This window comes from Gigantopelta aegis, chromosome 14 (genome assembly GCF_016097555.1).
Source record: "Gigantopelta aegis isolate Gae_Host chromosome 14, Gae_host_genome, whole genome shotgun sequence".
Taxonomy (NCBI): domain Eukaryota; kingdom Metazoa; phylum Mollusca; class Gastropoda; order Neomphalida; family Peltospiridae; genus Gigantopelta; species Gigantopelta aegis.
In genome coordinates this window covers 59,346,156-59,490,334 of record NC_054712.1, presented here as the reverse complement: position 1 = coordinate 59,490,334, position 144,179 = coordinate 59,346,156, and the positions used below count along the sequence as shown (strand labels likewise).

General features: G+C 37.4%; 5 protein-coding genes across 5 annotated transcripts in view; 2 read left to right on the top strand and 3 right to left on the bottom strand.

The window, feature by feature from the left end:
• The window catches only part of LOC121388028, an 8,012-nt gene extending 4,723 nt beyond the window's left edge, over positions 1-3,289 (bottom strand). Inside the window, exon 1 of the mRNA XM_041519226.1 lies at positions 3,074-3,289. The gene's annotated coding sequence lies outside the window, so the exon portion shown is untranslated. The remainder of the gene's footprint in view (positions 1-3,073) is intronic.
• Positions 3,290-55,767: 52,478 nt separating this feature from the next.
• Positions 55,768-107,741, bottom strand: LOC121388022 (centrosomal protein of 76 kDa-like). Its single transcript, XM_041519222.1, has 12 exons — positions 107,598-107,741; positions 102,362-102,593; positions 98,843-99,070; positions 97,733-97,918; positions 79,751-79,977; positions 71,618-71,809; positions 71,135-71,298; positions 69,967-70,087; positions 63,141-63,353; positions 62,389-62,476; positions 61,419-61,548; positions 55,768-60,808 (listed from the first exon to the last, which is right to left on the bottom strand). The coding sequence occupies exons 1-12, from the start codon at positions 107,658-107,660 to the stop codon at positions 60,670-60,672; spliced, it is 1,983 nt and encodes a 660-aa protein (XP_041375156.1). The 5' UTR covers positions 107,661-107,741; the 3' UTR covers positions 55,768-60,669.
• A 62-nt stretch (positions 107,742-107,803) lies between these two features.
• Positions 107,804-124,194, top strand: LOC121388023 (MTOR-associated protein MEAK7-like). The gene is made up of 8 exons (XM_041519223.1): positions 107,804-107,990; positions 110,315-110,536; positions 115,518-115,653; positions 116,209-116,357; positions 120,312-120,621; positions 121,965-122,083; positions 122,575-122,772; positions 123,695-124,194. The coding sequence occupies exons 1-8, from the start codon at positions 107,856-107,858 to the stop codon at positions 123,845-123,847; spliced, it is 1,422 nt and encodes a 473-aa protein (XP_041375157.1). The 5' UTR covers positions 107,804-107,855; the 3' UTR covers positions 123,848-124,194.
• A 3,907-nt stretch (positions 124,195-128,101) lies between these two features.
• LOC121388321 (acyl-coenzyme A diphosphatase FITM2-like) lies at positions 128,102-132,393 on the top strand. The gene has a single exon (XM_041519615.1). The coding sequence runs from the start codon at positions 128,229-128,231 to the stop codon at positions 129,198-129,200; it is 972 nt and encodes a 323-aa protein (XP_041375549.1). The 5' UTR covers positions 128,102-128,228; the 3' UTR covers positions 129,201-132,393.
• A 4,869-nt stretch (positions 132,394-137,262) lies between these two features.
• The window catches only part of LOC121388793 (ganglioside-induced differentiation-associated protein 1-like), a 12,389-nt gene continuing 5,472 nt past the window's right edge, over positions 137,263-144,179 (bottom strand). The window contains exons 3-5 of the mRNA XM_041520295.1: positions 143,317-143,487; positions 139,093-139,302; positions 137,263-138,812 (exon numbers count right to left, since the gene is read on the bottom strand). Of these exons, the coding sequence (XP_041376229.1) occupies positions 138,418-138,812; positions 139,093-139,302; positions 143,317-143,487 (776 nt within the window). The 3' untranslated portion in view covers positions 137,263-138,417. The remainder of the gene's footprint in view (positions 138,813-139,092; positions 139,303-143,316; positions 143,488-144,179) is intronic.

The following is a 144,179-nucleotide window of genomic DNA, read 5'->3' as shown; positions in this document are numbered from 1 at the left end:
CAGCATGATAATGCCACCTCTCATACACCTAGAGACACTGTAAATTTTCTTAGGACAAATAACATTGATTTCATTGATGACTCGCCCGCTAAAAGTCCTGATCTCAACCACATCGAGCATGTCTGGCAGTCTGGACAGTCATTTGAGGCGTCGTCCCAACCCACCTGCTAACGTCAACGAACTTCGTCAAGCGCTCATTCAGGAATGGAACAATATTCCACAGGCAGAAAGCAACACTTTAGTGAATTCTATGCGCCTGCGATGCACTGCAGTGGTGAATTCAAGAGGTGGTCATACCTGTTATTAAGTGGGGTGTTGTTTTTTAATCCCTACCACATTTGGTCAAAATTTCTCCCAGTTTCTGTTAACCTATGACCATGATTTTTTGCATCAAACGATGCATCATGGAACACTCTTAAACGCATATATACTATTCAAAAGAAGAAACGCAAAACCACATTGTCGTAACATTTGGAGAATTGATTTAATTATTGAATGGTGAGTCCGATAATTACCAAATGTTGCAGGATTGTTCACAATTCACTCTAGTCCATTGTGAGTAAGTGATAGGACACACCACCAAGGTCAAGGTCATCTGGAGTCAATACCGGGTGTGGCCTCCGCGTGTGTTGACAACTGCCTGGCACCGCCTGCCCATTGAAGCAACCAGAGTACGGATGACGATCCGGGGGATGGTGGCCCACTCGGCCTGCAAGGCTGCTGCCAGCTCGGGCAGGGTCTGGGGCTGTGGTTGTCGCTGTCGGAGGCGTCGGACCAACTCGTCCCATAGATGCTCAATTGGGTTCAAATCCGGTGATATCGATGGCCAAGGAAGGACATTAATGTTGTTGTTCTGTAGGAAAGTCGTTGTGAGACGTGCTGTGTGAGGCCTGGCGTTGTCATGTTGGAACACTGCGTTGGCGTTGGCCATAACTGGAACGATGTGTGGCCGGAGGATCTGGTCAATGTAGCCCTGTGCATTCAGGTTGCCCTGCACGTGGACCAGGTCAGTTCTGCCAGTGTGTGAGATGGCTGCCCACACCATGACACTACCCCCGCCGAATCTGTCCACTTCCTGCACGCAGTTTGCCGCATAACGTTCACCACGACGCCTATACACGCGACATCTTCCATCATGACGTCGGAGCAGAAATCGGGACTCGTCACTGAACCACACCTGTCTCCATCGCATTTGAGGCCATTGTCGATGAATCTGGCACCACTGCAGTCGGAGTCGACGGTTTTGTGGTGTTAAGATGACACCTCGAACTGGACGTCTGGCACGAATTCCTACCTCACGTAGGCGGTTCCGTACGGTCTGGTCGGATATCCTGCGCAAACCTGGTATTGCTGCGGCTGTGGAGGTGGCAGTAGTCAATCGTTCCCGAAGGTGGCGTACCCGAATGTAGCGGTCCTGCCCGGGGGTAGTGACCCGTGGTCGACCGGATCTAGGGAGGTCACGTGTTGATCCATGTTGCTGGTAACGGTCCCACAGTCTGGAGATGGTGCTTGGGGACACATGGAATGCCCTGGCAACGGCCGTTCTGGATTCGCCTGCGTCTAGTCGGCCGATGGCATGGTTTCTCTGCGGTTCACTGAGACGTGGCATGTCCTGGATTGTCAACTGTCGGCCAGATACAGAGGCCAGGCAAGCGAACACCCTGCACTTTTATACTGTCGGTGTTCATGTTGCACGTGCAGACAACGCACGTGCAGTGGTGACATGGTTTGCACGTGGCTGCGTTTTTGCGAATATTCACATTTTGGAACTTTATTGTACAGTAGCTGCGTTTTAACGAATGTAACCGTGGGAATGTGTTTGGGACATGCAATGACCTTATATTCACAAAGCATGAACCGGTAGGAAACATAAAATCGAGTTATAACCCATTTGTACCCTTTTGCGTTTCTTTTTTTGAAGAGTATATAACATTTATTCCCCCGGTTTGTTTTCATCAAGTTATGTTCAAGCAAAGTTAGCGGGAGTTTCTTATTTTGTTCAGTATATGAGGGATTCGAACCCACTAATGACAGAACGTATACGTTGTCAACAATAGACTATTAGAAATTAGCGAGAAAAATTAGGCAGAGTTAAGTCCCCTAACCGCTTTCCGGTAACAGCAAGCATGGCCGATGACCACAGTTGTTTGTGAATCTTCAGCTGAGATTTATGCATGCCAGTCTCTGGCATCATAAATGTTCCCACCTATGCTTTAAAAAATAAAGAATAATACAGGTAAAAATTAAGTTGATGAAATTGCGTTTTGTTATAATTGGCCATGTGTTAAACATCACAGGGCATAACCGCACGCGGGTAACTAGTTACTCGCATTCAAGATGGCGGAGGACGCACATGATGAGTATTAATGTGAATGTCCATTCTTAACGGGCATTTTTGAGATGTCCATGTACAGAGGCTTCATGAAATATATAAAATGCATTTCTGAAGCATACGTTTGTAAAAATAGTTTTTTGGGAATTTATAACAGGTATCAAAAATCGAGTGTGATGTTGGTAAATGAAAGTGTTAAGGATGTGGGTATCTGTTATGGTTGGATGAGGGGTAACTGTTCGATGCATAATGCCGTTCAAGTCGCACATAATTCAAAATTGTGTGATTGATTACTTTAATTTGCATATAAGATGGAATGACTCGACGGTAATGTCTGTCTGGGTTTTAGTTCACAGAAACGCCAAAAGCTGCTCAGAGTTCAGAACTCGTTTATTCAGGTTCGGGTCGTGTCCGAAATAATAATTAAAGACTGAAATAATTAAAATAAAATACAAACATATATCCGACCAACACGACATATTACACATGTACAAACATATTGTTCATGGCCATTACATCATGTATAACATCATCCATATTATTAATATCCAATCATCAATTATGACAATGTATCATAATGTACATTTACACATGTGGCAATATCTGAACTGCACATAGCATACACAATAAATACAAATCATGTGAATACTTTAATGTGAATGTGATTGTTATATCAACATTTACATTTAGTATTGTCTAAGTGTAATGAAATTAATATATATTAACTGCAAAATAACTCACCAAATATATGGGATCTGGGTCCCAACATTAACCAGATGAAACTCCGGTTTCTGTCTTCATAATAAAATAATGTTGAAAGTAAAAACACAACCAACACATCTGAAATCGGCAAGTCAACTGAACATAGCAACTGACTTGCGGCAGAAAGAAAAGGAAAAGCTCATGCTCAGACAAAAGAAAGTTCATGTGCTAGTGAACTTTGCTCATGCACGGTCTGTGCTTTATTGAGTTAGACTTGCCTAAAATCAATTTCAATAAATACATTAAAACCTAGACTTTATCAAACTATTAAATTAACTATATTAAAACCTAAACCTGCCATAACCTCAATAGGCAACAAATACAAGCCTGCCACAGAAGGTTCTATATATATATATATATATATCTTACTCAAAAGAATTTAAGGGTCAGACGATATTTTCGACATTATTTTCTGAATGTCAATTATATTAGCTAGACCATAATGTCACGCATGGTATTGTTCCATTTTGACGAAAGTGGGTCTAAGCAACCCATAAATGAATTAAAATCCACCGTCATTGACACTGTCGACTAGTTCTAATGGCGAAAACATGCTTACATTTGCACGTAAATTAGGGCGAAAGCAAAAGGTCTGCTAAGTGCCTATAACTTGCTTTTTCACAAAGCGCTTCATTTGCACGCTTTGCACGTGTATTCCATGTTCCCAATGCTGAATTTCCGTATAATTGGAGCTTGCGTTCGTGTATGGTGCACACTCCAAATTCGACAATGGTACGACTTCAACTGACTATCGAAGATCGAGGAAGGGCTATTGCTTGGCTTCAGGATGGCAATACGCAAAGAAATGTTGCTCTGAGACTTGGTGTCAGTCAGAGTGTCGTTGGCCGACTGTGGCAACGGTACCAAGCAACGAATTCTGTTCGAAATCGTCCACGTTGGGGAAGACCCCGAAGCACTACAAATAGAGAGGACCGCTACATCACCAATATGGCTCTACGTCAACGCACAACCACTGCACGCCGATTAGGTGACAATCTGCGGACTGCGACTGGAACTCGAGTGTCTGATCAAACCATACGCAATCGTTTGAGAGCCAATAATCTACGCTGCCGTCGCCAGGCTGTTGGACCACCACTCCTACCACGTCACAGAACGGCCAGACGTCACTGGTGCACGCTTCATCTGCGGTGGGGTCGAGTGATGTTCACTGATGAGTCCAGGTTTAGTCTCCAGTTCAACGACGGTCGGGTTCGTGTCTACAGACGTCCTGGGGAGCGCTTCGCTTACGTTAACGTTAGACAACGTCACCGGTTCGGTGGTGGCAGCGTCATGGTGTGGGGCGGCATCTCTATCCACCACAGGACCCCCCTCTATGTGGTGGATGGCAATCTGAATGGAATCCGCTATCTGAATGAGATTATCCGGCCGTTGGTTCTCCCAGGCCTTCAGCAGATTGGCGGCGGGGCAGTTTTGCATGATGACAATGCCAGACCCCACCGCGCCAGGGTGGTAACGGACTTTCTCAGACAACAAGGTATCGCCAGGATGGATTGGCCAGCATATTCGCCTGACTTGGCCCCAATAGAGAACGCCTGGGACGAATTAGGCAGGAGAGTTCGGGATAACCATGCCCCTCCGGCAACCTTCATGATCTGGGTTAACTTCTTATGGCAGAGTGGCAGGCCATTCCCCAAGAGTTCTTCAGACGTCTGATCAGCAGCATGAGGCAACGATGTGTCGAGTGTATTCGCGCCAGGGGTGGATTCACACACTATTAAACGAATGTTCTAATGTGTAAAATCCATGTTTGACAACCTTCAACTTTGGCAGCATGTCATGTGACTTTCTTGTATACAGTGACGTTTATTTGTGGTTTTTTGTAAATATGGAATAATAAATAAAAAAATTGGTGTAGTTTACATCATCAATCTAATACACTCTGAAACTTATTTGGTTATAAATGTTTGACCCTTAAATTCTTTTGAGTAGTGTATATATGTATATGTATGTATATATATATATATATCACATTAGACTTCAGCTGGGGTCTTTATTCGGGGATCACCTGGAGGGATGTGAAGATCCCGATGTACATGTAAAATATCAACACAAATAACGACCCTGGAATAACAAAAGGACATAAAATCAGTTATATTTTCCAGGTTACAACATATATTATTTTACCATACATAACGCTATTTACCAAGTACAAATTACTACAATATTATATTACTAATGTACATTTAACACCAACATTTCAATTCAAAGAGACTCAAAATCAAATATAATTATAATTCAAAGGTTAATTTAATAATCACATCATTACATAAGCATGTGCTAAGCACGTCATAAAACTACTGTCACGGGGATCCTATAATACCCGTAACTGAATAAAACACGATTATCCAAATATCACTCCTAACTGCATATCTATTAGATCTCTCCGTATCGGGCATGCTACTACCCGAGTGGCCCGGCTCTAGGAGTGATCTGAGATAAGATCTGATATAAATATATATAAATATATATATATATATGTAGCACGTTTAGTTCACTAGAAAACACAACAAAACACAATACACTTTGGAATCTGTATTAACTCTAACGCTGACAAATGTACTTGCCGCAGTAGTTAATTAACAACAATATAATAACAACCCAGAGCTAATCACTTAATTAGTTAATCACTAGGTGTCTAGTTTACACAATATTCTAATCATTTCACCGTGATACAACACACACACGTGTGATAATTGAGAAACGCTGCCAGGGGAACTTAATTAATAAAGGAATTACAACTCTATTCCTAACTGGTTAATTTTTAATTAACCCTTAAATACTCATTCAGTAACCTTGTAATACAGAATTAATACTGGTACATATCACAATAAAGACAATAACCTACAGTTTACCTAGGTCATCTAGGATGACCGGCTAAGCTTTATCTTACCAAATACTCGTATAAAAATATTAGAACAGTGAAGCCTACAATTTACTTCGTCAGATTACCGGAGACACTGTCTAAAGAATATTGGTATAATACAGTATTAAAATATTTAAAGTCACATCAATCACATCAAGGTTATACAACAGAGCAGAAATATATATTTACCAAGTCCGGTCTGAACTAATACAAGTCGTTCAGTTGGACCACGTCCGTTCCCCTAGATACTTCCAATGTTTCTCCTCGATATATCTAAAATCCTATCTATTATAAAATCCCAGACTGGTCCGGAGACAGTCCGCGTGACTGAATCTTATGATGTGTATATTTCCACAGCGACCAAGACGGTATATTTTCTTAGAAGCCTAGACTGATCGACGCCTATTTCACTAGAGATACCATGGTCGCGTGGAGGTATTACGTAACCACTCTCCACATGGCCTCCACACCTGGTCTGGGTGTGTATTGGGACGCAGGACTACCACCGTCGCGCGGGGGTATTACGTAACCAAGCTGCACACAGCCCTCTAAAACAATTAACATCGCCACAGGCGAAAAGATAAAAGCATGTTCCGTCACAACTATATAAATACCTGTCTGTATATTCTATAACACACAGAATCACGAAATCACATATAAGTAAATATTTAACCTACCGACTGTGGGTCAGATCGTTTGAATAATGATGCTGGTTATGCTACATCATTGATAACCTGCCAACAAAATACCACTTATAAATAGGAGCATATAAAATATACACATAGAATATATTCATATATACACTTAATAATAAAGTAGATTAATAACTGATTTAGTTATTTACTTATTTGTATTATCAAACCTAATCAAATATTCGTCTTAGAAGACAGATATCCCTATATAATTATAAACATTATTAAACACTACTTTAACTCGTTCGCTATAGAATAAGTTTAATCAACTGCTTACACATGCTAAGTTCTAATTTAAGGCTTATCATAAGATATGCATACACTAATCTAGTTTACTACTTAAAAACACATGGTTATATCTTAAAATATATGTTTGTATTTACCTGTGCTGTTAATAACTGCCATGCAGAATTTGATCAAATGGAAAACTCGCAATGCAGAAAACCACCTCTGTCGTGCTTTAATGTTTAAAAGTATCTGACTCCAGAGAACACCAGGTAACAAAAGAAACAATAGATGGGCTTACTATTGAACGACTACCTGGCCTGAACACTGAGTTGAGGGTGAACACAACCCAAGCTGACAATTCCAAAGACACAGGAAAACAATAGAAACAAAGTAAGAGAGCTTTGCACTATTAAGAGTTAGAAAGAATAAAATATATGTAAACTGTTTTAAAATTGTAGTGTATGTGATATGCAATTTAAAACATCCGGTTACATGTCTAGCCCGAGTACTCCGACTAAGAGCTAGACGGACATTTGGACATAAATACGCTCTCATTACAGTCAGAGATCAAGCTATGTATTTTTTTGGCAATTACCGACAACCAAAACGTTGGCAAAGATTTCCGCTCTAATACCACAACAATCCTATGTTTGACGTCAAATACCTTTACATCGATCATTTTCGAGTTAACTGATTTAAAAAAATCCACATATTAATCACTAATACACAAACTACAGAAAGAAATCCGACAAGACAAGACTTTATTTACACTCGGGCCGTTACACAACGGCATAGGAGCAATATATACATAATCATTTTGTTATATACACGTGACAAGATGGTCGACAGTAAATACATTAATTACAATACATACACAAACACATATACAATCACGCACATCAATATATTATGTAATAATACAGATATTTAATACAAATATACGGGTATCCAAGTACTTATAAACGAACAGCACCCACATTCAGCTACGCTTCGTAACTCCGTCGCAAGAATTACAAAGCTCGGTGACCTATTTCGTGACGTAGATCACGTGATCGCCCACTGGGCGATTCCGCCTTGTGCAACAGTTACAGGGGCTCCAAACCCTGAGTGAGTGCTCCGCTAGGCTCAATTGGGTAGGTGTAAACCACTTGCACCGACCAGTGATCCATAACTGGTTCAACAAAGGCCATGGTTTGTGCTATCCTGCCTGTGGGAAGCGCAAATAAAAGATCCCTTGCTGCTAATGGTTTCCTCTCTAACACTGATAAAATTACCAAATATTTGAAATCCAATAGCCGATGATTAATGAATAAATGTGCTGTAGTGGTGTCGTTACACAAAACAAACTTTTTTTGGTGACTGTCGGGCACTTGTCGTTTTGAGACGGCACCTGGAAGACGGAATGGCTGAGTGGGCGATCATGTGATGCATCGTCATGATATAGGTCGGCGAACTTAGAATTCTGCTGTCCGGAGTTTGCCGAAGCTTAGCTGAATGTGGGTGCTGTCGGGTTTCTTTCTGTAGTGTGTGTATTAATGATTAATATCTGAATTTCTTTTAATCAATCAACTCGAAAATAATCGATGTAAATGTATTTCACGTCAAACATAGGATTGTTGTGGTATTAGAGCGCAAATCTTTGCCAACTTTTGGTTGTCGGGAATTGGCAAAAATATACATAGCTTGGTCTCCGATAGTAACATTCCCAGTCTAGAGCTCCCTCCACGCGGTAAGACGTGTTTGTTTCGCTTGTGCACACTGCACGTGCTTTCGTGTGCTCGACTTGGGAGTCTTTCATTTCGTAGTTTTTTTCAGCGAAATGAAGTTTTCTACTGGGATATATGTGTAACCGTCCTAAATCTAGAACAATAATAAGACCATCAACGAGGACGGAACGGCCACGAGTGAGCGTCAATCTCCCCTCAACCCTCAACAAGTGAATGTCGACAGGAGATTAAGGCTCCCTCGCGGGCGCTCATCCACGCAGATTCGAAATTCATCCGGATACCGTAATTACTACATATAATAAAACACAAACACCAATTGAAATAATAATATTTAGTACATAATTATCAAAACACAAAACATAACATAATCCCAGTGTTCACTGTCGAATGTATTAAATAACAACTACAGTAAATTACGACCACCCCCAGCCCCAATTAACCTAACATTTACTCATACTGTTTTACCTACCGACCCAATCACATTCCCAGCGGAAGACCCCGAACACTCGTCGCTAACCGCTTTTATTTGTCTCTCACTGCAGTGCAGCCGTTTCCCATTGGCTGTAGATCACTGCCCTCGCAATGCACGTGCGACCGTATAATGCACATAATGAAATGCATTGCAGCCAGTAAAAATAGCCCAGACTTTCCACTAGTCTATTTCATTACAGACAATAATAGACTTTCCACTGGTCTGTTACATCGCCCCCTCCCCCCCACCAAAATAAAGCGATCGCCTGACGCCTTTCAGAACACTAGGTGATCACATAACTCCTAACTGACCAGAGGAATTAAATCCATCATAAAACACATAAACTAACGCTTATTAATGTGTCCAACATGATGTCTTTCATGTATTGTCTATATGAGTAGAGAATTCAAGCACATATAAACCAATCTTTATACATCAAGGATCGTGAAAGTCAATAAACCACTGTTCTTTTCCACGAATCTATACTCCAAGAATGCATCTCACGCCCACCATCAGCAAAGCACCATAGCAAGCAATGTCATCTCCCTCATGGCCACATAGCACATTTCAAATCAGGACGTTTCTACCGTGTCCACCATCACTTGTACAGTTATCAGCAATGCTGCCCATCAAACAAAGACATCACATCTATAGATTCCCTCATACATCAAAACGAACCCTGAAAAACTAGCTAAACATTAGTTCCATATATAAATATATAATAATTAATTCATTACACATAACATTAAACTACCAATCATATCATGACAAATAACAATGAAACAAAACGGCACAAAACAAAACATACTCACGTGACAATGGACTTCCGCTGGGAACACTACCATCACACAAGAGTGATGCCTAACAAACTACCCCATCCCAGAATAAACTAATACGACACCCCTATAATAAAATTATATATACTAGTCCGGACTTAATGTAAAGTAAGTTAACCATTTAAACGCACATGACAATATCACCAGTCAAATACTGTAAATCTACCCCAAGATGATAAAATTATCCTATATGTACTCACTAAACTGTGTATTGCACATGAAATAGATAACGATACAACACCATCAACCCCAACAATCGACATTTTATGTACAGATTTTTCAAACTTGTCACACAAATAAACCAGTTTTAATAAAAAAAAAAAAAAGCATTCACTCATTTACACAACAATCGATTGGCGCCAATCTCATTTAAACTACATACAAACCATATAGCATATTAATGTGTGACATAATCTGCAAATCTGACGGTGGCCTAATTATTCTCCCCATCCTAGTCATCACCGGTGGGGTCGAGAAAACCCTCTTCTCACCGCAATCGGTTTCTTCCCTTGAGCCAACTTCCGGACTAACGCTTACATACCCTGCAGGTGTTTCTACAGAACCGCCCTCTGAAGTATTACTCAAAATAAGGGATGCAACGTGTTGAGTAGTTTCGCTATATACAATACTAGGCATTTCTACCACTTTCCGATGAGTACTCTCATCATCTGACACAGATAAAACACCAGGTAAACGCACTTCATTATCAACTGTTATGGGTGAAGAACCGGAAGTGTTACGTCTCGAATCCCGACTTGACGAAGTATTAGACACATGCCCAACAAACGTTGGCTGCTCGGAAACACGTTGTTGCCGTGCACGACCTCGCCACCAAATAACTTCATCATCGTCAATCATTATCTACCCCTTCTAGGTTCACAATGTTCGGGTGAAACCGAACTTCTCTCAACCTAGCATTTTCTTCAACCTCGTTTTCCCTATAGTTACCAGCCGCTTTTAACTTGTTGACATGTACAACTTCCCTAATACGTTTCCCGTTTACGTTACTCTGTACTCGGTAAGTAACCTCATTAATTTTCTTTATAACTCGTAAGGGCCCTATCCACGGTTTTACCCATTTCGGAAATTTACCCCTTTTTGCCCTTTTTTTGTACATCCAAACATTGTCACCGATCTTAACATTTTGCACAACAGATTTCATATCATAGTAAAACTTTTGCTTTCCATGACTTTTATCTAAATTCTCACCTACGGTTTTAAATGCATTTTGCAAATGTTCTTTAGTTTTCCTGACAAAAGTTGACATGGGTTTTGCAATACACGGCGAGCCTTCCACTATTTCAATGGGTAAAGTCACTTCCCTACCAAACACAAGATAGTTCGACGAAAACTTCGTCGACTCTTGTTTCCCACTACGATAGGCCATAAGTAACTTGGGCAAATGAATATCCCAATCATTCTGTGATTACTCCACATACATACTAAGCATGTCTGACAGTCCTATTCATGCGATAGACCAGGCCATCAGACTGCGGGTAATACGCCGTTGTACGCGTTTTTGTTATACCCAGCATTCTACACATCTCTTGAAATAATTTCGACTCGAAATTAGCTCCTTGGTCCCAATGCAAACTATGTGGAACCCCAAACCTACAAATGAACCTCGTCCACCAATTTACCAGACACCGTTACAGCTTCCTGGTTGGGAATGGCATAGGCCTCTGCCCACTTTGTATAGTAATCTTGCACTACCATAATCCACCTGTTTCCCCTATCAGTAACGGGCCATGGTCCAGAAAGATCAACTGCTATACGTTGAAATGGAAAGCACGGGATTTCACTCATCATACCAGCTCGGTTTTTGCGACTAGGTGACTTACGCGATGCACACTGTTTGCACGTTAAACACCAAGTTTGAACGTCATTAACCCACCCTGGCCAATAATAACGCTGTTTCAACTTGGACATCATTCGATCAATCCCATTATGTCCACCACCCGCAATATTCTCATGTAACCCGGTTAAAACGGCATTTCTATCGGCTTCCGGTACGATTATTTGTGTATGCCCCGTGTCATCCAAAACCCTGATCAAATATCCATCATGCACTTTCAATGACTCGCATTGCTGACGTAGAACGACAGCCAACTTTGTATTAGGTAACTCATTTTGAAGAGGTTTCACAGCCTTTCCTTCAGTCAGTCTATATACAACGGATATAGTATTATTCGATTGTTGTGATTGACGGAGAGTTGGTACAGTTTCTACCATAGCAATGCCAGTACGCGTACACTGCTTACAAGGGATACGCGACATTGCGTCCGCATTCTGGTGTGATTTACCAGCCCTATGGCGAATTTCAAAAGTGTATGATGATGACACTTCAATCCATCTGGCTACCTGTGCCTCAGGATTCTTGAAATTCATCAACCAGGTAAGCGAACCATGATCAGTCCTCACCATGAACTTTCGACCCAAAAGATAATGTTTAAAATGTTTAACACCATCTACTACAGCCAAAAGTTCCCTACGAGTTACACAGTAGTTTCTTTCCGTTTGGATAGAGTGCGACTACCATATGCAATAACTCGCTCTTTACCATCTTGTACTTGACTCAGCACATACCCGATACCCACATCACTAGCGTCAGTGTCTAAAATAAAATCTAGATTAATATTTGGGTATGCTAAAATCGGGCTAGATGTTAACAATTCCTTAAGTTTTTGAAATGCCGAGATACATTCAGGTGACCACTCAAACTTAACCCCCTTTTCAAGTAACTTGGTAAGTGGCTTAGAAATGGTTGTGAACCCCTCGATAAAAACGTCTGTAATAAGACGCTAAACCCAGAAAACTACGCATGTCTGCCACACACTTGGGAACAGGCCAATTCACGACCTTCTCAGTGTTTGCCTGGTTAGTTGAAATACCCTTGTCCGAAATGGTATGTCCCAAATATGACACTTCTTTAAGGGCAAAACCACATTTCAACTTCAAACCAGCTTCTCTTAAACGATCAAATACCTGGGATAGGCTGTCTAAATGTTTCTTAAACGGGCCACTCGTATAAATAATGCAATCATCTATATAAATCATGCACGTTTACCCTTGTAAGCCAGCTAAAACACAATCCATTAACAGTTGGAATGTTCCTGGGGCATTACATAAACCAAATGGCATTACATTGAATTCATATAATCCCCCTGGTATACAAAAGGCAGTTTTACCTTTACTTTCTGGGTCCACCTCTACCTGTCAGTACCCCGAGGCCAAATCAAGGGACGAAAACCACGTTGACCCCGATAAATGGTCTAACACATCCTCGATTCGTAGTAAGGGATAAGCGTCCTTTACTGTGACATTCAGTCGACGATAATCTACACAAAATCTCGTTGTCCCATCCTTTTTCTTAACCAAGACAATTGGAGAGGCCCACGGAGATTTTGAAGGTTGAATATTACCATTGTCTAACATATCAGAAACTATTTGCTTCACTTCGTTTTGTTTATGAAACGGTACTCGACGAGGAGATTGTTTAACTGGGTCATTGTCGAGGGTATTTATTTTATAATAAACAAGATTGGTACGGCCTAAATCATCGGGATCTTTAGAAAATACGTCCTGATTTGCCTCCAACAACCTATCCAACTGTTTCCGATCATCAATATTTAATTCTCCAAATTTGGCAGAACCAAAATTCGGTTTTACGGGATCAATCCCTGAAACAATTTCACATTGTTCTTTTACCTCGACCAAGTTTCCAAAACAACTACCCTTGGCAATTTTCACTTCCGTTTCAGTTAGATTTGCAACCCTAATGGGAATATGTCGGTTGCGCGGTGTAACTAATACCCTTGCTACAACAATCGTATTGTCCCTTTCAAAAGTATCAATACTTTCGACGCACCCCTCCCCACAGAATTCACCATTTAATTCTGCAAAAAAACGTCATCTCATGTTTAGCGGGAACCACAACAGCCTCTTTGGTAACAATAGGTACCAATATAACCTTTCCCTTACGATGCATTGGCACATTCCCCGACATAAGTTTAAGTTTATCTTTCTTCAAGTCCAACGTTGCCCCACACTTGGTAAGAAAGTCTGCACCTAAAATAACCTTATAGCCCAAGTCCTCTATGACAACCATGGGCACAACAAGTCGGTTATTCCCCAAGGTCAGACTAACTTCTACCATCCCCAAATGTTGCAATGAACTTTTCCCCAATCCCACCAAATCCAAATCTAATGGGACTGTAGAAAAACTTCCACCTACGGATTTTAAACACGTCTCGCTTATCATCGTGATAGCGGCCCCTGTGTCAATCATCATGTCTACCAAGCCACCATTCACCCGTCCTAATACAAAATATTTAGGACAAGAACGGGGTTGAAAATTGGACCCCGTTTTCAACACTTACTCTTTTGGGTCTTTCCACATACCTTGTCCAGACAGTTTTTTTTTTTTTTTAAAGTTTTGGACAAAATCTAACCATATGGTTTGTATCGCCGCAATTCCAACAAGACCTATTTCTCGTCTTTTCCTCGTTTATGAAGCCATCTTGTTTTTCATCTTTGCGCAATGCTTTAATTCTCTCATTTCACGAGTTAACTTCTGTATTTTATCTTTTAACTGATCGATTTCGTTATCGCTACCCGCAAGTGATTTAGAGGTCACGGAGGTCACAGAGACTTGTCTACTCTCTCTATCCGCCCTTTCGATCATTTCCCACTCGATCGCAAACGCTACGCATCGTTTACGGTTTTGAAATGTTTATGACGCATTTGCAAACGCAGAGGCTTTTGCCCTATCTTTTCAATGAACTCTGTAACACACAACTGTTCCATTTCTACTACACCCATACCCGGATAAGTCTGTTGTGCTAACCGTCGTAATTGATCCCAAAATCAATCTAATTTTCACCGGACTGAATCTGACAATGTCTAAACTCTACATTTGCTAAATGGCCACTCCCTTTCGGGTGAAATCTATCAATCAACGTTCGTGTTAATTCCTCAAAATTATCACTTTTATCGCCACCAATGTCAAAATATAATTTTCGTGCTCTTCCACGCAAACAACGCCTAACAATCTAGGTTTATTTTCAACATTCCAACCGTTTAAATCTCCATATAATTCAAACGTTTTCAACCAATCGGGCCAATCCTCCTGTTTTTCACCATTGAACGGTTCTGGCCTAAGGCCTGTACCCGGTTGAACCATCGCCACTGAACGCTCGTCTAAACCTCGTCCTAACGATACTTTACGATTACTCGTAATGGGCTTCTATAATACCCGTAACTGAATAAAACACGATTATCCAAATATCTCTCCTAACTGTATATCTATTAGATCTCTCTGTATCGGGCAGTCTAATACCCGAGTGGCCCGGCTCTAGGAGTGATCTGAGATAAGATCTGATATAAATATATATAAATATATATATATATATGTAGCACGTTTAGTTCACTAGAAAACACAACAAAACACAATACACTTTGGAATCTGTATTAACTCTAACGCTGACAAATGTACTTGCCGCAGTAGTTAATTAACAACAACAATATAATAACAACCAAGAGCTAATCACTTAATTAGTTAATCACTAGGTGTCTAGTTTACACAATATTCTAATCACTTCACCGTGATACAACACACACACGTATGATAATTGAGAAACGCTGCCAGGGGAACTTAATTAATAAAGGAATTACAACTCTATTCCTAACTGGTTAATTTTTAATTAACCCTTAAATACTCATTCAGTAACCTTGTAATACAGAATTAATACTGGTACCTATCACAACAAAGACAATAATCTACAGTTTACCTAGGTCCTCTAGGATGACCGGCTAAGCTTTATATTACCAAATACTCGTATAAAATATTAGACAGTGAAGCCTACAATTTACTTCGTCAGATTACCGGAAACACTGTCTAAATAATATTGGTATAATACAGTATTAACATATTTAAAGTCACATCAAGGTTATACAACAGAGCAGAAATATATATTTACCAGTCCAAACGGACAAACGGACAAACGTTCCCCGGTAGCCTTCAAATGTTTCTCCTCGATATCTCTAAAATCCTATCTATTTATTCAAAAATCTCAGAGAGAGCGAATATCGCCTGGGGGGCACAACGCGGTACCTCACCTATTATGTGATATTGCCACAACTCCCAGGACGGTATTTTTTTCTTAGATGGTCATTCCGCTAGCAATACCCCGATCGTAAACCGAACTACCGAAGGTATTACGTAACTACTGGCCATATGGCCTCCACAGCTGGTCTAAGTGTGTATTAGGGCGTACGGTCGTGCGGAGGTATTACGTAAACAAGCTGCACACGGCCCTCTAAAACAATTAACATCGCCACAGGCGAAAAGATAAGAGCATGTTCCGTCACAGGCGTACACGCATCCATTTCAAAGCATTGACTTGTTTTTTTTCGTGACTCGTATGACGGCCATTCTGCAGAACACCACGGTTGTTCGCGTTTAGTCTCTACATGTCCGAGCCTGTCCTAGCAGCAATGAAAGATTGACCGCCCCACTCTAAGAAGAAATAGGAAGCGGGGTCGGCCCCTACTACTCTTTTTCTAGACTTTACCTTGCTTTATAGTGATACCATCTCGTATTCTCCGGAGTCGGGCCCGTCCGCACCACTGTACCAACCCATGACGACTGGACTATACCCTAGTCTGATACTCTCACTCGTTCAGACGGATCCGGCTTCTCAAGATCTGTATTTCAGCACAGCACTACACCTTCAACGTCTATCGACTGTCAATCTAGGGGTTTTCTTGACGGGATGCAACCCATCTCGTGCCTTTAAGCTGTGCACCCAAACGGCTTTAACGAGGCCACTCGCGTGGACATATCGATCGGACTTTAAACTTTTAGATCTGCGTTCAAAATTTTATGTCGAAATTACTTCTTTTTTTTAAATATTATTAAATAGTCCGATCCTCTCTTCTTTCTCTTATTTAATTTTGGACTGTCCTTCTAAAATGCTCCAAATTATATAAATATTCGGCCGAGCAGTCAATTATTTTTTATTTTTGGCTTGTTACCTTTTTTTTTTTTTTTTTTTAATCTATTAACTTTTTTACTAATTGCTATTTTCAAAATTCTGCCCATTTTCACCCCCCTCCCCCCCCCCCCCCCCCTTCATCCCGAGTCCCGATCTTATCGGAGGTCGGACTCGGGATGGGCATGTTCGAAACCCTAGTGGTATATGGGCACGTTCGAAACCCTAGTGGTATATGGGCACGTTAAACTAGTCTGTAATGAGAGCGTATTTATGTCCAAATGTCCGTCTAGCTCTCTTACAGTCAGAGTACTCGGGCTAGGTAATGTCATGCTCTATTCTGTAATAACAGAATATAGCTCTACAGGGCCGTAGCTAGCAGGGGGAAAAAAATTCGGAAAGCATTATAGAAACTTAAAGAAAAGGAGTTTTAGACTATTAACTACTCGGTTGCCCTCCCCCCCAAAAAAAAAAAAAATCCTAGCTACGGTCCTGCTTTATGTCTTTATAGTCTTCTTGTATTAAATTTTAAGATTCAAATAGTCCGACATATTACCCAAACTCTGAACGATGAAAGGACAATTACCCCAAACGAAAATTTAATGTCAGATTATATCAAAATTAAAATAAAATTATACTCCCGATATTTACCGAATCACGCACACACGCACGCTTTCCATTCAGTTGTGTATTTTGTTGTCGAACATCGAAATGCCCCGGCAAGGGAGAATAATAAAAAAACACAAAAAAAAAAAAACACACCACAACTTGAGCTTAGCTCGGCAGCAGCCAAATGTGCGAAGCTGTCCAACGTTTATAGGTATGAATGCTTCAACTAAACTTAGTTTTGCCATTTGATATACATGTAGTTATTAGTGTGGACTTGCAGAGCGCGTGTTGGCCGTGACCTCGGGCTACGACCAGAAGACATTCGAGCTACTGTCCAGTCAGTACAAATGCATGACAACCACCCACATAATCCGTATCCAACAAATTGCATAGGCTAGAGTCCAAGATCATAAGGTGAAATCATTTTTGTCTGCGAAACTTGATAGAAAGTAAGTTGCCTTCGTGCCCCTCTTTTGAAGGAAATGTTTGCCTTGGTGCCCCTCCAACTTGCCGCAGTGCCTTAATGTGTGTTATTAAACCGAAGGCAACACTTGCCCCTACCCCCCCCCCCCCCCGTTATTCAAAATGGAACCGTTCATATATTACGTAAAGTTATTGTTAAAATTAGACACCGTCCCACCTCCCCCCTTTATTACACCGCGGTTGAAGAGATATCCATGTTATTTATTGTCTCTTCGCATGAAAATACGTCTTTTGAGGTGTCATGACCTCCGATCACGTAGATGTTATGCGAAAAGTATGCTCTTGGTGTTTCGATTCATATTTTTAAATCGGGAAAAATACTTGCTCTCAATAATTAATGTTAACAGCATAATTTAACAAAATATATATTTTAATAATTTAGTTTAGCCTTGAATATGTTTATAATATTGTTGGTGTAAACTGCATTGATAGATGTGTGGCGTAGGAATGCAAAGTTTCATTAAAAATAGCTAAATGACCCAGCCACAGCATGACGTCATTTTTGTTTATTGATGTGCGGTGTAATAAATGAAATACTATACTCGTTCCCGTGTGAGACCGTTTATATATTACAACTCGTGTGCTTTCGCTCGTGATGTACGAGTGAAAATAAACTCGTTGTAATATAAACGGTCTCATACGGGAACTCAGTTTAGTTTTCTCTATGTAACTTTCCGTAACGCTAGAACATACGCCCCCAAAATATTACGTAACGTTTGGACCACCTCCCATTCACAAATAAGTCGTGCGATGGGTGTAATGTGATTTTAACGTACTGTTTTGTAATTTAGGAAAGCGCAGATACCGATTTCAACTCGATTTATAATCCTTATTGAGTGTATACGTCTAGCTATAATTTACTAGGCCTGTGTTAAACATTGTCGCTATGACAGAGCGTTTATGAAAAATTTAAAAAAAAAAAAGAAGAAATAATATAAAAAAAACCCAGTGCGTTACATAACGCTGTTAAATACACCCATCCCCCTTTAACGCCACATAACGTTTGGACCTACACCCACCCACCCCTCAAGCGTTACGTAATATTTCAATGGCACCAATGTGCATTTTGATGGTGCGTGTTAAAATAGTATTGACTCCCACATCCCATCTAAAGCTAACTAGGCAGTTACCTACATCATCGCTTCGAAGTTACCTTCATGCCTAACTTTCTGATTTCATTATCAGCCGAATTACACAATTTATCCTTAGTGCATCGATTCAAAATATATTGATACAAAACCAACTGTCGATACGCCCTATTAAAATGTGAATGTAATGCTTAGAAATACGGATATTCATACTGATAAATACTCATCATGTGCGTCCTCAGCCATATTGGATGCGAGTGTCTAGTTACCCGCATGCGGTTATCCCCTGTGAATATAGCAGATGGTCCTCAGCCATATTGGATGCGAGTGTCTAGTTACCCGCATGCGGTTATCCCCTGTGAATATAACAGATGGTCCTCAGCCATATTGGATGCGAGTGTCTAGTTACCCGCATGCGGTTATCCCCTGTGAATATAGCAGATGGTCCTCAGCCATATTGGATGCGAGTGTCTAGTTACCCGCATGCGGTTATCCCCTGTGAATATAGCAGATGGTCCTCAGCCATATGTGAATATAGCAGATGGTCCTCAGCCATATTGGATGCGAGTATCTAGTTACCCGCATGCGGTTATCCCCTGTGAATATAGCAGATGAATCTAGCGAGCTAGCTGTGACCCACCCCGACTCAAGTGATTGTTTTGGTTTTCTTGCATAAAACTTTTTGAATTTTTGTCAAAGCTGCAATCTAGTCTCTCATTAATTATCATAATTTCACTTAAACATACAAACACACCTACAGTTTTAATGAATTGTGTGTGACAGTAACCAGTTGTAATAGATAGTAGAAATATGTTTGTAGTAAGTCCCACGGGGAACGCATATTTTCATACTATGGAATTTACTACACGTTAGTATTTACTTCTGAGCCGCTTGTTTTCTAAACACACAACAATAGTATAATTTTGTTATTTCTAAAACACTTTTATTTTTTATTTTTACGTCAAACCAAACTGAAATTATTTTTAAAAAATAAATAAATAAAATTTTAATTTTTTTTTAAAATTGCAGGAGAATGGGACGGACTGTATGTAATATTCCGATCAGGACAGTCCCCTTCTCCACGTGCTATATTATGTTTGGGGTTTTTTTCAGTGTATTTCAGAGGACGCATGACCCCTCCCCTAAAAACACCACTAGCCAGTCTAGACTTCCTCTATACAATTCCCTGCACACGCGCCTGTTTGACTAAATATTTTGTTTGCTGCAAATTAATTAGGTCTATAGCCTCTGGTAGAAACATACTTATTTGCCTTTGATTTGCATGTATAAAAATGTGTTGAGTGCGTCGTTAAATAAAACAATTCTTTCTTTCTTTCTTTGATTTGCATGTGCGCTAAGCGGCCCGTACATCTACTAAATTACTTCGGCGCGTTTACGCTCCAGTCGCTTGCAACAAAGGCCCTTTGTTACTACTGAATCGTGGAGTAGTCATCAACTTGTTCTTTTATTTTTTGACGTTAAAGGAAGGGACAATTAAGGCATTTGGCCTGGTATGCATAGTCAACGATATATAATGCACATTATTGCTTAATATCAACAAGTATAATCGCATAGTTAAAGGAGAGGACAATTAAGGCATTTGGCCTGGTATGCATATTTAACGATATATAATGCACATTATTGCTTAATATCGATACGTATAATCGTATAGTTAATTAATAAAACGGTTAAATGTGACGGCTATTATATATAACGGGCGCAGCCATTTTGTACCATCTCGGTGAGTACGCCCTCTATCGAGCTGGTGGTTACGTAATACTTAACGCGTAACGTCAGGAATGAGCCTTAGAATTAGAGAAACACAATCTACCTGGTTTTTGCGGGATGATAAATAGTCACACATCCCAGTAAGCCAGCAATAAGTATATCAATATATATATATTCTTTTTCAATACAAAATAAAATACCATTATCTCGCCTTCATGTAAAATTTTTGTTATTTGCCGTTGGACAAATCCCTTATACCCCTGTGGGCAGAGTCAAATTCTCTTATACCCCGTCTGTAATTTCCAACAGTTTCCAGCCACCCCAGTTAATGCTAAAGCAATAATTAGATTATAAATAACATTGATAATCAATCAAGTATACATAATTAATTTTATTTTTACTATAAAATACACTATTTCAATACTTTTAAAAGCTGCAATGTTGAACTGGGCCACCTAATTACGGTCGTGGTGTTATTGTATTAATGCGCGATTAGCAACAGTTGTTTGTTGTTGTTTGTTTTTTTTTGTTTTTTTACTACATACATTTCTGGTTTTTTATTAACATCTGTTTCAGACAATTTCGTACTACAAGCATTTGAAGTTAAAAACTCGTTTATCGATGGAACTATTTTTCGTCACTGGCAAGTGGTTTCGTTTGCGTCCGCGTGGTACGGCTCCGTTAATAAATTGTTAACAATTATTGTCTGGCGTTATTTTGATTATTTGGCTATAGGCCTATGGTTTAACATGTCAGCAAGATAAATTCGTTGTAGAAGCATCTCTCGGGGTATATGGCTTTTTATGTACCCTCTGTGTGCTCTTTTACCCCCTCGCCTTCGGCTCGGGGTAAAAGAATACACAGAGGGTACATAAAAAGCCATAGGCCTATACCCCTCATGATGCTTCTACAACTTATATTGTCAAAGTGGCTACACAACAATTCGAAACAATTAACAATGTTTTGCCCATGCATTAACATACGTACTGAAATGACACACGGAGTGTTTTCTTAGTTAATTGGTCTATGCTGTTAGTTGCTACTACCTGTGATTCCTGATTGGCAGGTGTGTATTTGATTGGTAACCAGACGAGCCAATTAATTGACGCTGTCTAGACACAAAAATACATACCGGTATTGTGGAATATTACCTGTCGCCCCTAAAATTGTAATGGACATGGTTTATTACTGTAAATAGTTCTGTAAAACTATTGATTAAGTAGACTATTCCATCTAAAACCACAGAACTGACCAATTACGTAGTCCCAAAGAAAAGAAAATTATCACTTGGGTATCGTGTGTTGTCGTTTTTGCTCCAACGTAGCATATCAATAGGCCTACTAGTGTACATTTTTCCTTTGGATTATTTAACAGAGAAAAATACTATAACCCCATTTTGTTCCGTTAATGCAACTTGAAATATATTTAGTTAAATAGTTTATTATATTATTACGTCATTTATGCTGTTTTACAAGTAAGGTTGATCAAAGAGAAGCGCCTTGTCGAAAATTACTGTTTTTGTTTACACTGTACATACAGGAGATGGTCAGGAGCTGACGTCACTTCGCCCCAAGCTATCCCACCGGACGTCACAAAAACGAAACAAAATGGCTGCCCCCAGTTAGCAGGAATAATCATGGGTTTTTATTAACTCTAAAATTACGCGATTTTTCATTTGATAAAGTGTCGGTATGTGTTGGTGGTCCGGGTATGCATCTTTCCAACACATAAGTCTCTTGTTTGAGTTGACCATACCTTTAATTAATAAAACGGTTAAATGTGACGGCTATTATGTGCCATCCAAGTGAATACGTCCGGCCTGTGACGAGCTGGTGGTTACGTAATACCTACCGTGTCACGTCAGCAGGGCACAATATTTCACGCGAACCGCCGTTCTGTTCTCGTGTCGGTTACGCAAAATTAAATTTACGCGAACCGCAAATTGGTTACGTCATGACCTGTAAACGTTCACCCCTGCGCATGCTGTAACCTCACCGTGGTGCAGGGGTGTAATATTCTCTTTAAGAATGGCCAATACAGCACAAATTGAAATTTTGAGTAAAAGTCAGTATCTGTCTGTGATATTTGTATTTTTGCACAGTTCTTTACACTGTTTTTATTTAATCTTGAATTTTTATATTGATGTTGATCATCACCTTATTTGTTTGCATTACCATAGTTTGACACCCAATAGCCGATGTATTTTTCGTGCTGGGGTGTCGTTAAACATGCATTCATTCATTCATGTAAACGTTCAGAAATTAAAACTTGCAAACTTCACGATTACAGGAAGTATATTCACGCAGACATACTCCTAGTATTCCGACAAATGTTTTAGACTGATTTTTAAATACTTGATGCGAAGCAAACCAGTAAACAACGTTATATTGCAACAGTTGTAACTTGCGACCAATCTAAACTTTTACAAAAGTTTTAAAGAAATGTGCCCGGACTGCTTGGGACGGCTAAATTATCTGCTGCTATTTTATCGCTAAAGGAATATATGTAGACATAATATTGGATTGGCAATAATTTTGCATATGTTAAAAACAGTTTTAACGAAAACAGGAATCCAAGTGTCACAAAAAATGATAAAATACTAACATCGCATGAGCTTTAAAAAAACAAACATTTAGAACATCACTGTAGTATAGAAGTACCATCGATAAAGTGAAAGTAGCATAGCCACTACAAAACGAAAAAAAAAGAAGGAATCCCTCCAAATGATTATGTATCTATTTCAAATGCGTAGCGCCCATTACACACAGTACGCATGTGCGTAGGCCTAATGCAAAAACATAATCCGGGAATAGGTCGAGGCTGTATGTAATTGTTCTATAAAATATCCTCTTAAAATTGACTCGAAAAAAGATAGAAAAAAAAAATGCCTCCAAAAAAAAAAAAAAAAAAAAAGAAAAAAAAAAGGCTCAGAATGCATCTACAGCGGTTCTGAGTTTCAAAATTTTTACAGGGGGAGGCCTCCCGAATCCCCCGGCTCGGGCACGCCTTTGGCGTGCGTAATGCTAAAAAAAAAAAATGCCTGGTTACGCCCCTGTATTTTGTTTCAATACTGGGGCTGATATTCAGTTCTTTTATAATAAACTTTAGCCAGCATGAAAGGGACACACCCAAGTTACGGCTAGTTGTTAACCATTACGGCGTTGTTTTTCGCTATTAAACCCATTTTTTCACAAATAAAATTGCACTTTACTTACCGTTTATTATTTAGAATATACATTTCCATTCACCTGAAGTGTTTTTTGGTAATCCTGGTAATCCTGGTGTTTGTAATACCACAAAATGCATTTTTCGTATTTCTGAAAAACGGAGGCGCGTTTGAGAAAAAACCGTTGAGCAGACAATGTCTAATCTATTTTTAGACGGGATATTTCCATTTCAATGTCACAGACGTTGGTATACCACGTGACCGTTATCATTTTGGTTCTGTTTGTTTTCTCGTGCACGGTTCGCGCAATCAACATCCGATTTGTTGTTGTTCATTTGTGAGATTTTTCTTCACAAGTTCGTGAACATTTTCAGTAACAATAAAGTTCAGACAAGTAAGTATCTCAATACAAAACGTTACAAACCCTTAAAACCAATAATTTTGCTATGTCCTACGATATCTGGAGAGGGGATACAACCAGGACAGAACAGTTGGAACATGTCCAGGAGAGGTGAAAAGAACGCACCCCAAGTCTGTGAAATTTGTCGTGACGTAGACATTGTTGTGCTTCGAGCGACATCTACCGGTGACATCAGAATACAAATTTTCAAAATTATTTCAAGCAATTGGGACATGGGGATTCCCATGGTATTTATCGATATAAAACCTGCTTTTTCACTCCATTTGATAAAAACGTGATCTAAGTGTGTTACAGGTTTGTAGATTAACCAAATTATAATTTATTTTCGCTGGATGGAACTAGGGTGTGCGGCTTTAAAGACATATTTTTTTGGTAAAATGTTTTCTTTCGTATTTGTTTTAACTTTATGTTTGAGCTAAAAACTATGTATTTATATATAATTTCAACGTAATTTTGAGGTAACCAATCGGGTAACCCACGGGTTACGCAAATATAATTCACGTAACCGAACAGTTGGTTATCTAGGTAAAAACCACGTGAACCGACTTCCGGTTACCTCAGATTTCGAAATATTGTCCCCTGTGTCAGGAATTAGTCTTCGAACTGAAGAAACAAAACATACCTGATTTTTGCGGATGCATTGCAATGTTCTGTAATACCACCCATCCCAGTAAGCCAGCAACAAGTATATATTATTTTTCAATACAAAATAAACCACCATTGTCAAAGTGTTGAAATAACTGTATTATGTTTTGTACATAAATTAACCAACGTACTGAAATAATAATCGGAGTGCTTTCTTGGTTAATTGGTCTTTTCTTTCTGTGGCCTGTACCTGTGGTTCCTGATTGGCAGGTGTATATTTAGACGGTCCCCAGACACACTAAAAAGATGTACCTCTTTTATTAAGATCACACGGTATTGTGTGATAACTGCGCGGAAACCCCTCAAATCGTAATGGACATTATCAGCCGTCCTGCTTTCTTACGGGTCATTCAAATATTACGTAACGCTCGAGTGGTGGGTGGGTGTAGGTCCAAACGTTATGTAGCGTTATATGGGGTGGGTGGGTATATTCAACAGCGTTACGTAACGCTTTTAAAAATATGTATTACAAAAAAAAAAAAAAAAAAAAAAAAATATCATAACCGCTCTATCACGGCGACAATGTTTAACGTATGCAGTTACAGCTAGGCATACATGTATACAAATCGAGTTGAAATGCGTATCTGCGCTTTCCCAAATGCCAAAATAGTACGTTAAAATTATATTACACCCACCACAGGACTTATTTGTGAAGGGGAGTGGGGCTGTCGAAGCGTTACGTAATATTTTAGCGGGCGTGTCGTCTAGTCGTCTAATCCAAAAGATTACTGGAAAATATTAAATTCTAATAAAAATACCAATGAGAACAAGAACAATATTGATATCAATACATTGTATAATTATTTTAAGAAACTGAATTCTAATGACGGTGTCAACGAAGAATGTAGACTTGATAATATTATGCCAAATATGGATTATACAAATAATGAACTTAACAGGCCTGTCACAGGTGAAGAAATAAAATGTTGCATAATGAAAATGAAAAACAACAAATCATCTGGGAATGACCTGATCATCAATGAATACATCATTTCAACGTGTGATATTTTGTTACCATTTTATGTTACATTGTTTAACATCATATTTGATACTGGAATAATTCCTACTGCTTGACTGGAAGGAAATATAATCGCTATATATAAGCAAAAAGGTGATCAGCTTGATCCGAGAAATTACCGACCTATTACATTGCTAAGTTGTTTCGGAAAATTATTTACATCTGTAATTAATAATAGACTTACGGTATTCTCTGATCAAGTTGAATTACTACAAAAAAGTCAGTTTGGTTTCCGACACGGTTACTCTACAACTGATACTATTTTTGTATTATATACATTATTAGAATTACTAAAAGGAACAAAGAAAAATATGTACTGTGCTTTTATTGACTTTGAAAAAGCATTTGACTCTGTATGGCGTATTGGTTTATGGCAAAAATGATTAAGTTGTGATATTAATGGAAAATGTTTCAGAATAATATTTAATATGTATGACGGTATCAAATCTAGAATTGTACACAATGGCTGTAAATCTGAATATTTTCCATGTAATATTGGTGTACGACAAGGAGACAATTTGTCACCTTTTTTATTTTCATTATATTTAAATGATTTAGAAACATTTTTAGCTACCAAAAATAGCAAAGGTATCGAATTAGTAACAAACCCACTTGAGAAAGATCTTAATGTATATATTAAGTTATTTGTGTTACTATATGCTGATGACACTGTACTACTAGCTCAAACAGCAGATGACCTACAACATCAACTAGATTGTTTTCAAGTATACTGTGAAACATGGAAACTTAAAGTTAATGCAGCCAAGACTAAAATTTAGATTTTTTCAAGAAGTAACTCAAAAACAAAAAAGAATAAATTTACATATAATAATAAAAACTTAGAAATCTTAACTGAAGTTAAATACCTTGGGCTTGTGTTGAGTAAATCTGGGTCATTCACAAATGCTAAGAAAAATCTAATCAATCGAGCCTCAAAGTCTATGTTTGCTGTATTACAAAAATGCAGACAGTTCATTTGTCAATCGATTGTCAATTAGACCTGTTCGACAGGATTGTAAAACCTATATTATTATATGGATGTGAAATATGGGGCTTCAGTAATTTAGATATCATTGAACGATTACACCTCAAGTTCTGCAAATATATATTATGTGTTAACAAGTCGACTCCAAGCTTTATCATTTATGGTGAATTAGGTAGATACCCACTGTCTATAAGTGTTAAAGTTAGAATGATTACATACTGGGCAAATGTTGTTAATAGTAGAAAATCTAAATTGTCTGGTATATTATACATGTTGGCATCATATAACCATAACGTTAATGCTATACCATGTACTTGGCTATCCTTTATAAAACGTATATTAGATGAATGTGGTTTATGTAATATATATTCATGTACACAGGTGGATGTTTTGTGGTTAAAACATGCAGTTAAACGAATACTATGTGACCAGTACTAACAAAAATGGAATAGTGATAAATTTGACTCATCGAAAGGTATTAACTACAGAATGTTCAAGCATGAATTTAAATTAGAAAATTATTTGTTGAAACTCTCAACAAAAAATGCTAGAATTCTTTGTAAATTTAGAACTGGAAATGTCAGACTTCCTATTGAAACCGGTAGATGGTTTAATATTGAGAGAGAAAACAGAATATGTCACTTGTGCAACACTGATGTTGCTGATGAGTTTCACTATATTTTTAAATGTACGTCTTTATCTACTGATCGAAATGTGTATATACCTAGTTACTATACCAATAGAGCAAGTGCAATTACCTTTTACCAGTTATTTTCTACAACTAAAAAATCACTTTTGTGTAAACTATGTAAATATTTGCAAATTGTCATTGAGAGGGTCAGTCTTCCGGGTTAATATTACTTAAATAGTATGTCCATTACCACTACAGAAAACACTTTGTAACTTATTTTGTTTATATTTTCTCCATACTGCACTCGGTGCAGTTTATGAGAATAAAATTCTTGTCTTGTCTTGTCTAGCGTTACAGGTGGGAACAGAACAGAACTTTATTCCACTCAGGCCGCTATTCAGCGGCATATGAGGTACATTAACAATAATTATATGACAGTGACAAGATGGGGTTTACAGGAGAAAATTTACATGTACAATATCAAAACAAAAATTTCTAATAATAATAATAATACAAAATGAAATATATTTATAATAGTAATAATCTATCTATCTATCTATCTATCTATATATATATATATATATATATATATATATATATATATATATATATATATATATATATATATATATATATATATATATATAGACATACACACATATTGTCACAAGTCAAGGGTAATCAGAGCAGAATGTGATTTGAAAGTAATTATTTGTAGCTTTACTATACTATGTTTATTAGTACACATGTGGTATTTTTAGTTGTACATATGAAGTTTATAGTATAATACTTATTATCAATTATACGGTAATACGGGTTGTACAGTTGGGAGAAATGGAATAGATTAGTCATAGCTTGGATCGTGAAACTAAAGGTTTCTTGGTATGGGATTAATTAGGCAAGGTAGGAATTTGTATTGTTATAGCTTGTAGCTGGAGTGAGTGGATGGTAACTGAAAAGCTGACTGTGTGAATAAAAGAGATGACTTAGTTATTGTTTGGGGCAGTGTGATTTATTTTTGAGAGAGAATAGTGAACAAGAGTTGTGCAAGTTGGACAGAAGTTTGTGAAAGACTTTGGTGTTTATAGTTCGGGTTAATGCTTAACCGTAAGTAATTAAATACTTGATATTTAGTATGTATTGTTATTTTGTGATGGTTATAAAACATAATTGTATTATGTTAAAGTGTAGTAGTATGGTAATGACATTAATTTTATAAAGATGTGGATAATGAATATTTAGTATAACTTGTATAATGTGGACATTGAGTAAAGAGATGAAGTTGATTGGTATATAAAGTGTATGGAATAATAAGGTGTTACATCATTGTAATTAAGTGTATCTTGGTTACAGCACTGTAAGAGGTATCTGTTCTAGATGGTACAGAAGTAGTGTCTACTGAGAGATGTAGAGATGGCTTGCTTGTGTGGAGATGTATCCAGCGTTATAGAGATGGCTTGCCTGGATAAAGATGTGGCTGAGAGTTGAGCTTGTGGAGGTGTGGTGATTCGTGGAGGAGTGGTACACAAGATAGTGTAGTGTGGTGGTAATGTGGAAATGAAGTTCCATGTGTGGGCTATTTATTAGCCATGTTCGGGTAACATAAAAACAACGGATTGTTGTTTTGTAATTTTATTATTATACTGTGCAAGTATAATAATGGAGGTGTGGTGAATGCGGAAGGTGAAGAGAAGGATGAGTTGTGCAATTAGTTTATAATTGTATTAGTTAACAACGTGCTCATGTATGTGTTGAAACATTAGCAGTGATAGTTTATAATGGAAGAAAGTAGTATGTGCAATACTGCTTAATTAGTTAATATAAATAAGTGACTTTGGGTGTTATAAAAGAACTGTTTTAATGAAGATATATGAAGTCATAAGTAGACACTGATATCTTATTTTGAATACGTAATATTTTAAATATTACGTGGTGCTATATGTGTGATGTGATATATACTTAATACATTGAGTAGTATTTGTGTGTAATTAATATTGAGTAGTGTGGTGATCATCTGTACTAAGATGGTGACTGGTGAAATTAGTTAAATGTGTGATGGAGAGAAAGGTTTGGGTGTGAGGGGTTGTGTTAGTGTGCATTGATGTATAATGAATAGGCCTATGGTTTGAGTAATGATTGAAATGTGTGAGTGTATATGATTATTATTTGCTGATGTAAATAAATGTAGCAAACTTATATTGGTTTTATGTGTTTCTTTTAGTTATCTAATCACATGTGACACATATACATATATATACATATACATATATATACATATACATATATACACATACACATACATACACATACACATACACATACATACATACATATATATATCCATACATATGCAAACATGAATAGTAGTAGTCGGAATAAGACAGCATACGCCATTACCACTACAGAAAACACTTTGAAACTTATTTTGTTTATATTTTCTCCATACTGCACTCGGTGCAGTTTATGAGAATAAAATTCTTGTCTTGTCTTGTCTTGTCTTGTCTTGTCTAGCGTTACAGGTGGGAAGGAGGTTGTCTAATTTGGACAAAAATAGTGTTACGTAATATTTGAACGGCTCCTTACTGTAAGTGATTCTGTAAAACCCTTGATTAAGTAGACTTTCCCATCTAAAATCACAAAACTGACCAATTACGTAGTCCCAAAGAAAAGAAAATTATCACTTGTGTATCGTGAATGGTCGTTTTTGCTCGAACGTACCCTACCAATTTTCGGAACCGGCGTGACGTGACACGGCCTAGTTACCCATCATCCGGGTCTTTGGGGGTGAAGCAAAGCCTGAGTGATTACTGTTTTACATAGAATAAAGTTTTCATATTAACCTTTTGCATGATTTGCATATTGTCATTTATTTTCTGTAGCCAACACATAGTTGCAGCATGTCTTATGAGTATTATAGCAGCCATGCCCCCCCCCCCCCCCCCCCAATTCCGGGAAATTTTTACCTTTTCGCTTATTAATAACATTAAAAAGGTTCCTGTGTCATATCCCACTACACAGGTGCCCCCCTCCCCCGTACAAAATCCTGCCTACGCCACTGAGCGAAGCGCCTTGTAAATTAGAGCGTTTGTTTACACTGTGCATAGAGGAGTTGGACGGAGCTGACGTCACTTCGCCCCAAGCTATACCACCGGACGTCACAAAAACGAAACAAAATGGCGGCCACAGTTAGCAGGAATAATCATGGTTTTTTATTAACTCTAAAATTACGCGTTTTTCATTTCTTAAAGTGTCAGTATGTGTTGGTGGTTCGGGTATGCATCTTTCCAACACATAAGGCTCTTGTTTAAGTTGACTCTCTCTTTAATAAAGTTTCCTATTTTTCTTCTTTTTTTGGCAGATTATGTGCAATCTCTTTCGTTTACAGAAAAGAAAATGTACAATATGTTTTTGCTCAACAGAAATACTTATGACCACGTCATGGGGAGACCAAGAAAAGTGGGTTCATTGATGATTGACTCGTTAAAACGGTATCTTAATAAATTTTTGATATTTGCAATTAATATGCATGTACATGTGTTTGTGTATATATTACTGTGTACGAACGGAAGTGTACATTAATTTGACTAAATGACTAGCTGCGAATGTCTGTACCGCTAGCCGCATTATTAACTACGACCTATGCAGTAGTTAATAATGAAACTAACGATAGAGAAATTCACTTCCTCGCCTAACGATAAAGTTTCTACTGCCTGACTCGGTGAAAAAAATACAGTTTCGGGAGCAAACATGCACATAGGCCTATTGTTTAGTGAAATAAACACAGGTAACAAATCGTACATATATGTATGTTCCGATATGTTTGCGTATTTTCACCAATAATGCATTTATTTGTATCGTCAGTATTAAATTAAATGTAATATACGTCATAATGTACGATTTGTTACCTGTGTTTATTCCACTAATATATATATATATATATATATATATATATATATATATATATATATATATACACACACACACACACACACACACACAATCAAACCTGTATATAACGGCCACCCGAGGGACCTGACAAAAGTGGCCGTTATAGACAGGTGACACTTATATACAGGTTCAAAATTAGAACCCATATATTAAAACATATCACAACTGTCGCATTTTAAAACTATTCCCACACTAGCTTGTTTATGTCATCATTACCGGTTGCTTTCTTCTGCCTTTTTCTTTCGGCTGTGAAAATCGGCCAGAACATCAGCTTTCCTTTTTAAAATAGAATTAATCTGAGAACGTCCTACACCAAAATGATCGGCGATCTTTCGCGCACTTAAATTGCCTTTCTCAGATTTGTTAATAACGTCGATTCTCTGTTCTAACGTTAAAGCAGTATGATTTTTCGGTGGCATTTTCCATGCAAACGTATTCGTGTCAAGCTGGACAGACGTGTTCCGAGTTGCTCTGCTCAAAAATGACTATTTTGTTTTGTTTTATGAGGTTTGGTGATTCTAGTTCGAAAGAGTGATATCGCAGTATTGTCTTTGTGTTTTGGAATCACTGTAACTGGAATGAGTGAGCAAAATTCGACGAAGCCGAAGAAAAAGAAACAGAAAAAGAACGGTACAACACCCGAATCATCCGCCATTGTGATGAACACGAGCAACATATCGCAGCACACGCCTTGCACGAACGCAGCTCGGTCTAGTCAGCAACAAGGTAACATGGTTCAGGTCCCCGGACAGAGTTTACCTATTTATAATGTGCCACCAGAAGGTGTACAGAACTCTGGCGCAACCGGTATGTACATTTATCCGCCTCAGTTTTCAAGTAGCCCTCAAATTCACCAGAGAACATACGCAAATGATCAGACAGGGGGCCCAGTTTGGGTTGATGAACTTTTGAAAAGATTTGAATTTCAAGTAAATAAATTGGGAACAATAACAAATGATATCTCAGCTATCCGCGCACATCTTACGCAACTTGACAGTAGAATTGAATCGATGGAAGCTGTAGTTAAAACAGTTGCCGATTTGGATGAGGGTGTTAAATTTATGAATATTTCCTTTGAAGAATGGAAGAAAGAAAAAGGAAGAATGGAAACACAAGTTAAAGAATTACAGGTGAAAATTGACCAGGGTGTACTTGGTGAAATTGAAAAACTCAGAGATGAACAGCAGAAAATGAATGAATCTTTGATTGATTCAAAAATAAAATCAATGGAAATGAATCTTTTATTTATGAATATTCCCGAGGCTACAACTAAGGATAACGCAGAGGATGTTGAGAAAATATTACACAGTTTCATCGAGACAGAACTGGGCATGACGGATATTCAGCTAGAAAGGGTGCACAGATTGGGAAAACTACAGCCACATTATACAAGACCACGCCCTATTATAGCTCGATTTTCTAGTATGAGACAACGTGAAGATGTCAGGCATACATCGTACAAAAAACTCCAAAACAAACCTTTTTACATTGTTGAGCAGTTCCCAAAAGAGGTAGATGACTACAGGAGAAACGTATTGTTGCCGGTGTTGAAACAAATGAAATCTGAAGGGAAGAGATGCCGCCTAGTTGTTGACAGACTTTATATTAATAACAACCTATTCACCCAAATAGCGCCTCCCCCATACAGGGCCCCAAGAGCTGTAAATACAGGACCGATGCAAGTGATTAATACAGTATAGGACACCAGTGGTGGGCATGTTATTCATGACAGTGATATTAATACATGTAGTAAAAATGTGAGTAATAGTATTTTTGAAAACTTTGATAGTTCACAAAAATATGATATAGTATTAGACTGTTTACATTATAACACTAGTGTTATTGATAATTTGGATAAAGATTTGATAGTATTGTCTGTTAATGTGTGTGGATTGAGGAACAAACTTCAGTATCCTGACTTTATTGAACTTGTTAATTCTGCTGATGTTATTGGATTTCAAGAGACGAAAACGGACGAGTATGATATTATTATTGATGGTTATACAGTGTTTTTAAAAAATAGAAAATGTGTTAGAAGGAAATCAGGTGGGCTAGGTATAGCCCGAGTACTCTGACTGTAAGAGAGCTAAACGGACATTTGGACATGTCCAAATGTCCGTCTAGCTCTCTTACAGTCAGAGTACTCGGGCTAGGCTAGGTATAGCAGTTAAAAATTATTTAGTAAAATATATTGAGATAGTATCAACGGATTCTGATATTATTATGTGGGTTAAAATACAAAAGATTTTGTTCAAAACTGATAGTGATGTCTATATTGGGATAGTCTATATTCCGCCAGAAAATTCTGGTTATTCAAGCTCAGATATGTTTTTTGAGTTACAGACGGAGTTGATGAATATATATATACTCTTCAAAAGAAGAAACGCAAAACCACATTGTCGTAACATTTGGAGAATTGATTTAATTATTGAATGGTGAGTCCGATAATTACCAAATGTTGCAGGATTGTTCACAATTCACTCTAGTCCATTGTGAGTAAGTGATAGGACACACCACCAAGGTCAAGGTCATATGGAGTCAATACCGGGTGTGGCCTCCGCGTGTGTTGACAACTGCCTGGCACCCCCTGCCCATTGAAGCAACCAGAGTACGGATGACGTCCCGGGGGATGGTGGCCCACTCGGCCTGCAAGGCTGCTGCTAGCTCGGGCAGGGTCTGGGGCTGTGGTTGTCGCTGTCGGAGGCGTCGGTCCAACTCGTCCCATAGATGCTCAATTGGGTTCAAATCCGGTGATATCGATGGCCAAGGAAGGACATTAATGTTGTTGTTCTGTAGGAAAGCCGTTGTGAGACGTGCTGTGTGAGGCCTGGCGTTGTCATGTTGGAACACTGCGTTGGCGTTGGCCATAACTGGAACGATGTGTGGCCGGAGGATCTGGTCAATGTAGCCCTGTGCATTCAGGTTGCCCTGCACGTGGACCAGGTCAGTTCTGCCAGTGTGTGAGATGGCTGCCCACACCATGACACTACCCCCGCCGAATCTGTCCACTTCCTGCACGCAGTTTGCCGCATAACGTTCACCACGACGCCTATACACGCGACATCTTCCATCATGACGTCGGAGCAGAAATCGGGACTCGTCACTGAACCACACCTGTCTCCATCGCAGTTGAGGCCATTGTCGATGAATCTGGCACCACTGCAGTCGGAGTCGACGGTGTTGTGGTATTAAGATGACACCTCGAACTGGACGTCTGGCACGAATTCCTACCTCACGTAGGCGGTTCCGTACGGTCTGGTCGGATATCCTGCGCAAACCTGGTATTGCTGCGGCTGTGGAGGTGGCAGTAGTCAATCGTTCCCGAAGGTGGCGTACCCGGATGTAGCGGTCCTGCCCGGGGGTAGTGACCCGTGGTCGAACGGATCTAGGGAGGTCACGTGTTGATCCATGTTGCTGGTAACGGTCCCACAGTCTGGAGATGGTGCTTGGGGACACATGGAATGCCCTGGCAACGGCCGTTCTGGATTCGCCTGCGTCTAGTCGGCCGATGGCATTGTTTCTCTGCGGTTGACTGAGGCGTGGCATGTCCTGGATTGTCAACTGTCGGCCAGATACAGAGGCCAGGCAAGCGAACACCCTGCACTTTTATACTGTCGGTGTTCATGTTGCACGTGCAGACAACGCACGTGCAGTGGTGACATGGTTTGCACGTGGCTGCGTTTTTGCTAATATTCACATTTTGGAACTTTATTGTACAGTAGCTGCGTTTTATCGAATGTAACCGTGGGAATGTGTTTGGGACATGCAATGACCTTATATTCACAAAGCATGAACCGGTAGGAAACATAAAATCGGAGTTATAACCCATTTGTACCCTTTTGCGTTTCTTTTTTTGAAGAGTATAGTTATAGTTCCAATATTATATTACTGGGTGATTTTAATTCCAGAACAAAGGATGTTGATGACATATGTGAACTTAATAATAATGTAGCACGGTTTGTTGGACTACAAAATGAAGATTTAAACGACATCAATAAATTAGAAATTTTTGAAATGTATGGTATTCTTAGAGAGTATCGCAAGATATGAGTAATCCAAATAAATATGGACATTTATTATTAGATGTATGCAAAGCTACTACAATGTTTATTTTCAATGGGAGGATGGGTGGTGATAAATATATTGGAGAAACTACTTGTAAAGATTGCAGTGTGCTAGATTATTGTATAGCATCCTTTGAATCAGCTATATTAATTAATAATTTTAAAATATTAGAATTTTCATATTTTTATAGTGATGTACATAAACCTGTTGAAATACGTTTATCTAGCATTGATAGGTTTAATGACAATCGAGTAAAGCAGGTAGCTACTAACAATAAAATAGGATGGCTTCGTAGATTTGTCGACTCTGAAGCGAACACATTTGTAACAGAAATTGACATGGTTTTCATTGACAGCTTGGTGAAGCAGGCACGGTCTGCACGTGCAGGTCAGAGTGACCCAGAACGAACTGTGAATACCATTGTGACTGATTTGTCTAATCATTTTATTAACACCGCTCGGAAAGTATTTGGTGTGCTTAAAATAAACTCAAGTAAGATAAAACCAAAATATGCTTGGTATGGGACGGAATGTAAAGAAATGAAAAAGAAGTTTAAAAAGGCTAAACACAAATATATGGTAACAAAGTCTGAACGAGAAAAAGAACAAGTTAAAATTATTAATAGACAATATAAATATGTTGTTAATAAACATCTAAAGAAGCATAAACAGAAATTACAAACTGAGTTTACGCGTATGTTAAAGGAAGACCCTTCGCAATTTTGGAAGTTTTTGAACACCAAAACAGAGAATAAAATTAATATAGAAAGTTTGTATGACTTTTTTAAGAATCTGAATAGTAATTCGAATGATGAAGCGTTTGATTTTGGGAATTCCAGAAAATTTGGATACAAACGAACTTGATAAAGAAATAACTAAGGATGAGATTATGAATGCTATTAACAATTTAAAACGCAGAAAAGCTGTAGGAATAGATAAAATAGAAAATGAATATTTAATTGAAACACGTGATTTATTACTTAATTTCTATTTCGAATTGTTTAATTTGATTTTAGAAACGGGTGTTTTACCGGAAAATTGGCTAATTGGAATTATAAAACCTATATTTAAAAAACAAGGAGACGATACTAACCCAGAAAATTACCGACCTCTGACTTTATTGAGCTGTTTTGGGAAATTACTTACCTCGGTTATAAACCTTAGGCTTACAAAATATATTGAAGAAAATAAAATTCTTAATAAGGTGCAAGCGGGATTTCGAAAAGGTTATTCAACAGTAGACAATATGTTTGTGTTACATAGCATAATTGATATTTTAAAATCGTCAAAGAAAAAATTGTTTTGTTGTTTTATTGATTTTAGAAAAGCATTTGATAATGTTTGGCGAATTGGACTCTGGCAAAAATTGATCACTTATGGAATAACTGGTAAAATAATGACATTAATTATAAATATGTATAGTAATATTAAATCATGTATTGTTTATAATAATACAATATCTGGATTTTTCCCATGTGAAAAAGGTGTTAGACAAGGTGAAAATTTGTCGCCATTATTATTTTCTTTGTTTTTGAATGACTTAGAGACCTGGTTACAATATAATAATTGTCAAGGAATTACGGTAATGGATGTGCGATCTGATGTAGTGCTCCAAAATGGTTTAAAGTTATTGTTGTTATTGTATGCAGATGATACAGTTCTTTTTTCTGATAATGATATTGATTTACAATATATATTGAATTGTTTTCAAAAATATTGTGAAGACTGGCATTTAGAGGTTAATTACAAAAAGACTAAAGTATTAATTTTTGGTTCAGGATATACAAAAAACAAAAGAAATTTCAATTTAATATTAATAATATTGTTATTGACATAGTTGATAGTTATATGTACCTTGGAATTAAGTTCAATAAAAATAGAAAGTATACCCAATCTATAAAACATTTAAGTGAACAGGCTTCTAAAGCAACTTTTTCCTTATTAAGAAAATCTAGAAATATCAGTTTGCCATTAGATTGCATTTTTAAAGCTTATGATCATATGATTATACCAATTATGACATATGGTTCTGAAATTTGGGGATATAGTAATATTGATATTCTTGAACGCTTACAAAGTAATTTTATTAAAATTTGTTTAAAATTAAAGAAAAACACTCCTAATTATATGTTGTATGGAGAAACAGGTAAAATGCCGATTCGTTTACAAATATATAAAAGGATAATATCATATTGGTGTAAAATTATTTTGGATAAGAATAATAAATTAATCTCTATTTTATATAAGAATTTATTATATAAATATTGTAACGGATATATGTCTCCTTGGTTAGATAATGTTAAACGTATTTTAGATAATTGTGGGCTGAGTTTTGTGTGGCAACAACAATGTTTCTCAAGTAAGGGATGGTTGATATCTTTAATAGAAACAAGACTTAAAGATCAATTTCGCCAAGAATGGAATAGTAATAAGTTAAATACCTCAAAAGGTAAAATTTATTAAACCAGAATTTAATCAAGAATTTTACATATTTCTGCCAAAAACTGTATCACTTCCGTTGCTTAAATTTCGAACTGGTAACCACTTATTACCTGTAGAACGAGGTCGTTGGAGTAACATCCCTTACTTGGAAAGATATTGTACATTATGCCAGAATGAGTGTGTAGGAGATGAATATCATGCTTTGTTTGAATGTCCTGCATTTTTGACAGAAAGAAAATTATTTTTAAAAAAAGAATTTATAACACGACCAAACTTCTATAAGTTTTCTATGTTGTTGCAAGAGAAACGGCTGTCAAGATTACGAAAACTTAGTAAATTTGTTAGTCTTATAATGACAAAATTTAGAGATCAACAGTAATTAAGTTTATTATTTGTAGCAGTATATATTATATGTATGTACAGTATGTTATACATGTATATTGCCACCATCCACCTTGGCACATGTACCACCGTTGGTGGTCTTTATGTGAATAAAGAAGTTGAAGTTAATACATTTCGAAAACACTGACATTGACTTGCAGAAGATATTTGTTTTAATTGAAGGTTATTACCCATGTGGCATGTGTAACTCATTTGTTTGTTTCATGTCACCGCTAATCCTTTGGATGGAGTATGACCGTTAATTACAGCTGAATAAGATCATTAGTCATTAAATAATCCTACACGGGACATCTTTAATGACCGCCGCCTTCAGCAGGTCATGTTTATTTACAAATCATGTCTGGCTAGAAACAATCAGACACCTAACATAACACCTCATTTGTTTCGTTTCTCGAGACTCGACAGAGTGACAGAACAGAACTTTATTTCACTCAGGCCGCTATTCAGCGGCATATGAGGTACATTAACAATAATTATATGACAATGACAAGATGGGGTTTACAGGAGAAAATTTATATGTACAATATCAAAACAAAAAAGGTCTAATAATAATAATACAAAATGAAATATATTTCTAATAGTAATAATATATATATATACTGTGCCAAATAAGTTTAGCAATTACGTACAAGATATAAAATAAAGACAACCTGATTGGATGTTGAATTTATTTGTACACATTATTTCATTGATACAGCATTTCTGAATGTAGCCAGCAGTAACACGTTGTCACGGTGTCAACCTCGTCACTTTAATGTCAACTGATGAAACGGAGGGGTACATCTACCCAAATGTTGAGAGAGGCTCAATAATGTGTGTGTGCACCAGCGGCATTGATGACAGCAGTACATCGTCGTCTCATGCTTCTAATGAGACCATTATTCTCAAAAACAGTAATTGCGTTCCATTCCCGGTTCAGAGCAATTTGTAGGTCATGGACATTAAGGATATGAGTATGGTTTTCGCGTACCCTACGGTCCAGTAGGTCCCATGCATTCTCGATTGGGGACAAGTCAGGGGACTTTGGTGGCCAGTTCAACACTTGGATGTGGTTCCGCTCAAGAAGATTAGTGGTTAGCCTAGCGGTATGTGGTCTAGCGTCGTCATGTTGAAACAGAAAGCCAGGATCCTGCTGCAGGAATGGAATAACCACTGGTGTAATGATCTCGTCGCAGTAACGTTGAGCAGTCATGTTTCCGTGAATGAAAACGAGATCTGTTTTACCTCCACCATGAATGCCGGCCCAGACCATGACGCTGCCACCGCCATATCGGTCATGCTGAATGACGTTGTCTGCATCATATCGTTCTCCCCGTCGCCTCCATGCAGGATAAATTCTTCCTTTTGTTTTTGGATAATGTTGGTTCAACGCATCAGAATGTGATTTCAATACATCCGTATTGCACGCGCTTCTGCGACAGCACGAGCGCACCGCGTTTGCACGTGCAGTACACATAGCGGCGTGCGATATGACAAATGGTGTTCTTGTCATTACCCAAAGCGACAGGGCATATGCAACTAACATATTACCAAGTTTTATCACTTTGTTTTAATTTATTTGGAAGCAACAGTCATTTACAAAAACTTGCTAAACTTTTTTGGTTAAGTAATATACATACACATACACATACACATATATACACATACATACACACACACACACACACACACACACACATATATAAATATATATATATATATATATATATATATATATATATATACATACATACATACATACATACACATATACACATATATACATATATATACAAAGCCCAGATTCGTCTTGTGGGGCGTTGGAAGTCTGACGCATTTAGGAGGTACATTCGATCCCCAGCACTTGCATTATCTGGTGCCCAGAGCACATCATGATTCAGTTAAAGCACACATGGTGTGTCTATACTCAACTTTAGGTTATTGCCATTCTAGTGAACATTTTATTCAGTATACTGGTCTAAGGAAGGTTGGGACTATATTCAGTAACGGTACGCTCTTATGGTCACAGCCTTCCTTAATATCTAATACAATATTATTATGTTAACACCGTGATGGTCTCTCGTGTTATAAGAAATTGGTGACAATGTTCAGTACCGGTATGCTCTAATTTATAGAGAGTTATTCAGTATACTTTTCTAAGGAAAGTGGGGACTATGTTCAGTAGCGGTACGCTCTCATGGTCACGGTTTTCCTTATGTTATGTTGAATACACCATTATTTAATGTTAATGCTATATGGTTTTGAGTAAAGGGAAAGGGGCGAGGGGGGGGGGGGGGGGGGGGGGGGGGGGGGGCGCTGGCAATGTCCAGTAGTGGTACTCTCATTTGTCACCATTTAAAAAAATCATAGCGACAAATTTTGAATCTTGCGGGATTTATTTCAATATGATGTAATCAATCTCATTCTTTTGTGAAGCTACATGCCAAAAATTTGCAGTATTGATGTGGTAGGCGGAAGAGTCGAACTACTGGCAACTCACGAATTTGTATATCTCCAACATGCAGCTTGGGTGGCGGCATCTTCATAAATCAAGGCTAATATTCGTTCCTCGTATTCAGCCTTGATACATGTAGTCAAGATTACTGATATCCACTACTAGTGCCCTCTATTGGAAGAAAATTTGTAACACCTATTATGTCCCTTACACGATGACATCGCTGACCAATCACAGCATCGGTAACATGTGACAATCTTGAAAGCAATATCAAAAATTAACCGCCGGACGTTGACGCTGCCATCTTTGTTTACAAAAACAAGGGAATCTATAAGGAGCGTTGCGATTCGTTGCAATCAGATCTCATCGCATCCAATGAAATTTAAACATTTTGTGGCACGATTTCTTGACGACATGTATCAAGGCTGAATACGAGGAACGAATATTAGCCTTGATTTATGAAGATGGGGTGGCGGCGGAATCGTGAAACATGATGTCCTTGTGGCGGTTTATTTGCCGCACCTTCACTGGGGCTTTTTCGTCTGACTCTTGAACGATGCGGTTGTATTCCGAGAACGTGGTGATTTCTATTCCTCCCCCCCCCCCCCCCCCCCCCAGGGCCTGTGTTGCGTACGCTTGGGCCTTTGTCCAAGTATCGCATAGAACACGACGGCGACTCGGCGACTGTCACGCTAATCTACGACGTGGACAAGAAGCGACGCTCACCTAGCAGAAGACGGAGGAGGCGACCTAAGACTACCCATTTGGGACCTAACTTGGGGTCTCAACCGCCAGGGGCGGCCCCTCCTTTTCCGAAACGGAGGACGAGACCGACAGGGGCGGTGCAGGGTGATCCAAACCCAGTGGCTAAACCACCGGGGGCGGTTCATTCTGCGTTGTCGCCCCCAGCTACTCGACCGAAGCACTCGCCAGGAGCGGCCCGGGGGTGGGGGGGGGGACCAAAGCTGTCAGCTCCACTGACAGTGGCGGTCCCTCCTGTAGACGTACCAACGCAGATGGTGACGGGACATGTGGTCATTAGTGACCCCCCAGCCTCCGGGAGTTGTTGCGGTTCCAGCGGGAGTCCAAGAGGAGGAAGGTGTCTGCGGCCACCATACCAAAGACATCCGACCAACCCGATTGGACTCTCGTCTGCTACAAGCTGCCAGCTAAATACCGAGGAGCAGTCTACGGCGACTTTACCAATAGCGCTCTAATCAAGAGCCCTTGGAGAGAAGATCATTGGCGCCAACTTCCAACTGGACAAGGGAAGCACCAGCTACAAGGAGCCCTTCACTCGGACCAACTCTACGTGACGGCACAGCAGGACGGACTGTACAGGCAGGGACTCCTGATGCCATCGATGCCCAACGCAACCATCCACCGCATCTTGAAGATGGTACTGCGGGACATCTATCCAGGAGCCATCAACAGAAACATCGCCATGTTGACTGAAGGACTCCCCAACTTCAGGCCTGAACAGTCCATCACTTCGCCACGAGTCCTCCTTTTTGGGGCTTAGTTGGACTTTAAATTTTTTCGGCCGCGGCTCAAAATTCTTATGTTTATTTTTTTTATAAATAGTCCAACGCACTTTACTTTGGTGCCCAATCAATTGCTCAAATCACCTTAAAACCTTTTAGGCCGAGCAGTCAAAAATGTCGTTAGGATTTTAGGACTTAGGTCTTTTGACCGACCACTAAATTTTTTATTCCAAATTCTGCCCACCTTAAACTTACCCCCCCCCCCCCCCCCCCCCCCTCCTGGCCCGGACGTAGTCACTGGCGAAAGTCAGAGATTAAGTCCGTGACAGGCGTGCGTGAAACCTTCGTGGTATATACGCACGTGTAAAAGCTTTCACTCACTCGCACCTTCACTCAAAAAAGTGTGGTATTAAGTTGTATTACTTCTTCTTATGTTTAACATTACTAAAGATAATCATTTGAATTTTAAGAACAAACAAAAACCTAATTAAATAAAATTTGGCAGCCTTGAAAGGCGAGCCATTTACCGCCACTTATATCTGCTTGTTGTTTTTTGAGTGAACATAGCTTCACTGCATGTTTTATATCACTGTGAAAATATATGTGTGTGGTATGTTTCTTAGTTTTTACAAAATTTGTTAATACATCATGGCTATAGCTGTTTCTGAACAAGGGATATTGAGGGGGAAAATATACATACACATACACATGCAAACATGGATAGTACTAGTCGGAATAAGAGCATAAGTTTGGGAGACATTTCTTTTTAAGGTTTACCGAATTTATCCGTAATTTCTTTTATTAATTTGCACAACTTTTTTTGAAGACTTATTTTGTCATTTGTCATTAATTGTTTAAATTTCAGCATACTAGTATTGGGTTTGTTATAATAATATGGCTTTAACAATATTTTTCGGGAGTTATTAAAGAAAGAGCATGTAAGTAGATAGTGAAATTCGTCTCCGATGTCATTTTTGTTACATAGTGAACATAGTCTGCTTTCTACTGGGGTGTTGTTCCATCGTCCTGTTTCGATTGGTAAGTAATGGTTTGATGTTCTAAATTTTAGCACATACCATACATACAGATGACATTATGTACAGCCAATGGGAAGTCGTCTACTGTTCAGTGAGGATGTTGAGAACCAATCGAATTACATCACCAGTAACTGTGTGTCACGGAAATTATTGAGTGCCCGTTTGTTTTTTAGTTACGATCAGAGAATTACAATGGAACTTTACTTTGACGGAAACTAAACCCAAAGCTACAGACATGGCCATATAAACATATTTAATTTATAATTTTTAAGATGATTGAATACGTAAAGGCATAACCAGGGTTAAAAAAATAAACCAAAAAACGTCTTCACGACGATCATCTTGTGACTGTTATAGCAGGTTCAACCTGTGATTTTGGTTGAAAAATAGTGACCGCTGGCCGTTAAAGACAGGTGGCCGTTATGTACAGGTCCAATAAGGAAGGAAATGCATTGGGGGGATTTATAGTGGCCGTTATAGGCAGGTGACCGTTATATACAGGTGACCGTTAGACCAGGTTCGACTATAATTATATATATATATACACACGTCCCGCCCGCAGAGCTAGAGAGTCCTATATGATTGTTGCGATCCTCGGCCTCCCGGACTCTCCTCAAAATCACACACCTCCCATTAAAAATTCTGCATACGGGTCTGCAGTTACAGACGCCAAAATACATCAGACGTGGTATCTTTGCCTCACTCGCCAGACCCAGACCCAGCTTCGGTGTGTTTTGGGCCTAAGATTGCTTCGAAAATAAGGGCCTAGGATAGCAAGCAGGTGACAGGCATTCGAGGTGTTCTTGTGAAGAAGTTTGTATTGTTTAACGATTTATCGGCTAAATTGAATGTCAAACATATTGTAATTTTGACGTATAGTCTTAGAGCAATTAATGGATCTTTTATATGTACATACCACGGCCTTTGATATACCAGTCGTGGTCCACTGGCTGGAACGAGAAATAGGGGCCATTCAAATATTATGTAACCCTAACCCTAACCAGATGAACCAGTTGATACGTTCATTGCATCATTATATTCTCTAGCAGAACATTGTGGACATGGCAGTCTTCATGATGAATTACTTCGTGACAGAATAATTGTTGGCATTCGTGATCTTCGACTTCCGAGAAACTTCAACTTGACAGTGAACTAACATTAGAGAAGACTATTAATGCTGTAAGACAGTCTGAAAGTGTGAAAAAGCAACAACCACTAATGCGCCAAGCTTCAGCTATAAATGATAGCAAGCTTCAGTTGTCGATGAGGTAAAGCATAGGAATGGCTTGAAATTTCCTAAACGCTTTAAACCTAAACAGCAGGCGACGTGTACAAGATGTGGCAACGCACAACACAGTAACGCTGAGTTTCCAGCAACCAAATCTATTTGTCGGAAATGCAAAATGAGAGGTCACTGGGACAGAGTTCGTAGAAATAAGCCTAACCCAGCTCCGTACAGCAGAAAGAAAATTTCAAAGTTGACGAAATTGAAGAATCTGATGGCGCTTCAGATACTGAAACATCTTATGCATTTCTTGGATTAGTTGACAGTGTATTCAGTGTATCTACTGAGACTTATCAATTAAATCCTTGGATTGTTGATGTGTCCGTCAACAACAAAGCTCTCAAGTTTAAAATTGACACAGGTGCTGATGATCTTCATACAGGATCATGAAAGATCAAAGATTAACCAAACCTAATTGTATTTTGTATGAACCTGGTAGATCAGCTCTCACTGTTCTAGGAAAATTCACTGCTACCTTGTAAATGCCAAAGATTACGTCAAAGCAGGAAGCGTATGTTGTCAGAGGGTTACAAATTCCACTGCTAGGCAGACCTGCAATTGAAGCACTAGATCTTGTCCGTTGTGTGAACACTCTTGACAAAGTGTCTCCAGAAGAATACTGGAAGATGAAATTTCCAAAGCTATTTCAAGGACTTGGAAACCTTAAATAAGAATATGAAATTAAGCTTACTGATAATGCTAAACCTTTTTGTCTGAATACACCTCGCAGAATACCGATTCCACTATTGCCAAAGGTGAAAGAAGAACTAGACCGCATGGAGTCGACCAGCCAACAGATTGGTGTGCAGGTATGGTAGTCAGGGTTTCTGCCAGAAAGAAATTTTTGGGTATGGTGCAGAGGTGAAGAAAACCCCTTTTCTCCCGGTCTGGGACCGATTCTCGATCTCTGAGACCGAAAGTATTTTTTAAAAACGTGTGTTTGCCGGTCCCACTTTTGTCATTCTTGTCGGTCCGAAGCACCTGTCCATTTCTATTACTGGCACAAATTCTTATCCGTCAAGTGGACCGGCCTGCCCAGACATCGGTATCTCATGCATGATTTAAAATAATAAATAAATAGTGGTCAATATGGCTTGTGTTTCAGACATCTGTGATTTTAAAGTCTGCCTAAGTATATATCGTCAGTCACTGAAGTCGGACTTACAGTAGTGGGAGTGGGAACTATTTTCTCGTGCCCCTATCCACAGAGGTTCAGGCACGCCCACTACGGATTTAGCCTCTGACTTCGCCAGTGACTAACTCCGGAGCAGGAGGGGGGGGGGGGGGGGGGGGGTAAGTTTGAGGTGGGCGGAATTTGGAAGAAAGCCATTTAGTAAGGTCAACGCGAGCGCGGACCAAATAGCAGACACTTCGTAAACTTGAAGTACACCGAGTGGGAGCCGTGCTCTGATTGGCTGAATTTCGATTCCTCGGTGAAGCCTGTTTTTTACCTAAGTCTACAAAGAGTAACTGCATCCAAAAACATGTCCGGACTCTAAAATTTAACCCAAAATAGTTAAGACTGCTCGGCCAAAAAGTTTTAAGGTGATTTTGAGCAATTGAACGGGCGCCAAAGTAAAATGCGTTAGACTACTTATAAAAAAAATAAACATAAGAATTTTGAACTGCTTCCAAAACGTTTAAAGTCTAACTAGCCCAAAAAGGAGGTTGTTACCTGTCCTAGCAAAGGTTGGCGTCTACGGCGAGCCGATGAAGTTAGTGACGTCGAGATGTGGGAGATCCTGCCGGTAGGGGGAGTCTGCTAGTAGCTTGATGATGTGGCTATATTCGCTCCCCGCGATGATTTTGAGGGCACGATGTAGCGACGGGTTGTCCATTTCTTTAAGTAGCAGCGCTTGATGGTAGATCCCCCTCCGGCGAATGGTGACGCAAACTGCGTTGATCCCCCTTTCATCCCGGATTCGGTGGACGGCGAAGTCCCCTTCATCAGGCTCGGTAGGTAGCGGATGGTACGCCTTGTGTTGTGGCTCACTAGTGAGTTGGCGCACGTCTTCTAGGTTGGTCTTCATCAGCTGATGGTACCGCGGATGAAGTTTGCTGGCCTGAAGCGTCCATGGTTCCTCTGGTTGTTTCTCTGGCTTCGGCGGTTTGATGGGGCGACTTGGCTTGGCTGGTATGGCACTCGGAGGAGTGGTCGCCTTTCTCTTGGTTACAGCCGTCTTCCGGGCCTGGGTCTCGGGTGTCGTCCGTTTAACCGGCGATAAACCCTGTATCCCATGGTAGAAGGGCGGTGGATCGGGTCGTGTAGACGGCGGATTGCAGATGACTGTGTCCGGCGCGTCGACTTCCTCGGTGACTGTTGACGGGACGGTGATGACTGGGGCCGGGGCCACTTCCATCTTCGTCTTCCTCTCCAGTTGAGTGGCGTTAGGCGGTCTAGCAGACGGAGTCGCTGCCGGTGGTTTAGCCACCGGTTTTGACTCCCCCTGCGCCGCCGCTGGCGCACGTCTCCTTTTCCTCCACCTTCCTTTCTTCGGTATGCGGTCTCCGTACACCAAGGTCACGGTCGCCCGTGACCCGGTGTACGAGACGCGGTATTCCATCAGGTTTCCGTAAGTTGCAATTAGTCCCCCCAGGTGGGGGGGGGGGGGGGGGTAAATGCACAGCACACTCGACGACGTCTGATCGGATTGGCTGCATTTTTGAAACTGCTTACAGTAGTGTCAATCCACAGCCACTAGGCTAGACATTAATTTTGTCAAAGTTGTTGAGCCGGTCAAGAGATTAAACAGACGTTAACAATAACACCATTCTTGGTGAGAGAGCCATCAAGGTATTACACTCCAATTAAAACAAAGGACCCAGAGTCTGCAACTGGTTACAATCAACACCTGTCAACACCTATGATGTACGGAGATTTGTCGGGTCGAGTGTCCGTCCGAACCAAGACTTTTGTGCAATACAAACTGCTTGAAATAGCATAAAATATATTGAAATAATCAATAAATGTATTTATTGTTGACTGTTCAATGTAGTCTATCCAATAATTATAAAGAATTTTAAAATTAACAAAAGGTTTCCAATTTTTTGTTAACAAGTGGGAGTAAGCAGAACAGCTACATGTACTGGTTATCTCAAGAGCCAGTAGAGGTCAAATTTCGTCCAATCAGTGATGACGTTATTAATCTCTTTGTCTAAACATGTGCTGGCTCAGGCTGTCGAACGCTTCAACGGTGCGATCTTTTATTAATTTTCAGGGCACAGTACTGAATACTCGTACTTTTTATACATATATGGGATTTAAATTCATAACTTTTATTCCTTTTTTTTATATTATTTATTCCATTATGTAAAATATATACAATTTGTGGGTTGTTGTTTTTTCCACTCGAATCACTAATGTGATAAAAAAAAAAATCTTATTTTATTCCTTTCTTTTTTTCCCCTCTCCCCCCCCCCCCTCCCCCCGTTAATGACGACGTCAAGCGGGACCGATTAACAATTTTATTTTTCCCCACCGCTGGTATGGTGCTATGGAATTTAGTTTTTAGAATGTGGGTGCTTTTGGGCCTCCCCCAGAAAGAAACTATAATTTGGGATCCCTCAGATTTGTTTTATATATTCCTTCCATAATGTCTCATCCTGCCATATATATATATATGAAAAGAATAGTTTTATAATCATTTAAAGCCAACATTAATGTGTAAACAAGAAATATTTAAACAGTTTCGGGTATGACACCACCTCAATGATATTTTTGGGGTATGGCATTTTACCCATTTTACCCTCTGGCAGACTGGTAGTTATACCAAAGCCAAATGATGAGGTGACAATCTGTGTGGAATCTCACAATTCCGCTTGTTGATCGTACTGTAATGGAGCGCGATACTTCAGTAAACTTGACGCTAATTCTGGATTTCATCAAATTCCATTGTCAAAGAATTCAGCATTACTTACCGTATTTTCCTGTGTATTATGCACACTTTTTTCCCAGAAAATACAGGTTAAAAATGGGGTGCGCACTATACATAGCAATAGAAAAAATATCTTTTAAAAATGTCCAGTGATCACCCATGAAAAATCGCCGATCGGTAGTTTACGGTACTTTATAGGTTATTGACAGTGTTCATTACAACGAAACACCAAAACCCTCTTAAAAATCGCTTTTCACTTGTGATGGTTGTAATACATGCAAAATAAATCTACAAAAGTATCCATACCTCGCTAAAAAGTACACAAAAATAACAAAACTGGACCGTAAATACTTTTAATTTCCACAAGATTTAATTCGGCCATTTCCGGCAAACCGGAAATATACCATACTATTATTAATTTAGAAATCTCGCCACGAGAACGAAATGTAATATGCTATATTTTTGTTTTAATATATTTATTAGTAATTTACAATGTATATAACTGTTTTGATTTATGCACGTGTGAGTCTGTGACATGTAAGTACGCAAGTACTAGCCTTTATTTAATGTGACATATAGGTCTATGTACTGAAATACCTAACTTAAGTTTTGTTTCTTGAATATACCGCTTCTTTCGCTTTTTGTTAATTTTGGTGACGGGGAAAACGGTACATCTTGCATTCACTGTCGATTTTGTGGTTTAAAAAAACGGTGCGCATTACATTGTGGTTTATGTTTTTTTTCTTGGAATAAACGTTCAAAGTGGGAGGTGCGCATTATACACCGGTGCGCATAATATACTACTCAAAAGAATTTAAGGGTCCGACGATATTTTCGACATTATTTTCTGAATGTCAATTATATTAGCTAGACCATAATGTCACGCATGGTATTGTTCCATTTTGACGAAAGTGGGTCTAAGCAACCCATAAATGAATTAAAATCCACTGTCATTGACACTGTCGACTAGTTCTAATGGCGAAAACATGCTTACATTTGCACGTAAATTAGGGCGAAAGCGAAAGGTCTGCTAAGTGCCCATAACTTGCTTTTTTCACAAAGCGCTTCATTTGCACGCTTTGCACGTGTATTCCATGTTCCCAATGCTGAATTTCCGTATAATTGGAGCTTGCGTTCGTGTACGGTGCACACTCCAAATTCGACAATGGTACGACTTCAACTGACTATCGAAGATCGAGGAAGGGCTATTGCTTGGCTTCAGGATGGCAATACGCAAAGAAATGTTGCTCTGAGACTTGGTGTCAGTCAGAGTGTCGTTGGCCGACTGTGGCAACGGTACCAAGCAACGAATTCTGTTCGAAATCGTCCACGTTCGGGAAGACCCCGAAGCACTACAAATAGAGAGGACCGCTACATCACCAATATGGCTCTACGTCAACGCACAACCACTGCACGCCGAGTACGTGACAATCTGCGGACTGCGACTGGAACTCGAGTGTCTGATCAAACCATACGCAATCGTCTGAGAGCCAATAATCTACGCTGCCGTCGCCAGGCTGTTCGACCACCACTCCTACCACGTCACAGAATGGCCAGACGTCACTGGTGCACGCTTCATCTGCGGTGGCAACGTGTTCAGTGGGGTCGAGTGATGTTCACTGATGAGTCCAGGTTTAGTCTCAAGTTCAACGACGGTCGGGTTCGTGTCTACAGACGTCCTGGGGAGCGCTTCGCTGACGTTAACGTTAGACAACTTCACCGGTTCGGTGGTGGCAGCGTCATGGTGTGGAGCGGCATCTCTATCCACCACAGGACCCCCCTCTATGTGGTGGATGGCAATCTGAATGGAATCCGCTATCTGAATGAGATTATCCGGCCGTTGGTTCTCCCAGGCCTTCAGCAGATTGGCGGCGGGGCAGTTCTGCAGGATGACAATGCCAGTCCCCACCGCGCCAGGGTGGTAACGGACTTTCTCAGACAACAAGGTGTCGCCAGGATGGATTGGCCAGCATATTCGCCTGACTTGGCCCCAATAGAGTACGCCTGGGACGAATTAGGCAGGAGAGTTCGGGATAACCATGTCCCTCCGGCCAACCTTCATGATCTGGGTCAACTTCTTATGGCAGAGTGGCAGGCCATTCCCCAAGAGTTCTTCAGACGTCTGATCAACAGCATGAGGCAACGATGTGTCGAGTGTATTCGCGCCAGGGGTGGATTCACACACTATTAAACCAATGTTCTAATGTGTAAAATCCATGTTTGACAACTTTCAACTTTGACAGCATGTTATGTGACTTTCTTGTATACAGTGACGTTTATTTGTGTTTTTTTGCAAATATGGAACAATAAATAAAAAATTTGGTGTAGTTTACATCATCAATCTAATACACTCTGAAACTTATTTGGTTATAAATTTTTGACCCTTGAATTCTTTTGAGTAGTATACATGGGAAAATATGGCTTACTACATTTATTACACCTTATGGACGTTTCTGTTTCAACAGACTACCATTTGGTATCTCTTCTGCTCCAGAACATTTTCAAAAGCGCATAAAACAGATCTTAGGTTTACATGGAACAGTATGTCAGATGGATGATATTCTTGTGTACGGTTCCACACAAAAGGAACATGATAACAGACTAGAAGCAGTCTTGTGTAAACTTGAAAAAACTGGAATAACATTAAATGAGAAATGTGTGTTCTCAAAAATGTGTATCAAATTCTTGGGATACGTAATTGATAAAAATGGTCTTCGGCAGATCCAGAGAAAATATGTGCTATATTACCAACCAATGTTTCTGAGATTCGACGATTCTTGGGAATGGTGAATCAATTTGTTAAATTTTTGCCAAAGCTTGCTGATGAAACAAAAACCACTTTGTGATCTTCTTGTTAAAAGACAGACTGTGGACTTGGAACAGTTATCAAGACGCTACGTTTCAGCGTATCAAGCAAAAACTATGTACGGCTTCAGTGCTAGCACATTATAATCCACAAGCAGGTACAGTAGTCTCATCCGATGCATCATACTATGGATTAGGCGCAGTTCTACAACAGCAACAAGGTGATGTAAACTAAAACCAGTTGCTTATGCATCTAAAGCCTTAACTCCTACTGAATAAAGATATGCTCAGATAGAGAAAGAAGCTCTTGCAATAACCTGGGCATGTGAACAGTTCAGAGACTTTTTGATTGGAATCCCTTTCAAAATACAGACTGATCATAAACCATTGATCGCACTCTTAGGATCGAAAAACTTGGAAGAATTGCCCCCAAGAATTCAAAGATTGAGAATGTGATTCATGACTTACCAATACACAACTGAACACGTACTTGGTAAAAAAATCTGTATTCAGCCGACACATTATCAAGAGCACTCCTGAAAATAGCTCAAAATAGGCATGAGGCTCAACTAGAAGATGTCAGTCGCTATGTTAATTCAGTGATTTCCGCATTACCTGCTACAGAACAGATATTGTTGGAAATTAAACATCATCAACAGGAAGATACAGTCAGTAATCTGCTGATAACTTACTGTTTGGATGGATGGCCACAAATTTACCAAATTCCATAATGTGTTAAGCCCTAGCTACTGGCAACACAGAGGTAATCTAACTGTAGTAGATGGACTGTTAATGAATGGTGCGAGAATTTTCATTCCACCTAGTCTTAGGTCAGGTATTCTAGATGCACTCCACCAAGATCCTCAAGGCATAACCAAATGCAGAGCACGAGCTCGATGTTCGGTGTGGTGGCCAGGACTCAGTGTGCAGCTGGAAGAAATGATTCGCAGTTGTAAACAAAGTGCTCATAAGAGAACAAATCTTCCAGAATCACCCATTCCTTCAGAACTACCTGCCCGACCATGGCAAAATGTTGGGATGGATTTGTTCGAATTTAACAATACACCATATTTACTTGTGGTCGACTACTATTCTCGCTACATTGAAATTACGAAGCGGTGTTCAACTACATCAGCGAATGTTATCAAATCAATCTTTGCTCGTCATGGTATTCCAGAGTCAGTTATGTCAGATAATGGACCACAGTTTTCTGCACAAACATTCAAAGACTTTGCAGACAGTTATGGATTTACACATGTATACAACAAGTAGCCCACACTACCCACAAAGCAATAGTGACACAGAACGAGCGGTGCAAACTATTAAAAATCTCAAAGAGTAAAGATCCATATTTGGGACTGTTAGTTTACTGTACAACTCCGCTAGCAGGAGGATATAGCCATTCAGAGTTACTGACGGGGAGAAGACTGAGAAATACTTTGCTGATTCATCTGGATCAATTGTTACCAAAACAAGTAGACATTAATTCATTTCATGATGACGAGACCCGTCGAAAATTGCAACAAAAAGTAACATTTGATCAACATCATAAAGTTTGCAAACTACCAAGTTTAAAATCAGGTGATCATGTATTTGTTAAAAATCCTGACGGTATTAAACCAGGCAATGTTGAACAGCAGGACTCCACTCCGCATTCTTATCAGGTTGTGATGAAAGATTCTGTAATACGTAGAAACGGACGACATTAAATTCTTACAGATGCAACACATCATAACTCATGTACTAAAACAAGTTACAATTCTCCAGTTCCAGATGTTGCTGAACAACCACAAAACAACTTCTTGGTCGCCCTTAGCCAATAAAAGTCGCAGCTTTCACGTATTTATTTTTGATTCATTACTAAAAAACCTTGTTTTTAAATGACATAATTTTATTGCATTATTTTCACTGGCTGGGATGAGAAATAGCCAAATGGACGGGGATCGATCCCAGACCGACTGCGCATCATGTGAGTGCTTTTACCACTGGATTACATCCCGCCCTGGACAGAACGAGAGCCATTAATATTAGACATACATGTACTACGACCATATGACCAGTTGTGATGCACCGATTGGAACATTGTTACAAGAAAAAATCCAATCAGCTGAATGGATCCACCGAGGTGGTTCTATCCTGCGACGCAAGCAGCTCAAGCAAGCATGTAACTGACAGCTTAACCCACTCCCTGCATATTGTTTGACTGCATACTTTGGAAATAGGAAACGTTTTATTTAACGACACACTCAACACATTTGATTGTTGGACATATGGTTGAGGACCATTGAGAGAGGAAACCCGCTGTTGCCACTTGATGGGCTACTCTTTTTGATTAGCAGACAGGATAACACATACCACAGCCTTTGATATCTAGCATACTTTGGAGTCCTCGTGCTGAAGGGAACAGAAGTACCAGAACTCACACTGGAAAGAATTTTGTTTTAGTCAATTTTCAGATATACAGTATGTAGATTATTTGCTTTAAATTTATTAAAAAGTGGCTAATTCATAGAAATTTTATTAGCCAAAATATTAAATAATGTAGCCATATTGCATAAAAATTAGCAATTGGCTAAATTGGTAATGCAGGCCTCCCAGCCACTTGTACATATTAAAATATAGTAAATTTGCATACCAAAATATAGAGTTTTATAGGAATTTTGAGGTCAAATATAGGAGTTTTAGAAGAAAATTTGGACCGATTATCATGATTATAGGCATTTTACATGGATTTCTAGACATTTACATTACTAATCAAGGCTGGCCATATCCTAAAATTTTCATCTGCCTGCCAGGCTAGTAACCCTCAAATTTCACTTACCCACAAACAAATTAACTCATCCCAAAACGTAAGCAGCTTAAATCAAAATTAAACTATGTTTCACATCATACAAAGCACTTGTAAGCCCTGTATTACTAAATATGTTTATTTCGTTTAATTTGTGAATTTAAAAAAAAAAAAAAAAAATTGCTATCGGCATGAAGCAAAATTGGAAAAGAGTTTGATTTTTGCAAAAACTTTAACACTACTTCAGAATGATCATCGAAAATATGCTACTTTGGGTTAATGATTTCACAGTGAATAACATCATTTTATTTTTATTAAATTATTTATTTATTATTGTAACCAGGGATATTTTAATACAATTAATATGGATGAGTTAGTGCTTTACTGTATTATTTAATATGTATACATTAGCTATTTTTATGTACAAGCTTATAGTTAGAATGGGTAATTGGGTATGGACTGTAGGTCTGTGGTTAGTCGCACATGTATTTAGTGATAGGTTACGCTTGACTGACTATAGTGACACATTATGACAGTTGCATTGCATGCTGGGGAAAATCCGATCTTTCCTTTCAAATACCACACCTTTTCGTAGCCTTTCATTCGTAAGGTCACATTATCATGATCTTGATGGTGAGCACCCATGGGGACATCTTTAGTGCAAACTAAAGATAGACGATGTCTGGTTTTCCCTACGGGAATAGAGAATCTCGAAACCAGTCGTGTTTTGTTATGGACTAGCAGGGGTTACATGTTTTGTGTTTTGGAGGGGGGGGGGGGTGTCTGGGTGGTTTTTTAGATGGGAGGGTTCATGACAGATGAGTTTAAATATTAAAAAAAGTATACCCTTCTATTTTTCAGGATGTAGATGCTTGCATTTCTGGACATTTAATTTTCACAATTTTCAAAGGGGAGTATACCCTCGGTTTTCCTAACATGGTCATTCTGACACTGGAAGATATTAAAGAGTAAAGTAGATAAATTTACAATCCTGTTGTATACCACGACTAAAAAGGCTAGACCATGGGCAATACACCTGCTGAAGTTTTAATTTAATACGAGTCACCAATGTACATACACATGTAGAGTGAATTAATTTTTCAAAGTTGCCAGTAACATCACTTTTCACACCTTAGGTTCTCCCACCCCTGTGTGTCGGAATGACCAGATTCACAAATTTGTTTCTTCATGTGCTAAGGAAGCTTTCCACAAATTTTGGTTGGAATTGGTAAAGTAGTTTTTGAGAAGTTGAAAATGTGAAAGCTTACGCAGGACAGATATCGAAACAAAACAAAACGTATCTCTATAAGTCACTTGCTCCTTTGGCTCAAGTGACCTAAAAATAGTCACACAAAGCCAGGTCATTTAGATAGACAATTGTAGCATAATATTCTGCACTTTTAAGGGACATAACCCATGCATGTTGGTTCATTTATCTCTTACAGCAGTTAAACCCACACAATCCATTTTACTCCCAGTACTTTTACAAAAGAGAAACATTGTATTTCATAGTATAAATGCCATTTATTGTAACAAAATATATGATGCTATGTCAACATGCATAAGATTCAAGTAATTACAAAAAAAATTATTTGTTTTAAAAAGAACAGTCAACATGCACACATGTATAAAAGTACAACAAGCATGATTCAGATATCAGAAATATGCATAAACTCTAAAACTTAAAGAAAATCACACCACCAATGTGTGTAATCTAATATCCGGAAGAAAATATTTATAACATATTCCTCCCATCATGTCTATAATATGGGATAATAAATACAATAAACCAATTCTGATGTCGGGTTAAAGAATGTGATGCTCACAAAAGACTAAACTATGGAATGCTCATTTTATTGATAAAAAATAATGTATACAAAAATAACACTATACTTACACCGACTTTAAAACATTTTTGCTTCAGAATTGGGTGTAAACAAAAGTGAATAAAATGAAATATTTGTTTTGTTTTAGAAAAACTGGTAAAAAGAAAGAAAACTAGTTATCTATAAGATTTTTCTATTACACGGGGGAAAAAAAAAACCAAAATCAAGATATGCTGCCACATAATTTATTAACAATATTAAACAGTAAATATATATAAAAAATGAGCATGTATTCCTACACTTTCATAAACTGGTGAATAAAAATATGTAATCAGAGACGAAGTCAGCCATCTTGGATTTTGAACGGGCCCGAAAATTATCAATACTTGGTTATGGCCATGAGAGGATAATTTGGAAGACATCTGGTTGAAATCTGCATTGTGGAACTTGAGAAGAAGTGGAAAATGTGAGAGGCCAGGGTGGCCATCTGTGATTTTGAATCTGTCCGAAAAATAACACTTGGTCAGGGCTCTGAGAGGATCTTTTGGACCAAGTGTGGTTGAAACCTGCCAGATGGAAGTGGAGAAGTAAAAAATGTGAAAAGTTGATGGATGCCGCCATGCATGCATGTATGGTATGTAGCATTATGTCTTATGGCCCTTTGGACCAGGTGAGCTAAAAATTGTTTTAATATTTTTATCTTCTTACAGTGTGAATAACGAAAAAGGAAAAGTATTTTTATCCTCCATTAAAAAGGCACTATAATCTGGGATATCTCCTGCAATATTCTCCAAGGAGATGTCGCTTCTTTTGTTACATCACCATGTATGTTTCAGTGCTAAACCTATCATTAGTGACGGCACATCACTGTCAAGCCTCGGATTTTATACTTTTATCAACTCGTACTGATAAATTATGATGTCACAAGACACTCGGTGAGTATCCTTTTGTGTACAACACCTGAGCAAATTTTAAACTGGCTATTTGGTGTCTAATATATGTTTTACGTCGGTTATTCCACACTTGGTCAAGAAAGACGCCCAAAGAGGCACTAAACTAAGCAGTGTCTAGTAGACCAGTTACCATAAATTAAGGGCATAGTAACTCCTAGGTTTAACCGTAACACATTTTAAATATAAATGTTACAATTCCCATTATTATTCCTTCATAAATGGACTGATATTTTGTTATTCATTCAAATCACTGTTCTCCTACTGATACTACTTGTGTGTGTGGAAACACAGATACTTTGACAATGTCAGATTTTGTACAGTAATCCACTTGTGGAAACACAGATACTTTGACAATGTCAGATTCTGTACAGTAATCCACGTGTGGAAACACAGATACTTTGACAATGTCAGATTCTGTACAGTAATCCACTTGTGGAAACACAGATACTTTGACATTGTCAGATTCTGTACAATAATCCACTTGTGGAAACACAAATACTTTTAACAATGTCAGATTTTGTACAGTAATCCACTTGTGGAAACAGATATGGAAATGCACATTTCCGTGCACAGAAAACAAATCTTCAAAGGATTGTATGCAAGCACTTTTCCAAAGACAACACAGTACACTCCATGGCCTGTGCCGTATGTACTTGTACCACACTCATTCCCACACAGAGAGAAAAAGCAAGCAAGCAGGGGATTTTTTTCCTTTTCACAAAATTTTGCATATAAGTGCATGGAAGAGGAATATTTAATTTTTTAAATTAAAAAAAAATAAATGGAAGAGGAAATAGAAACTAACATAATGCCCAAGTATATTTCGCAATGTCCATACAATATCTTATACACAATGAATCCTTTTTAATTCCCAATACCAATACCCAACACACACACACACACACACACACACATAGAGACAAAGACAAAAGTATAATATCTTCTTCATTTTTTAACATATATATATATGAATATGAAGACTGCCTTTAAAACGTCATGGCATGTTTGAGATGCTAATGAAACAAAATAACATTTCCACATATTCGATATGCCACAAATAAAACAAAATCATTCTACATGATGAATTAAAGCAAGTCATGAATGTCGGATAAAAATAAACCAGGCTAACAAAATAAAAAGTCTTCTGAATATTCAACTAAAACATATTTTGATGCCCTTTCAAATAAAATGTTTGTGCAACTAACTGGTAGAACAGAACAGCGTACAAGTACTCCCAGCACAAACGATGTGCGAGTAAATATATGTCGTAACTTGTGTACTGTACATCTATTTGACAACTATGTCTACATTTTATATCTATTTACCAAAGTTAGTTAACAATGGTTTTATCACAATTATGAAATTAAAGCATACAAAAATATAGTCCACATCACAAAGTGACAAATAATATTTCATATTTTTGAGCACAACAATAATAATAAAAAAAAAATCTAAAAACAAGCACTACTCAGATGTCATCACAATTTGTCAGAATCTCTCTTTGATCACTTTTTGTTTCTTCATTTTGGCACAATGTTTACACTTGCATTATGAGTAAGATGGAGAAATTTTACCAATCCGGTTGGTGCAAACCATTTCTTCACTGTCGCTCTTGTATTGTCAAAGATGGATCAAGCCAGATGGCGTAAATATTTAGTCTCCCAAGGTTATTTAAGTGATTCTCTTTAAACTAGGAGGCTGTCTGTGGAAAGTAGATACCGAGTGCAGTGAGGTTTATATAAAGAGACCCAAAAGAAACTTTATATACATAAACTTTGAATTATTTTACAAATATTGTTGCTAATCGAAAAGAACCCATTTAGAAACCATCAAATAAAACACTTGTATCACGAAGTGCGTTGCGACGTTTAGCTGTTGAACTTCATCATACTTTCACATCCCACTACACCACACTTGTATCACAAAGTGCACTGTGATGTTTAGATGTTGAACTTCATCATACTTTCACATCACACTACACCACACTTGTATCATGAAGTGCGTTGTGACATTTAGATGTTGAACTTCATCATACTTTCACATCACACTACACCACACTTGTATCACAAAGTGCACTGTGATGTTTAGATGTTGAACTTCATCATACTTTCACATCACACTACACCACACTTGTATCATGAAGTGCGTTGTGACATTTAGATGTTGAACTTCATCATACTTTCACATCCCACTACACCACACTTGTATCACAAAGTGCACTGTGATGTTTAGATGTTGAACTTCATCATACTTTCACATCACACTACACCACACTTGTATCACGAAGTGCGTTGTGACATTTAGATGTTGAACTTCATCATACTTTCACATCACACTACACCACACTTGTATCACGAAGTGCATTGTCACATTTAGATGCTGAACTTCATCAGATGTTTAACTTCATTACACTATACCATTTATTGGTTTTGTATAATATAATTTCAAGCCTTGAAAAGTTTCTTATGGACGTTGGTATATAGTTAAAGTGATCACCATCTGCTAAAAATCACTGCAGTAACGGTCACTTCTAATGAACACTTGTTTCCATGTGTCCGCAATCTTCATACAATCATCTATCCATCTTACTTAGTAAGGTTATATATTTTTTACTGCCCATCTTTTGGGTTTTTTTTAACTTCGACTGTTTTGAATGCTTCACTTTGGCACAGAGCTCAAACATGGTTAAGAAAATGGACCAATCCAGTTGGCAATGCTGATTATTTCAACAGGCTTGTGCAAAACGTGCAATTTACAGAGTCATCAGTCACTTTCTTCAAGTCAGTTTATAATATTGGATGTTTGTAACCTGAATGTGGTGAGATCATTTAACTTGCCCGCTAATGTTGGAAGCTTATACGACTGCCTCACTGGATGGTGAGTTATATAAAATCAGTTGTTGTATCACTCGACTAGACTGCTCAGACTTTAGATACTCAGTAGAATCCAAACTGTGAGGTAGTCTAATGTTTCTAGCATCCCTGTGACCTAACATAGGATGCTAGTGCACTGCTCTTCTGTTAGGTGCAAAAAAAACCAGTTAGTATAAACATGAAATTAATGTTTAAATGCATCAGTTATGTAAAGGCACCATAATAGTAACCATCACTAAAAACCAAATACTTGTGGGAATGAATTAGCATGCACAATGCAGTGCTAGCCAGTCAGAAATGACTGCATAATGTACCAATGATAGGCCTTGCTTAAAAACACATAGACCAATCAAATCTTTAGAAAATAAACCAATCACAATGCACAGTCTTGACCAATTACACATCTACAATAATGACCAGTATTTAAGCTTCACAATTTAAAGTTAAACAAACTACACTCTTGGCAGAGTATTTCTGTTCAGTGGACATGCCAGTTTTGTACATTTACATTCACACAAATGATAAAAATCAAATGTGCTGATAATTTGCATTAATGTAACTGATGTAGCGGTCAGTCACCAAGGTAGGAAACAATGGGGCCAGAATTCCGGATGCACCAGATTTACAATTTTCTGTGTTCTGCATTCATTCCTCCTCTTTCTGCTTTGAGCTGTGAAGCTGTGCACTGTGTGTATCACACACTTCACTCTTTGGAATTACTAAGATTTACACTCACTGTACTGTATTTAACCATCTATAAGACAGATTTATATTTGCAAGCAAACATGATCCATGTTGCACACGCTGACTCGGGATACGGGAAGATCCTAACTCGCACGGCCAACCGTACATGATCACCACGGCAGTTGACTATCTCTTCACACACCTCAGACCTGAAACAGAACAAACAGTTTCCAGTGCTCTTGTTTACATTCATTGCTAAATAGTTACTCAGTGGTTTATAAAAAAACAAAGCACAGCTGTTGTCGTGAAATTTGTTAGATAAAAACCAAACTGACGTCACATTTTATACTAATTTTAAAATAAATCTGTCGTGACTACTTACTGGAAACAAATAGTAAAATCTTTCCTAGAGGTTATGTCAGAAAATGGTTCAAATAATTCTAGAGACTTTAACAATGACCAATGTCAAGTTTACAATAATTTTTTAATAAATCTGAAGTGACTATTTACTGTAAACGAGTAGCCAACTCCTTCCTAGAGGTGGTATCTGAAGGTTCAAATGACTGCAGACTTAACTACAGAGTTGCCATACATATCATATAACACAATTCCCTAACTTTTCAATGACAAAATATATTGTTCCATGACCATTGTTTAACATTTTAAAGAATAAATACAGCAGCCAATTTACAATGTGTGGGTATTATAATGATAATAGGAATTGTTTTAAATTTTATTTAACTTTTTTAAAGGTGAACCCCACTATGATTGACATCACATTTACCCTAATTTAAAACTAAATCTGAAGTGACTACGTACCGTAAACAAGTAGCAAAGGCCTTCCTAGCATTGCGATGTATGAACTGAATGGGGTAACCCTTGAACGTGTGTCCGTCAGGAACCGCCTGCCTCACCGCGTCTTGGAACTCCTCGTTCCCAGCCGTCAACCCTGAATACAGAAAATATCATCACAAGATTGTGCACTGCCATATTTATTTATTAAAACAGATTTGAGTTTTTGAGGCCCTGCACACCCATCAATTTAATTAGAAAAATCTATGCGAAACACGGTGCCCCATGTAAGAACAAGCACACTTCTCTTTATATATACACACAGTAGAACCTTGTTAGGTCGAACTCCGAAGAGTCGAATACACCACAGCACTCAAACCAAAAACAAAATACCGAGTAACACTTACCTGATGTTCACCGAATGGTTAGGTCGAATTACCAAAAGTGTTTTTTTTTAAAATAGATCAAATATTGTACATTTTACACATTGGCAGTTTAGAGATCAACATTCTAACGCTGATTATTTTAAGCTCCGAATGCAATTTTCCATTTTTCAATATTTAAGGAGTGAGATCCCCCAATCTACATCATTTCATGAATATCTGTTGTAACATTAAACATTAATTCACTGTCTAAGAAATAAGAGACAAATAATCCAATGCTAACCTGTTGGTTATAAAAACTACATCTTCAGTCGTGGAAATTTCCAAAGACACATATGACCTGTTATTACAACCTATTACAAACCTTTCCCCATCCACCATAAACAAACATTCTGGCAGTAGGCAGTAGAAACTCTTACACAATTTCAACTCCGCCCTTTGTCAAAGAATGGCAATGAATTATACAAGTGTACATCAGGAATCACCCACAATTAAATCTTAAAACAAAAGAAGAAAGATATGGTTAGGTAAACATGAAAACATTAATGTTATCTTCACTTCAACAAACCCAGGTGACTAATAAATCCGTTATTGGTTTCAAACAATGACAGTACCTGTTATACGCTCTATTTCATATGCTGCCAAAGCTGGTGTGAGGAGATAACTCAACTGATCATCCCATGTAGTTGTTAGCCCCTGATCCTACAAACAGATAAACAATAAAAGCTGGTGTGAGGAGACAACTCAACTGATCATCCTATGCAGTTGTCAGCCCCTGATTCTACAAACAGATGAACAATAAAAGCTGATGTGAGGAGATAACTCAACTGATCATCCCATGTAGTTGTCAGCCCCTGATCTTACAAACATAAAAACAATCAAAGCTGGTGTGACGAGATAACTCAACTGATCAACCCATGTAGTCGTCAGCCCCTGATCCTACAAACAGATAAACAATCTGACTATTCTTGCTTACAGAAACGAAGATGCAATATAAAACAAACATAAAAGTTAATAGACAGACATATGGACAGACAAAAACATACCATAACATAACCCGTCAAAAGTGTGTTTTTGTTCAACAACATTACTAGAGCCCATTAATCATCAGCTATTGGATGTCAAACATTTGGTAATTTTGACATTTGGTCTTAGACAGAAACTCGCTACATTTTTCCATTAATAGCAAAGGATCTTTTATATGCACAATCCTGTAGACAGGTTGGCAGATACCACAGCCTGTGATATACCAGTCGTGGTGCACTGGCTGGTACGAGAATTAGCCCAATGGGTCCAACACTGGGGATCGATCCTAGGCACATTAGACAAAAACAGACATATAAACAAATTAATAAATGATACTCACTCTCCTGTGTTCGGTTACAATTACTCGCAGCTGCTGTTCTAAATCATTGCAGACAAGGGCAGTATCTAGGGTGGAGGCACTCAGAGGAGGGGGTGTTGGCCACTGGGGGCTTGCCCCTGGTCCACACACAGAAACAATAGCGTCTTCAGACATAGACTTCCAGTGAGATTCATTGTGGAGGTCGAACTGACAAACTTCAACAGAATCGGATGCCTACAGAAATTTTTAAAAACATGGAACATTTTATAGATTTTTTACACTAGAAGTAACTGTTAACACCCTACACTAAACACTGAATTTTAAAAACCAAATTCATGAATGGTAATTTAGATACGTTTGGTAGTGTTTTTAATTTAGATGCATGCATGTCTTCAATGTGGACAAAATAAGACGTGTGATTGGATCTAAACACCTGCACTGATAATAAATTATTAAAGATACACAACTGCTTAGGAAAATTGTCCATGACCAAGGAATTATACCATTCATAAAGTCAGCCTTTACCAGTAGTCTAATTAACCTAGTAATATAACACATTCCCGTAATGCTAACATTCAGCTATGGATCAAACATTTTAATGCTTCAAGCAGCAGAAATATGTATACCGTATTTTCCTATATATTATGAGCACTTTTTTTTTCGAAAAATATAGGTTATTAATATAATATGCTGTATTTTTGTTTTCATTTATTTATTAGTCATTTACAGTGTATGGGGTATATAATATTGTCTTGATTTATGCATGTGTGAGTTTGTGACATGTAAGTACGCAAGTACTAGCCTATGTTTTCTGTGACATGTAGGTCTATGTACGAAAGTACCTAACTTAAGTTTTGTTTCTTCAATACACCGCTGCTTTCTCTTTTAGTTAATTTTGGTGACCAGGGAAAAACAATACATCTTGCATTCACCGTTGACTTTGTGGTTTAAAAAAATGGTGTGCATTATATTGTGGTTCATGGTTTTTTTCCTGGAATAAACATTCAAAGTGGGGTGTGCACATTATACATAGGTGCGCCTAATATATGGGAAAATAAGGTATAGGGTATTAATTTTTAAACTTAACAAACCCATACAATGCTGCAAGTTTCTAGGTTAATATACAGACATGCCTAAAACAAAAATCACCAAAAACTGGTGTGTTAAATTTGTAAAATATAGAGAATAATGTTACTATAGTCTTTCCCACAAGAGAATGTCGTTTTCTTGCTATGGTATGTTACAAGTTATTCATTTTTGAGCCAATTGTTTTCCAAATTGCACACAAAAACAGTGTTTATGTTATTTCCAAAACACTTTTACTTTTCTTCTTATGTCAAATCAAGGTGAAATTATTTCGAAAAAACAATGTTCCTGGAGGCTGGGAAGGACTCGGTTAATGACAAAGGATATCAGGTTTATCTTGTGAATATAAGAATGGACAAGCCTCGCAGGGTTTCTCATTTGGCCTCAACAGGATAAAGCCAATATCCTACATCATTAACTGGTTTAATATCTTTATTCTGTAATCCGTTGAAAATTAAAGGAACAAAAAAAACTATTATTCTTTTTAATTTAGTGACAATGTACGATTACCCAAGTTACGTGAAGGGTTTTATGATGTGGATGTTAGTAGCAGGATGTCCACTCACCTTAATCTGCCAATACAGTTTTCATTCATTTCAACTTATTTGTGTGCATATATCCCATTAAGGTTCAAGCACGTTGTCCTGGGCACACACCTCAGCTATCTGGGCTGTCTGTCCAGGACAATGGATTAGTTGTTAGTGGTTAGTGAGAGAGAAGAGGGAGTAGTGGTCTTACAAATGCCCACCAAGTCGTTAAAACTCGCTCTGGGTGTGAGACAGTGGGTTAGTTGTTAGTGGTTAGTGAGAGAGAAGGAGTAGTGGCCTTACACCTACCCATTGAGTCGTTAAAACTGGCTCTGGGTGAAACTGGTACCATGCCGCGAACCCAGTACCTACTAGCCTTATGTTAGTGGTTAGTGAGAGAGAAGAGGGTATAGTGGTCTTACACCTACACACGGAGTCGTTAAAACTCGCTCTGGGTGGGAGACAGTGGGTTAGTTGTTAGTGGTTAGTGAGAGAGAAGAGGGTATAGTGGTCTTACACCTACACACTGAGTCGTTAAAACTCGCTCTAGGTGAAACTGGTAGCATGCTGCGAACCCTGTACCTTATGTTAGTGGTTAGTGAGAGAGAAGAGGATATAGTGGTCTTACACCTACACACTGAGTCGTTAAAACTCGCTCTAGGTGAAACTGGTAGCATGCTGCGAACCCTGTACCTTATGTTAGTGGTTAGTGAGAGAGAAGTGGGTATAGTGGTCTTACACCTACACACGGAGTCGTTAAAACTCGCTCTGGGTGGGAGACAGTGGGTTAGTTGTTAGTGGTTAGTGAGAGAGAAGAGGGTATAGTGGTCTTACACCTACACACTGAGTCGTTAAAACTCGCTCTAGGTGAAACTGGTGCATGCTGCGAACCCTGTACCTTATGTTAGTGATTAGTGAGAGAGAAGAGGGTATAGTGGTCTTACACCTACCACTGAGTCGTTAAAACTTGCTCTAGGTGAAACTGGTAGCATGCTGCAAACCCTGTACCTTATGTTAGTGATTAGTGAGAGAGAAGAGGATATAGTGGTCTTACACCTACACACGGAGTCGTTAAAACTCGCTCTAGGTGAAACTGGTAGCATGCTGCAAACCCTGTACCTTATGTTAGTGGTTAGTGAGAGAGAAGAGGATATAGTGGTCTTACACCTACACACTGAGTCGTTAAAACTCGCTCTAGGTGAAACTGGTAGCATGCTGCGAACCCTGTACATTATGTTAGTGGTTAGTGAGAGAGAAGAGGATATAGTGGTCTTACACCTACACACAGAGTCGTTAAAACTCGCTCTAGGTGAAACTGGTAGCATGCTGCAAACCCTGTACCTTATGTTAGTGGTTAGTGAGAGAGAAGAGGGTATAGTGGTCTTACACCTACACACTGAGTCGTTAAAACTTGCTCTAGGTGAAACTGGTAGCATGCTGCAAACCCTGTACCTTATGTTAGTGATTAGTGAGAGAGAAGAGGATATAGTGGTCTTACACCTACACACGGAGTCGTTAAAACTCGCTCTAGGTGAAACTGGTAGCATGCTGCAAACCCTGTACCTTATGTTAGTGGTTAGTGAGAGAGAAGAGGATATAGTGGTCTTACACCTACACACTGAGTCGTTAAAACTCGCTCTAGGTGAAACTGGTAGCATGCTGCGAACCCTGTACATTATGTTAGTGGTTAGTGAGAGAGAAGAGGATATAGTGGTCTTACACCTACACACAGAGTCGTTAAAACTCGCTCTAGGTGAAACTGGTAGCATGCTGCAAACCCTGTACCTTATGTTAGTGGTTAGTGAGAGAGAAGAGGATATAGTGGTCTTACACCTACACACGGAGTCGTTAAAACTCGCTCTAGGTGAAACTGGTAGCATGCTGCGAACCCTGTACCTTATGTTAGTGGTTAGTGAGAGAGAAGAGGATATAGTGGTCTTACACCTACACACGGAGTCGTTAAAACTCGCTCTAGGTGAAACTGGTAGCATGCTGCGAACCCTGTACCTTATGTTAGTGGTTAGTGAGAGAGAAGAGGATATAGTGGTCTTACACCTACACACTGAGTCGTTAAAACTCGCTCTAGGTGAAACTGGTAGCATGCTGCGAACCCTGTACCTTATGTTAGTGATTAGTGAGAGAGAAGAGGGTATAGTGGTCTTACACCTACACACTGAGTCGTTAAAACTTGCTCTAGGTGAAACTGGTAGCATGCTGCAAACCCTGTACCTTATGTTAGTGATTAGTGAGAGAGAAGAGGATATAGTGGTCTTACACCTACACACGGAGTCGTTAAAACTCGCTCTAGGTGAAACTGGTAGCATGCTGCAAACCCTGTACCTTATGTTAGTGGTTAGTGAGAGAGAAGAGGATATAGTGGTCTTACACCTACACACTGAGTCGTTAAAACTCGCTCTAGGTGAAACTGGTAGCATGCTGCGAACCCTGTACATTATGTTAGTGGTTAGTGAGAGAGAAGAGGATATAGTGGTCTTACACCTACACACAGAGTCGTTAAAACTCGCTCTAGGTGAAACTGGTAGCATGCTGCAAACCCTGTACCTTATGTTAGTGGTTAGTGAGAGAGAAGAGGGTATAGTGGTCTTACACCTACACACTGAGTCGTTAAAACTTGCTCTAGGTGAAACTGGTAGCATGCTGCAAACCCTGTACCTTATGTTAGTGATTAGTGAGAGAGAAGAGGATATAGTGGTCTTACACCTACACACGGAGTCGTTAAAACTCGCTCTAGGTGAAACTGGTAGCATGCTGCAAACCCTGTACCTTATGTTAGTGGTTAGTGAGAGAGAAGAGGATATAGTGGTCTTACACCTACACACTGAGTCGTTAAAACTCGCTCTAGGTGAAACTGGTAGCATGCTGCGAACCCTGTACATTATGTTAGTGGTTAGTGAGAGAGAAGAGGATATAGTGGTCTTACACCTACACACAGAGTCGTTAAAACTCGCTCTAGGTGAAACTGGTAGCATGCTGCAAACCCTGTACCTTATGTTAGTGGTTAGTGAGAGAGAAGAGGATATAGTGGTCTTACACCTACACACGGAGTCGTTAAAACTCGCTCTAGGTGAAACTGGTAGCATGCTGCGAACCCTGTACCTTATGTTAGTGGTTAGTGAGAGAGAAGAGGATATAGTGGTCTTACACCTACACACGGAGTCGTTAAAACTCGCTCTAGGTGAAACTGGTAGCATGCTGCGAACCCTGTACCTTATGTTAGTGGTTAGTGAGAGAGAAGAGGATATAGTGGTCTTACACCTACACACTGAGTCGTTAAAACTCGCTCTAGGTGAAACTGGTAGCATGCTGCGAACCCTGTACCTTATGTTAGTGATTAGTGAGAGAGAAGAGGATATAGTGGTCTTACACCTACACACTGAGTCGTTAAAACTCGCTCTAGGTGAAACTGGTAGCATGCTGCAAACCCTGTACCTTATGTTAGTGGTTAGTGAGAGAGAAGAGGATATAGTGGTCTTACACCTACACACAGAGTCGTTAAAACTCGCTCTAGGTGAAACTGGTAGCATGCTGCAAACCCTGTACCTTATGTTAGTGGTTAGTGAGAGAGAAGAGGATATAGTGGTCTTACACCTACACACTGAGTCGTTAAAACTCGCTCTAGGTGAAACTGGTAGCATGCTGCGAACCCTGTACATTATGTTAGTGGTTAGTGAGAGAGAAGAGGATATAGTGGTCTTACACCTACACACAGAGTCGTTAAAACTCGCTCTAGGTGAAACTGGTAGCATGCTGCAAACCCTGTACCTTATGTTAGTGGTTAGTGAGAGAGAAGAGGATATAGTGGTCTTACACCTACACACAGAGTCGTTAAAACTCGCTCTAGGTGAAACTGGTAGCATGCTGCAAACCCTGTACCTTATGTTAGTGGTTAGTGAGAGAGAAGAGGATATAGTGGTCTTACACCTACACACGGAGTCGTTAAAACTCGCTCTAGGTGAAACTGGTAGCATGCTGCGAACCCTGTACCTTATGTTAGTGGTTAGTGAGAGAGAAGAGGATATAGTGGTCTTACACCTACACACTGAGTCGTTAAAACTCGCTCTAGGTGAAACTGGTAGCATGCTGCGAACCCTGTACCTTATGTTAGTGATTAGTGAGAGAGAAGAGGATATAGTGGTCTTACACCTACACACTGAGTCGTTAAAACTCGCTCTAGGTGAAACTGGTAGCATGCTGCAAACCCTGTACCTTATGTTAGTGGTTAGTGAGAGAGAAGAGGATATAGTGGTCTTACACCTACACACAGAGTCGTTAAAACTCGCTCTAGGTGAAACTAGTAGCATGCTGCAAACCCTGTACCTTATGTTAGTGGTTAGTGAGAGAGAAGAGGGTATAGTGGTCTTACACCTACACACGGAGTCGTTAAAACTCGCTCTAGGTGAAACTGGTAGCATGCTGCGAACCCTGTACCTTATGTTAGTGGTTAGTGAGAGAGAAGAGGATATAGTGGTCTTACACCTACACACTGAGTCGTTAAAACTCGCTCTAGGTGAAACTGGTAGCATGCTGCAAACCCTGTACCTTATGTTAGTGGTTAGTGAGAGAGAAGAGGATATAGTGGTCTTACACCTACACACAGAGTCGTTAAAACTCGCTCTAGGTGAAACTGGTAGCATGCTGCAAACCCTGTACCTTATGTTAGTGGTTAGTGAGAGAGAAGAGGATATAGTGGTCTTACACTCGCTCCTACACACGGAGTCGTTAAAACTCGCTCTAGGTGAAACTGGTAGCATGCTGCAAACCCTGTACCTTATGTTAGTGGTTAGTGAGAGAGAAGAGGGTATAGTGGTCTTACACCTACACACGGAGTCGTTAAAACTCGCTCTAGGTGAAACTGGTAGCATGCTGCGAACCCTGTACCTTATGTTAGTGGTTAGTGAGAGAGAAGAGGATATAGTGGTCTTACACCTACACACTGAGTCGTTAAAACTCGCTCTAGGTGAAACTGGTAGCATGCTGCGAACCCTGTACCTTATGTTAGTGGTTAGTGAGAGAGAAGAGGATATAGTGGTCTTACACCTACACACAGAGTCGTTAAAACTTGCTCTGGGTAAAACTGGTACCACGATGCGAACCCTGTACCTACTAGCCTTATGTCCCTACCAGCCTTATGTCCTATGGCTTAACCACGATACCACCGAGGCTGGTTGCCAATACAAACAGTGGTTGCAGGCTAAAAGAAGTTGAATGATCACCTGACTGTTGGCGAAGAAGGAGCGATGGTTGAACACACAGCCTACAGTCTTGTATGGATATCTCGGCCTCTGTTGCTTCGACATGGGCGGGTCCATGGGGTTTACTGGGTCATGAATATATCTACAAAAACAGAGAAAGTTGTTTATTGTTCGTTTAATTGTATGAAGTATGGGATGTCATCTAGTGGAGAGAAATTTATATAGACCATAACTACTTAAAGATTTACTTTAAAAAAATAAAAAAATAAAAATACAGAGAAAGCCGAACTTTTGTTATAACCATAACTTATTTATGAAAAATAGTATTTCCATTAATAATAGTCAGCAGCCTTCTGAGCAGTTATTCCTGTCCCAAGTCAGGCCCCCTATCTTATTGGCAGTCGGACTCCAAATGGGCATGTTCAAAGTAGGGAAGGAAATGTTTTATTTAACAATGCACTCGACATATTTTACTTCCTTGGTGTCAGACATATGGTTAAGGACCACACACAGATATTGAGAGAGGAACCCTGCTGTCTCAACCTCATGGGCTACTCTTTTCGATTAGCAGCATGGAATCTTTTATATGCACCATCCCATTGACAGGGTAGTACATACCACGGCCTTTGATATACCAGTTGTGGAGCACTGGCTGCAACAACAAATAGCCCAATGGGCCCACTGACAGGGATCGATCCCAAACCGACCGCGCATCCAGTGTGTGCTTTACCACTGTACTATGACCCGTCCCTGGCATGTTGGAAACCCTAGTGGTATATGAGCACGTTAAACTAGTTACCTACCTTCCTATCTGAGAAGTTTATCTCTTATCTTACCTTGTAGACTATACATTGGCATTAATAATAAAGAATGCATTTCAATTCCTTTATATTTTATTTAAAAATCGTCTTACGGAATAAAAGGTACAATGTAGACAACAAAATCAGAATGTTTACAAAATACGAAATGAAATGACACTGAATTGACGAATTTGTTTGTTAATAAATTTGTACACATGTATATTTCTTATATTCATTCATATTTCTCATCTATCATCCTCTGTATATCATTCTCATTATCTTAACATAAACTTGCAATATATACCTACCATAACACTAAATAACATTAAAACTCCCACAATCCTCTTTCATTTAATTTACCGAGTAAGAAATGATGACAATGGTTGTACCTGTGTCCATTGAGGCTCTCCCAGAACGTGACAAGGCCGTCGGTGCTAATGGTGGCCGTCCAAGCATGTACGGCTCCTTTACTCTTTGTACCGACACACACATATGCATCGAGACCAAAACCAAGCAGTAGACAGCATAGTAACACTGCATGGTCTTCACAGTCCTGTTTTATAAAAAGAAAAAAACACAAGTTCATGTATCAAGATCCATTAGTAGCAAGAGATCTTTTAATTGCAACATCCCACAGACAGGACAGCACATACCACAGCCTTTATTATACCAGTGATGGTGCACTGGCTGGAATGAAAAAATAGCCCAATGGGCCCATCAACATGGATCGATCCGAGACCTCCCGCACATTAGGCGAGCACTTTACCACTGGGCTACGTCCCACCCCTCCTAAACACAGAGACAAATGATTAAAGTTTTCTATTAAAAATAACAAAAGTGCTAGCTTTCTTTATAAAGAGAAGACATCGTACCCCTTTATTTCTGCAGAGAAAGCCGTGGATGTTGGTCCACTGTTCCACCTTGTCCCCACCTCCGAGCGTGGCCACCTTCTCGTGATGCATCAAGCTGACAAAGCGCGCGGCTTGCCGTGGAGTGTCCAACAGGCGACCAGCTCTCAGAGGTTTCACAAACGAACACACTGGACGATTGATTGCATTTTCATCCTCAACGACAAAAACAATACATGTTAAGAACATTACAGAATTTATGGACAGTATTTATCCTTTAGTCACGTTTAGATGTAATAATAAACGACAAACATGGTTAGCTATGCCAACACATCTTATTTCATCTGGGCTTGCATCTTCATCATATCTAAAATAAATTACAAAAATTTAGGATTCCAACAGCATAATGAAAATGATGTAATCTAGACTTTTTAAATAATATTTCACTTGTGGAAGCTACATTTTAAGATGTTATTTCGTACATATATATATAATTAAAGACATTTATTCTGCAACCACTGTTTCTATTGATAGAATATGATGATGGATAAAGCAAAGTTGTATCCTGCTACTAGCATAGCCTACATTACAAAATCGCTCATTTGACCTGTAGGTCATCGTACAATGTGGCTGAAATAACAGAAATAATAGCTTTTCCCCTTAAATTTTATGGTCTGCATGATAAAGATAATAACTAGTTAATGACGTCGGATATCTGCTTTATCCTGTTCAGGCTGAATTTCCCACTCTGCTTGGCAGAGCCTCACTGAATTTCCCATTCTTACCATCACAGGATAAAGCAGATACCCAGTGTCATTAACTAGTTATTCTCACTATACATGACCTGTACAGCTGGCACCCCATGTCGTTAACTAGTTATTCTCACTCTACATGACCTGTACAGCTGGTACCCCATGTCGTTAACTAGTTATTCTCACTCTACATGACCTGTACAGCTGGCACCCCATGTCGTTAACTAGTTATTCTCACTCTACATGACCTGTACAGCTGGCACCCCATGTCGTTAACTAGTTATTCTCACTATACATGACCTGTACAGCTGGCACCCCATGTCGTTAACTAGTTATTCTCACTATACATGACCTGTACAGCTGGCACCCCATGTCGTTAACTAGTTATTCTCACTATACATGACCTGTACAGCTGGCACACTATGGCACACTATGTCATTAACTAGTTATTCTCACTATACATGACCTGTACAGCTGGCACACTGTGTCATTAACTAGTTATTCTCACTATACATGACCTGTACAGCTGACACACTGTGTCATTAACTAGTTATTCTCACTATACATGACCTGTACAGCTGACACACTGTGTCATTAACTAGTTATTCTCACTATACATGACCTGTACAGCTGGCACACTGTGTCATTAACTAGTTATTCTCACTATACATGACCTGTACAGCTGACACACTGTGTCATTAACTAGTTATTCTCACTATACATGACCTGTACAGCTGACACACTGTGTCATTAACTAGTTATTCTCACTATACATGACCTGTACAGCTGGCACACTGTGTCATTAACTAGTTATTCTCACTATACATGACCTGTACAGCTGACACTGTGTCATTAACTAGTTATTCTCACTATACATGACCTGTACAGCTGGCACCCCATGTCATTAACTAGTTATTCTCACTATACATGACCTGTACAGCTGGCACACTGTGTCATTAACTAGTTATTCTCACTATACATGACCTGTACAGCTGGCACACTGTGTCATTAACTAGTTATTCTCACTATACATGACCTGTACAGCTGACACACTGTGTCATTAACTAGTTATTCTCACTATACATGACCTGTACAGCTGACACACTGTGTCATTAACTAGTTATTCTCACTATACATGACCTGTACAGCTGGCACCCCATGTCATTAACTAGTTATTCTCACTATACATGACCTGTACAGCTGACACACTGTGTCATTAACTAGTTATTCTCACTATACATGACCTGTACAGCTGACACACTGTGTCATTAACTAGTTATTCTCTATGAAAATGGGCAAAAAATCCAGAAAACAAAGTTAAAGTTTGCTTTGTTTAACGACACCACTGGAACACATCGATTTCCAGAAAACAATGCTGGGTTTTAAAAAGAAACAGTTTTCAGTAGAACTAAAATTATGAATTCCATAAAAATCCATTATCATTTCTGTACAATATTGGTGAAATACCTGGTTGAAGATTTTATAAATCAAGAGAATTATCATCTCTGTATAATGTTTTATAAATCAAGAGAATTATCATCTCTGTATAGTATTTTATAAATCAAGAGAATTATCATCTCTGTATAGTGTTTTATAAATCAAGAGAATTATCATCTCTGTACAATATTGGTGAAATACCTGGTTAAAGATTTTATAAATCAAGAGAATTATCATCTCTGTATAGTGTTTTATAAATCATGAGAATTATCATCTCTGTATAGTATTTTATAAATCAAGAGAATTATCATCTCTCTATAGTATTTTATAAATCAAGAGAATTATCATCTCTCTATAGTATTTTATAAATCAAGAGAATTATCATCTCTGTATAGTGTTTTATAAATCAAGAGAATTATCATCTCTGTACAATATTGGTGAAATACCTGGTTAAAGATTTTATAAATCAAGAGAATTATCATCTCTGTATAGTGTTTTATAAATCAAGAGAATTATCATCTCTGTATAATGTTTTATAAATCAAGAGAATTATCATCTCTGTATAGTATTGGTGAAATACCTGGTTAAAGATTTTATAAATCAAGAGAATTATCATCTCTCTATAGTATTTTATAAATCAAGAGAATTATCATCTCTGTACAATATTGGTGAAATACCTGGTTAAAGATTTTATAAATCAAGAGAATTATCATCTCTGTATAGTATTTTATAAATCAACTGAATTATCATCTCTGTATAGTATTTTATAAATCATGAGAATTATCATCTCTGTATAGTATTTTATAAATCAAGAGAATTATCATCTCTGTATAGTATTTTATAAATCAAGAGAATTATCATCTCTGTACAATATTGGTGAAATACCTGGTTAAAGATTTTATAAATCAAGAGAATTATCATCTCTGTATAGTGTTTTATAAATCAAGAGAATTATCATCTCTGTACAATATTGGTGAAATACCTGGTTAAAGATTTTATAAATCAAGAGAATTATCATCTCTGTATAGTGTTTTATAAATCAAGAGAATTATCATCTCTGTATAATGTTTTATAAATCAAGAGAATTATCATCTCTGTATAGTATTGGTGAAATACCTGGTTAAAGATTTTATAAATCAAGAGAATTATCATCTCTCTATAGTATTTTATAAATCAAGAGAATTATCATCTCTGTACAATATTGGTGAAATACCTGGTTAAAGATTTTATAAATCAAGAGAATTATCATCTCTGTATAGTATTTTATAAATCAACTGAATTATCATCTCTGTATAGTATTTTATAAATCATGAGAATTATCATCTCTGTATAGTATTTTATAAATCAAGAGAATTATCATCTCTGTATAGTATTTTATAAATCAAGAGAATTATCATCTCTGTACAATATTGGTGAAATACCTGGTTAAAGATTTTATAAATCAAGAGAATTATCATCTCTGTATAGTATACTACTCAAAAGAATTTAAGGGTCAGACGATATTTTCGACATTATTTTCTGAATGTCAATTATATTAGCTAAACCATAATGTCACGCATGGTATTGTTCCATTTTGACGAAAGTGGGTCTACGCAACCCATAAATGAATTAAAATCCACTGTCATTGACACTGTCGACTAGTTCTAATGGCGAAAACATGCTTACATTTGCACGTAAATTAGGGCGAAAGCGAAAGGTCTGCTAAGTGCCCATAACTTGCTTTTTCACAAAGCGCTTCATTTGCACGCTTTGCACGTTATTCCATGTTCCCAATGCTGAATTTCCGTATAATTGGAGCTTGCGTTTGTGTACGGTGCACACTCCAAATTCGACAATGGTACGACGTCAACTGACTATCGAAGATCGAGGAATGGCTATTGCTTGGCTTCAGGATGGCAATACGCAAAGAAATGTTGCTCTGAGACTTGGTGTCAGTCAGAGTGTTGTTGGCCGACTGTGGCAACGGTACCAAGCAACGAATTCTGTTCGAAATCGTCCACGTTTGGAAAGACCCCGAAGCAGTACAAATAGAGAGGACCGCTACATCACCAATATGGCTCTACGTCAACGCACAACCACTGCACGCCGATTACGTGACAATCTGCGGACTGCGACTGGAACTCGAGTGTCTGATCAAACCATACGCAATCGTCTGAGAGCCAATAATCTACACTGCCGTCACCAGGCTGTTGGACCACCACTCCTACCACATCACAGAACGGCCAGACGTCACTGGTGCATGCTTCATCTGCGGTGGCAACGTGTTCAGTGGGGTCGAGTGATGTTCACTGATGAGTCCAGGTTTAGTCTCCAATTCAACGACGGTTGGGTTCGTGTCTACAGACGTCCTGGGGGGGCGGCATCTCTATCCACCACAGGACCCCCTCTATGTGGTGGATGGCAATCTGAATGGAATCTGCTATCTGAATGAGATTATCCGGCCGTTGGTTCTCCCAGGCCTTCAGCAGATTGGCGGCGGGGCAGTTCTGCAGGATGACAATGCCAGACCCCACCGCACCAGGGTGGTAACGGACTTTCTCAGACAACAAGGTATCGCCAGGATGGATTGGCCAGCATATTCGCCTGACTTGGCCCCAATAGAGCACGCCTGCGACGAATTAGGCAGGAGAGTTCGGGATAACCATGCCCCTCCGGCCAACCTTCATGATCTGGGTCAACTTCTTATGGCAGAGTGACAGGCCATTCCCCAAGAGTTCTTCAGACGTCTGATCAACAGCATGAGGCAACGATGTGTCGAGTGTATTCGCGCCAGGGGTGGATTCACACACTATTAAACGAATGTTCTAATGTGTAAAATCCATGTTTGACAACCTTCAACTTTGACAGCATGTCATGTGACTTTCTTGTATACAGTGACATTTATTTGTGTTTTTTTGTAAATATGGAACAATAAATTAAATTTTTGGTGTAGTTTACATCATCAATCTAATACACTCTGAAACTTATTTGGTTATAAATTTTTGACCCTTAAATTCTTTTGAGTAGTATATTTTATAAATCAAGAGAATTATCATCTCTGTATAGTATTTTATAAATCAAGAGAAGTATCATCTCTGTATAGTATTTTATAAATCAAGAGAATTATCATCTCTGTATAGTATTTTATAAATCAAGAGAATTATCATCTCTGTATAGTGTTTTATAAATCAAGAGAATTATCATCTCTGTACAATATTGGTGAAATACCTGGTTAAAGATTTTATAAATCAAGAGAATTATCATCTCTGTATAGTATTTTATAAATCAAGAGAATTATCATCTCTGTATAGTATTTTATAAATCAAGAGAATTATCATCTCTGTATAATATTGGTGAAATACCTGGTTAAAGATTTTATAAATCAAGAGAATTATCATCTCTCTATAGTATTTTATAAATCAAGAGAATTATCATCTCTCTATAGTATTTTATAAATCAAGAGAATTATCATCTCTGTATAGTATTTTATAAATCAAGAGAATTATCATCTCTGTATAATATTGGTGAAATACCTGGTTAAAGATTTTATAAATCAAGAGAATTATCATCTCTCTATAGTATTTTATAAATCAAGAGAATTATCATCTCTGTATAGTATTTTATAAATCAAGAGAATTATCATCTCTGTATAGTATTTTATAAATCAAGAGAATTATCATCTCTGTATAGTATTTTATAAATCAAGAGAATTATCATCTCTGTATAGTATTTTATAAATCAAGAGAATTATCATCTCTGTATAGTATTTTATAAATCAAGAGAATTATCATCTCTGTATAGTATTTTATAAATCAAGAGAATTATCATCTCTGTATAGTATTTTATAAATCAAGAGAATTATCATCTCTGTATAGTATTGGTGAAATACCTGGTTGAAGATTTTATAAATCAAGAGAATTATCATCTCTGTATAGTATTTTATAAATCAAGAGAATTATCATCTCTGTATAATATTTTATAAATCAAGAGAATTATCATCTCTCTATAGTATTTTATAAATCAAGAGAATTATCATCTCTGTATAGTATTTTATAAATCAAGAGAATTATCATCTCTGTATAATATTTTATAAATCAAGAGAATTATCATCTCTGTATCAAGAGAATTATATTTTATAGTATTTTATAAATCAAGAGAATTATCATCTCTGTATAGTATTTTATAAATCAAGAGAATTATCATCTCTGTATAGTATTGGTGAAATACCTGGTTGAAGATTTTATAAATCAAGAGAGTATAATTTTATAAATCAAGAGAATCATCTCTGTATAGTATTTTATAAATCAAGAGAATTATCATCTCTCTATAGTATTTTATAAATCAGAGAGAATTATCATCTCTGTATAATATTTTATAAATCATGAGAATTATCATCTCTGTATAGTGTTTTATAAATCAAGAGAATTTCATCTCTGTATAGTATTTTATAAATCAAGAGAATTATCATCTCTGTATAGTATTTTATAAATCAAGAGAATTATCATCTCTGTGAAATACCTGGTTATTTTATAAATCAAGAGAATTATCATCTGTGTATAGTATTTTATAAATCAAGAGAATTATCATCTGTAAATAGTATTTTATAAATCAAGAGAATTATCATCTCTGTATAGTATTTTATAAATCAAGAGAATTATCATCTGTAAATAGTATTGGTGAAATACCTGGTTGAAGATTTTATAAATCAAGAGAATTATCATCTCTGTATAGTATTGGTGAAATACCTGGTTGAAGATTTTATAAATCAAGAGAATTATCATCTCTGTATAGTATTTTATAAATCAAGAGAATTGTCATCTCTGTATAGTGTTTTATAAATCATGAGAATTATCATCTCTCTATAGTATTTTATAAATCAAGAGAATTATCATCTCTCTATAGTATTTTATAAATCAAGAGAATTATCATCTCTGTATAGTATTTTATAAATCATGAGAATTATCATCTCTGTATAGTGTTTTATAAATCAAGAGAATTATCATCTCTGTATAGTATTTTATAAATCAAGAGAATTATCATCTCTGTATAGTGTTTTATAAATCAAGAGAATTATCATCTCTGTACAATATTGGTGAAATACCTGGTTAAAGATTTTATAAATCAAGAGAATTATCATCTCTGTATAGTATTTTATAAATCAAGAGAATTATCACCTCTGTATAATATTTTATAAATCAAGAGAATTATCACCTGTAAATAGTATTTTATAAATCAAGAGAATTATCATCTGTAAATAGTATTTTATAAATCAAGAGAATTATCATCTCTGTATAGTATTTTATAAATCAAGAGAATTATCATCTGTAAATAGTATTGGTGAAATACCTGGTTGAAGATTTTATAAATCAAGAGAATTATCATCTCTGTATAGTATTGGTGAAATACCTGGTTGAAGATTTTATAAATCAAGAGAATTATCATCTCTGTATAGTATTTTATAAATCAAGAGAATTGTCATCTCTGTATAGTGTTTTATAAATCATGAGAATTATCATCTCTCTATAGTATTTTATAAATCAAGAGAATTATCATCTCTCTATAGTATTTTATAAATCAAGAGAATTATCATCTCTGTACAATATTGGTGAAATACCTGGTTAAAGATTTTATAAATCAAGAGAATTATCATCTCTGTATAGTATTTTATAAATCAAGAGAATTATCATCTCTGTATAGTATTTTATAAATCAAGAGAATTATCATCTCTCTATAGTATTTTATAAATCAAGAGAATTATCATCTGTAAATAGTATTTTATAAATCAAGAGAATTATCACCTCTGTATAGTATTGGTGAAATATCTGTATAAAGATTTTAAAAATCCAGAGAATTATCATCTCAGTCCATTTTGGTGATATACCTGTGCAAAGATTTTATGAATCCAGAAAATTATCATTTCTGTCCATATTGGTGAAGATTTTATAAATCCAGAGAATTATCGTCCCTGTATATAATATTGTCGAAATACCTGTGCAAAGATTTTCACCAGCCTATCTCTGTGAGCGTCTCTGATCTGCAGGTACTCTTTCCACCACTGCTTGCAGTACACAAGATACAACCTCTCATGCTCAGTCTGACGCCCACGCTCCAGGTCGAGCTGAGTTCGAACCACACTGTCGTCAACAATCTGGGTAAGCTTCGGGAAGAGCTCAAGCTGGACTTCTAGAATACCAATGGGAACCTTGTTCTCGTTACCTGCAAAAAAGGTAAAGTTTGTTTTGTTTAACGACACCACTAGAGCTCATTCATTTATCCCTCATAAGCACTAATGTGCTACATTTTTTCATTAGCAGGAGTGGAACTTTTATATGCCATTTCCCACAAACAGGACAACACATACCATGACTAGTTGTGGGTCATTGGTTGGAACGGGAAAAAGCCTGAGGAGTTTCGATCCTACAACCAAAGCATCTGAGGCAAGTGTTACCTGCAACACAAACAACACACACAACTTGTACCAGTACTTATCCTTGACAGCTGTACCTAACACAGGGCATCAAAAATCCCATCGCCTGACGCCCATGCCAAGTGTGTTACCTGCAACACAAACAACACACAACTTGTACCAGTACTTATCCTTGACAGCTGTACCTAACACAGGGCATCAAAAATCCCATCTTCCGACACCCGTGCCATGTGTGTTACCTGCAACACTAACAACAACTGCGTTAACGTCTAATTTAATTTGAATATTACAATTTTAAACTGTACTTATCCTTGACAGCTGTACCTAATACAGGGCATCAAAAATCCCATCGCCCGACGCCCGTGCTAAGTGGGATTTTCATGCCAGGCAAGTAATTATGTTGACTGCATATGCCCAATGACAATGACAAGTGACTAATTTAACACCTAAAACATTTTTAAATTTTGTTACAAATCTTGGTAAAACCTTTGGAAAGTGTTCCGATCGTCCGAGCATTTACATAGCTCTAAGGAGAACTAACCCTAACCCTAAATACTGGAACGATCGGTACTCTTTCCGTTAACACACCAAGAAGGAAATCAATGTGTCGAAAAGTTCGATAATAACTTTAGAGTTGTTCCCCTTTTATTATCGACTAAGATCGTCAATTTCCGCCACTGAACGTTTGACTGAATTCGTACAAATAATCGGTTCGATGATCTTCAAACTTGGAAATAGCGTCCAGTACACTTTACAGTTCAAACACAAATAAAGTATACATGCCTTGTGTGTGTAATGAAAATCTTTAATTATTGCAAACATGGTATATGAGGTGGGCTACAGTTTAAAATTGTAATATTCAAATTAAATTAGACGTTAATGCAGTTCCGGAATCTGCTCTTTGCAAACGAACGGGGTGTAATTTAAAGCAAGTTCACAATTTCCGAGTTCACTTGAACAAAGCACACATATTATGAACTGTATTCTTGTAAAAGTTGCAAGATATTTTAGTTTATATATAAGAAACCTTTTAGCAGAACATACTTAATGTTTTTCAGTACTTTGCAAATGTAAATCTACATTCGTGTAAAATTCAATTGAATTCAATTTTTATTGTACATAACACTCACAAGGAGCAGGTACAAAAACAATAACAACAATGACAAATGAACGGATAAGGTGAAATTAATTTCATTAGCCCTACGATACCCTCTAAGCATACATGAATATATTAAAAAAATTCTGCTTTATTAATAGCTTTTAACAAATAAATTATGCTCAATAAATTAAAAATATAAGGCTGGAATCGATGCAGTGGCATAGCGGTTGCTCCAGGCAAAAAATTCTGGACTGATGGAAGGGACTCGAGGAGTGCTAACAGTCCACTGGTTAGGGGGCGCAATATCTGCCTTGCCCCGGGCGCTGGACAACCCACGCTACGCCACTGAATCGATGTACACCCCCTCTTCTGCTGTTGTTTACCAAGCCTGCACTATTTAAAAACATTTCTAGCCAGTGCTCCACAACTGGTGTAACAAAGGTCGTGGTATGTACTGTCCTGTCTGTGGGGTAGTGCATATAAATAAACTCTTGCTGCTAATCAAAAAGAGTAGCCCATGAAGTGGCGACAGCAGGTTTCCTCTCTCATTATCTGTGTGGTCCTTAACCATATGTCTCATGACTTTTCTCAGCTATGAACAGAGTAAAAACATCCCAGAGAAGAATTTTGGGGCAGTGTTAAATAATATGCTTACAATAAATTGAATAATGACAAATGGGCCAAAATCCCTAAACATTTCTGAACCAATGCCAGCCATAAAAGAATGGCTCACAAGCGGAAAGGGATCTCACCACATCAACAGCCATACAACATGCATTGACACAATAATTATATTTAGATTAACAAGTGGACACTACCAAACTTTAAATCAACAAATAGACACTATTTAAAACATAAAGTTTAAATCAACAAGTAGAGAAGACAGTGGACACTACTGGAAAGACATATACATTTAGTACTTCCTGGGTAAGTGTTGTAACGTATAGGCAAAATTCTTTATATGTGCAATTAAACCAATTACTTTCAAGATTATTACATTATTAAGCACTCTATTAAATTAAATAGGAGTAACACAATTGGTTACCTTAAGAAGTATGGGCAAGTGGAAAATATATGGGGCAAGTGAATATCTGATAGGCACTTAATTGCCCTGTGGCAAGTAATTTTTTTTTTAATTTTTGAACCCCTGTAACAGTTTTAAATGTGCACATGAAGCTCATTTTACATTGGATTTTACAGTGTTCACAAATAAACCCACCACCAAATGATTTCTAAAGAAAAGGACGACAATGTTTTATGGCACCTTTGTTTGTTACCCAGTAGTCAATCTGTATTGCGTGCTGTGGTGTCGTTATACATTAATTCATTCTGATCCATGAGCAGCACACTTTTAAACTACAGCTTGGTTCAGATAAGAGACGAAACCTGATGCTGCCACAAAACAACATGGGATAATTTACATACACTTTCTCATAGGCAGGACAGTACATACTACAACCTTTTAAGTATCAATTGTGGCACACCGGTTGGAAAATATTTTAGTCCATCATGTGTAATTGATTTCAAAGGGACTGTCCTGAGTTTGCTACTATGGTAACATGTTTACGACTAACAGATCCTCATTGATGACTAAACTGACACATCAACCTTCTGACTACGACATCACACCAGTCAACATACTGTACACTGTATACAGTGCATTCCCCAATTCATATTTCCTGCCGTTTTGCACACGACACTCACTGGAAACGTTTTTTTCTTAACAGAAAACAGTTTATTCTACAGCATGCTAGCTTTTGTTTGTTGGTTTTCTGTGGAAAATAGCTTGGAATTTTGAGTTAAGAAGTGGTTTTCGGCAATTATTTTCACTTGACAACAATGGAGACACATCAAGGTCATTTTCAGGGATCGATAGCTGATTGTGACAGCTAATTTGTTTTTAAAAATTTCTTCTTTATTTTTTTTTCTTTATTGTCCCCAGAAACATAAACGCACTCTCTCACAGATGGTGGACCTAATTATTGACCCAACAATATGACAATATATACATTTGATTTGTACCTAAAGGTACTTTACTCAACCATCTACATAACCACCATATCACACTTATTGACCCAACAATATGACAATATATACATTTGATTTGTACCTAAAGGTACTTTACTCAACCATCTACATAACCACCATATCACACTTATTGACCCAACAATATGACAATATATACATTTGATTTGTACCTAAAGGTACTTTACTCAACCATCTACATAACCACCATATCACACTTATTGACCCAACAATATGACAATATATACATTTGATTTGTACCTAAAGGTACTTTACTCAACCATCTACATAACCACCATATCACACTTATTGACCCAACAATATGACAATATATACATTTGATTTGTACCTAAAGGTACTTTACTCAACCATCTACATAACCACCATATCACACTTATTGAGATTTTATAAAAATAATTGAATTATGAGTACGGTCCATAATTCTGAGAAAAATAACGGCTATTTGAAGAGCAGAGGTGTGACGTATTATTTTGAGTCACGTGACGGGCATTCCCCGAATAACCACATTGCCAAAACTATTTACCAAGCTCGTGTAACAAAAACGCTTGACCGTCCTATGCAAAGTAGGGTAAATAGAAAAACAACAACAATGAAAATAAGTTATTAAAAAAACAAAAAAACATGTACTGAATGATAATAAGCTTATACATTAATTTATTTTAGTAACAGAAGCATGTTAAACGTCGACAATCCCGACTAGTTAGGCCTTTGCATCTATAGGTAAATTTATCATTAGTCGTACCCGAAAAACTCTAAACATCTGGATCACAAACACCGTCATTTTCCACCTTGTCAAATTTATTATTATACAAAATATGCCATAACAGCTGACTTGGGATAGGAAATGTTACATTTTTAAAGAATACTCTGTACTAGACAGTGTTTATATACGATGTGACTTTATATACAAAGGCCGTGTCTATAGCCTCCACTAACGAGGGCTGGCTATATTCACAGCAAAAAATGTATATATATAGGCGGTAAATAAGTACATGTATTTGATTGATCCATATTACCGAATCATCTGGAACAGGAGGAATACATACTAAGTACTGTACGAACAGTGCATTTTCTGAACAGTGGGGAGTATATGAATTTAGCGGACCCTTGAACTTAATTTTCCACCGATTGCAATTTTGAGGCTGGTTACGTAAATTTTGTAAAAAAAAGTTAATTTTACCGTAAATAAATATGACTAAAAGGTTATTTTGCTGTATTTAGTCACATTTCAAATGCTCAAAATTGCAAAGGGCAATAAAACTAAAAATACATTTTTAATAGGCTACTAGTAAAGCTGAGACCACTCCCGGGTCCCCCTCTAAATTTATGTAATGTTTTTATAACAACCGCACCCAACCACCCTACCCCACCGCGACGTGATTTTACCAACATTATAATACAGTCAAATCCGCTTATTTGGATGTGCCTCGTGCAACAAAAATATATTCAAATAAGCGGCATATTCAATAAACCGAAGGTACAGTTTCGACATACGATATACCCAATTAAGACCTCTTGTTGATTTATGCAAACCCTAATTACGATTCTCCCAATTTGGGCCTCATGACATGTGGAATTTTCGTCAAAAAACGGTAAGTATTTTGTGTTAATAAAATACCGATTCCAAGTTCCATATTGTGACTCTGTTGTCATTATCAAGTTTGTCTATAAACTTGATAAATACAAGAGGCAACAGTTAATGCCGTTTGTACGCCTAGAGGTAGAAGTGACTATAAACATCTAATGACCCAGATAAAACCACCGGAAGCTCAATTAGACTGGCCACAGTCAAATAATTAAAAGGCCGTTATTAACTTCTTGATAATTAAACGGCCGTTATTAACTTCTTTGTACATTTGTAAATCAAGTGCAACAAGACCCCACCCCCACCACCCAATATAATCTTGAATAAGTAGTCATTTCCATGTTCTGTATTTTACCAGGACGTCTATCTGACTATTATCTGTGTGCATTTGTAACTGATTTGACAGGTAAACTAGACTGGCCAAAGTCAAATAAGTGAAAGGCCGTTATTCAATGTAACAGAAGGAAAAACACAAACACAAACGCTAATATTGGGCCCGATATTGGAATATCTTTTTGTCTGGCGATGGAAAACCATTCTGATAAGGCCTTCTCCACATTGGCTGCTTTTCCCGTTCTCTGTCTTTTTCGTTCTGGGTTAGCATTGGCGAGATATTGGGCACATATCTCGTCGTATTTCTGAGCCAAAGATAAATCATTTCGTTTCCGTTTATTTGCCATGTTGACATTGTGAAGAAAAAAAGTTCTTGTCAATATTTATAGCCAAAAGATGATTAATCCAACTTGCTAAGAAAATCTCCTACAACTTACCTTTTGTCGGCATTTAACAATTTAAACAGTAATTACCATAATCGGTCACCCCAAATGGGGCCTCACATTGTGAGCTGCAGAAGAAAAATCAAGTGATCAAAAGATCCCGCTAAAAATAACACTAGTAGCAAACGGCTTTTGTTTGTTACTGTCACCGACAATTCATAGAGAAAAATATCTGACAAGTGTTTATTTATGGATTAAACATACACTGCTTCAAAAGTGGCCGACATGAGATTAAGGGATGCCTGCTTACGAAACGCACGTGGCCGCCAACAAGGTGGGAATGACCGACTTTGATCCTTGATTGTCCTGCATTGTCTCGGCCATTGGGTCACATTTGAGATGAATCTCAGAGTTCATGGATTAATTACGATGTAATTAGGAAATGTATTGATTAATAACGAGTCTGAATCCGAAATAATTTAAGAAACAAGAAAACAAGTTTGTTGTAAGTCTTTTTCTTTTTTTTTAACAATGAAATTAAATAAAATTAAAAGTATTCATTTCTGCATGTACGATAGTATGGTATTACGTACGATCATAAATTTTACAAAAACACATCAAGTAACACAAACTTTCCTATGTTTTACGTGCAATTGCCATTCGGCAAGGATAATTTTATATTCAAATATCCGAAAACACGTTAAAAAACACATCCAATTAACCGTTGGATTTTGTATTGTCATAATGGCAAATGGTTCCGTGCAGGACAAACATATTCAAATATCCGAAATATACAATAATCCGACATCCAATTAAGTGGATTTGACTGTACATGTAATAATAATAATAATAATAATACACAATTATTATTCCTATTACTATTATTACTACTGCTGCTCCTACTCCTACTCCTCCTACTACTACTACTATTCCTACTACTACTACTACTACTATTCCTACTACTACTACTACTACTACTACTCCTCCTCCTACTACTACTACTCCTACTCCTCCTACTACTACTACTACTCCTACTACTACTCCTACTACCACTACTCCTACTACTACTACTACTCCTACTCCTCCTACTACTACTACTACTATTCTACTACTACTACTACTACTACTACTCTACTACTACTACTACTACTCCCTACTACTACTCCTACTACTACTACTCCTACTCCTCCTACTACTACTACTACTCCTACTACTACTCCTACTACCACTACTCCTACTACTACTACTACTCCTACTCCTCCTACTACTACTACTACTATTCCTACTACTACTACTACTACTAATACTAATACTACTATTATTATTATTAGCCTACTACTACCTTTTTGGGGTGGAGGTGTGGTGTTTTATCTGGAGGAGTTTCGGCTATAAAAATGCAAGATTAACGTGCATGCATACATGCACAAACGGCATGCTGAACTTGTCCCTGCACGTAGAACTGGATTCAACTGGGTTAAGTAATACTTAGCCAATCTTTGGACGACAAAACATGCAAAAATACACTGTTTTTTACACTATACATTAAAACCGAAATACCACTTTGCGAACCAGTCAAAATTATTTGCACACACGCCTAATAATAATAATTATAATAATAAATGGTGAGTTCATGTTCCGACTGTTTATTATTTTATTTTAGCGTATTCGCGGTTATTTTCGTCATGAAATAATATATTTTTTATTTGCCATATATATAGCCGGCCCTCATTTGCCAAGTCTCACGGCGATCGTTTATATAAAATCCAGAAATACATTATATGATTGTCATATATATAACCTCATCACTATGAGTCTGTTTTCCTGTATTTTTCATGTCTCATCACAAGAAGAGTTCCAAATTTTAAAAAATAAGCGTATCATGGAATTCCCCCAATAACTAGGTTTGGTATTCCAAATGAATGTAAGTTTCATTTATAATGCATATTTAGAGAAACAAGGCCCACTAAATCCATGACCGAGCTCCTATAAGCAAGGTCAAGGTTGGGGTCTTGAATCATTGCTGTACATGGTATTATTGTTAATACATAAACGATACATAATTAAAGCTATACACTCTTATATAAAGCACTTATTAAACAATATGTGTATACATATGCATATGCATATGTGTGTATGGGAGGGAGGAGAGAGAGAGAGAGAGAGAGAGAGAGAGAGAGAGAGAGAGAGAGAGAGAGAGAGAGAGAGAGAGAGAGAGAGAGAGAGAGACAGAGACAGAGAGACAGAGACAGAGGGATAGAGAAAGGGGGGAGACAGACAGATAGACAGACACAGACGTGTAAAGTAACAGGGATGAAGCCGAAGATAGGCGAAAGGAACACAAACGGCGCGAGCCATATGCACACATACATAGTATTCAATATTAAGATGAAACAGATAGGCTTAACATGATACTGTAAAACTGGATATTAGCCATGCAAAAGCCTTATATAACTGAAGGGGAAATATTCTGGAGACTAGGAAGAAGAGTACTAGAAATAGAAACAAAGAGTGAGAGAAGGAAAAAAAAAAAAAAAATTAAAATAGAAAAAAAAAAAAAAAAAAATTCTTGAAAGATAAATAATATCAATGAGATCTTAAAAAGAAAAGAAATTATAGAAAGTCGAGATACGTTTTCCAAACTGGCGATATTTTGCATTGCGTTTTTATTTAATCTGATCTTTTGTAATTTTGTTCTATATATATAATACTTAATATTAATAATCAACCAATTAATAAAACAATGCTTTTTTGTTATGCTACCAAATAAAACCATGTTTTTATCTAACTGAAATTTTTCACCTTTTTTAATGCCCATTCTTCTACTGCTTTCCATAGGACCATAACTTTAGAGCACTCATAAAATAAGTGTTCCAGTGTTTCTGGCATAAGATGGCAAAAATCGCAAATATTAGAATCAACATATTTTATTTTATTTAGAAATATATTTGTAGCTGTTACCCTGTGTAAAATTTTATACTGAAACCATAATAAAGATGGGTCTTTAATAGTTTTGAATGGTAGAGCATAATACTTTCCTCATACTTGTGAAGTGAAGTCAAAACCCAATACTGAATATTTTTTTTGAGACATAGGAACTATTGTAGTGCGATTTAATATTGCGTATATTTGCTTACTTAGGTTTGTATCTTTTAAAAATAGTTTTATTTTAAAAGGAAGAATCGGGTTGCAAACAGTGTTAAAACTTTGGTTGTTTGATTTTGTTTTACAAATATATAATTTAATGGCTCTGATTAAAGTAGCATATTCTAAAAAATTCGACTGTACTTGATATTTTATTATGAAAGTATTGTAATTCATTAATGTCCCATTTTTTGTCTATTAGATCTTGAATAAATATTATGCCTTTTTGCAAATACTTTATATAAATAAAAGGTTTGCCGGGGTTTTTTTAAATTTTGCTATTGTACCAAATGTTTAAGCTCATTATATCTTCATTATTATCAGGGCTTTCTTTCTGTTGAATGGTAAGCCAGCTTTGTAACACATCTTTCCAAAAATTATTTTTAATTTTTGTAATTTTTAGCTGAATATAATAATCTCCATATTTAATCATATTTGCTGTCGTTAAACCTGTTACAGCTTGGAAAAGATGTGTCCATTTCGAGTTGATATTAGAAGTCTTCTTAACCAAGTAGCTTTTAACGCAGTTGTAAAATTTCTAATGTTTAGCATTTTGATGCCTCCATTTACATAGTCTTGCATTAGTACTTCTCTTTTGAATTTTTCTGGTTTGTTTTGCCAAATAAAATAAAATAAACATTTTAGTTATTTGTTCTGTTACTTGATCTGGTACATTTGGTAATGCAATTAATAAATGTGTTATTTTTGAAATTATTAAGGTTTTGATAACAACGACGCTACCCAGTGGAGTTAATTTTCTAGTGGACCATTGTTTAAAAAAAAAATTCATCTCCACTAACTTCAGTTCAAAGTTAGTTTGAATCATTTCTTCAATATTAACTGAAAAATATACTCCTAGTAAGGAAAAGGTTTCTGCACCCCATTCTAACTTCCATTTTGGATGATGAAAAACATCTTTTGAATATTTTTTACTGCCTATCCAGATGATTTTCGATTCAGAGTAGTTTATATTTAATGTGACAGCTAAAATGATAATAAATTTGATCGTTTTACCAACAACAAAACTCACCAAATATTGCAATATGAATCGTAGTTTGTTTTGGTTTTTTAAAAATTCTGGTCAGAAAACCAGTTATTGGAAATAATGGACATAAATACTGGACAGCTGGCCACAAATGCCCGTAAGTACACACGCCTAATTTTAATCGCTATTAACTGATCTAAAATATATTAAAATTACAAAAACCCACAAAAATAATACTAGACAATTCATATATGACCTTTATTTTATGTATTTATAAAACATTTAAATGAATATATGCGAGTAAAACTTATAAACTTGTACCCACTCAACATAGTTTTTGTCAAAAATTAATTCAGTACTCTAAAGGTTAAAGACATTTTGTTGTTTAGAATATCAGTCTCTATATAAACAAAGTGTTTGTTGTTGTCCTAATGTTTATAAATAACACAAACCAGATTTTACCTTCCAATAAGTTTGTACATATGAAAAACTATATATTATTAATGTTTAACGACACCCCAGCATGAAAAATACATTGGCTATAATATATTACGAAGTAAACTTTTAGTCGCCAAAAAGGCTCATTAGAGGCCGGAAAGATCTTAAAATGGTTGCTAATTCAGGACAATCCCTTTAATCCCGCCATGTAATCAGATGAACTCCTTTAATCCCGCAACCCGCCATGTAATCAGATGAACTCCTTTAATCCCGCAACCCGCCATGTAATCAGATGAACACCTTTAATCCCGCAACCCGCCATGTAATCAGATGAACTCCTTTAATCCCGCAACCCGCCATGTAATCAGATGAACTCCTTTAATCCCGCAACCCGCCATGTAATCAAATGAACGCCTTTAATCCCGCAACCCGCCATGTAATCAGATGAACTCCTTTAATCCCGCAACCCGCCATGTAATCAGATGAACTCCTTTAATACCGCAACCCACCATGTAATCAGTTGAACACCTTTAATCCCGCAACCCACCATGTAATCAGATGAACGCCTTTAATTCTGCAACCCACTATGTAATCAGATGAACTCCTTTAATCCCGCAACCCACCATGTAATCAGATGAATGCCTTTAATACTGCAACCCACCATGTAATCAGATGAATGCCTTTAATACTGCAACCCACCATGTAATCAGATGAACTCCTTTAATCCCGCAACCCACCAATGGTCCATGTAATCAAATGAACTCCTTTAATCCTGCAACCCATCAGGTAATCAAATGAACTCCTTTAATCCCGCAACCCACCAATGGTCCATGTAATCAAATGAACTCCTTTAATCCTGCAACCCATCAGGTAATCAAATGAACTCCTTTAATCCCACAACCCATCATGTAATCAGATGAACTCCTTTAATCCCGCAACCCATCAGGTAATCAAATGAACTCCTTTAATCCCACAACCCATCAGGTAATCAGATGAACTCCTTTAATACCGCAACCTGCCATGTAATCAGATGAACTCCTTTAATCCCGCAACCCACCATGTAATCAGATGAACTCCTTTAATCCCGCAACCCATCAGGTAATCAAATGAACTCCTTTAATCCTGCCACCCATCATGTAATCAAATGAACTCCTTTAGTACCGCAACCCATCATGTAATCAGATGAATTCCTTTAATCCCGCAACCCACCAATGGTCCATGTAATCAAATGAACTCCTTTAATCCTGCAACCCATCAGGTAATCAAATGAACTCCTTTAATCCCACAACCCATCAGGTAATCAGATGAACTCCTTTAATACCGCAACCTGCCATGTAATCAGATGAACTCCTTTAATCCCGCAACCCACCATGTAATCAGATGAACTCCTTTAATCCCGCAACCCATCAGGTAATCAAATGAACTCCTTTAATCCCGCCACCCATCATGTAATCAAATGAACTCCTTTAGTACCGCAACCCATCATGTAATCAGATGAATTCCTTTAATCCCGCAACCCACCAATGGTCCATGTAATCAAATGAACTCCTTTAATCCTGCAACCCATCAGGTAATCAAATGAACTCCTTTAATCCCACAACCCATCATGTAATCAGATGAACTCCTTTAATACCGCAACCCGCCATGTAATCAGATGAACTCCTTTAATCCCGCAACCCGCCATGTAATCAGATGAACTCCTTTAATGCCATGTAATCAGATGAACTCCTTTAATACCGCAACCCACCATGTAATCAGTTGAACTCCTTTAATCCCGCAACCCACCATGTAATCAGATGAACGCCTTTAATGCAACCCACTATGTAATCAGATGAACTCCTTTAATCCCGCCATGTAATCAGATGAATGCCTTTAATATGCAACCCACCATGTAATCAGATGAATGCCTTTAATACTGCAACCCACCATGTAATCAGATGAACTCCTTTAATCCCGCAACCCCCATGGTCCATGTAAATGAATCCTTTAATCCTGCAACCCATCAGGTAATCAAATGAACTCCTTTAATCCCGCAACCCACCAATGGTCCATGTAATCAAATGAACTCCTTTAATCCTGCAACCCATCAGGTAATCAAATGAACTCCTTTAATCCCACAACCCATCATGTAATCAGATGAACTCCTTTAATCCTGCAACCCATCAGGTAATCAAATGAACTCCTTTAATCCCACAACCCATCAGGTAATCAGATGAACTCCTTTAATACCGCAACCTGCCATGTAATCAGATGAACTCCTTTAATCCCGCAACCCACCATGTAATCAGATGAACTCCTTTAATCCCGCAACCCATCAGGTAATCAAATGAACTCCTTTAATCCTGCCACCCATCATGTAATCAAATGAACTCCTTTAGTACCGCAACCCATCATGTAATCAGATGAATTCCTTTAATCCCGCAACCCACCAATGGTCCATGTAATCAAATGAACTCCTTTAATCCTGCAACCCATCAGGTAATCAAATGAACTCCTTTAATCCCACAACCCATCAGGTAATCAGATGAACTCCTTTAATACCGCAACCTGCCATGTAATCAGATGAACTCCTTTAATCCCGCAACCCACCATGTAATCAGATGAACTCCTTTAATCCCGCAACCCATCAGGTAATCAAATGAACTCCTTTAATCCCGCCACCCATCATGTAATCAAATGAACTCCTTTAGTACCGCAACCCATCATGTAATCAGATGAATTCCTTTAATCCCGCAACCCACCAATGGCCCATGTAATCAAATGAACTCCTTTAATCCTGCAACCCATCAGGTAATCAAATGAACTCCTTTAATCCCACAACCCATCATGTAATCAGATGAACTCCTTTAATACCGCAACCCGCCATGTAATCAGATGAACTCCTTTAATCCCGCAACCCACCATGTAATCAGATGAACTCCTTTAATCCCGCAACCCATCAGGTAATCAAATGAACTCCTTTAATCCCGCAACCCACCATGTAATCAAATGAACTTCTTTAATACTGCAACCCATCATGTAATCAGATGAATTCCTTTAATCCCGCAACCCACCAATAGTCCATGTAATCAAATGAACTCCTTTAATCCTGCAACCCACCAATGGTCCATGTAATCAAATGAACTCCTTTAATCCTGCAACCCATCAGGTAATCAAATGAACTCCTTTAATCCCACAACCCATCATGTAATCAAATGAACTCCTTTAATCCCACAACCCATCATGTAATCAAATGAACTCCTTTAATCCTGCAACCCATCAGGTAATCAAATGAACTCCTTTAATCCCGCAACCCACCATGTAATCAGATGAACTCCTTTAATCCCGCAACCCATCAGGTAATCAAATGAACTCCTTTAATCCCGCAACCCACCATGTAATCAAATGAACTTCTTTAATACCGCAACCCATCATGTAATCAGATGAATTCCTTTAATCCCGCAACCCACCAATGGTCCATGTAATCAAATGAACTCCTTTAATCCTGCAACCCATCAGGTAATCAAATGAACTCCTTTAATCCCACAACCCATCATGTAATCAGATGAACTCCTTTAATACCGCAACCCATCATGTAATCAAATGAACTCCTTTAATCCTGCAACCCATCAGGTAATCAAATGAACTCCTTTAATCCCACAACCCATCATGTAATCAGATGAACTCCTTTAATATCGCAACCCGCCATGTAATCAGATGAACTCCTTTAATCCCGCAACCAACCATGTAATCAGATGAACTCCTTTAATCCCGCAACCCATCAGGTAATCAAATGAACTCCTTTAATCCCGCAACCCACCATGTAATCAAATGAACTTCTTTAATACCGCAACCCATCATGTAATCAGATGAATTCCTTTAATCCCGCAACCCACCAATGGTCCATGTAATCAAATGAACTCCTTTAATCCTGCAACCCATCAGGTAATCAAATGAACTCCTTTAATCCCACAACCCGTCATGTAATCAGATGAACTCCTTTAATACCGCAACCCACCATGTAATCAGATGAACTCCTTTAATCCCGCAACCCACCATGTAATCAGATGAACTCCTTTAATCCCGCAACCCATCAGGTAATCAAATGAACTCCTTTAATCCCGCCACCCACCATGTAATCAAATGAACTCCTTTAATACCGCAACCCGCCATGTAATCAGATGAACTCCTTTAATCCCGCAACCCATCATGTAATCAGTTGAACTCCTTTAATCCCGCAACCCATCATGTAATCAGTTGAACTCCTTTAATCCCGTAACCCATCAGGTAATCAAATGAACTCCTTTAATCCCGCAACCCACCATGTAATCAAATGAACTCCTTTAATACCGCAACCCGCCATGTAATCAGATGAACGCCTTTAATCCCGCAACCCGCCATGTAATCAGATGAACTCCTTTAATCCCGCAACCCACCATGTAATCAGATGAACTCCTTTAATACCGCAACCCACCATGTAATCAGTTGAACTCCTTTAATACCGCAACCCGCCATGTAATCAGATGAACGCCTTTAATCCCGCAACCCACCATGTAATCAGATGAACTCCTTTAATCCCGCACCCCACCATGTAATCAGATGAACACCTTTAATCCCGCTCCCCACCATGTAATCAGATGAACTCCTTTAATCCCGCAACCCACCATGTAATCAGATGAACTCCTTTAATACCGCAACCCACCATGTAATCAGATGAACTCCTTTAATACCGCAACCCACCATGTAATCAGATGAACTCCTTTAATCCTGCAACCCACCAATGGTCCATGTAATCAAATGAACTCCTTTAATCCTGCAACCCACCAGGTAATCAAATGAACTCCTTTAATCCTGCAACCCATCAGGTAATCAGATGAACTCCTTTAATCCTGCAACCCACCATGTAATCAGATGAACGCTCTAACCACCGAGCCGTTTCCTGCTCCATGTGTGGTGAAGACGTAGCAGACCGACCATGGATCAGGCGAGCACTCTACCATTGGGCTCTGTCCAGCCTCCTGCCTTCAGTGGAATCAAGTTCTTTCCGATAAATGACAGTTGTTTCTCAACCGGAGATTTCACTTTGGAATTAGTCATCGATTTCTACGGTCAAGTTAACAAGTGTTGGATAGGAGTATTTGGGTTGATGGTGATCATGTTGTATGTATGTGACTTCATTTTGACAAGAATAAACAAATTCTCAACCCCATAGCAAGTCGTCGTACATCAATGGAATCATGAGCTATGTCTAATGTAGCTGATGAAAGACAAAAATAACAAAACAAGAACTAAAGTAGTGTCGGAAATAGAATAAAAATGATTTTCGTCGATTATGTCTTTCATATTAACCTTCTGAGTACTGCAGGCGAGATATCTCGCCCGACGTCACGTCAGTCGACATACTGTACACTGTATACAGTGCATTCCCCAATTCATATTTCCCCAATTCATTCCCCAATTCATATTTCCCCAATTCACCGGAAATGGAAACATAATAAAAGATTTTTTTTTTTTTTTTCAAAATGGTGGCTTTTGTTTAGATTTTTTCAACTGAAAATGCCTTGAAATTTTTAGTTCAAAAAGTGGTTTTCGGCAAGTATTTTCGCTTGACAACAATGGTGGCACATCGTGGTCATTTTCAGGGATCGATAGCTGATTGTGACAGCTAATTTGATTGTTTTACCAACAACGAAAATTACCAAATATTGCAATATGAATCGTAGTTCAGGTTTAAAAAAACATTCTGGTCAGAAAACCACTGTTATCGGAAATAATGGACATAAATACTGGACAGCTGGCCACAAATGCCTGTAAGTAAACACAACTTTTTCGATTTTTTGCCTAATTTTAACCACCATTAGCCGATCTAAAAATAATAAAAATTACAAAAAAAACACGAAAATAATATATGAACTTTATTTCATGTATTTAAGTGAATATAAGTGAGTAAAAATTATAAACTTGTACCCACTCAACGTGGTTTTTGTTAAAAATTAATCCAGTAGTCTAAAGGTTAAACTGACAAGTAAATATTTTGTAAATATCTATTTAATGATACTCTACCTAATTTAGCATTTACTTGTTTGGGCTCTCATTGATGTACAAGATGGTGTTTACTCTTGAAATTAAAAAAAAGATGTCAGTAAACAGGTGATTTATGAACTTTATTGAAACACACAAATTTTGATCAACATGTTTCAATTTCATTGCAATATGTGAGGGACTGTTTCTGACGAAATTTACCCCATCCCTCTCCAAAACAAAATATTTGTAGACATTTCTAAGTAACGTTTGAGTAAAACTGAGTGTGTGATCTATAATACTGATATTAAAGGTGCTATTTCCAACTTGCATAATGACAGCTATTGCAAATAAATGTTTTAAAATTTAAAGACTACACCTTCAACTTTATGCACATAAACGATTCTAACAAAATCATTTTATCTACTAGTAGAAAATACATTTTTTATTGGAGAATCTTTACCACAAACAGATGCTCATATATACTATGATAAAGCACCTTTAAGTGGTTGCAAGACTGTGTAAATTTCTAATGTACTTAAATTGAATTTATATTCACTAAATATGCTGATCATAATTAATAATTTATGCAGCAATTCAAAATACTCAGTTAACTTGCAGTTTTAAATTAAGTTTGTTTAACCTTCTGACTACTGCAGGCGAGATATCTCGCCCGACGTCACGTCAGTATGCATTCCCCAATTCATATTTCCCGCCGTTTTGCACACGAATTTTTCAAAATGATGGCTTTTGTTTTGATTTTTTCAAGTGAAAATACCTTGAAATTTTGAGTTCAAAAAGTGGTTTTCGGCAAGTATTTTTGCTTAACAACAATGGCGGCACGTCGCGGTCATTTTCAGGGATCGATAGCTGATTGTGACAGCTAATTTGATAATAAATTTGATCGTTTTACCAACAACGAAAATTACCAAATATTGCAATATGAATCTTAGTTTGGGTTTAAAAAAAAATTCTGGTCAGAAAACCACTGTTATCGGGAATAATGGACATAAATACTGGACAGCTGGCCACAAATGCCCGTAAGTAAACGCAACTTTTTCGATTTTTTGCCTAATTTTAATCACCATTAGCTGATCTAAAATAATAAAAATTACAAAAAAAGACACGAAAATAATACTTAACGATTCATATATGAACTTTATTTCATGTATTTATAAAACATTTAAGTGAATATATGTGAGTAAAAATTATAAACTTGTACCCACTCATCGTGGTTTTTGTTAAAAATTAATCCAGTAGTCTAAAGGTTAAGGGTAAATGAAATTGACACGTTGATCAAAATATATAGTCTGTTTCAATAAAGTACACAATTCACCTGTTTACTGACATCTTTCTTTTAATTTCAAAAGTAAACACCACTATGTACATCAATGAGAGCCCAAACAAGTACATGCTAAATTAGGTAGAGTATCATTAAATAGATATTTACTTGTCAGGTTAATATGAAAGAAATAATCGATGAAAATCAGTTTTGTTCTATTTCCGACACTACTTTAACAACTAAACTACACACCTGTGCCTTTCAACTCGACAGAAACTTTCATCGGTCCATTCTGTGCCGTCAGTGCTGGACGCCATTCAAAAAAGTGTGACGACACAAGAGTGGTCTCCCCTGTGCAATCTGTCTTGATGAGAACCAGGTGAACGGGATCCGAGAGAGACAGCATAGTTGCAGCATCCGCCATTCGGCCAGCTTCACCTGAACACAGACAGTAATAGGATCATTCTCAGAGTTTACAGTTAGCAGCTTCACCTGAACACAGACAGTAATAGGATCATTCTCAGAGTTTACAGTTAGCAGCTTCACCTGAACACAGACAGTAATAGGATCATTCTCAGAGTTTCTATTTACAGTTAGCAGCTAGCTTAATTTGGTATATACTATTGCCAATGCAGGTTTTTCACTTTCTTGAAAATTTAACCAATTATTTAAACATTTAAACTTTCAGTTATCTCACTTTCTTAAAAATTTAACCAATTATTTAAAAATTAAACTTTCTAAAATAGTATTTTTAAAACAACTTTGTACATGCATGGGTGAATGCCTTCTATTTTTACTACTTTTCATTGTAATTCATCGTAAAATGAAAAGTATTCAAATGCAATATCCATTATCAAGCAGTTAAAATTCGAGTGCAGATGTTTGGTTATCAGATATTCCCAATATTTTAACATATTTTGAAATTTTAACAAATACAAAAATTTATTAAATTTAAAAAAAAGAAAAAAAGAAATTTGATAAAAATTATACAAAACAAATAATGGTAGACTTTTTGTTTTAAATAAAAGTGATATGACTAAAACTATACTAGTGAGTGCAAGTGAACTCTTTATGGTCAGGGGTTTATCAGACAAATCATGGTAGGGAAGGGGGTGGGGCGGGGAATGTCTCAAATCATGCAAAAAAAAAAGCAAAAAAAAAAGCAAAGTGTTTTATATTAAAATAATGAGATAGAAAAGCACATGGTTATGAATGAGAAAGATAAATGAAAATAGTTTTATAAGAATAGCCTTGGTAGTTCATCAACTGCTGGCCAATTCTTGCATGGCTACAATGTAAGGAGTCTAAATCATTCAGTAACTGAAAAGTTTAACCTCTTCTCACATGTGTATACATCTATACCTGCCGATTCCTTGTGAAGTTCCAACAAAAATCCTTCGTCAAACTCAGGCTCACAGGCACAAGCAACAGGACGAGACCGGAACCGCTGACCTCGGAAATAGAGATGTAGAGTGAAATATGTGCTGACTTTTTGACCTGGAACAGGATCTGGGTCTTGGAGATGTTCCAGAAAAGCTTTTCCTCCATGAACATAGAGGTACAAGTATCGTCTTGTAGGGTCGATGTTGGCTAAAAATTACAACAAAAGTACACATTAATTTACATACTCATGGTGCGACTCGAATTGCAGAGATTTCACTGTATAACTAAGTGTGTTAATTAATAAAAAACAAAGTATGGATCGTGAATTTTGAATGTTGTGTCGGGAACTTCGCCGTCATCCTCATTTCACCAAATATGTTACATGTATATTACGTTTTAATCTGTAATGTTCTTGATGTTCCTACTCTTAAGCCATGATTCAAGTCACTTGTACGAAAAAAGCCAATTTCATAGCAACTGCTAAAATCAAAATGTTGTCTTATCAATCACCTAGGGGCTGAATTTAGCTCAGGCAGTTGAGTGCTCCCCTGAGGTGCTTGCATTAATCCACTCAACTGATTGTTTTTTCTCGTTTCAATCAGTGCACCATAACTGGACAAAGGCCATGGTATGTGCTTTCCTGTCTGCAGTAAAGTGCATATAAAAGATATCTTGCTACTAATGGAAAAATGTAGCGGGTTTCCTCTGATGACTACGAGTCAAAATTACCAAATGTTTGGATCTAATAGCCGATGATTAATAAATCAATGTGCTCTAGTGGTGTCATTTAACAAACCAAACTTACATTATCAATATAGTATCAATCACCTAGGAGTGAGTGGCATCGCCTTTAGTGACTTAACTTTTCTCTCACTATGTTAAGATGTTCTGCTGACAACATAGTTTTTTTATTAACATAAAAAGAAAAATTTGATAACTGACATTTCCTAAAGACATTAAAGGAAACATGACACGAGACCATATTATAGCTCATTTTAAAAGAAAAATGATATAAAAATAATATACAAATAACTTTATAACAATAAAATACGTGTAGTTAACTTAAAATGAAGAAATTACGTTAATCAGTATCAAAGTACGATTTATGCATATTTCTTCGTGAGCGTTCGGAAAAAAGGGAAGTGACGTCAGAGCCGCTGTACTCTTCCATTGTTGTTAACTGTTTATATATGGAGTAAGGGGCTTACGATCTTTTCAGTCCAACAGTGCCGTACTGCGCGGCCTTTGGGTGTAAAAATAAACAGTTTAAACGATCGGGATTGTCTTTTTATGGTTTTCCAAAGGATTGTATCCGAAGAAAGACGCGTGTATTTTATCGCAAAAGAAAAGATTGGACACCAACACCGCATAGTACTTTGGTGTCAGCCTATTTACAGCCCGGAGCCCGAACGTTACCCGGAGACAAAAACAGTACTCGGTTGCGAATGCCGAGGTGTACATTGTACATATTTGGCACAAAGATACACCTCAGCATGATGTATTTATATATGTTAAAACAAAAATGTAGAATTTTTTATTTATTTATTTTTTTTGGAAAAAAAAAAGATTTTTCATGTTAGGGCTGTAGGCCTACATAACAAAATCTGTATTCACCGTCCGAAGAAGGAAACGTCAATAAGTAATTAAATATGGCATATAAAAACCTGGGATTTGGCATGAGGATACATCTCCGTACGATGTATTTAAATATGTTTTTAAAAAAACGTGTAGAAAACAATAATAATTTTAAATAATGTTTTTAATCTTCGGGCGGAATACGTCACAAAAACGTTCCTCATCGCCCGAAGCCCCAAATCAACACGAAGTTCAATACAAAATAAACCACTACTGTCGGTGTCGAAATAACTATTATGTTTCATCCACGGGCTGACTTGAAAATCGGAGTGTTGTTTTAGTTAATTGGTCCTTTCTTTCCGTGGCCTGCACATGTGATTCCTGATTGGCAGGTGTATATTGCAGGGTATCGACCAGGTAAGTGATTACCACGGTCTAGACATACGTACAAAATACGTGCCAGTTTTTTTAAGATCACAGGGTATTGTGGCGTAACCTGTCGCGACTATAGTACAATGTTAATGGACATTATTAGCTGCCCTGCTTCATTACTGTAAATAATGCTGTAAAACCCTTAATTAAGAAGACTTGGGTATCATTTGGGTATCGTGAGTGGTCGTTTTCACTCTAACGCACCCTACCAATAGGCCTAATAATATGCTACTTTTTTTTATGAGAGAAAAATACTATAACCCCATTTCGTTCTATTGATGCAAATAGAAATATATTTAGTTTAAAAGTTGATTATACTCTCAAGTCATTTATGTTGTTTTACAAGTCAGGTTAATGAAAGTGAAGCGCCTTGTCGTAAATTAGAGCGTTTGTTTACACTGTGCATACAGATTTCATTATGTACAGCCCGAACATAAAAAATGCGATATTTTCTAAAAAAAAACACGCAAAAATATTTTGTCCTACATTTATATTTTTTACATATTTAAATACATCATATCGAGGTGTATCTTTATGCTAAATATGAACAGTATACACCTCGGCATTAGCATCCGAGTTTTGGTTTTGTCTCCGGGTTACTTTCGGGCTCCGGGCTGTAAATTGGTCGACCGGTCTGGTCTGGCACCATCAGTTTCTCCACCCTCCGACTCGCTATCCGTTTTTTCTTCAGTATCACTGTTGTAAGTAATTGTGTGTCTTTCTTCATTTACTAACAGCTCATATTGATACGGCAAAACGTTTTGCGAACGAACACTCATTGTTTTGGTAAGCTGTGCAAGTCTTAGATTCTTTATGAGTGGTACGGACTAATGCTTTTAAGTGTAAGGCTTCAGATCAAGCGACGCGTCTCTGACGTCACGGACCTCGTGATTGCCCTGCTCATTAAAGATCGGCAATTTCCGCTAAGAGCTCGTATCTGGGGTTCTTTTATGTTGATATTTTAAGTAATTAATTTTTTATAAAAAATTTTTTTAGGTGATTCAATTTATAATTAATTGTACATGGTTGGTGCCAAATATGGTTTACGTGACATGTTTCCTTTAACAATAAATTAAATTAAAAGTAATCATATGTAGTAAACAAAATATTTAAAATGCATTTATTTTGAACTGATCAGAAATACAACTTGCCAGTGTTTATCGAAGCAGGTCTTGGTGGGATTAGGAAGGATTAATTCCCCCAATGTGACGATTATGTTCACCCAGTCAGAAAATGATGGGGAAATTTAGTCCAGGGGATGGGGTGGATGGGGGATTATGTCAGCTTTTCTTACCCACCTGTTATAACAGAAAACCTTGCTGGCATTCAAATTACCCAGTTAACAATATTTAAATGCAGATTGGCTTAAAATTTTATGTTTGACTAATAAAACTTTATGGGAGTTTGGTGAAATGTTTAGAAACAAAATTTCAATAAATTTCCTTTCCACATTAAGCACATGCAGAAGCCTGATTAAAACTGTCAAGTGACCTTTTTTCGATGGCATCTGTCTGACGTGATCATCGCGGTCCTGGAAATGAGATACGGGTGGAATTATCTGTGTTTCGGTGTCGAACTGTATTCTGTGCAGAATGTCGTCCACAATCCCTCGTTGACGCAGCTTCTGCATTAATTCCTGTTCACTAATATGGCCATGCTGAGCAGAAAACTCCTCCCGTACAGTGTCAGACAAAATGTCACGAATCTTGGTCTGAATATCCATCTGAAAATAAAAAGGATCATTGTTCAGGGCTACTACTTGTTTATATACACATGAAAACAATAGACCACCCAAGATGGGCTCAAGGAAAGTAATTTTTCTATCCCATTAGCATGTGAACATATATTACCGTTATTTTGGTAATATCTTACATGGCTCCCCATAATCTAAGTCAGGGGAGCAATTAATCACTCCCCTCAATTTTTTATATGTCAAGGTTTGAACCAAGTTAATACAGTTGAGAAAATATATACAGTTCATTATCATGTAAAATGAGAATGCAGTATTTTTCAGAAGCCCTGGATCACCTCACAAAAATATCTTTCTGAACATTTTGCTAAAATGATTGTTTGATTGTTTTGGTTTTCTTGCATGGAAATTTTGGATTTTTTTAAAAAGCTGCAATCTCGCCTCACATTAATTATCATTATTTCATTTAAACATACAAACTCACCTACAGTTTTAATGAATTGCGTGTGACAGTAACACACTTATAATAGTTAAATAATAGAAATATATGTTTATAGTGCTTCCCACGGGGAACACATTTTTTCATACTATGGAATTTACTACAAGTTATTTATTTCTGAGACCTTGTTTTCTAAATTACACCAAAAAACCACATACTTTTGCTATTTCCAAAACACTTTTATTTTTATTATTATGTCAAACCAAACTGAAATTATTTACAAAAACAACAAAAACTTTGACTAAATATTTGATTTGCTGCAAACTAGCAGGTGCAGATCCAGTACTTTTTAATAGAGGGGGCCCCAAAACCTGCTGTAGTTTTTGAAAATAGACGGGATAACTTTGCATTTTTGTGTATTCTGTAATATATATTGTTTCTCCAAAAATTGGGGGGTCCGGGCCTCTTGGGCCCACGCCTGAACCCGCACCTGATTAGGCCTATATATATTGCATTATAAAGTGTAAATTTTGCTGTAATAACAGCCAAATATATAATTTAACCTAGAAACATTTACCTAGTAACAGTATTTGGTTTATTTACATCAAAATATTTGTATAAACATATTTTTGTTAGTCTTGCATGCCGATTGCCCAATATGTTAAAATGAAGACATTGTTGTATACATGATTATAAGCACAAGTGGCAGGCAAAACAAAAAACCTATTATTTTAAAAATAAAACCCCCACAACAATTTTACCTCCCCCCAAAGAAAACCCCAGTAACAACAACAAATCTGCCCCAAATAAATAGTCCACACACACCAGTACACACACACAACCAAAAATAGGGGTACAACGATACAATCAAAACTGTATTGCGATATATTGTGATACAAGAAACTGTATTGCAATATGTATTGCAATATACATGTGTAGTTGATATTATTTTTTTTAAATATTTATGGGTTGTTTTTTTAATAAACTAAGTATATAAATCAAAATATTTGTAATACTGATTCCATCATAGACCTAAAGGATTATATAAACCACAACATTTATCAGTAGCATAATGTTCTTGGTCATTTTTATTTTTTAACACAATACTAGTCTACTAGAACATCGGTGTGACAGTGTCAAACTATTTATAATTTGTCACATTCGGAAATCATTACTATCAGGCTTTTCCGCTGCTGCTCGCTTGACAGGAAATTGTACATATTGAGTTGCAATGTTTCGGCAGATCGACCGAACCAGAGGTTATTGGCTGACGTGTTTTGAATTATCGGCCGAAGTATTCGGAGTTGAGGGAAAAACAGCGAAGTGCGATTCTCACTTGTTGGTTTATTTCTTTGAAGATGATAGCCGTAGCCGTATTCCAATGTAAATAAACAATGAATAATAACGTGTAAGTAACAAAACATTTATTTGTAATTATTGTTAACATGGTGGTTATTTTTATTGGACTTTTAACATGTTTTGTTTAGAAGTTAGAACCAAGTATAACCAAACTATCAATTCATATGCCAACAAGTAAGCCAAAGACGCTTGACATGACTGTTACATTTTTGTCATCACCAATTAATAAAATGATGGGGGTTTTGTTTGTTTGTTTGCCTATTTCAAGTCAAATAAGATACAAGGAAAAAATAGTGTGTAAAAATTGCAATATGCAAAACTGTACTGCAGTTCATATCGAGCTGATCAAATATACCGGTATATCATTGCAGCACTAACCAAAAACATAACCCAGACGAACACGCACATTTAAAAAAAACAAGTTTTATCCATTTACATATAGCAGTGGCATAGGAAGGTGGCGGGCACACACACACAAACACACATTATATATATATATATATATATATATATATATATATATATATATATATATATATATATATATATATATATAAACCATCATTGCTGCTACTGGATCAGTGGCATAGGAAGGTGGCGGGCGCACACACACAAACACACATTATATATATATATATATATATATAAACCATCATTGCTGCCACTGGATCAGTGGCATAGGAAGGTGGCGGGCGCACACACACAAACACACATTATATATATATATATATATATATATAAACCATCATTGCTGCTACTGGATCAGTGGCATAGGAAGGTGGCGGGCGCACACACACAAACACACATTATATATATATATATATATAAACCATCATTGCTGCTACTGGATCAGTGGCATAGGAAGGTGGCGGGCGCACACACACAAACACACATTATATATATATATATATATATATAAACCATCATTGCTGCTACTGGATCAGTGGCATAGGAAGGTGGCGGGCGCACACACACAAACACACATTATATATATATATATATATATAAACCATCATTGCTGCTACTGGATCAGTGGCATAGGAAGGTGGCGGGCACACACACACAAACACACATTATATATATATATATATAAACCATCATTGCTGCTACTGGATCAGTGGCATAGGAAGGTGGCGGGCGCACACACACAAACACACATTATATATATATATATATAAACCATCATTGCTGCTACTGGATCAGTGGCATAGGAAGGTGGCGGGCGCACACACACAAACACACATTATATATATATATATATAAACCATCATTGCTGCTACTGGATCAGTGGCATAGGAAGGTGGCGGTCACACACACACAAACACACATTATATATATATATATATAAACCATCATTGCTGCTACTGGATCAGTGGCATAGGAAGGTGGCGGGTGCACACACACAAATACACATTATATATATATATATATATATATAAACCATCATTGCTGCTACTGGATCAAGAAGAGTGATATACAGTGCCGTAACAGTGACAAACATTAATCACATTTGAATTATTTGGGGGGGCTTTCTTCTGACTACGCTGTGTCAAAACTTATTTACGAAACACCATGTGAGAAGACAGACTGGCTGGACTAGCCTTGATGCATATTCATCGTTCTATGAAAATTGACATTTCTCAAATCCTACATCGCAGACAATTTCAAGGATCCTGGCAACTATGCAAGCAAAAGTGAGCTCCGTGGTCTAGTGGATAAGCTGCTGGACAATCAAGCTGACGACAGTGGTTAAAATCCCGTCAAAGCTGGCTCACACATTCATTCATCTTTCTTATCTATCACCCTCTGTCTATCATTCTCATTATCTTAATATAAAAAAAACTTTCCAATTTCTCCCATGATTTCAATCTGTTTCGACCCTTTCTGTCAGTTTCCTCCGACTCTGTCTTCTGAGCTGTCCACACCATCGCCTACCTGTCTCAACTTCCTCCACGGGTGCAGACTCTATGTATTTCCCTGCACCCACCTGGCATCCTCATTCTCTGCCGCTAATAAAGCTGGTTTGACCCACGGCACTAACTAACGACCGCCGGTAGTAGGGGTGCATAGTAGATGGTTACAAGTGCCTCTTAACAATGCCAGAAGTAACCACTGAACACTCCCCGAAGTGGTCAGACTAAGCCCACAGCTAAAAGAAATTGAAGATTGGTGAATGTTTTGGCGAAAAAACCAGCTGCAATGCAGTTTCAAATTTGAACTCTTATATATTAATTTTGAAAACTCAAACTCCCTGAACTATTTCCTTGTCCCCTTCAAGATTGAGTTACCAAAGTTTGACTGTGTACACACACACACACACTATGGAATGCTTAATGGTTGTGCATAATATTAATAACTGCAAGTAGATAGTCAATCATAACTATTAAATTACATATGAAATTGTGTCCATTACACTATGTCCATTACACATTGTCTGACAATGACACTGTTCTGATTTGTTTGTGTATTTTTACCAATAATGCATTTATTTGCATCGTCAGTATTAAATTAAATTTAATATACGTAGTACGATACAAAATGACTATGGTACAAAGTGACTATGATTCAATTTATTCATCCCCTTTAAATGTGGAGGGGGCAAGCAGATATGTTTTTGCCATAACATTCAGTGTGTGATTTTTGTTTAAAAAATTTAAGTGTTAAAGGTCTCCCTGTTTGCAAATCTTTAGAACCCGTCACCAACCCAGCAAGCCCTGTCGTGCATCTCCAGTAGAACAGAAAATACACTAAATGTTTTCCATGAAACATTCAAGACTGTGATTTCCCAGGATTTTGAGATATATGTTGACTGTCATTTTCAAGAATCAATGTAATTTGTACAAATAAGCTTTACGAGCCATGCTGGCTTGTACTTGCCAATCTGGAGTGTTCTATATCAGTATATGATTTTTCACAAGCATCGGGCTCCTGGACTCTCCTCAAAATCGCACACTGTCCTTTATGCTTAGTAGAGTTTGGAGGGGGCGGGTTCAATTTATTTTCCAATTTAAGCTTAATTTGATAATTGTGTTAACCAATTTATTCAGAAATTAAAGGAAAACTGACGTGTAGCACCCCTACTCGCCCTGGGCCGATGGCGTCCTTCATTATTGATTATTTACATTTAATGTTGCATTTGACAGCAATGTTTTAATGACAGCGATCAGTGATTAGGTGATCACAACATGCTCCGTCACGTACGGACACCGGCGGGGAACAGACATGTTTTGTTTATTTACCTGTGTTAGCTGTGAGTGGATTATTTGCTTCAACTCCGAGATTTTTTCGGGAGGCAATGCCATGGTAAGAAAATACTGTTATTTTCTAACTCGATATGTTATTAACTGACCAAAAAAAAAACCCACAACAAATGTCACTCAACGTTTCGAATATGGCCGCTCAGTCTATCTGCGCAATTCCGGAAATAAAAGCGTGAATGTGAAGGTTGATCGTGATTTTGTGTTTCTGGTTTATTTTTCACCGCTTAAACTTTAATTATGGGTGGATCAGAAAGCAAAAATGACGATCAATTTTCCGAAGTTCATTTTACAGACGACGAGAAGAGATACATTTCTAGATTATTTTCTAAATTGAGTCATGAGAAAAAACACCTTTCTAAAGACCAACTCGAGGTACTTTAACTCGTTACCGTATTTACCATATTAAAGGCACGGTACATTGTAACAATACAGTTTGGTAACCGCTACACTGATAGGGCCTATTATAAATAGTTAAATAAAAGTTACAAAAGTTGTGTTTTTGTTGTTGGGATGGGATTTTTCAAAAGGGAGTGGTGGTGGGTAGGGATGCAGTCAATTTGTCCACTACACAAAATCAGTTCCGGACGATTCGTCCACTGGGTTTTTATTTTCCCAGTACATTTCGTCCACGGCCTAAATAATGTGTACTACATGTACGTGGGGGCTAAATAAATTATTAGATATATTTTACCCCGTATCTTTTTTGCTGTGTCATAAATTTACAAAGGTGAAAATAAATTATATTGCATTAGATTACGCTTGGTAGATGTTTTTGTAACAATGCTCTGCAGACATAATTATTTGGTGTTTCTATTTATTCGGTTATTATTTGTTTCTATAATGTACGCCTTTAATGCTACATGTCGTAGGATGTTTTTCGTACAATATTCTCAGTAAAGATAATCTTTAGCCCTTCCCTTTCAACTTGAAACTTGCAAATTAAGTGTACAGGTGTACTCTATTGTGATATCGTGAAGTAATTAGCAATGCAGGCTCATTACTGCTTAAGCTTGTTTCACCAAGTTGGATCCAGTAGAAACAACATGCCTTATTTCAAAGCTGCACCGCTAACTACCTGTATGGACGGAATGAATGAATGAATGAATGTTTAACGACACCCCAGCATGAAAAATACATCGGCTGTTGGGTGTCAAACTATGGTAATGCAAACAAATAAGGTGATGATCAACATCAATATAAAAATTCAAGATTTAAATAAAAACAGTGTAAAGAATTGTGCAAAAATACATATATCACAGATAGATACTGACTTTTACTCAAAATTTCAATTTGTGCTGTATTGGCCATTCTCAAAGAGAATGTTACACCCCTGCACCACGGTGAGGTTACAGCACACTCGGGGGTGTATGGACGGATGCAACGGCTGAAGCATAGGACCCGGCAGGGAGAATTCTTTGCCATTTGGAGACGCTACACCAATGACGAAATTACTGCCAAAGAATCGATTCGTGCTGTTGCGAGATTATCCATTCATTAGTCGGCTGACTGTTGGACGTTTCTCTTCCAATGATATTTGAATGGATAATCTCCTACAGTGATTTGTGCAGTTAACAACGACAAAATACTATTCATCGATTCTACACTGATTCGCTTGTTCATTTCTACTAATGTCAAATATGTTAAATATGTTAACTTTTGAATGACATTTGTTGTTTTGTTGAATTGTTTTTTAATGTACATTTAATTAAATTGGAATTGAAGACAAGTTTTTATTTTATTTCGAGGTTATTAGGCATATGGGGGTGACGAGGGAGGGTACAGTGGATAGAATTTACGCCATTGAAGGAGAACATGACGGGGGGGGGGGTAATAAAGTCTTCCGACGCGGAGGCTTGCATTACCTATTTACCACATCGTGTACGAGCGAGTGGACGAATCGTCTGTGGACGAATAATCCGCATGATAATGAATACAAACCGTTAATAAAAACTGGATAGTAATGTTGAATTCTAACTCTATTTTACTTTTTTGGTTATAGTATACCACAAAATAATGTTAAGAAATTATTACAATGTCAAAGAAGTAACTATTGATATGTTTGAAAAAAATGCAGTCATCGAGTGGACGAATTGTCCGAGGTGAGTGGGCGAATTGTCCGGTGGATGAATTGTCCAGTGGACGAACTGTCTGGAAAGCGGTGGGTATGAGGCCTAAATTATGTAGGTACAGAGAACAGTTTACAAGTTCATTATCGTGTTGTGATTTGCTATGCAAGTTTCATAGATCACTATCCAATTTTAAAACATTAAATGGAAAGAGTTCGACCCGTATCCCTGTATATCAAAGGCTCTAACCTTAACCATATACCTAAAACCATTAAACTTAAAGGGTGGTACGGGTCGAACTCGTGCCCATTAAACAGTAGTTGCTAATCAATTTTCAGTTGACTATAAAGATATCTTTAATTAAGATTTTGAAAACAACTTTTTCCCTGGGCCACAATATTTTTGTATTTCACGGAGACGTTAAAAAATGTTTTATGGCACATGAGCAGCCTTCAAGCTATGAGGTGATTTAGGAAGAAAATATCCCATGCTACTAAACTGCCATTTTTAAGTAAAATGCAAAATTCACTTTGTCTTCATTTAAAAAAAAAAAGTAACATCAACATGGTTCATATGTATTTATGTAACACTCAACGAAACTAATTCCATAATTTTATTTTTATTTTAAAGTCTCACACTGGGGTAATCTTGGGTCCTACACTGACAGACAATCTGTTTAGATGGATGCTAGCAACAGACCCCAAACACCATGATGTGAGGGAAGTGACGTTACCAACTTTTCTTTTGTGTGTTTCCAAACTGCTGCGAGGAACCATCACAGATCGGTCTCATATAATACTGAACTTAGCTGGTCATGGACAAGCAACTGTTGGAGCCAAGGAGTTGGTGAAGGTTAGTTGATTACAGTTAAAAAAATTATTGTTGACGTAACATGTCTACTTGCTTACCATGAAGCATACTTAATCTGATGATCCAAAATAGGTGCAGCTGTTGTTCATAATATAGCATTTTATCATATAATATCTTACATTTTCAATGCAATCAAAGTATGTGATATTTTTCAGATCACATACTTTAAGAATTTAATAACTTTGCAAATTAGATGTAAATTAGTCGAGGTCTCGGCACTAGGTTTATTGACATTTAAGCAAACGTACTTGGGTGACACTCCATGATTGACGTATGCATTCATAGTCATCAAATAAAAACATTTCAATGGCAATTTGACACTGAAAGCTGTCCAGTATTCAGAAAACAAAAAACGTTAAGCATAACTTTATTTTGATATAAGGACATCCAAAATGATGTCATTCGAGTTTGACGTCATTTCCATTAAAAAATACACCGCACCACATATTCTTACATCATTTGAATATCTAGTAATGGCGGACTGGAATTAAAGTTGTGTGTACAGTTTACAAACACGTTGTATTAAGCTTGAGCTTATATGATAAAGAGATTATTACCCTCGTGTATTTCGGTATCGTCAGTATCATATATTAGGAATAAAAATAATGTATTATGCTTGCCAGAGGCTCACATAATACAATTTGTATTCCTAATATATGATATTGATGATACCGAAAAACACTCTGGTAATAACCTCTATTTATTAAATACCAATGTATTTGCTTGCATTAAACACTTAATATTGTTGAATATATGCAAAACAATCCAGTGGTTTAACCTACATGTAATTATGAATCCCCTACCGGACCAACCGGAGGGGACTGTAGGTTTCATCTCTGGCCTTTGTCTGTCTGTCCCACATAGAGTTTTTCAGATATGTTTTTCTTTTCACAATGCCGTGAGATATTGAAATTTTGTGTATAGCTTTATCATGTATTGTTACAGATCAACTTTGACTTTCATGGCAATTTACCCATTTCTGACAGAGTTATGGCCCTTGAACGTAGGAAATACAAACATTTGTTTTCCAGACTTTTGTTTCGCAATGCCTCAAGACATTGAGCTGAAATTTTGTGTATATAGCATTATTATGTTCTGTTACAGACCAAGTCTGACTTTCATGGCAATTTACCCATTTTGCAAATAGAATAATTTAGAGAATAACTAAGAGCTACGAGGAATTATGAATTATCTGTCCCCGAGTGAATGAATGTTGTAAACCCGAGCCTTTGGCGAGGGTTTTACAACATTCATTCACGAGGGACAGATAATTCGTAACTCCTCATAGCGAGTTGGTTATTCTCTTTATTACCCATTGTCAATTTTAACTGATTTTTAATGTAAACATTCCTCTGCAGTCTACAACAAAGCCATCAGCCATTACGTCATATAATCTTACGCACATTACATGACGTAATGTAAGTGACGTCATAGCATAACGGCGTTCTTTTTACAGCCAAATGTTTACAGTACAAAATAATACGACTGTATTTGCATTTGAAAATAATTATTTTTATATATTACTAAAGCCGCTGCTTATGAAAATATACCATTTCATGTTTACGAAACAAGTGAGTCCATTTGTTTTTGTAAATCTTTGTATATCGTATAACGTATGTGTAATCTGACTCATGAATGGAAACATTATATGAATGAAAGTGAAGTTCCGGCCATGACAAGCAACCAACCAAACATCGTGATTTTTAAGCCAGCCAATCAGTGGCTGTAGAAGCAATCTGCACACTGTGCAGAGATCGAAAAAATATTACCCCGTATATTTGAGCCCATATGGGTAATAAGTACAAATGATATTATTTTAGAAAATATTTCTTGAGTCTATATTTAAAAACAGCAGTATTTGGCGATGATTGGATAGCTTTAGGCAATTTGGTCCAGAGTACTGGTCCAGAGTAACTGAAAGCATGTTTAAATAAAGACATTTTAGGTTTTGGAATTAATAGATTTCTATCCTGTACATTTCGAAGGTTGTAGGGATTGTTTTCTCCAACATATATTAATAAGTTTGAAAGATAGTTTGGGGCTTCATTGTATAGACATTTATAAATTTGTAAACATTTGTGATAGTGGATTCGTGTTTCCATTGTCATCCATTTTAACTGTTTAAATAGTGGGGCAGATGGAGTAATAGGATCTACATCTAATATCATCCTTGCAGCTCTCTTTTGCAGTTTTAGTAAACGTTCTAATCCATCCTGATTACAGTTTCCCCAAATTACACAGCAGTAATCGATGAGTGGTAAAATATACCCATTGTAGAAAAGTTTTCTTGCATCTAAATTTAAATACCTAATGATTTTTGATAACAGATACAGACGTTTAGAGATCAGGGAACACACGTTTAACCTGATTTGTCCATTTTAAATTATTATCAACTTTAATTCCTAAAAGTTTTTCACAATCGGTGTGTTGCAGACGTTCTGAATTTATTATAAGAGAAATATCATTTTGGATTGTAACTTTTTGTCTTGTTCCTATAGTCATATATTTGGTCTTTTTGTGTTTATGAACATTTTATTATAGGAACACCATTTTTCTACACTATTCATATCTTGCTGTAGTTTATCTTGAATTTGAGTAACAGTTTTCCCTGACATGAACATTGTTGAATCATCTGCATACATACTTGTGGTACAATGTTCAATGTATAGTGGAAGATCATTTATGTACAGTATAAAGAGAAGAGGTCCTAGTATGGAACACCATAAATAATGGATTTAGGTTCTGATGTTGCCATTCCTATAGTGACTTGCTGTGTCCTGTTAGTTAAATAAGATTGGAACAAGTTAAGAGAATTCCCTTTGCAGCCATAAATGTTTAACTTTTGAATCAGAATTGAATGGTCCACAACATCAAAAGCTTTTTTGAAATCAAGAAATATGACTCCATTTAGATTTCCTTCATTCATTTCATGTAACCATTTATCAGTTATATCAATAAGTGCTGTTTGGCATGAGTGTTTTGGTCTAAAACCTGATTGAGATGAGTGTAAAAGGTTAAATTTTGTTAAGTAATCATAAAATTGCATGGAGATATGTTTTCTATTTCTATGGAATTGACATAATGACTTCAGACTTCATTTGGTCTTATAGAAAGCATTTTATATCAAGAGAGCAACTTCAATTACCTAGAGAGTTGGGTGGGTTTTGAGTTGTAACTGTTTGGTTAAAAATGAAAGCTCAAAGAATTAAATTCATAAGACGGCTACTCAGTTTAGAAGGAGATGGGCTTTGGAAATCACTAGTTGATCAATTTTAGGCCAGTATAAAAAATTTAATATCGAAAGACACACCTTAAAATATAACATTATCAATAGAAAACAGAACTTCAGATCAATGCTGAACATTTACAAGCAGATGTTACTAGCTTGGACAGACCTGGACCTGGACTTAACACGTGACACAGAGAGTGTTCAGCAAATCTTGGACGAACCTCTACACGACAGTCGACACATACCACAAAACACGACCAAGAGCAGACTGATAGGAGCATGACTAAATTTAGTTAGGGACATTTGGGACATATGGACGAACAACTTTTGACACCTGGATTTTTTAACATCCAACGCAAATTTTTCACAGACATAAATGAAAATTTTCCTCGACAATGGCTACAGATTATACAAACTGTAGACCCCGACAATGGTGAGTTGGACACCATCTAGAAACCCACGAAACGCTCTCCGGTGTACAGTTCACGACCACGAAGGAATTGTATACGATCATACTAACAAAACCACATAAAGACCAAGTAGGAAAACACTTTTGGTGAAAATTTGATTTGTAAATGTTTTTGGAAAACCATTCATTCTGGGTTAATTGAAAATTGGGACTTTGATATAATTTACAAAATAATTCATAACTTAATTGCAGTAAGGAAACACCTTAAAATTTGTGATTGGAAAATTGCGTCCGTAACAGTGCGTCTTGAATGCAATGACGTCAACACAGTTGCATTGCCCGGAAACAAAACAATTTATGAACGATGTGGAATATCTTTTTCAAAAACCTTTTGTATCTAATTTCAGGTTCAATGTATTCAAAATTGTATTCGGTATATCACATAAAGTTGGCAATGATGCATCGAACTTGGGAATATTTCTCTGGAGTAAAGTAATTAAAACAATTTGGGCCTCTTGTAAAATGCTAGAAGAAAATAAGCCATACATGTAATGAAATGGCACTTTTTAAATGTTATGTTAAAAATCGTCTAGAAACTGAATATTCTGCTGCAGTTGAGCAGCCACACAGAAGAAAAAATTTCCTAAAATATTGGTTCTACAAAGACAACATGCACAAATGTTATTCTAAAATTAACATGTTTAAGTTAACCGGGTATATAAAATTATTATTACTTTTATATCATACACATGTATGTCAGTATGATAATAATATCTTTCATAATATATTCATGTTTCTAAATTGATTTTACCTGTATATATTGAATTTTATTTACTCATTGAGACCCAGTTAATTTTGTCAAATAACTCACTAAATGTGTGATCTTTTGTAAATAAATGGGGTACCCGGCATGTTTGGATGTGCACAAAACATTTTTTTTTTTTAATGGACCTTGAACTTAAAGAGATATGAAAATGTGTTTTTTGACTCTTTTTTTTTGGCAATGCCTGAAGATATTAAATTGAGATGAACTTTTGTATACAGCTTTATCATGTAATGTTACAGATCAAGTTTAACTTTCATGGTGTAGTATCCATTATTTTACAGAGTTATGGCCTTTGAATTTAGGAAATACAGAAATTTGTTGGGCCCAAGAGGGGACATGTATCATGCTATGATAATGTTTTTGCTTATAAAAAAATTAAATGCCCGGTTTCTTAATTTTCTCAGTTTTGTATGAATAGTTAAAATGGGCAAATTTCTTAACTTATCCTTAGATAATCAATATTATTGTGATATTCAGTGACTCTTGAAATTCATTTCAGTGTGTGGATATGTTGCTTTACTCCTTTGCAAGGGTTGTGGAAAAGTCATCCGAGTTTAAATCTTGGATTCTGCACCGATGTGAAGATTCGTTCACTCGTCTGGCATTGTCACTGCTGGAAGATCTTCTTCACACAGGTTAATCTTTTATTTCCAATATCTCATTGGCTGTTCCATGGTGATGACCTAAATGCCAAAGCCACACCGATCAATGAAATTAATACTAATGAAACTAATTGCACTGTGAAAAGTTTATAAAATAACAGTGTGTGCCAACATAAATGTGCCATGTATAAGTTGTGGCTTTTGGGAATGTGTAATAAAAAGAATACTATACTCATGATACCATTTATCTTTTAACTTGCTTAAAACGTATCCAACTAACTTTCGCTTGTGTTAAATACTTTGGGCTATTTCTCGTCCCAGCCAGTGCACCACAACTGGTATATCCAAGGCCATGGTGTGTGCATCCTGTCTGGGATGGTGCATATAAGAGATTTCCTGCCACTAATGGAAAACATGTAAGAGTGTTTCCTCTCTAAGACCATATGTAGAAATTATCAAATGTTTGACATCCAATAGCCTGATGATTAATAAATCAATGTGCTCTAGTGGTGCCATTAAACAAAACAAACTTTTAACTCAAGTTTAACAGCTGTATGTGTATTCATTGCTAATATTTCTTTTTTCAAGGTGATTCCAAGACCAAGGGTTTGAGTTTACCCATCATTCCAGAGGGATGTGAATATTCAGCAGATGATATCGAAAACTGGCTGTCAAAATGTTCACTCTTTCTTCAGGTCTTCGAACATGTCTTCCATCAGTGTTTCTGTGTATATAAGGTAAGAACAAGTAATAAGAATCCTTTCATACTTTATATAAGCTCAGAATAAATACGGGGTTTTGTTTCAACTTACCAGTGATAGAAAAACGAAGAATGTTTCACTAGTCCATCGAACAAATACATTTGGATGATCTACTTGTCTGCCAACATTTTCACTTGTCCAAATAAATTATTTGTTTTATTAAAGTACAAGGATGATGTGTTTGATTGTTTAAAATGAAATTGCATTAAACATTTTGACTTGTCCACTGGACAAACATAGAGATACATTTTGTTTGTCCGAGCAGATTTTTACATGTCAGGACAAACGGACAAGTGCTTATTTCGAACTCTGCTTAACTAAAGATAAAAATATATTTATATAAAACCCAAGAAGAGCAGTTCTAGAGTTGATCACCTTTGGCGGAAGGAAGAAAGGATTTTTTTTATTTAACGACACTCATTTAATTATGGTTATATCTGGCGTCGGACATATAGTTAAAGACTACACAAATAATGAGAGAGGAAACTGCCATGCAATGGGCTATTCTTTCCGATTAGCAGCATAGGGATCTTTTATATGCAGCATCCCACAGACAGGATAGTACCTACCATGGTCTTTTTTCAGCAGTTGTGGAGCACTGGACAGTACAAGAAATTTCACATTGGGTAAATTTTTCTTCTACGATCGACGGTTGTGTCAAATTCGTAGTCCTGCTGATGCTGTCAATTGAGATGTCCTCAAGATCTGCTGCTGTTGCCCAGGGTTTGGTCTTCAGAATTGCTCCTTCTGGCCAGGTCTCCTTTCAGACTGAGAGAATGGTGGACGTGATTTTAGCACATACCCGTATATAAATAAAACAACCTCCTTCCATGGTGGACGTGATTCTAACACATACCCGTATATAAATGAAACAACCTCCTTCCATGGTGGACGTGATTCTAGGACATACCCGTATATAAATGAAACAACCTCCTTCCATGGTGGACGTGATTCTAGTACATACCCGTATATAAATGAAACAACCTCCTTCCATGGTGGACGTGATTCTAGTACATACCCGTATATAAATGAAACAACCTCCTTCCGTGGTGGACGTGATTCTAGTACATACCCGTATATAAATGAAACAACCTCCTTCCATGGTGGACGTCATTCTAGCACATACCCGTATATAAATGAAACAGCCTCCTTCCATGGTGGACGTGATTCTAGCACATACCCGTATATAAATAAAACAACCTCCTTCCGTGGTGGACGTGATTCTAGCACATACCCGTATATAAATAAAACAGCCTCCTTCCATGGTGGACGTGATTCTAGCACATACCCTTATACATGTATAAATAAAACAGCCTCCTTCCATGGTGGACGTGATTCTAGCACATACCCTTATATAAATAAAACAGCCTCCTTCCATGGTGGACGTGATTCTAGCACATACCCGTATATAAATAAAACAACCTCCTTCCATGGTGGACGTGATTCTAGCACATACCCTTATACATGTATAAATAAAACAGCCTCCTTCCATGGTGGACGTGATTCTAGCACATACCCTTATATAAATAAAACAGCCTCCTTCCATGGTGGACGTGATTCTAGCACATACCCGTATATAAATAAAACAACCTCCTTCCATGGTGGACGTGATTCTAGCACATACCCTTATATAAATAAAACAGCCTCCTTCCATGGTGGACGTGATTCTAGCACATTTCTGTATATAAATAAAAAACCTTCCATGGTGGACATGATTCTAGCACATACCCTTATATAAATAAAACAGCCTCCTTCCATGGTGGACATGATTCTAGCACATACCCGTATATAAATAAAAAACCTTCCATGGTGGACGTGATTCTAGCACATTTCCGTATATTAATAAAACAACCTCCTTCCTTGGTTGACGTGATTCTAGCACATACCCGTATATAAATAAAACAACCTCCTTCCTTGGTGGACGTGATTCTAGCACATACCCGTATATAAATAAAACCACCACCTTCCGTGGTGGACATGATTCTAGCACATACCCGTATACATGTATAAATAAAACCACCACCTTCCGTGGTGGACGTGATTCTAGCACATACCCGTATATAAATAAAACAACCTCCTTCCTTGGTGGACGTGATTCTAGCACATACTCGTATATAAATAAAATCACCACCTTCCATGGTGGACGTGATTCTAGCACATTTCCATATATAAATATAACAACCTCCTTCCTTGGTGGACGTGATTCTAGTACATACCCGTATATAAATAAAACAACCTCCTTCCATGGTGGACATGATTCTAGCACATACCCTTATACATGTATAAATAAAACAGCCTCCTTCCATGGTGGACGTGATTCTAGCACATACCCTTATATAAATAAAACAGCCTCCTTCCATGGTGGACGTGATTCTAGCACATACCCTTATATAAATAAAACAACCTCCTTCCATGGTGGACGTGATTCTAGCACATACCCTTATACATGTATAAATAAAACAGCCTCCTTCCATGGTGGACGTGATTCTAGCACATACCCTTATATAAATAAAACAGCCTCCTTCCATGGTGGATGTGATTCTAGCACATACCCATATATAAATAAAACAACCTCCTTCCATGGTGGACGTGATTCTAGCACATACCCTTATATAAATAAAACAGCCTCCTTCCATGGTGGACGTGATTCTAGCACATTTCTGTATATAAATAAAAAACCTTCCATGGTGGACATGATTCTAGCACATACCCTTATATAAATAAAACAGCCTCCTTCCATGGTGGACATGATTCTAGCACATACCCGTATATAAATAAAAAACCTTCCATGGTGTATATAAATAAAAAACCTTCCATGGTGGACGTGATTCTAGCACATTTCCGTATATAAATAAAACAACCTCCTTCCTTGGTGGACGTGATTCTAGCACATACCCGTATATAAATAAAACCACCACCTTCCATGGTGGACCTGATTCTAGCACATACCCTTATATAAATAAAACAACCTCCTTCCATGGTGGACATGATTCTAGCACATACCCGTATATAAATAAAACAACCTCCTTCCTTGGTGGACGTGATTCTAGCACATACCCGTATATAAATAAAACAGCCTCCTTCCATGGTGGACGTGATTCTAGCACATACCCTTATATAAATAAAACAGCCTCCTTCCATGGTGGACGTGATTCTAGCACATACCCGTATATAAATAAAACAACCTCCTTCCTTGGTGGACGTGATTCTTAGCACATACCCGTATATAAATAAAACAACCTCCTTCCATGGTGGACGTGATTCTAGCACATACCCGTATATAAATAAAACAACCTCCTTCCTTGGTGGACGTGATTCTTAGCACATACCCGTATATAAATAAAACAACCTCCTTCCATGGTGGACGTGATTCTAGCACATACCCGTATATAAATAAAACAACCTCCTTCCATGGTGGACCTGATTCTAGCACATACCCTTATATAAATAAAACAACCTCCTTCCATGGTGGACGTGATTCTAGCACATACCCGTATATAAATAAAACAACCTCCTTCCTTGGTGGACGTGATTCTAGCACATACCCGTATATAAATAAAACAACCTCCTTCCATGGTGGACGTGATTCTAGCACATACCCGTATATAAATAAAACAACCTCCTTCCACGGTGGACATGATTCTAGCACATTTCCGTATATAAATAAAACAGCCTCCTTCCACGGTGGACGTGATTCTAGCACATACCCGTATATAAATAAAACAACCTCCTTCCTTGGTGGACGTGATTCTAGCACATACCTGTATATAAATAAAACAGCCTCCTTCCATGGTGGACATGATTCTAGCACATACCCTTATACATGTATAAATAAAACAACCTCCTTCCACCCTGATCCCCATGTTATCTATTCCGAAATAGCCCTACAATGGGTTTTTTTTACATTGATGATCTTATTCCTCTGTTTAGGGTATCCAAGAAAGAAACCATCTGGTTGTGCCACGAATACCATTTGCCAAACACATCGAGTGGTCACGAGTTAAGACGTTACTGGATTTACCCAGTCTGATATTTCTCAACTCGTGTCTGCCCCACGATCTGCAGCATGAGTGGAGATTCCTCTTCAACAATCAGATCTTCGGTGACAGTTTCTCGCAGCTCGTACAGCACATTGCGGGACCCAGCAAGGGACCCAGTGTGATCATCATCAAAGATAAAGATGGACATTTATTTGGTGGTTTTGCAAGTGTGTCGTGGCAGGTTAGCTCAAAGTTCACAGGTAAAATTCATATTTGTTCCTTAAATTATATCGGGTGCATGGCTGTTGGCTTCTCCCAACTCACCTTGACAAATGCTGAAGTCTTAAGCCCAGATTTTAAAACACTTGAAGGTAGTACTAAACCAAATAACTTCCGGCTGGGTCAACGTTCAAGGTGCACCAAACTTTTGATAGAGCAGTTAATAAGTCCTATGATTGGTGATAAATGTGTGTTGGTTGTAAAAACAAATAGTTTCATCTGGGCAAAAAATGTATACAATTTTATTGCATCTAATACCACTGTGTCTAGGGTAGTCATAAACGCTACCTGTTATCTCAGAAATGAGCAGCTTCACCACCAATTTTTTCTGATTCACTTAAAGGGTGAGGGGTGTTAGTATTTATATCTGTGGCATTTGTTGATTGATATGTTGCAGGTAGAAGTTTTAGCCATATATGTTACTATTGTCATCTATGGGATTTGATTTGGTAGTATACACCCACAAGCAAGGGCGAGATTCATTCTGTTAAATAAGTTGAAGTAATTCTTGTCATTTTATCCATTTTTGTTTTACCATACATCCATTCATCTTGGTCATTCTTTCCACTGACACAAATTCAGTCTTTGCAATGGGCAAAGTCAAAGTGAATGGAAGATGACTCTCCTGCAATGGTGCTAGACAAGCAATCAGATGACATTTCAAATAAAATGTATCAAACATTTACTGCAAAGTGATCAATTTGCCACACTCCTAAAACTTTCCAGGGGAATGATTACTTGCCTTTCAGGATGAAGACTACAAATTGAATTCTTTGTTGTAAAGATCAATTTGAATATTGTAAATGTCTATTTTTAAAAAATATTTATTGTTTAATAAATTAATTTATATTTGCTAAAGGGACTGTCCTGAGTTTCCTGCATTGTAAGATGTTACTGACAGTGACTAATAAAATCTTTTAACGTCTAAAAATATCCATTAAATATATTTTCTTGTTTAGAATATCAGTGCCTATATATTCAATGTGTTTCTGGTCATCTTAATATTTGTATACGAAAAAAAACTTTTTTAGAAAATAAAATGAAATTTAACCTAGTACAAATACTAGAATGATCAGAAACATGTTTAATATACAGCCACAAATATTTTATATAGAAAAACATTTGATATGTAATTACAGTCTTTGAAAGGTCTCTGTTAGTCGATAACATCTTAAAAATTACAGCAAACTCAGGACTGTCCCTTTAACACAGAACAAGCTTGACTAACAGTTTTATTTTTGTTCATTATGATAATAATGTGAGATGTTATAGGAGTCTGTTTGAATATTGTGTGCATATAAAAGCATTTAACTTTTCTTTATAGGTGATACCCAGTGTTTTCTGTTCAGTTTGTCTCCACACTGTGGCGTGTACACAACGACAGGTTACAATGATCACTTCATGTATTTGAATGTCAATGTCCAGACCATGCCAAATGGCTTGGTAAGTATCCAAGTGTTATTCAGGGCTCACCTTTTCCACCCTTCCCATCACCAAATTTGCCCATTGCTATTTTTATCCAAAGGGGCTACAACATTTAATATTTGGCTCATAAAATTGTGTTTAAATTAATCCCTTCTTGGTAATTTTAAGGAAATACTCTATATTCCTGAACATTGGGTAAGATAAAATACTTTCCAGTGTCAGCTCTGGCTGTTGATGGTAAAAATATATAATTGTAAGAAACCAGTACAGTGATGTTCTTTATTTGACAGGGAATGAAAGATACTTGTTTAGTGATGTTTTTTATTTTGTTAGGGAATCGAATATACATGTACATTGTACAGTGATGGTTTTTTATTTTGACAGGGAATGAAAGATACATGTACAGTGATGTTCTTTATTTTGTCAGGGAATGGAAGATGCATGTAAAGTGACGTTCTTTGTTTTGGCAGGGAATGGAAGATGCATAGTGATGTTCTTTGTTTTGGCAGGGAATGGGTGGCCAGTTTGAGTATTTTGGTTTGTGGATTGACCATGCATTCAGTGTTGGCCACAGCAAGGCTGGTCCAAAATGTACCACTTATGGCAGTCCACAGTTGTCGGGAAAGCCCGAGTTTGAAGTGGATGTGATTGAAGTGTGGGCTGTCGGACCTGAAAAGAAAGTGGAAGGAGAAGATACATCAGACGAGGTTGGTACATGCTGTACATCCTAAAGCTTACACAGACGAGAGCTATCAGTTACTGGAGATCTTTAGCTCAGCTGTTAGCTCATAACAATTTCACCGCACACAATGAGCCAAGTGTTCAACTACTTTGTTTACGTCTGTCAGAATGACATCACGCTGATGCAATTTTTGTATTTCTATTTGTCAGTTGGCGAAACTAGCTCAGCTGATATCTCACATAGCCTGCACACAGTGAAATTTTTGCCACTTGCCACATGTGGTCACAAATATATCAAAAAACGATAGATATCTTCCTCATGACCACGAGAGGCGAAAAACTCAGCAAAATTACCCGCACACAAGAGTTATCGGCTGAGCAAAATGTCTCGAGTACCTTTTTACTCAGCTGATAGCTCATGTGTGCGGGGGCTTTAAGATACTAACAGAATTATGAATGACTACAAAATATCTGCAGAAAATACTAATCCACTTGCCAAATATTAGTGAAACGTCTGACAGACGAGTTAAAAATTATCATCACCAGTCCGACTGGCGGGATCCTTTTTTGAAAAACATTTTATATTTAGGTTTTAAGCTAGAGGCCAAAAATTAATGGCAATTTGGCAAATTTGATTAAAAAAAAGAAATCTACAGCCAAATTCAAGTAACTTTTAGTTATTCCTGTTGTCGCAGTGTGGTTGTAAGCTTTTGATGTTATGCAACAGAAATGACGAGTATAACATGGTCATTAAGCTAACAAAGCTACAATAGCAGAAGTTGGCCTTTATTGAAGGCTGGCTTCTATTCAAGGAAGGCCTCTTCTTTTCTTTGTTTTCAAAATGCTTTGAGACCTGGCCTCTAATGAAGGATTTATGGTATTTTCTATTTCAGCACCCATGATAAATGTGTACATAAAGCATATTTTGTATTCTTCTCTTTGTTTCAGGAAAGTGATAAAAAGAAGAGTGTGTTGGACAAAGACCCCGAGGCTCTGGCTATGTTGTCACTGATTGGGAAGGGACCCGTCAGCGAGGGACTCCGGGAGGGAGACGAGACAGCAGATTCGCCGGAACACAACAAAGTTGTTTCTTTATTCTGATGCCTGTCAAATTTTCACTTGCATTCACAGGTGCATCACCATGGGGATGGGGAAACTTTTTTTTCTGAGATTTGTTTTATGTAATTGTTTTGCAAAAATCTCAACAAAATAGCCAAAAGGTGTAGGGGGGTGGGGGTGACCGGCTCAGAGGGTTACAAATGAAGCTTCTTCTTTTTCTGACAGAGTTTTGTTTTTTTGCAATTCTTTGCCAAAACAACCATTACCATAAACTATACTAGTTTATTAGACAAACCAACCCTTTCCAATAGTGTCCTGGTGACATCCATGATCTTACTGTCGAAGGTACCTGGATTCTGTTGTGTTTTCTTCAAACTGGCAGTGATCAAATTTGAACTGTGGCAGGGTAATGACTGCTATGTATAGATTGTGCAGGGTTTGAATTTGAACTGGTTAAAGATATACCGGGTATATTGTCTTATTAAAGAAGATATATGAGGTCAGGACTACTTATTTGTATAGATTGTGCAGGGTAATGACTGCTTATTTGTATAGATTGTGCAGGGTAATGACTGCTCATTTGTATAGATTGTGCAGGGTAATGACTGCTTATTTGTATAGATTGTGCAGGGTAATGACTGCTCATTTGTATAGATTGTGCAGGGTAATGACTGCTTATTTGTATAGATTGTGCAGGGTAATGACTGCTCATTTGTATAGATTGTGCAGGGTAATGACTGCTCATTTGTATAGATTGTGCAGGGTAATGACTGCTCATTTGTATAGATTGTGCAGGGTAATGACTGCTCATTTGTATAGATTGTGCAGGGTAATGACTGCTTATTTGTATAGATTGTGCAGGGTAATGACTGCTCATTTGTTTCAGAGAAGTATATGGTTTTCAGAGAGGAATATACTTGTAAATAATCATGTGATATTTCACTTTATTACCTACGAGGTACAGCATAACGGGGTTCATATTTATCGTACGTTTTCCCTTGTATGTCATAACTAAATCGTATGTCCTCCTGGCATTGTTGTTTAATGATTGGCTGTTGTAATAGTACATTACTCCATCACTTGACCGACCGTAAGCTTGACTGATTCGTTGCAAATGAGGTGAACCACAACATTTACTGTTTCCTGGTTATTACTTAATACATTTAACTCGTTACTAATTAATTCAATTACTGTGTACTTGTTTGCTTTTTAGTATAAACATGTTTTACAGTTTACAGCTGTTGATACATGTGTACTCTTTACTAATGGGCATATAAATATGACGTCACTTTAGAACGGGTTGTGATTTGGTTTTTGAGACATCAATGAACAAACATTACTCCGCCGTTAAGGAAACGTTAGTTTGTAAACAATGACTGGAATGTTCATTTAGCAGGACATTTCTACAGTAATAAACAGAATATTACATTACATATTTTATATCACAAAACATTATATTCATTATATGCATTTAGTTTTTTAAAAAAGTTTTTTTATAATATTACCATTTCTCAAAGTGTATATGTGTGTGTGAGCACGGTATGCGTGCTTGTGTTAAATGAATATGTAAAAATAAACTAATATAAGGTTGTGTGCTTTTTAAGTCTTTTGAGAAAACATATTGAATGCAAACTCATTGTATTGCAGTATTAATAGATGTAACTATGCAAGTCAGACAGCTTAATATACATGGAATTATTATTATGATACTTAGTTATAGGAGATAGGCAGTTGGTATCACTTGACCAAAACAATATTATACAGTGAAACCCCTCTAAACTGGATCCTTTATAAACCAGAATTCCCTCAAAACTGGTCATTTTTCCCATTCCTGTTTAAAATATCAATGAAGAACAGAAACTTTGTAAACTGGATACCGTTTAAAACTGGACCTTTTAGTTGGTCTCGTAGGTGTCTAGTTTAAGGGGTGTCACTGTATAATAATGAGACTGTATAATAAAGACAGCCAACTAAATAAATGCATGTACCATCTGGTCATGCAATGAATTCTTTTCTAAAACAAATTTATATCTGCTAACTGAATCATGGTGCAATTCCTTTTGCTCACAAGACATGGTATTTTAATATGTCCTTGATAATAATCAAATGCATTAACTTCCTCTAGATTTTTAAAAACTTCGAAAGATCCTCTTCAAAGCAGTTTCCCACCAAAAGTATTTTTTAATTTTTGTAAAGTTTAAATACTTTGAACCGATTAATTGTATTCACTAGCAAAAGAAGAAAAAATATTTACTGAAAATTTTGTAGATGGTAACTGTCAGTTTGAATTTCTGATATCACAATTAAATATTTGAGCCCATAATCAGAGCTCACCCTGTCCATTACCAAATAAGTCAATTGCTAATTTTCATACAAAATGGCTGCAACATTTAGTCTTTGGTTAATTTTTTTTTTTTTAATTAGCCACTTTTGAATGATTTTCAAGGAAATATTGAATATTGGCTAAACCAAAATTCTTTCTAGTGTGAGCCCATCATAATTATTTGATGGGTACATAATGTAGGCTTTTCTGATTACTTGCAATAGCCGATGATTATTTAATCAATGTGCTCCAGTGGTGTCATTAAACAAAACAAACTTCTTATTACAAATAAAATGTAAAGTTAGAAATATGGCACTTGCAAAGTTATATTACAATTCACCTTTAACTGGGATTTGTAATAATCTGTATTGTAATGCAATTCAAATGTATACACAAGAGACTGTTTTCTTCTTTTTCACATTCCAACCAGAATGGTGTATTAAAAATGTGATATGTAATGCCGTGTCGGGTTGTGGACATAATAATAATAATATAATTATTGTAACATGAATAGTCATGAGGTTTTTATCTAATTTTACTTCTCGCATTCTGGAACATATTTTATCAGACACCTAATAACACTGTATTTTGAAACTGTATCTCCATGCCATTTGGCAGAATAGTGGTTGATTCCATAAATCTCTCTATTGGTTCATCTACAGAATGACAGGTACTCCCAGGTAGATCCTTTACAGTACAATACATCCTGTACTGCTCAAAGAGGACTGCCATTCCCAGACTAGTTTACTAAATCAAAACTAACACAGGACAGAGCTTAATAGAATAAATATAGTGGTGATTATTCACTGTCAAACCAGGTGTTTGCAAAAGGTGGGCATATCCTGCTCCATTGATGACACTGGTTACAAGTACTGGCACCACAGCTGTCAAATCTGTCACTTCATCTAAAGTTAGGAACAAATGTTTCATCAAAAAGATGAAAAAGTATGCAGAAATTTAAAATACAGAATAGCATCAGCCATCGTATGTAGTCGATAAAGCCTCCAAATGTCTACCATAAAACCTTTTGAATACCTCAGGAGTCCATGAACATCATAATCATGATGGAACAAATTTTGTGCCAGAATGATGAGGCATTGTTTGAAATCTGCATACAATTAGCATTCCCTAAGGTATCTTAGAAGTTATGATATGTAGACACCAAAAGCTGTCCAGAGCAGAAGGTATATTGTTTGATATAAATGAAAAATGTACTTGTGGAACGTTATCCCTTTTGTCATACAGGTTAGATTGGAGGCCAGTATCACTTTGAATCTCTGTGCATAGATCAGGATATAAAACTGATTTGATACCTTCAGATGGTTCTTTAATAAATTATTGTTCAAGAATGTTGCAACCCTTCCAACAAAAACCATGCATATACTTTGAATATGTAAATACACTCACTCACTCACTCTCTCTCTCTCTCTCTCTCTCTCTCTCTCTCTCTCTGTCTCTGTCTCTGTCTCTGTCTCTGTCTCTCTCTCTCTGTCTCGTCTCTCTTTGGATCCGCGCCTAAATATAATTCGATATTAAAAAATGAAGAAAAAAAATAAAATAATAAATACTTATTGACAGATTTATGGTAAATGGTATTAAACATTTTGGAGTGCTCTCCCTTATCAAACGGAAGTATAGGTTGGACTATACCAATTCAAATCCCATAGGCGACCACGTTAACGTTTGTGTTTAAAAACACTATATGCAATATATCAACCAAACTGTGACCCATAAATATCAGTACTACAACCCCTACCTCAAAGTATTAACTGCAGAAAATGGTACCTTTCATGGCTCATTTTCGGTATAACCAGATGTTTCTGCAACACCCCTAGTTTCGCACAAAATTTGAGTACTTTTTTTTTACAGGTACCCCATACATGTTCCAAGCACAAGGCTACTTGACACGGTGGTACTACATCAAATAAAACTGCATACATTTTTAGCCCAGATGAAACTAATTTTTTTTACAACCAACACACTCACATTTATAACCAATCACAGGACTTGTGGTGTTAACTTCTCTATCAAAAGTTCGGTGCACCTCGAACTTCGACCCAGCCGGAAATTAATTGGTATAGTGCAACCTATACCGTCAATATGGCGACAGACAGAAATGTTAAGAATGGAAAATCGTCAAGTAATCCAAAAAACCCTTATATGAATTTTGCTAGAGGTTACAGAACGACAGCTAAGGGTAGTGGGAAGAAACCTCTTCCAGAGCCAATTCACGTAGGCCATTTTATCATGATGGTCGTCATAAAACTTTGCCGTACAGTTCTTTTAGTGGACACGTCAGTTAAAATCGGCGTGTATTTGACTGGGGTTTTGGTTGGTTCAGTTATTTGTGATCTTTTCGCGTTTCCGCGATCTTACTTTTCAAACAAGGGAAACATACTGAATCAATGGTTCGTGAAACTCGGATGGGGCTGGACTCTTTCTCTGTTGCTCGCGTACATCTTCCTAACCAGCACCGTGTATTGTTGTGGAAACTGGAACTACATTAGGAGGCATCTTCTGAGACTAGCAGTAGGAACCTTTTGGTGGTACGTGTGTACAAGTCTCTTTGTTCGTGTGGAGACAATGGTTGGAGTGTGTACAGTAACCACAATCAAAGACAAATTTGCTTGTGTTGAAGCTGGGAAAAGTTGGCTTGGATTCGACATCTCTGGACACTGTTTCTTGCTGATTCACAGCCTTTTGATCATTAATGAAGAGTTGAAGACATTCAGGGATTGGAGCAAACTGGGGGGATTCCTACAGGATGAGGAACTGAAGGATAAGAGAAAAGTAACGGAGAAGGAAATATCAGATGCCCAGATTTCATTCAAATTATTGACTCCGATGATTAAAGTGAACATCATAGCTATTACCATGTTGGCTCTTCTTTGGGAGTTAATGTTGCTTATAAGTGTTATATATCGTTTTCATACCCTTCCACAGAAAGTAACTGCATCATTTATTGCTGTTGGTTGTTGGTTCATTAGTTATAGAATTCTGTTTCGCAGCAAAGTGGAGTGGCTGCCACTACAGCCAGGAGAGTCGCCCCTGTCATACATGAAACTATCGTAATACAAAAGCGAACTTTAACTTTACTTTTTTAGGGGTTTTTTGTAGTACATAATATGTTTACCGGTACTTCAAGTTTACTTATTCCAGTTTGAACAATAAATATTTTTAAGCATCCATAAAATGATGTCCAGCATGCAGCAGTTTGTGATAGAGAGTTCCTAAATTTGATAGTATGATACAGATATATATCAATATTTTTCATACCTAGGGTGGGAGGTCAGTTAGGAGAGTACTCACCTGAGGTGCTTAGGTCATAGACTTGAATCTCTTTGGCAGACCCATTGTTGTTTTTTTTCCAGTTCCAATGAGTGCACCATGACTTATGTATCAAAAGTTGCAGTATGTGCCGTCTTGCCTTTGAGAAAGTTCATATAAAAATCTCTTGAGCATACGAATGGCAAAGTGTTCACTTCAGACAGGGCTCAAACCTAAAGGGACAGACCCTAGTTTTTAGACACTTAAGGTATATATTTTTTTACCTTGTACTAGACCCTAGTTTCTACCCGTTAAAATGGACATTTAAGTTTGATTAATTTACAAACCTGTAACAAACTTGGATACAACAGAGTAAAACAAGTCTGACGTTGAAATACCGTTAAAAATATCTAGACTAAAATGAGACTACGTAACCATTACTTCTCAGACGCACATGCATTTTTAAAAATATGAAAAATGCATAGAAACACTAGGATGACCAGAAACACTTTGGTTGTACAGAAATGGATAATTTATACAATAAAATATAAGTAATGTTTGATTTCAGTGATCATAAACGGCTCCAATAGTGAAAAATATGGTTTTAAGTAGTGTTTAAAAACTAGGGTCGTACAGCAATGTTTTTTTTAATGACATTGGTAAAACTGCTTACCAAGTTAACCAACGGCAGTTTTGAGTCGGACTATGGCAATTTTCTAAAAAGTTACTTTTGCAGCAAATAAAGATGACAAATGTTATATTGCTGTATGTAGACATATTTTAAATGTACAAATGTTATATACTGCATATAATATACACCAAGTGTATACATTTTGTCATCATTAAGGTGATTCTTCCGACAGTTATTGATATATAAATATAAATTTAGGTATCTCAACAATGGCAATTGCCATCTGTGTCGTCGTTAATTTTGAGCCCTGTAAGAGTTAAGACAGCCTTTGTAGATGCATTTATATTTTAAAAGTAAATAAATGACATTTATTAATTATATATGAATCCTGTCTTGGGTCTCCACAGGTATTTTGGTAGGGGCAGAGTCTAGCAAGACTCGAGTCCGTTCACAGGACTCCAGGACCTGTGCAAGGAAGAAGACTGATTTAATTATATTTTTGTGTCATTTTGCTCTATATTAATATGCTTGTTATCAGTTACATCATACTTATAGGGGTATGAGACATGGAGGGAAAACAAAAGTTGAATGTGTTGAATGCAATACATTGACAAGCTTTAGCATCCACGTTCATCGCTGGAGTTGAGATGCATAATGCTATTTTACTTTATTCCTTAGTCTCATTATCATCTAGTGTAAGTATCTGTACTCCGGTCTGGGTTGAATACTTTTGGACTCGTGGAGGCCCTAATCTTGTTAGTAGTGTGAAATGTAGATTTTGTAAATTAATAGTATTACATTAATACCCATTAAAAATAATACATACAATGTATGAACACGTGCATAATGTGCTAAGCAATGTTTATTTCAAGTTTTTGTTTGCAGAATACGAAATAGCATTTTTTATATATGGTCCAGATTAAAATAAATTATTGTTTACATATAGCTAGATTGTTTCAGCCCTGGTTGTAGTTGTTGATCATTTTAATTGGGCAGTAATAGGCTGGAGAATATATTACATGTTGAATTTTTCATTCAGGCTCGCTTTCCATTATATTTAATGCGATTCCGCATGTGATTTATCTTGCACATTTCTGCATTTAATAATATCATTTATTAATGTGTTGTTACATATCTGCATTTTTTGCAAGCAAATTACTATACAAAATTTCACTTCGATGTGTACGTTTTACGCCAGAAGTAAATACATTCATGTATGACATCACACCATAGAACAATCGCTCGTCCATAAAGATTTTTTTAGCACACAGGATTATCTATATGGAAGTGTTCTATGTAAGTGCATTATCAATAAACTTACGTTATCGGAAAGCGGGCCTAAGTCTGTATTTGCTTTGATAAGTTTATGTTCCTTAATTTCTTTTAATCAATGAATACAGCTTTATTGCTACAGGATAGCCACAGACCCTAATCTAACCAGCAACGTGGACAGGTTTTGGTTTTTTGGTCAAAATTTGGCTCAAGTTGCTTATTTATTAAAAGTAGTGAGAAGTCGAAGTCGTCATGATATTTTGGGTCTAATCAGATTTTGAAAACAAAATTACAATGGACGTCAAGCCACTGTCTTATTCAGTGTCATAATGCCCCTCCATCGTTTTACTTTGGCGCTAAACTGTACATCAACAAATGTGCAGTTTGCAACCAGCCAAGTGTTGTTAATTCTCAGCCACATTCATTTCAGTAATGACAATATACTAATTGTTACTTTTCATTTTATCAAAAGAATGACATTAATCATCAATTAATAATATCGCATTTGTAATGAAAATATACAATTGTTTTGCTTCAATTTTATAACCAGAAGTAGTAGTATTTTATCAAAATACTTCAGTTTGAACCTTTAGTCCTCACCAGGGAACATAGTTTTTTTTACTGAACTATGTACCACAAGTTACATGTGTATTTATATCTCGGCCAATTGTTTTCTAAATTGCACACAAATATAGTTATTTTTTGCAGTTTCTAAAAGCCAACTAAAATTATTTACAAAATGTGTTTCTTGGAGGCGGGGAAAGACTATAGTGTATAATTCGGAATGTTTCACACCGAACATGACAACACTTTGCAAAATGTACCAATAAATGTTCTCTGTTTTTATAAAACTTCTCCTCTTCCTCATGGAAAGGGAGAAGTCACTTCTACATTTTAAAATTCTAGATTAGGGTCTGTAGTTAATAACATTGCCCACCAGCTTAACTGTTTTATACAATAAATTGATCTGTGTAAGGTGTGTTTGTGTAATCAAGATTTAGGCCATTGATTTTTCTTGACAAATTTTATACCCTATTGGAGAGTTAATATATACATGATGAAATGGTGTTCGTTATTAAATTATTACCTCTTTCATTTTGAGTTGTTTTGATTAAGAACATGGTTATACGGCTTTTTTGTCCATGGCATGTAGTATGTGAAAAAAAGGAAATGGTGAGGTGGTAATGTCCATTACTCATTCTCATAATCCACGATTATCATGACTACTGAAAAAAAAAGGGTTTTCCATACAATTTGAAATCCCAGAGACCTGTTTGTTTTAGAGTGCTAGATATGGAACTGTATTTAAGGCATTTGTCATGTCGTTACTTGCAGTAGCAGCTTAAGTCCAGTTTAGGAAATCGTTCCTCATAAAAAAAAAAAACTTGAAAATTTTTGATATGCTTTTTGAAATCTTTCTTTGATGATTACACAGAGGTTGACCTCTGTAGTATTTAAATACCCCATTGGTTTGAAGTAACTTGTTATATGTAGTACTAACTGATAATAACTGTGCGAGTGGTATGTACATGTATGGTGCCACCGTGCCACTCATAAAAACAGCAATACGAGGCAGTGGTCAGGCATAAGGGCCATTAATTGGCCTATGTTGATTTTGTTTACATTGTACATGTCAGTTGAGAGCATTTCATTCCATTCCAGTATTTATTTACATGCTCCTATACCACGAGACTTTCGAGCATGTCTGTCCCGGGTCCGATCTCTGGATAGCCTGTGGTCTGACCCGGGACAGAAATATTAGGACAATTTTGAACTTTAAAGCCAAAATAAAACAAGAGGACATTAATAATTTGTTTGCGCAATCCAAATATAAAAATAAAAACACCACATACTTTGATTACAAAAATTATAAATGTTTGACGCTTTAATGGTGGGGAAAAGGAGGTTGGTAGGACAGGTTGGGGTTCTGGTCACAGGAATTACTTGGTGGCAATTGGTACGAGGGGCAGCACTCGTATTGGTAACGTTGGTGTGGCCAGCTGGGGAAGGGAAGGTGGGGGAGGCAGCCCCCCGGATATACCTTGCCGAAACCGCCTACGCCTAAGCACCCTAACCTCAGGTGGTATACTGCCCCCCCCCCCCACCCCCCAAGACGTCCCCAGTCGGTCAAACCGCAGTGTCCTCCACTTATGATGCCCCTCAAGGAAGAATTGTGTCCAATGTTGCCGTCACTAGCATAGTGGTTAACCACGTAGTAACTGAGAAAGGAGGTGGCAAGTTAGGAAAGTTTTGTGTCTGGCCTACCGTCTGTGAAGAAACTCATCCTGGTTGATCACTTGGAGCCGAGGAGCCTTTCCATCACCTGCGAGAACAACGTTACTTCATTCACCAGACGATGTCACCACTTTAATGTTTAAAAACTGGGGGGGGGGGGGGGGGGGGGGGGTAAGGCAAAAAGACTGCCAGAACTCCCCAAAAGGCATCGGTGCAGGTTGAGAGCAATCCCTAAAATTAGTAGTCACATGATTCTCTCGACAGTTGTATTTTTCACAGAATATATTCTGACAGATATTCTATTGAACTGCATGGAGTAATCAATTGTGGTGTGTAACCTTAAAGTGCTGCAGTGTATAGGCTATTCCTACCATTTATAGTATACCACTGCATGGTTTCACTAGAGGAAAATAAATGGTGATACATGACGAATGTTTTTTTTTTTTACCTACCAGATACTTTGAATGTTGTGTATTCATTTCACGATATCGGTTGTGTTGCATTTCTGTATTGAGGAAAAAATCCGGAAAGCATTATAGAAACTTTAAAAAAATTCTCTTCTTGACTGTTTAAGGAAAGAAAGTAATGTTTTATTTAACGACGCACTCAACACATTTTATTTACGGTTATATGGCGTCAGACATGTGGTTACGGACCAAACAGATTTTGAGAGGAAACCTGCTGTCGCCACTACATGGGCTACTCTTTCTGATTAGCAGCAAGGGATCTTTTATTTGCGCTTCCCACAGGCAGGATAGCACAAACCATGGCCTTTGTTGAACCAGTAATGGATCACTGGTCGGTGCAAATGGTTTATAACCTACCCATTGAGCCTTGCGGAGCACTCACTCAGGGTTTGGAGTCAGTATTTGGATAAAAAACTCATGCCTCGACTGGGATCCGAAACCCAGTACTTACCAGTCTGTAGACCAATGGCCTAACCACGATGGCACCGACGCCGGTGACTGTTTAAGGAGTTTTAGACTATTAACTACTCAGTTGCCCCCCCCCCCCCCCCCCCCCCCCCCCCAAACAAAACATCCTAGCTATGGCCCTGAAAAGACCCTTTTTGACTGGATTACAAGATAAAGATCACTAGTTGATACAGGATATTCATTTTATCCTTCAGGCCAAATAGGAAATTCCACTTGACAAGCCTTGAAAAAGGGGGGGGGGGGATCTGACCCCACAATTATCTCCAACTCTCCTTTTTGTGCGATTCAGACCAATATTATGCTTTAACATACATATAGGTTGTTTCGTCTGCAATAATCATGTTACATGTATGTACAAAGATTGCAAGAATTGTATAATGATAATGGAGACTCATATTGGGGCTTTGTATGGGTCGTGGAAATCCTGGAAAGTAATATACTTTGCAAATGTTATTTTCCAGTACTGGTAAGTCTTGGAATTTTGAAAAAACAAGGAAAATGAAAACAAAAACAAAGTGTGTTAACTCTGTATAGTCCAAGATCCACTATACATGTAGCACTTGGTGCAAAAACAACAACATAAGCCATTCCATGATGGAAATATTTAATGATTTTATAAACCATACTTTGTAACATTATAAATAAATCATGATGTCAAAACAACAGAGTGACTAGACTAAACCAATTCCTCAAACCTGCACTACTATGTCAAAAGGCCATGTCCAAATTTGTGTTATTAACTTTCTGGACAAAAAAAAATTACCACTGCATTTCTCATGTTATTCCCTTTAATATGCATTTGGTTATCATTCTGGAATTACTAAAACTTACCACCAGATGCAGTTTAAAGTGTTATGAATATTAACAATTCATCTTTTTCAGTCAAATAGTTTCTTCAAAACTCATCTATGAATAAAGTGAATTGTCAATATTCCATTATAGATTATATTATTATAATGCACTTGAGGATTGCAGTTAAATACTTGCAAGCAAAGATAATAACGAATTTGTATATATACAGAAGATAATATATGACAGGAATATTAAATCTAGATCAAAATCCGATTTACAAACAAAACCCACTGCATGTGCCAGTAAGTTTATACAGATTGTTAGACAGTGTTTTTTTTTCTTTATCCAGAAAAATCTCCATTCACTTTAAAGGTGTGAGCACAATTTTTTTTTTTTTTTTTTCGGAAATCACTTAAAACAATAAAACATTAAAATAGTCTTTTGTCATAGTAGGGCAGATTGTGAATGGTCACATGCTGGGATTCAATTAACAATTTCTTTTGGTTCAAGCACCGCATTGATATAAATGCTGTTCAATACGTTTAGATCTCCAATACAGATCTTGCCATTTCAGGGGAGTTATTGCTCTGGCTCCCTATCACTCCCCTGAATCCAGTGCAAACAGAATTATTTGTGCTCCCCGTGGCATATGAATTAAAAAGAAAAAATCCTACAAAATAATGAAATATGAACACTCAATCTTTGAAATGTCTCCTATAATCCAAGTTAGGGGAGCAATCAGTCACTCCCCTCAATTTGTTTCACCGCAGGGTCTACCAACAGCCAGTTTTACTCCCAGATTTCTAGTTCTACATCAACTACCAGAATACAAATTCATTAATGAGCTGAATAACGACAAGTAGCTGAATAAAATTTACAGCCTAACACAATTATTACACTGGCCTCGGTGGTGCAGTGGTTAAGCCATCAGTTACATGTATAAGGCTGGTAGGTACTGGGTTCGCAGCTTGGTACCCACTCCCACCCAGAGCAAGTTTTAACCATTAATAGCTAACCACTGACTGTCTTGGGCATACAGTCCAGATAGCCAAGGCGTGTGTGTGCTCAAGACAGCGTGCTTGAACCTTAATTGGATATAAGCACAGAAATAAGTATGAATGAATGGATGTTTAACGACACTCCAGCACAAAAATGTATATTGGCTATTGGGTGCCAAACAAAGGTAAGTACATCATATGATAAGAATAAATGAATGCGTATATGTGTTTTTAACTTCACCAACAAAAAAAAGAGTCATCGTTTAGAGTTTTTCTGCTTCTTGACAATGTGGAATGCTGGGTTAGGGTTAGGGTTGGATTAGGGTTAGATAATTATCCAAATCTGTTGTACTACTGGCTATTGGGTGTCAAACAAAGGTAAAGTTTGTTTTGTTTAACGACACCACTACAGCACATTGATATATTCATCATCAGCTATAGGATGTCAAACATTTGGTAACTGACAGTCTTGGAGGGGAAACTCGCTACGTTTTTTCATTAGTAGCAAGGGATCTTTTACATTCACCATCCCATAAACCAGATAGCACATACCACAGCCTTTGATATACCAGTCCTGGTGCACTGGCTGGAACGAGAAATAGCCCACTGGCGGAATCGATCCCAAACTGACCATGCATGAAGCGAGCACTTTACTACTGGACTATATCCCACCCTGGGTGTCAAACAAAGTACAGTAAGTATACGAACATGATTAAGAATTAAAATTATATAATTATGTAAACACAGTGTAAAGAGCTGTAGTAAAAATACATTACCAGGGCTCGAACTTAATGATGGCCCCGACGGCAATTGCCGTCGTTGAGATATAAATTGCCATAGGTAGCGAGCATCACTGATGGCACTTTTGTGCCGTCGATAAAACTCAACAATGGCGAAATGTATACACCTAGTGTACATTATCTGCCAATATTTAACATTTGCACATTTAAAAGATGTCTGCATATAACAAGATAGCCTTTCAGTCAGGTTTATTTGCTGCAAATGTCTTTTTTTTTTTTTTTAAATTGCCATAGGCAGGGTCAAAATTGCCGTCGGTGGACTGTTTCACGCATGGCAATTCTTTTAAAAATTGCCGTGGGAGACAAATTCTTAAGTTCGAGCCCTGCATTACAATATCAAAATGAAGATACAACAGGTAAGTATAATATAAAACTTAATTGGTATAGAAATCAAAAAGTTGGAAAGATAGTCATTAAGCCAACAACAGAACAACAACACCTGTTGATAAATTTCTCTGCAAAGTCTATCCTCCAGCAGAATCCTCTACTTTCTAATGTTCATTGTAGGGATCACAAATAAAATTATAACCACCAACACTTGGATGAAAACTGCCAGGCAAATGGACGTGGACTGTTTTGATTGTAACAACCTGGTATAATAAGAATTCTTACACAGTTAAATCAAATGAAACAAAGTATTGTGTAAAGGAATCCACTTGCGAAAAAGCAAATATGGAAATACACATTTCCACATGGTTTTAGCAATTGTGGAAGCCCTGTATTTCTATCACAGACAAGCTGTCACCATTATAATTCAACCAGAATCAAATATTGGGAAAGGAAAGGAATGCTTTGCTTAACAGCACCTCGGCACACTTTATACTATGACTATTTGGTGTCTTAACAGTTCATGATCGAAGTTTGACACAACTATTCATTACCGTGACTCCACATAATTCCAACTATGAACATTTGTTAAGCAGAAATGTTCCCACTCCAATAGATAAGCCAGCAGTGGCCATGCTTCCAGCACACAGACACTAGGTAAATATACATTTTTTATCCTGCAACCACCGTTTCTGTTGACAGATTACGATGATGGATAAAGCAAAGTCATATATGATTAGTAGCAGGATATGACTTTTGACGTCACATATAGCTACATTACAAAACTGCTCATTTGACCTCTGGGTCACCGTACAATGTAGATGAAATGACAGAAATAATAACTTTTCCCCTTAATTTTTATGGGATAAAGATAATAACTAGTTAATTACATTGGATATCAGCTTTATCCTGTTCAGGATAAAGCCAATATCCTACGTCATTAACTAGTTATTTTCTGTATATATTTCCAGCAACCGGAAAGATGACATTCAACAGTCAGTGTATTATCCACATAATTCTACCAACGGTTTGTTAAGCAGAATTATTGCCACTACAGCATGCAAGACAACAGCAGCGGCCATCCTTTGAAGGACGACTATCCTTTGAAGGAATACTGTCCTTTGAAGGACGACTATCCTTTGAAGGAATACTGTCCTTTGAAGGACGACTATCCTTTGAAGGAATACTGTCCTTTGAAGGAATACTTTCGTAGTGTTTCAGCATGAAATCTCGGGCACTGCAGATTACATCCCAGCTGTTCTTGTGCTGTTGCACTCTCTTCCAGTAGGCTTGGACGTGTGGCCACTTCTCGTGTGGGAAGAACATTGATTCAAGACCCAGAAGCCAAACTCGACCAAGAAGAACGGCTAACGAGATGTCAGCCGCAGAGAATTCCAGACCACACAGCCAACTGTCATTACATACTTCTGAAATTGTAAGTTAAGAAATTCAGACATTCTAAAAAATTATATTTACCTGCCTAGATCTAAAAATATTAACTGCTTTTCGCAGGCCGCTATTTCGAGCCTTCAATAATACCATAACAAAGGAAATAAATTGAGGACAGTCTGTTTCAACAAAGAAATGAAATGTTAAGCTTGTTAAAACTAATTTTGCCAGCTGTTCCTCCCCCCCCCCCCCCCCATGGCTCCCCACAACCCCTCTAATGAAAAATGTCCAGCAAAAACCCATCTCCCTAAGACCAACCTGTTTCCATTTTCTGCAACTGATCTTCTAGCATGTCAAATATAGAATCTAGCTCTTTTAAATTGCTCTGTACTGTTTCCTTGTTTTGTATCATTTCAAGTTTCTCGGAATTAATTCGAGCCTTGGTTAGATACGCTTCACGTAGATCTGGGTGATTCTCGGCTAATGTTGACAGTTTCTTCATTGAACAAAGCAACCGCTCTTTAAATTCTGGAAGTAAGCAAACAATGCATGACCATCAGTACTAAAATAAAGTTTGTTTTGTTTAACGACACCACTGGAGCACATTGATTATTTAATCATAAGCTATTGGATGTCAAACATTTGGTCATTCCGACTCATAGTCATCAGAGGAAACCCGCTAAATTTTTTCCTAATGAAGCAAGGGACTTTTACATAGACTTTCCCACAGACAGGAAAGCACATACCATGGCCTGTGTCCAGTTGTGGTGCACTGGTTGGAACGAGAAAAAACCTGATCAGCTGAATGGGTGACACGAGCACCTCAACCAACTGAGTTAAATCCTGCCCCCATTCAGTACTAATGTGGAATGGATCATCCAGTTTTTCACGTCATCAAGCCATGGGATTGCATGCAAATGATCATTTCTGGTAACATATTGGCAAAATTACGGAACCGAAGGTCCATTACTCATTATCATGTAAAAGAATTCACCAATTAGTGTGATAACTGAAAAACTGTATCCATGGTTTCTGATGATCACAGGGCACAAACTGAAAGAAGTGCCTCCCATAAAATTTGAGAATCGTGTGGCCTGCACCATTCTTCAATATTTAGCTGCAATCACTAATTCAGGGTTCGATCTTAACAGTCGCCCAATCGCCCCTGGTGACTGAAACTAATGACGGGCAAGTAAACCCTGGTCCCAGGTTGCCTGTCTGGTGACAAAAATATTTACTGACAGTCACAGTGGAATGACTGAATGTTCAGATTTATATTCATTGTACTAGTAACGACGTGCTGTTAACCATGGAATCAGTTCGGTTTTGGTTATAGAAGAAAAACCAAAAATCGTAAACATGAAGATAGAAAATGTTTCTATTTTCAGCCCAGCTCATCCATAATGGAAAAAAAAAATTCCTAGAAGAGTCAATACCAAAATCCACTTTTTATAATTGGACATATTGTCTTAGAGAGGAAACCTGCAACATTTGTCCATTAGCATCAAGGGATCTTCTATATGCACCATCCGACAGACAGGATAATACATACCATGGCCTTTGATATACCAGTCATAGTGCACTGGCTGGAACAAGTTTAATAAAAAAATTCACCACGATCACTGTTGCTTGAGAAATTGGTCTTGGAATTTATTTATTTATTTTTGTTAGTGTTGTTTGTAAGCAGGTCAAGAAATTCCAAGGATTGATTTTCTTGAGTCGAGTGTCAAAAAAATCATCTACAAAAGAAGAATGCCAGAAATATTTTCTAATTCAATCATATTTATAATTTTAATATAATAATTATAAAAGTCACTGCATTTCATTTTTGTACCATGACATCACGACCCTGCTCACAGCTGATATATATTATGTCACTAGAAGGAATGCATGCTGTGTTACATATTACATGACATCACGACCCTGCTCACAGCTGATATATATTACATCACTAGAAGGAATGCATGCCGTGTTACATATTACATGACATCACGACTCTGCTCACAGCTGATATATATTACGTCACTAGAAGGAATGCATGCCGTGTTACATATTACATGACATCACGACCCTGCTCACAGCTGATATATATTACGTCACTAGAAGGAATGCATGCTGTGTTACATATTACATGACATCACGACTCTGTTCCGTTACATATTACATGACATCACGACCCTGCTCACAGCTGATATATATTACGTCACTAGAAGGAATGCATGCCGTGTTACATATTACATGACATCACGATCCTGCTGACAGCTGATACATATTACGTCACTAGAAGGAATGCATGCAGTGTTACATATTACATGACATCACGACCCTGTTCACAGCTAGTGCTGCAACGATAAACCGGTATACCGCGATAATTGATCAGCTCGATACGAACCGCGGTACAGTTTTGCGTATCGCGATTTTTATACGCTATTTTTTTTCCTTGTATTTTATTTGACTTGAAATAGGCAAATAAACAAACAAAAACCACATCATTTTATTAATTGGTGGTGACAGGAAGTGTAACTATCACGTTAAGCGTAGTCGGCTTACTTGTTGGCATACAAAGTGATAGGTCGGTTATACTTGGTTCTGACTTCTAAACAAAACGTGTTTAATGTCCATTGAAAATAACCAGTTAACGATAATTACAAATAAATGTTTTGTTACTTGCACATTATCATTCATTGTTCATTTACGTTGGAATACGGCTACGGCTATCATCTTCAAAGAAATAAATCAACAAGTGAGAATCACACTTCGCTGTTTTTCACTGAACTCGGAATACTTCAGCCGATCGTTCAAAATACCTCGGCTAATAACCTCGGCTCTGGTTTGGTCGATCTGCCGAAACATAGCGACTCAATACGTACATTTCCGTGTTAAGCGAGCAGCAACGGAAAAGCCCGATAGTAAGGATTTCCGAATGTGACAATTTATAAATAGTTTGACACCGTCACACCGGTGTTCTAGTAGACAAGTATTGTGTTAAAAAATAAAAATATGGCCTAAAACATTTAGCCTGACAGCTGAAACTAATAAAAATCATTAAAAAGTTATGCCTTCTGTTTTCATTAAAAAAAAGACCCAACCCATAAATATTAAATTTAAATAATATCAACTATATTGCAATACATATTGCAATACGGTTTCTTATATCGCAATATATCGCAATACGGTTTTGACCGTATCGTTGCACCCCTATTCACAGCCGATATATATTACGTCACTAGAAGGAATGCATGCAGTGTTACATATTACATGACATCACGACCCTGCTCACAGCTGATATATATTATGTCACTAGAAGGAATGCATGCTGTGTTACATATTACATGACATCACGACTCTGTTCCATTACATATTACATGACATCACGACCCTGCTCACAGCTGATATATATTATGTCACTAGAAGGAATGCGTGCTGTGTTACATATTACATGATATCACGACCCTGCTCACAGCTGATATATATTATGTCACTAGAAGGAATGCATGCCGTGTTACATATTACATGACATCACGACCCTGCTCACAGCTGATATATATTATGTCACTAGAAGGAATGCATGCTGTGTTACATATTACATGATATCACGACCCTGCTCACAGCTGATATATATTACGTCACTAGAAGGAATGCATGCTGTTACATATTACATGACATCACAACCATGCTCACAGCTGATATATATTACGTCACTAGAAGGAATGCATGCCGTGTTACATATTACATGATGTCACGACTCTGTTCACAGCTGATATATATTACGTCACTAGAAGGAATGCATGCCGTGTTACATATTACATGATGTCACGACTCTGTTCACAGCTGATATATATTACGTCACTAGAAGGAATGCATGCCGTGTTACATATTACATGATGTCACGACTCTGTTCACAGCTGATATATATTACGTCACTAGAAGGAATGCATGCCGTGTTACATATTACATGACGTCACGACTCTGCTGACAGCTGATATATATTACGTCACTAGAAGGAATGCATGCCGTGTTACATATTACATGATGTCACGACTCTGTTCACAGCTGATATATATTACGTCACTAGAAGGAATGCACAGCTGATATATATTACGTCACTAGAAGGAATGCATGCCGTGTTACATATTACATGACGTCACGACCCTGCTGACAGCTGATATATATTACGTCACTAGAAGGAATGCATGCCGTGTTACATATTACATGATGTCATGTACTACCTTGATTATGGAGTGGCGTAATGAACAGGTAGCAACAGCCATCTACCTCCTAAAGGACGAGACCAATTAAGTTTTTCTAGCACGGCTTTCTGGCACCTTTCTACTGGTTGATTCAACAAGAAATAATCAGCATTTTTTTTTATCAATTCTGGTAATGCTCTTTTTCTTTTTTGCATCTTTCCAACAAAGGATGCTTATTTTTCATAATTAATTTTTTTTTTTTAAATACTTTTAAAAGTACACTATACAGTCTGCAAATTGTGGTAATATTCACAGTAAATCATAATAGGTTTTTCTTGTTCTTAGTTCTTACCGTGTGCTTCAATTCTTAAAGCACTGGCACCTCGGGAATTTTCTGGCATCAGATCAGGATGAAAGATTGTTCCGATTGTCAGCACTTCCGATAAACAATCATAGAGCAATTTACGAAACTTGGCAACTTGCTTTCCATATTCCGACTCTGTTCCTGGCACCAGTCTTATATCTATAAATAAGACAAATATTAAAATGTACACACATGGTTAGATCATGCTTTAAATGTTATTTGCATAGTTCATTTGCATTAAAAGGGAACCAATGAACTGTCATATAACTACAGTAAAGTACTCGTATAACAAACGGCAAGGGACCAGACAAATCAGTTCATTATAGCAATAGTTTGTTATATATGTTTGTGAAAGTTAGCCGTTTTCATTCAGTAAGTTGGCTATTTTGGATTTTTCAAATTTAAACACAAGAATTGGGGTTTTTTTAATATTTCATTTATTGTCACCAATATCAGTGAAGTCGTTTTGGATGTAATGCTGTTAATGCTACTGACTGCTAAGATACAAATAAGATAAAAACTAAAAATATTATCGTTTCGCTGTATATACACTAACTTATACTGAAATTCTCAATTTTGACAACCAAATTGGTTCGTTTTAACAGTTATAACAGCTATACATAATTCATTCTATACATTAACATTTATTGATACTATATAGGGGAAAAAAGCGGGACTTTACAATCAGTTTGTTCTAACCAGTAGTTTATTGTAAGCGTGTTCATTTTAAAAGTACTTTACTGTATATACTAAATAATTCTGAACCTCATATAAAAACATATATAGAGGACTTGGATGCAAAGTAGGACCCGTCGACAGTTGGCATCCCTAAAACCACAGGTCGAGGAATT

Bases quoted from the DNA above. Each gene is read 5' to 3' on its own strand.
- LOC121388022 (XM_041519222.1), bottom strand. From the start codon at position 107,660: ATGGCATTGCCTCCCGAAAAAATCTCGGAGTTGAAGCAAATAATCCAC. The intron at 71,810-79,750 runs GTATTTCGACAA...TTTGTCGTTGAG, and splicing joins TGGTGAAAATCTTTGCACAG to GATGAAAATGCAATCAATCG. The intron at 70,088-71,134 runs GTACAACCATTG...CTGTTTTTGTAG, and splicing joins GAGAGCCTCAATGGACACAG to ATATATTCATGACCCAGTAA.
- LOC121388023 (XM_041519223.1), top strand. From the start codon at position 107,856: ATGGGTGGATCAGAAAGCAAAAATGACGATCAATTTTCCGAAGTTCAT. The intron at 115,654-116,208 runs GTTAATCTTTTA...TCTTTTTTCAAG, and splicing joins GGAAGATCTTCTTCACACAG to GTGATTCCAAGACCAAGGGT. The intron at 120,622-121,964 runs GTAAAATTCATA...TTTTCTTTATAG, and splicing joins GGTTAGCTCAAAGTTCACAG to GTGATACCCAGTGTTTTCTG.
- LOC121388321 (XM_041519615.1), top strand. From the start codon at position 128,229: ATGGCGACAGACAGAAATGTTAAGAATGGAAAATCGTCAAGTAATCCA.